Here is a 134,673-nt window from a genome sequence, read left to right on the forward strand (position 1 = left end):
TTGATAGTTATATACAGGGGGAGGGGTCAGGGTTTTTGTGCTGTGATTGGCTGCTGCCTAGCTGTATATATATATAAGAAGATGGTATTTTAGCAGTTGCACATCGCCCTCAAAACCCTAATTTATATTTATTACTACATATTTTCATTTTTCTTTAGTTAGTTAATGCTTAATATTACCCACCAGTCACCACGCGTACATTACTTGACCAGAACACCCAGGTCCCAGGTTGTATTTGCTATCTAGTCATATATTTACGGAAATCCAGGCCGTCCGATGCTGTTTAGGGTCAAAGTTTGAAATTTCTTTAGATTAAAATTTGACAGATAGGAGAGAGAGAGAGAGAGAGAGTGTGTGAGTAAGTTGAGCACGTGATGGAGGGGATGCCACATGGAATGGGATGTGTCAAGTTTGGAGGTTTAAACTCTGTGCTGTGCATAGGACTCTCTCTTTTGATGTGCCGTCAGAGAGTTTGTTGTCTTCAATGCCTTCCGACCATAACTTGCTCACCTCCCTGTCTTACTTTGTATTTTGCTCTCTCTATCAGCTATTCGACTCCTACCTAGCTCAGTCCTCACAGTCACAGACCTACCATCCGTCCTGCTTAATTATTCCAATTTCAACTCTCTTCCTTTTGGCCATTTTTAAATTTACAGAACAAACATATGACTAATTCAATCTCTCACTATTATTTCCAAACGGCTTTGCATGGGGTGCATGTAGGACGATCGACACGGCTGCATGTATCCAAAGAAATTGTAGGGACAGTGTCCTCATACATGATCGATACATCTAACATCTTCATTATAGAATGGGGAAAAAAAAAGGTCCGTTGTAATTAGCGCAGCAGCAGCGATCGTGGGTCTCCAACAATATAATTGCGCCTTATCCAAATTCGGAATTATTTAATAGTTATTGCACGATCAGTTACTAAGTTGGTGGATCATAGTAACATGAATCATGACAAATAAAATAATAATTAAAACGCTGAAAATATTCAGTCACAGATTCCTTCCCATCCCATCAAGTTTCCACCTGAAGACGATGAAGAAGAATGGCCCATGTCCGTACAATCTGATGTGGCTTTGCAGATCTTTTTTTATTTTTTTCTGTTCAGTTCTATTTGCTTGTTCTCCGTTTGGGAAAAAAAAAAGTGGTTTGGAATATGACGGGTTTTAAATTGAGGATATTAATTTTAAATTATTTATATAATATTTTTTTAGAAGCAAGTGAAAATATATTAGAGATTAAATCAAACTATATTATATGTGGATTGGAGAAAAAAAGAAAAGAAAAGAGTGGGATGGGAACTGGGAAGGAAAAAGAATAAGAGCGACATGTGGTTGGTGCCGGACGGGAGGAACGGGGGGAGTCACATGGGAAGCACGTGGCATGTTTGTGATAGAGGAGAGTAGTAGCCACGTGAGGAGGGGTTGGGCAAGGTCAGTGGGTGTATACTATTTGCGCTGCTACAATGACACTTTTGTCGTGTTGCGGCCAAAGAGAAGTCCGTGTCATCGACGGAGTGTCTGTTGGAAACAAAAAAGTAACAGGTGGTGACTGCTGAGTGGGGTCACTGATAAGCGCGCGTGAGTGGTCCCACATAAACCCTCTCCCCCACTGAAAATTATGTCCTTTTTGCATGATTCGAAATTGATTGTTATATTTGACTCTAAAAAGGAAAAAGGATAGGATAGGATTGCAACTTTACGAATAATTAGTAGTGAACCACTGAACCCAGTGGCTTTATCTTCATTTTTGAATGAACTATAAGCTGTATTATCTTTTAGTTCCTGTTACAACGATGTATGAAGGAAGTGTAGAATATATGTGAGGCCTAATTGTCTAATTAACAATCCCTTTTTTTAAGTTGGGTCACTAGCCTGGGCCTTTTGGAGGTCGATTACACATCTTTATTTTCCAATCAAAATATGTGTCGCGCGAAGCGCGGACATACAACTAGTGATATTTTATTGGTCAAACTAAACTCTTTCATTTTTGGTGTGTTGCAACGTGGACTCGCCCAAAACGAGGTTTACGTTAATAAAATGCCAAATAAGATTTGTGTGCCCATTCTAGTGATGCAAGCAAAGGAGTCTTTGTTTCGGTATTTTGTATTCATGTGTGTTGGCATATGAAGTGAACCTGCATTTCATGTGATCCAAATTTAATATCTCACCGTGTGATCTTTTAACAATGAAATTTATATTCAACGAGAGGTCGTTCGATTGATAATTGACTAGGTTAAACATATGTGTACCAAAAATTTAATTCTGATAAGAAACATATTTTTAGTGGTATTTAAATTAATAAATAAAAAACCAAAATTTATAAGAGAAGTCTCACTTTTTTTTATTATTAAAAAGACTTTCTCTTTGGATCTAGGTATCAAATCTCGTGGCCCAGACAGAAAGAATAAAATTATATGCATCCAATGTATTCATAGGAATCGGTAAATATAAAACGGATAATATCGCTGATGTGGAGATATCTAACAAGCTTAATTGCAGTCTCACAAGTTATGTTTGAATCACATGCCCATCTTTAATCATGCTATGCGAGGCCACAACCCTCGCCAGCTTAATTGCAGTCTCACAAGTGATGTTCGAATCACATGCCAATCTTGAATTGCTAGCTCTTCCTCGCAAAACAATATAGTACATAGATATATGTATAAATACACATGACCACTGAAACTATTCCACATGGTGAACCACATTAAACAATGCTACTCTTTCCTTTCTTTTCTTTTTTTTTTCCCTTCCGGTTGTGTTAACTTTATTTGGGTGGGGCTAACTACCTAGATATGTGCTTTGTTATATTATTGAATATTGCTATTACAACCTAGTAAAACATCCTAGTACATGATCAAGCATGGGCCTTTCAGAATTATATATACTTCCTACAGTATATATATTTTAAATTTTTTTATGTATAATTTATTAATTTCCTTTCCAATGCAAGGCTGGAACTAGATTTGTTTTACACGTCCAATGGATGATGGATCCTTAAATAATATATAGTACTTAATATAAACATTATTCTTTTAATAAGTATATGTATAATAATATATATATATATATATGGGGAGGTGCAGTGAGTCTATCTGGGGATGATGACTAAATCAACGGCCACAATTTGTTCGGCGGTGATGAAATCCAGCGGTTGTCGTGAATTTTGATATTGATATTCTTTACATTATATACTTAATTTCGAAAATTAATCAATTCATTAATCAAACTTACTTTCTAAAAGCTAAAAAAAAAGGAGAGTTCCTCACTTCCTTTTTAAACTGATTGACCAGATTGGAATCTGTACAAGGTATCCATCCCTAAGATGCTTAGATGCCTTATTGTAGTATTATACTAGTGATAGGACATGCATTGCACAGATCCACACTATAATATATTCAGACTCGCGGTTAATCGCAGCTGTGTGACCGTCCCTGTGTTTTTGTATCCGGACCCCTTAACGACAGATTAATTTCATTTATTTGGGTTTGTTTTTATTGGGCCTCTTTTTTGTATTGTTGGGGTTGAGTTCCACTTCCTATGTTCCCTCCTTTTAGTTTCATATATTTGGGCTGAAGTTTTATTGGGCCTCCTTTTTGTATTGTTGGGCTATTCTCTTCCTAAATTGAATTCCCTCCTTTAGTGTCATATCTTTGGGCCTCAGGTTTGATTGGGCCTCCTTTTTGTATTGTTGGGCTTGACACTTCCTAAATTCCCTCCTTTTAGCCTTATTATTACTATTTTTAGGGTTTTATTTCTTTTTTAATTTTCTGGATTCGACCAGTCGTCTTCCACATTAACATTATTACTCATTTCATAGCCTATTTTCATGTCTGGTGCTTTTGGCGGATTCTCCTAGACTAAGAGGCCCTTGTTTTTTCTTCTTTCTTCCGTCTCAGGTGAGTTGTTTTCTTTTTAATTTTTAGGGTCTCTTGTCAATGACTTTTCACGCGTCCTCTCAGTTGGAGCTACTTGTACAATTCAAGATTTTTTTTGTGCTACAAAAAATTACCGAATTCACCTTTTATCGGGAGTGGATTGTTGGGTAATGGGTACTTATCTTTTTTTCTGATGAACTGCACTTAATTTAACCTGGGTTTGCGTGATTTCTCCAGATAATCTTTGGGTCTGTCGAAATTCGAAGATTGAATTCGTTTTAAAAGAAGGGCAGCATTGCTGTTGATTGATAGCCGAGAGGCTAAAACCTTGGTCGATTCAGGTCAGTCTCTCGAAATTCGAAGTTAATTTTTTGTCCTTTGCGTGTTTCATTCTTTTGACAGATTGCATGAGTTCGGGAGTAATGTATATTTGGATTGGTTTTGTGAGAAATTCTTATCCGCTTTTCCCCTTTTACTCTTTCGTTTGCGGAGAAATTAAGTAGTGGTTCTCTTCATTGGTTCATATACTATGCTCAGAGCTTGAGCTTTTCTCTTGGTGCTTATACCTGTGCATTGCAGAACTTGAGCATTGCAGTATTTGTTCTATTTTTTCGATTTTGTTATGTCTAGCACAATGCAGTTAAGCATGAACTTCATTTTTTTTTTTTGATTATTCATGGAGTTAATTCTTAATTTTTTGAGGGAGGGAGAATCGAAGTTTGCACCTTGTGAAAGTGTAAGGAGTTGTCTGTGACTGGGCCACAAGAGCTCCAGAATAAACCATGATCTTGTTCAATTTGAAAGTTTGACTATTTTGGAGAAAAATATTCAATTTGATCAGATAGTTGTTTGATCTAAGGCAGAGGGCTTTTGTTGCATGTTGGACTATCAGTGCAAACGTTTTAGTTGAAAAGTCTCAGGACAGCCTTACCAATCGATAATGCTTTCGGTTTTATTGGATATCTCATTGTGCATACGCGTACTATATAAAGAAAAAAATGTGATGCCATATTGCCATGTGGAATGGTCGCTGACAGCCTATTCGCACATTTGTATTAAATACTACTCATTTCTCAATCTACTGGTATTTGGGTAAGAGTTGCAGATATTAATCGTTATAATTCTGTAAATAAAATTGGACTTTAATTGTTATTCCCTCTTAAATTCAATGCAATCATCAGGTAGATAATGAAACATATTTGAACTTTGAAGATTAGTCTACTATCTTTTCATTCATGGAAAACTCTCACGTAAAGTGACAGATGTTTGAACATGTCCATTTAATGGCTTTTATACCATTTCTTCCTTATATAGCACTGTCTTTCAAGGGTAGGAAAGGCAAGCTGGTTTTAATATAATCTTGCTGTGTTGTTGCATTCCTTAAGGGGGATATTTAAGTTCCATGTGTTCTTCTAAATTGTGATATGATGGTATTTAACTGCCTGCAACGAATTGTTGGTTAGTATGGGAAACATAGAAGAGATTTTTGAACGGGATGACCGACCTTGCTTGATTATATTTTTAACGAACTAAGTTTTGATGATGAGCGGGATGTACTCGACTTGAATTTGAATCTTTCCTTTACCAATGACTCATACACCGCAAACAGGAGGATTAGGTTTATGTAAAAGGCCGGGATATGCCTTGTGCCAAACCTCTACGAGCATGAATGTGAGAATGCACTGTTTTTTTATGTAGATTTTGCTATTCTTTCTGCATGTACTTTTTTGCATTGGTTTTTTGATAAGTACTTTTTGCATTTTGCCATGTATTTTGGAATTCTTATGCAAGTAATTGCCTTATTTTCAGGCTCGTCAACTGAAACTTCATGAATTTTCACTGTTAGCCGCATTTCTTCAACATGAGCAACCAGTTTGGCAAAGATCATGTAAGCATGAATCTGATTAATATTTTGGGTTTATAACCTCGAAAATGGGGTCTTGAAACATTTTGTACCTCTACAGGATGAAGCCACTGTCGTGGGATTTGAAGTTCCAAAATCACCTGATTCCAGTTACAACAATGTGTACCCCAGAGATGAAGATGAGGCACGGGACCCGCCTATTGTCCCTCCACATCTGCAGCGCACCTTGCTTAGTTATCCAGCAAGTAGAGATACTGTGGGAGCTCTTCCGTCACCACAAAATGTGATCCTCAACCATCTTTACATTGAAAATCGTGAGACCCCGCGATCAGTAGTGGCTCTTGGCTTCACTCATCGCTTCCGCTCGAAGTATGTCACTGTTGTACTATACAAACCAGTTCCAAGAGGAGGGAGTGCCAGTAGTTAGCGAGCGGATTGAGTAAACCTTCATTAGGACTGGCTCATTTGTCCTTATCACCATCTAATTAGATTCAAACTATTTGAATGCCATGTTAGGTGCACAAATCATTCCTTACCTTTCAAGCTTCTGCAGCAGGTGGAGATTAGGTTTACCGTACTCTCCCAACTTGACTTATCAGTTGTTTCTTGGGGGTAAATTCAGTATACATGTAGAAGATTTTTCATCCATATTCTTTCGAACTAATGTGTGCTATATGGTATGTGCTTCAACTTGTCGTCTTATAAAGCCATCTGATATTCATTCCTATACTCTTCAGAGTAGGTAGTATCCTGAAAGGAAAGTGAAGTAATAGAATCCTGATATCTGATACAGGAATCCTCATTCCCATATGGATCCAGAATGAATTGCTTCAGACTACACTGAAACCAAATTTCCTTGATTGATTTGAGTTCTACATGCTAGTTTGTTTTTCATGTTGGCGTACAGATTACTGAGACAACATTGCTTGCAACAAAAATACATCAGTCTGGACTTTCCAACAATCATTATGACTCGTGGATTTGACGGTTCGAGTGTATGAGTTTAGGTTTATATTGGATATTCAAATAACAAACTTGTATGGTGTCATTGTTACTTATAAAAAAAAAAAGAGAAAGGTACACTTGCCTCTTGAGTCATTTCCAGCAATTCACATCTATAAACCAAGTCATCTTGTCCTAACTCCAAAGTGTCATGAAAATAATAAACCAAAAAAAACTCTCACAGCTTGTGAAAGGGTAGGATTGGGCTTTATCATATGATTTGTGTCTCTATCAGACCGACCAGGCAACGAGCAGGATGTAAGAAAACTGCATCCCAATTATGTGTTAACAACTCAAGATGTATTGTTTGACTGAAGAAATTAGTAAGAGATTGTGGGCCATTACGAGTTTAGCAACTCAAATAATGGCCTTTTGAAATAGCAGATACACTATGACAGAGTTGTTTTGGGAAGAGCCGAAGTGGATTTTAATACAGTTGAATTTGCCAAAAATAGAAAACAAATCCGCAAGAGACGAGATACCTGGAAGTGCAGAACACTATTACATATTTATACTATTGCACCACTTATCAGAGACGGCTAATGCTGGATTATGCAGATCATCTAATTGAATGCAAGATGTCAACTTGGTAAACATATAAAAATAACTAAAACCCCTCCAGAAACAAATGCTCACCAGTTTTACTTTTTACAGTCATAACAGCTAAACAAGAACAAATTGAGAATATGTATTTAGAATTTTATTCTTAAACCCTGCATGATTAAGTTAAGGTGTTGCCCCTACTGGAACATACCAAAGAATATAAGATATATGTGATCCAACCAACCTTTATATCAAATTAAATTAGTCAGCAATATATCAACAAGTTATCTATCAGTGAAGCTTAGAGAGAATTTACCCTTTTTATGTCAGCAAGCTCAGTAAGGTATAAAGTTGCTGATATATGATATTTATTATAACAGAGGTCACTTGGGTTACTAGTGTCAACATGATCCTTTGAGATATATGATGAGACTTTTTTTTTTTTTTTTCTTGTTTTATTTAGATGCGGCGCGATGTATATACTGCCTGCTTATTTTAATTTCCTTACCCATTGGGGATTTCCATGGGACCTTCACAGGTTGGAAAATGTCAACGGTTAGACCTATATAAATACCATCACATTACCTCCTTTGCATTGCATAACTCAAAGTCCATATAATTCGTATTCCCATCACACTCCAAACGACACTTTCTCATTAAACTACAAGAGAGCTGAAAAAACAAAGATGGGTGACATTGAGGGATCCCCAGGAAGCTCCATGCATGGAGTGACAGGCAGAGAACAAACCTTTGCCTTCTCAGTAGCCTCACCAATGGTCCCAACCGATACGACTGCGAAATTCGATTTGCCTGTTGATTCTGAACACAAGGCAAAAGTGTTCAAGATTTTCTCATTTGCTAATCCTCACATGAGGACTTTCCATCTTTCTTGGATATCTTTCTTCACTTGCTTTGTGTCCACCTTTGCAGCTGCCCCACTTGTTCCCATCATTAGGGACAACCTCAATTTGACCAAACAAGACATTGGTAATGCTGGGGTTGCTTCTGTTTCTGGGAGCATATTCTCTAGGCTTGCAATGGGTGCAATTTGTGACCTATTGGGGCCTAGATATGGATGTGCTTTCCTCATCATGCTTTCTGCTCCTACTGTCTTCTGCATGTCGTTTATATCATCTGCAGGAGGATATATAGCAGTTCGATTCATGATCGGATTCTCCCTCGCTACGTTCGTGTCATGCCAGTACTGGATGAGCACCATGTTCAACAGCAAGATCATTGGTCTTGTCAATGGAACTGCAGCTGGGTGGGGTAACATGGGTGGAGGAGCAACACAACTCATAATGCCTTTAGTTTATGAAGTTATTAGAAGATGCGGCTCCACTCCATTTACCGCATGGAGGATTGCATTTTTCATTCCTGGGTGGCTCAATGTTATTATGGGTATCGTGGTCTTAACCCTAGGCCAAGACTTGCCTGATGGAAATCTCAGTGCACTTCAGAAGAAGGGAGAGGTTGCCAAAGACAAATTCTCCAAGGTTAGTTTTCTCAACATATATGTGTTGAAGATTCTTCTCTTTCAAGCCGCATTAAGGAAGTCTAACTTGAGTTGATGTGAATATGCAGGTGCTATGGTATGCAGTCACAAACTACAGAACATGGGTCTTTGTCCTTCTTTATGGCTACTCCATGGGTGTTGAGTTGTCCACAGATAACGTTGCAGCTGAGTATTTCTATGACAGGTGATTCACTACTTTCATGTTCAGTAGTTATTCCTGGAAACAACCTTTCCGCAACGCTACAATTAGGCTGTGCTACAGATCGAAGATAAATTCTGACTCATATGTATGTATGTGATGTGACCAACAGGTTCAACCTCAAGATCCACACTGCTGGAATAATTGCTGCTACCTTTGGAATGGCCAACCTGGTGGCTCGTCCATTTGGTGGATTTGCATCTGATTATGCAGCCAGATACTATGGCATGAGAGGCAGACTATGGGTGCTGTGGATTCTCCAAACACTTGGAGGAGCATTCTGTATCTGGCTGGGACGTGCCAATTCTCTTCCAATAGCTATTTTGGCAATGATTCTCTTCTCCATAGGAGCTCAAGCAGCATGTGGTGCAACATTTGGAATCATTCCATTTATATCAAGGCGATCTTTAGGCATCATATCAGGCTTGACTGGTGCAGGTGGGAACTTTGGATCAGGCCTTACCCAGTTAATCTTCTTTTCAACTTCAAGATTCTCCACTGCAGCTGGTCTGTCCTGGATGGGAGTCATGATTATTGCTTGTACACTTCCTGTGACAGTGGTTCACTTTCCACAGTGGGGGAGCATGTTCCTTCCACCCTCAAAGGATGTTGTTAAATATACTGAGGAGTATTATTACACTGCAGAATGGACTGAAGCAGAAAAGCAGAAGGGAATGCATCAGCACAGCCTCAAATTTGCAGAAAACAGCCGCTCTGAGCGAGGCAAGCGGGTTGCTTCTGCTCCCACACCACCTACTTCCACACCAGCACATGTTTAGTTTCGAGAAAAATGCATCTCACTCAATCCAATAAAGAGGAGGGTGTCTATCGGTATATGTAATCGTTTTGTTTGTTTTACCATAACCCTTCTGTTTGGATGCTTAGATGCATCAAAATCTTAATCCATATGGATTATGAGGTTCAGGAATCATAGAAGTAGATCCCAATGCATGTGTGAGGTTCTATCTGGCCTCAAGTTATCCATTAATAGATTCTGTTATTAGAGAAGTTTCTAGTTGTCTGATGCTTTTTTTTTTTTTTTGTGACGAAAAACTCACCCAAGAGTCGGCCCACTCTGCATAATAAACTCCGGAGACAATGTTAAAACATCTGCATAGTAAACTTGGGGACAATGTTAAAACATCTACATAGTAAACTCCCGCGACAATGTTAAAACATACGCATACAATGTTAAAACATATGCATAGTAAACTCTGGGGACAGTACTTAAAGATCATAAAACTGAAGTTTCTGTGTGGCCTGAACTCATCCAAACATGTGAAGATATGTATGTTTTTGTTTTGCTGGATGAATGGTTTCCAAAGCCTGATATTTCTCTTCTCACAGGCTAGCATTGCCATTCATCAATAAATATCTCCGTGACTAGTGTCGTGCAGCAGATAATGGGCCCGGGGATGTAGTGCTCTGAGGGAAAACCCATGAACTGCCTATATGGGTTCGGCCCGCTGAAGCTGCTTGTTTGAATTGAATCCAGTAGATATCTTTCCCAAACATGCTGAGTCATTCCCCTAAGTCAAAGAACCAACTGTTGGGATGTGTCATAGATGAACAAGTCTCATTGTGAAAGACAGGTTCAAACTTCAAAGGGAAACAAAAAATAGCCAGAAGCAAATGTAGATCCCCTCCCAACCACTAGTCCCACGTGGACTTATAGCGAACTTGCAGTTGGCTCGGTAAAATGTGATAGGAGTTGACTTTTCAAAGTTCCCCTCAGACACAGCGCACTTGGCCATAAAATGCTTGCAAACTGTAAAGGCATAGGCATTCCAAGTCTATAACCAGTTAAATTGAATGCATTATAGTTTGACAGTCAGTGGGAGTTTAGTGGCCGCGCCGACTTTCGAAATCGGAGAACAAATATATATATATATATATATATGAACAGAGCGTGTACAATATTTATTACTATATTTTACCTTGATATATATATATATATATTTTGCATGTAATAAATTGACGGCAATAAATATCCTCTGCTGCAGAGCAGAGATGATGACATATAAATATAATCGATTTTTCCAAGGCATGACAAATTGAAAAGAACTGAGAAATTCAAAACAAATCCTAATGAAATCTTAACCATATAAAAAAAATAGAAAACGACTTTTATTAATTAGACACAAATATTTGGAGCAAAATAATTGCAAGGACAGAAACTCACGAGCATTATCACATCTTCCATTGTCAAAATTCAAAAAAAGGTGACAACCCACCTCACCACCACCACTTCCCCACAACAACAAATTAAGTAACTGATGAGCTAGGCCTTCTCTGCCTTTCTTCAGCTACTCACGGGCTTATTTAAGATCCTTCTTCACAACCCTAGCTGGCGAGCTCCTACATTAAAACCCATATATAATACCTCTTGACAAAGGAAATTAAACACTAGAGAAATTAAGCTCAAAATGTCTGCTGCAAGTCTTTATGTCTTTCTTCTCCTGCTGCAGTGTGCATCGGATATGACTGCCGCAGCACGCAGTATACCTTCCAGTGTTCCTAGTACAATAAGGACAACATTGGGTTCAGAGTCTGGAAAGTACGTGAAAATGAAGCCTCACTTGGATCACAGGCAACCAGTTTTTCAAGCCAGGGACGCCAAGAGCTGCTTGCCTAAAGGGTTTAGGCGCACATCAGCTCCCAGCAGATACGTTAACTATGAGCCGCTGGGTGTGGTATCATGTTCTGATATGCATCCAAAGAAACCATGATGATATATGGCTTCAGATCACATTCCAACATTACTCTGCGATCGTTTTGTCCTCTTTTTCCTTAGTTTCCCAGAGAGTTGTATGAATTTATTTGTATGTACAGTTTCGGATGATAATTATTATTATTCAATATTGTATTGAACATCTCATCCTGTCTGGCTTTCTCTATATGGGGATTCTCGATGCGTACTCACGAGTCCGACGATTTGCCTTGGGCCGACAAGTTCGATAAATGGCCAGCAGTACTGAATCCAAGTCCATTATATGCCCTCCACTAGTTTTTATGTAGTGGGTATGGCCCATCAAAAGGTCCACAACATTGGGTGAGCCCACATGAGTCCCAGAGGGTATTTTAGACCCAGGAGCATTAGCAGATCAATTCAACACAAAATACCAGCATATCGGTTAGATTAGTTACTGTTATGAGTTAATAGTGTAGTTTTAGTATTGTATTTAACGATTTCTTACATTTTGATGCCCATTGCTTTAGTTCTTAAAGCAAAAGAATAAAAAATAAAGAACATTGTCAATAAAAATAAAGAAAACGATCAAATCTCATATTGAAAATTTGTCATGGATTCATGATCATCACAACTGATGAAACTTTTGTATTTTTTTTTAAGCTGCATATCATTGACTATGGTCCACTTATGAATGATGAATTACTCCTACAAACTTCGAGATCAAGATACATATAATTTTATGATCAAACCTAATGATACCAAAACCCACTATTTTTTTCGCAATATTGATTACGAAAATGATGAGTTTCTTTATGACACTAGATAAGAATAAAAAAAAAATGTATTGAAATCTTAAAAAAGACATATATTTTAAGTTTAAGAATTCACATGGGAAAGTGTTATTCACACATTACATAATATGATATGTTATAGTAAATCCTTAACAAGTGCTCCTGGGCACTCGTTATCTCAATTGATAAAACCAAAGGGCATGCTTTGCTTATTGTGCATCATCTGAAATCTGAAAAAAAAAAAAAACATGTATTTTAAAGTTTAAAAATTTAGGTGAAAAAGTGTTTATCACATATTATATAATATAATATGATATCTTAACAGGTGTCTTTTGGGCATCCCTTATCCCGAGGGATAAAACCATAAGGGCATGCTTCGATTATTATGTCCCATCTAGTTCAAAACGCTGCGGTGGCACCGAAATCATTACACTCGTCTTAGGAAACCATAACGTATTGGGTTTGGGAAGAAAGGAAAAGACAAAAGAAGAGGAAAAAGAAAAAGCACACAGAAACCCGGACTCTTCGGGTCAAGTTATCCACTTACATGATTTCATTAATAATGTTAAAACGCTCCGTCTATCGGGTTTCTCTCTCTCACTTGCACTTTCTTCACTGGCTTCACTCCTTTCACATTCACTCTCCGTCACTGTCTGAGCTCTGCTGCTCAGATCCAGGTTTGTCCCTCGAACTTTTCTATCTAGCTTTCTCGTATTGTATTCATTGCTTCTGAAGCAAGTTCTTAAAGCTCCTGGAAGCTTATTGGGTTAGCTTTCTGTGTAGTTCATCAGAAAAGAAAAAAAAATGGGAAAGGAAATGTGGAGTTTTGTATTTCTATTAGTTCATTTTTTAGGTTAACGGATGGAGAAACTTATGCTGGAGTAGGTATATATGGAGGTGTTAGGTAAAGTTTCAACTGAAGTTTTTGTATTCTTTTGGAATCAAATTGAGATTGATGATAAATTTGTTAGACTTTTGATTTAGAACTTGATATGTGGAGTGTTATACACTTATACTGTTATTAGTGCTCAAGAGGATTTGCGAAATATGAGTCCCAGAAAGGGTAATTAGTTAATGCAACTACTGTTTTGTCTTATTGTATGATGTTTGCTGGTTGTTTAAATGAAGAATGTTGTGGAGCGATTGTGAATTTTGTTTCAAAAATAGCTATATTTGGAATTTTTTTACTTTTGATGCTCGTTTCTATTTCTTCTCGTTCTTTTTATCTTTAATGGTCTTCTACATGTAGCAGAAAGAAAGGAATGAAGTTAAACTCTTCAACAAAATTAATTTCTGTTCAACCCTGAAGTCCTAGGGAAAGAAACAAAAAAAATCAGTGTCTTATTTCCTAAAAGCCACTGCATGTTTTCTCTCTCTGAATTCCATATATTTCTGTTATAATAATATTAACCACTGCTGTTCTGTTTGACATGTTTTAATAGGAGGTTTTCAATTTCTAATTCCCTAAACCTTTTATTTCTCGAATTCGTCTAAAGTATATTCGCCTCTTTTTTTAATTCGTTGTATCTTGGTTTCGCCAACGAGTTATTCAGTGCTTAGCATGTAACAAGGTAGTAGTTAAATACCAGCTCTTAATTTTCTACTCATTTTCTTGTCTTTTCTTATAAAATGATCTGCCTCTGCTGTAGGCTAAAGTCTTTTTTTCTTAGATGATGGGCTGTGGTTTAGCTTAGGAAGAGTACATAATATGTTTATCTGATCTCTGCTATAATCGGATTTGCATAATATTTTATATTTGGGTTTTAACTTGGAATATTCTATCTTAACAATTTAAGGTTTCGAAGTTGGGAGTAGATGATGGAGGAAATACAATCTCAGTCAGACAATTATAGGTCATCTTCTTCATCTGCTAGTAGTCCCACTAGCAGGGTGCCCTCAAGTAACTTTTTCTACTTGCGGAAACCTGGTTCTCTAAGACAACCGATATCATTTGAGGATTCACCAGAGTGGGAAGATACTGATGCTGATGTAAGGGTGGAGGAAGGGGTTGACTCTGTCAATGTTGCGACCATGCCGGCATCCCCATCTCTCTCAAAGTTCAATAGTGGATCCTTCCCATCACCACCCTTACCAGAGGGTGCTGTTGTGGCAAGAAAGATCATGGGGGCTTCGGTTGTATGGAAAGACTTGACGATTACAATAAAGGGCAAAAGAAAGTACTCCGATAAGGTTGTGAAAAGCTCTAATGGTTATGCATTGCCGGGGACAATGACGGTAATCATGGGTCCTGCCAAATCGGGGAAATCCACACTACTAAGAGCTATTGCAGGTTTTCCTCTTGGCATGCTTATTGTATGATTACCAATAGAGCAGTTTAATATGCAAACTAAAATATCATTGACACTGTTACTAAAGTGATTTTATGCCCACTTCAGGTAGATTACATCATTCAGCCAAAGTATATGGTGATGTTTTCGTGAATGGGGCAAAATCACGGATGCCTTATGGGTCATATGTAAGTTCTACATATTGTTGCTTGCCTAATGCCATGTTATATGTTGCCTTATGCCATGTTATATGTTCAAGTAATTTCAGTTTATAATTCAAATGTCCTGGTTCTCTTGTGATAGCTTTCCGAGCATAATTTGAGTATAACACCATTTCTCTGTTGGTATTCTGTCTCAATAGACAATTATCTGATCACATTAACTTGAACCTATATGAGTATATGTCTTTGGGATTTGTTTGTACTTGCGAGCAGATTTAGGTCTTGGAGGGATTGTCCTTGAAATAAGTCATTTTTTATTGACTACAGTCAACATAATTCTAATATTGCAAGCATCAATGTACCTGAAAGGCATTGCTATCTGCCTATCTTTCATTTTGATTGGGTTTCACTTGATTTCCACCTCAATTTTCAGGGATATGTTGAGAGAGAAACTACTTTTATTGGATCCCTCACTGTGCGAGAGTTCCTCTACTACTCTGCGCTCCTTCAACTTCCTGGTTTCTTCTGTCAGAAGAAGAGTGTAGTAGAGGATGCCATCTGCGCTATGTCTTTAAGTGCTTATGCAAACAAACTGATAGGTGGGCATTGTCATATGAAGGGGCTTCCCAATGGTGAGAGAAGACGTGTCAGCATTGCTCGGGAACTTGTGATGAGGCCGCATATCTTGTTTATTGATGAGCCTCTTTATCACCTTGACAGGTGTTCTACTCAACCTGATTAATAAATGATGCTAAGAAATTTTTTCATGACTTGCTGCCAGCCCTACATGGGTTCCCCCCCACCCACCTTTGGTGTGGATGGGTGGTGGGTTTGGGGGAAGCTAGGGAGTATGTTAGGTTCCTAAGTGGGCAGGGAGGAGGAATGGGGACTTGAACCCCTGACATTCAGTCTCTTCACTGCCATAATCTTTTGCTCTATGTTTGCATATATTTTCTTTAGTACCCTGTTTTAGCTGAATATGGGTTTTTCTCTTCTTGTCAGTGTTTCTGCACTCTTGATGATGGTTACTCTGAAGAAACTTGCTAGCACTGGGTGCACTCTTATCTTTACTATCTACCAGAGCAGCACAGAAGTATTTGGGCTCTTTGACCGCATCTGTCTGCTTTCAAATGGAAATACCTTATTCTTTGGAGAAACATTGGCTTGCTTGCAGGTAGTTAATACTGTGCGTAATTCTTTTTTACCCTTTCCTTTCAGTGAACCTATCTGATAGGGTTATATAATGCAATAAGATCTTGGTAAGACACTTTTTTGGTGGTGTTTAACTACTCATATGTAAAGGAAGAAAAGAAAGCTTGAAATGGGTGAGGCAAAAGACCCCAAAAACTCTTTCTTTCTTCCAAGCAACTAGTGGAATTACTAACAAGCATTTTATTGTTCGTGATGATGGTGATGGTGATGATGAAATGAAGCACTTCTCAAATGCTGGATTTCCGTGTCCAATCATGCAAAGCCCTTCTGATCACTTCTTACGCGCAATAAATACGGATTTTGACAGGATAATTGCAATGTGCAAAAATTGGCAGGTATTTGTTCACTTCATGTAGTTATACTATTGCATGTGCTGGCCTAACTGCACAATTGATCAGTTTTAGCTTGTTGTTGTTCCTTGGAACTCTGTTGGACACCTAACTGCTTGTAACAGGATGATCACGGGGATTTCTCATCGGTCAACATGGATACAGCTGTTGCAATACGCACTCTTGAAGCAACCTATAAATCGTCAGCAGATGCTGCAGCAGTTGAAACTATGATACTGAGACTCACAGAAAAGGTTTGATTATATGCATAGCTCTATCTATGTTCTTTGTCATTGTCTTGCAAGTGGCACTTTGTGGCTTCTTGGTTTCTGCCCCTCTTCTGATGTGGACAAGATGTAGAAAATCATGATTCTTTTAATTTCACCAGTTTATATTTTATATTGAATTTAGTTCTGTCAAAATTCAATGCTCCACAAGATTGGTTCATCACACTCTTCTTTACTCCTGGTTTTAGCGATGCTAAATCATTGGTAGAAAACTTCCGCACTCATCTAGTATCCGAAGTCCTAGCTTCTTTTATAATCCTCATTCAATTTTCATATGCATTGACTTTACAGGAAGGTCCTCTTTTGAAAAGCAAGGGAAAGGCTGGCAGTGCTACACGTGTTGCAGTTTTGACTTGGCGATCATTATTAATTATGTCAAGAGAGTGGAAATACTACTGGCTTCGCCTTGTTCTTTTTATGCTTCTCACACTCTGCATTGGCACAGTATTTTCCGGCTTGGAGCATTCTTTGTCTTCGGTTGTGGTGAGTTTTGTAAAAATGAAAAAAGCACATTGACCATAATGAAATTTCCAGAGTTATCATTGTAGATTTATGTGATTCTGGTATGTCCATTTGACCAATAATTCACTATATTGATTTGATCTTCTCCCCCTTTTAGAACTATTTCGGCTTATAATGTGTAGGGTAGGGGAAGATTATTGTTGAAAGGTTGAATAATGTTTTGTATGTTGATATAATGCCTTGGAAAAGGAGGCAAAGATGCAGAAGAAATTAGCTTTAGAAAACTGGTATACTCTTATAATACTGTCCCTGTCTGCAGGATACTGAATTTGAGAAGGTTGAAATTGATGTTAACCTGTAGTCCTCTGTACTCTAGACTATTTTTGCATTTCTGCATGCTTTATGGGCTTCTCGCCCACGGCACCTGTGTATGTGGTTAATTCCTGGAAAGTATTATTGGTTCCTTCTTTCCCTGCATCTTTTGAATGTAACAGGAATACTTATCAGACTCATATATGATATCACTGGTTCTCTTATATCTTTATATTATACTGCAGACAAGAGTTGCAGCAGTGTTTGTATTTGTATCATTCACTTCGCTTCTCAGCATTGCTGGAGTACCTGCACTTACGAGAGAAATCAAGGTAACCTTATTTTCTGTTGCTGAACTTAAAGAAGATTGAAGATTTGTCAAGAGATTATTCACATGAATAAGATACAGCATAGCTTAAGTGGTTTATATATATAAATGCATTTTATCGTATTTTTAAAAATCTCTTGTAAACATGTCTTACATTTGAGATGAACTCATGCATGTAAGAGCAGGGTGGTGACAAGCTGACCATTTGAACCAGTAGACCCCTTCATTAAGTGAGTGGCATTCTCAAAGAAAGGGTGGGCAGTCCTTCATTCATTGCATTAAGAATTTAGGACTGTTTAACATATTCAGATATGCTTTAATTAGTTTATGTCTAGTTCAATGCAACTGATATCACATTACACCCAATTGTTTGGAGTTTCAGATGTTTTGGGTTTGTATATACTGCCAATCATTTTAAACGCAAAGCACTGCACCTGATAGTAATGACGGCAAACCACATTCTTTAACATACCAGTTACTTATCCAATTGAATGAAATTGGTTAATTTTGAGTGTTTTCGTTATTTGCTCTGATTTTCTTTCTTATTATTGATATGGTCTGCATTCAAAAGAAATTATTGATATGGTCTATCCACTTTCCAAACTTACAGATATACGCGAGTGAAGAATCGAATCAGCATTCAGGAGCATTAGTCTTTTTACTGGGGCAACTTCTTTCTAGCATCCCATTCTTGTTTCTCATCTCCATTTCATCAAGTCTTGTCTTCTATTTCCTTATTGGGTTGACAGATGAGTTCAGCTTGTTGATGTACCTCGTTTTGAATTTCTTTGTCTGCCTCTTGGTAAATGAAGGACTAATGCTGGTTGTTACTTCTCTATGGCAAGATATATTTTGGAGTGTCTTGACATTGGTTTCCATACATGTGAGTAAACTCTTTTTGATGAAATGGAATCAATAATACAGTCTAGCGCAATATTTTCTGACTTATCGTGATTGATTACAAGCTTCCTAAGTTGAATTTTGACAATGTGTTTTCGATCTAATGTTCTTAACAACATATGGCATTTCAGGTGGTAATGATGCTCTCTGCTGGTTATTTTAGGATTCGAAATGCTTTGCCTGGCCCAGTGTGGACGTATCCTGTATCCTATATTGCTTTCCACACTTACTCCATCCAAGTAAGTGTCCACCACTTGCGACTAGCTCTGTTAGTTGGGTTTGAGGTCAATGATATCTGTTTGAGAACACAGAAAGTTTACGATGGTGTTTACAGTCTACTAGATACTGGTTATATTATATCATTTGGCCCCAAACACAAGGAAAAATATGAATTAACTACTCTTGGTAGATACTCTTGTATCTTTTCTTCCCTGCAAGTTCTGATGAGACCTTGGAACCAACTGGCATATGTTTTGAATGATTGACTTTCACTTACTGCTGAATGCAATTTTTGTTTCCTCTTTTATCTCTTGTAGGGACTCTTGGAGAATGAGTATCTAGGGACTTCCTTTGCAGTTGGACAGGTAAGGACAATATCCGGATATCAGGCTCTCCGTAGTGCGTATGACATCTCTTCCGACATTAACTCAAAGTGGAAGAACTTGTTGATTTTGTTTGTTATGGCAATCGGGTATCGTATTCTGGTGTTTGTTGTGCTACGATTCCGTTTTGTGAAAAATGGACCTGTAGGTAAATTTTGTCGGTGCAATCAGAATAGTGACAATGCAGTATGATACGTAAAGAATGCAGTATGATACGTAAAGAGTTGTACTGTCATTTTTGTTCCTACACAAAACTGTATAAAATGCATTTTCTTTTGTTCTACTTTTGCAACATAATTTAGAGACCCCTTTTGTTCTTCTAATGTTGATCCATTTCAGACCTTAGTCCCTCTGTTTCTGCGGTTCATGCATTTTGTAGAAACTGGATCACAGCTGCAAGCTTGATGAAAATCTCAGGTATACGAGTTTAGTCTAATTTTCTCCCTAAAAGTTCACCATTTGCAAGTGCTTAACAAAGTAGAATCAACAAATAGTTTCCTGTTTATACACTTTGTAGTCTGTTTACAGGTTATGGATGTATGTACAATTGGTGAGTTAGGGGTCATTGATTGAACTACCTGACAACAAGAGGTTTAGTTACATTTACTTGCTGTAAATAATGTTTTCCCGAAGCAGTTGTGCATATGATATACTCTGTTGACTGTTCTATTGTTTTTTCTGAATCTTGGCCATTATATCTTTGAGGAATTTATCCATATTTTTCTGTGATGATCCATTCGGAGACCATGCATTTTCTAATGTTTTCTTCACCCCCTTGACTTTGTCCTTGAAATCCTCCTTTGATTTTCCTCTCATCAAACGGGTGATATTCTCTGAAACTGTCTCCTCAGTGATCAATATCTTATGGCTCAAATTAATCCCAACCTTCCAATCATCCACCACTAATTTTCTATTAGTGAACTGATCAGTTAACAGAGGAAAACACAACAAAGGTACTTCACACCATACACTCTCTAATATGGAATTCCACCCACAATGTGTTAAGAATCCTCCGATGGCCGGGTGTGATAATACTGCAATCTGACGACACCAAGGTATGATCATCCCGCGGTCACGAACCTCCTCTTTAAAATCCGACGGCAGTGGATCAGCATCATCAGAACTCACTATATCGGCGCGAAGCACCCAAACAAAATTCACTTGACTACGTGCGAGTCCATAAGCAATCTCTATAAGGTCTTTTTTGGTAACATGAGCGTAACTACCAAATGATATGTACAAGACCGAATCAGGAGGCTTTGTGTCGAGCCAATGAGCGCAGTCAGACTCGGACCAGAGGCTCGTGACCAGAGTGTTCTTGGTGAACCCATCTGGGAAAATTGGACCAACTGCATAGGTTGGGATTTTGGAGTTCAAAACAGATATGGTCTCGGGCTCAAGCTCTTGCACTGTATTGAACAGAAGAAAATCAGCATTTTTAACATCGTTGAAGGCATTGAAGATTATTTGGTGACACACTGTTGTTGTGTCCGTCTCTTGGAGATATGACATCATGTCCTTGGGCTCGATTGCTCGCACTCCTGGTATGTAATCTATGGTGTCCTCCCGACAATCTGATCAAAATTAGAAATAATGGAGTCAGTTATATTGTTTAGGCAACCGAAAATGATAACCATCCAGCAGTTGGTATCTAGTTATCCCAGTTGACCGCTGAGTTTTGTGTGGGATAACTGGATACCAGCTGCAGCCGGGATCCCTATGATAACTGTTAAGCAACAACATGATAGATTGAAGAATAATTAAATTAACCTACCTTGACAGCCAAAGTGAGAATTTATTCTTAGAAGGTCAAGGTGAAAATACAAAGTGAAGACCAAGGCAGGTTCTGTCCAAAATGAGAGGTATAGCAACCCAAATTTCTTGGCTAGCTTTGATGGCCAAACGAAGAAAGTATCGGCAATCAAGCAATCAACCTTTTCTCCAGACCTTACGATGCTGTCTATAGCTTCCTCTGCATGGGCGGAGAACACGTGCAGCAGCGATGCCATGAACTGGTCGTGATTAAGCGAGCGGTCGAACCCAACTGGAAGCCCATCAGAGACCGTCGTGTAGCGGATGTCGAGGCCCGATTCTCGGGCGGAAGAGAAGATATCGGGCCGAGCATTGGGCTGGGCCTTGGAGGAATTGTGGTGGATGGACTGAGTGTTGATGTAGGTGATGGTGAAGCCGCGTGATGCGAGGGTGATTGCGAGATGGACGGATGGGATGACGTGGCCTTGGAGTGGGTAAGAGACGAAGATTGCATGAGGTTTGCGAGTTGTGCCTGCCATTGTTGTAGCTTCTTTGTTGCACAATCGAGAGGGAAAGAAAGACTCGATTGATAATAATGATTCTTCTGAATTAAAAGACAAAAGAATGTCTATGATTTCTAATGGTTTTTAAGTAGGCATGTTTGGGCTAGAATATCAAAGGATGAAAGAGAGAGCCTCATTTGCGGATAAGCACGGATACTGACGGCCTTCCCATAATTGCGTGATTAGTAGTGTTAATTGAGGTCAGTTGTCTGGGTTAAAAGAGGAAAATATCAGTGATTAACCTTTAAAGGAGGATAAAAAACAACAAAAATCTTTAAAGGATCCATGAATCAGTTATACCATATTAGGGTTGAGTTGCATGGTGATGTTATGTACTTGTCCTCCTCCCAATCCCATAGGTACTAAGCGGTACTTGTGTTTGTTTCTTCCCTGGAAAGTTTTGGCTTACGAATTGAAGCTAATCCAACCTCAGCCGAAATTCTAGACTGGTTTGTTTGATTGTTGCTTAATTTGGAGTCTGGACAATAATTGTTCAAGTCGTTGGTAAGGTCGGGTCCAACGCGAGCAACAATTTGATTGTATATTAATAGAGATAAGGCAAGAACGTACGATGTGCCAAAATTAATAACAGGCATTACATTTTTGGCACAGGCCCTTAATTATAATTTATACCTATTGGCTTATTTTGTGGTTTTAATCCAAGTCTTTTCTTGTTAAAGTTAAGAGGGTTGACTAACATGGCATGGCCCAATAGGGATAAGTGTTGGGCTGAACCCTCGAACAAAATTGTCGGCCGAGCTAATGAGGCCCCAAGTAATGGGCTGAACTCTGGAACACAAATAGTCAAAAGCCCGTGGACTGTTGAATCTTTGGAGGCCCAGCCCAGCTATTGGTTATTCAAACACGCCTAGGAATAAAGGAAAAAGCAGGGACCACGGCCGGTAAAAAGTAAAAAGTGAAGGCCCACAAATAACAAACGGTTCAGCGACCATAACACGAAAGCTCTCCAGAAAAAATAAATAAATAAATAAATAAATAATTTCCTATTCTGTGAGCGGATACCCCCACTTCCTCTACCTTCCTCAGTCTTTCCCGCGTCAATAAGGAAACAGTTCTTCCTTCTTCCATGAATCGTTGAATTTGCGTCCCTGAGTTTGGACGCCAATATTGAGACGCCATGGCTTTCTCATCGTCGGTGTTGAACGGCGAGAGGGCCGTCGTTGTCCTCTTCATCGGTCGCGTATTGTACTCTCTCCCTCTCTCTTTCCTCGTCCATGGCCTCATGCTCTCCCTTCTCGCCGCCTTCGCCCTCTACGTCGAGGTCCGCGTCGAGAGCTCCAACTCCCCCTCCATATTTAGGACCAGGTCTGAATTATTGTTTCTTCTCTCTATTTTCATTATGTTTTAAATTCATATTTAGTTCAAATTTTTTTGTTAATCCTCGGTTAGGGTTTTCCTTTCTAATGTTGTCCGAGGTTTAGCATGTCGAGTGAAATTGAGGGTTGATCTGGAATGGATTTGTCGAAATATACCGATTTTGTGTTTTGATTGATTTCTTTCGATTGAGCCGTTGAGGAAACGCCAGATAAGCATGTAATTGGAAATTTCGGTTAGGATTATCGTTAATTAAGTTAAGTTGCAGCATCAAGCTACTTTGACTATTTCTTTTTCCTTTCTCCCCCTCCTTTTCTGTAGAACTGCATTGCAGTTTTCAGATAGAAATTTTATCCTAATCCTGTTATTCTCCTCTAAAATTTCAGGCCAGGAGTTTCATCAGGGATTCTGCTGGGAGCAGTCACAGTACCCACTGTTATGCTGTCAAAGTTGATCCAGCTGTCAAGAGCATTCTCACTACATCAGGTTGAACTTGGAGGTACAACTTCTAGCATGCCTCAATTAGTATTGAGTTTATGCAGGCGACTCATTCCCCCTAAACTGAAATATTAAGGATACTAGTCGACATGATGGAACCGCAATCAAGGATACAAAAAAAACCTTAACCAAAAGAAATCATATATTTTAAGTGCGAATTCATGCCTTTTCACCTGTGTTTGGTAGAGGAATATCTTTTGAGAAAGCATATTGTGTTTCAACTCATTTTCAACCATCTTGGTACTGAGCTACAGTACATTACAATATCCTGCATGTGTGCTGATATGCTCATTTGTTCTTCTTTGGACACAGAACTCTATTATATGACAATTCAGTACTGGGCCACATCTGCTAGCTGCTTTAGTGTGCTTGTCTTTATCTGCTTATTCATACTGAGGTCACCGGAAACAACACATGCCCCTTTTCCACGCAACGATAGGGATGCAAAGTTCAGCTCAAGGTGGATTGCTTTATGTGCTGCAGCGTGCTGTATGTCCCTTGCATTATTGTTGCTTGGTGGTATGTCAGGAACCCTTCGTCTCTTATGACTTCCCTTTGGCCTAATCTTCTGCATTTCTAGATAAATGGTCCTTCTAGAATAGTTTCGGTCTTCTTTTTCCTATTTATTTGTAGCCGTCGCATTTTAGCCAACAAATAGTTGCAAAATGAAGAGCGCTAACCAGTTGTTCTCTTACAGGTTTGTCAGCATCACTTAAGTTCCTATGGGTGCTCTGTCATGGATTGGCAGCAATAGCGCTTGTTCGTCATTTTCTTACAACTTTCCCATCATGTGTTTCCATTGGTATGAAAATTATCTTCATAGGTTCATATCGTGTGAAAAATTCCTGCTAGGAATGCACTGCATCTGTGGGTAATTGGTTATGCAAAAGGTGTTGTTGCATTCAGAATGTCACACTATTTAGATGAGGTTGTTGTGAATCCTTTATATTAGGTACCAGTGCAAATTGAGTTATTTTGTCTCTTCTTCTCTTCTTCTTTTAGAGGATGATATCTTGTGTTCCTTAAATTTATAAATTTCAATGGGTTTTAGAAATTTGGTGTTTGATTATGAGTCCCTGAATGCTTTGGGTTAAGGTTCTAGCTATTTTATGTTCCCTATCATGATTGTCTCAAGCTGGGTCGGTATTTGCAATGACTTCAAATGTGACTTTTTCTTTTTGAGTTCGTATATATATTTTTTATATAATTGTGCAACTTAATTGAGTTTAAGTGTTCTTTCCTCAGTAAATAACAGCACTCATTTTCTTTTCAGGGGAAGCACTTTTGGTGACTACGGGTCTTGTTCTCTATTTTGGTGACATGTTGACTTGTACTGCTACTGCAGCAAAGGCTAGTTATTTTCTTTCACTAAAAAGTTTTTCTTCTTTCTGGATAAGATAGCAAAGTTGAAATTACATGTGGGGGAACATCTGAACATGTTGTTTGCAGTTTTATGGATACCTGCCTTTGTCGATGGTTCCTCTACAGAACGTAGTGAAGAGAACCGAAATTGCTATTATTAATCAGGTCTGGATTTGAGTAAGGAACTCATCTGAAGAAATTAATGGTTTTCGTATTGGTGAGCTGATATGGAATGATGCTTCAAAGAGTTAAGTTTTTTTTTTTTCCTTTTTCTGCCATGTAGGGGCTTCTGCTTGCGCTTCTCCTCTTTCCAATTGTATTTAAGTATCTTCTTCGTATAAAGGATTGGTATTTAAGCTTGGCAAACTCTGAAGCAAGAAGGGATGGTGAAATTGCAAAATCTCTTCTATTCTTCAGCTCTCTTGGATTTATGTTGATTATGATTGCACCATCTTGGATACAATTTGTTGAAGACTTTCACTTGCATCCTTTTCTATGGTATCCTTTTTCTTAACTTCTCTTAGATACGAAACTTCTAAGTCCTTGGTGGAATTGTTTCCATTGTTCTATAAACTGATCTTATTTTGAGCCAAGAACCTTGTCATCGACTGCTTTTAATTGTCTTCAGCATCAATCAATGGGGAAGTTGTAAATGTATAGCAATTTCAGTGATTGAAAAAAAAGAGGGATCATGTTATAATATTGAATAGAGGTATAAATACCAATTATGTATAGAATACAAGTCTTGCCACTTTGGTACAAACTATATAGATTGTTGACAGGGCTGGCTTTTGTGGGTGCAAGTGTTTGTTTTTTTTTTTTTATCTTCAGACCTTACTGGAACAGTGCTAATAATGTTAAGAATTAAAGCATTATCTGGATATGATACTGATTTTTCTGAATATCATTTTATGTCTTGCATCTTAACAGGGTGATATCATTTGTCTTTTCGGAACCGTTTAAAAGGCTATCATTGTGTTTTTACTGGGTATCTGTAATATATGTCTCTGTGTTGAGGTTCTATAACATATCCAAGAATAGTAAGATTGAGAGGATTCTTCTGCGGAAATATTACCATCTGATGGCAGTTTCAATGTTTCTTCCTGCTCTAATCTTTCAGGTGATATAGAAATAGCAAAGGATAGATTGTCACCGGGGTTAAATTTTGTTTCCATGTCCTTTTTTCAGCAGTTTGTTAGATGTTCTGCTGACTCTAAATGGTTTTCCAGCCAGAGTTTCTTGATCTAGCATTTGGTGCAGCATTGGCTGTTTTCTTGGGATTAGAAATCATTCGGGTATGTTGATCAAACTTGTCCATTCTATTCAAATTTAGATTTTTGTTTTTGTTGTCCTCAAAGCAAAATTTCACGTGAAAGGAAGATTCTCTGCAGAAATATTGAGCTATAGAATTTTCATTTGACAAGAATTCCCATTGTTGAAACTTTTGGAATGTTAATGGCTTGTTGAAACTTCAGTGTAAACGAAATTGTATATAAGATATTTTAGATTCCCTTTTGTGGTTAGTTTACTTGTACTTTGGGTGGCACCCCCCACTGCCTTCATCAATCAATTTTACCATTCAAAAAGTAGCAATTGGAAACATGTCCCCTCAGAAAACAGCCAGTTTTAGGGAATGCAGACATTTTATCTGAAAATGAAAAGCTTTTATAAAGACCATGTTTGCTTGCATAGAAGCTATGGTACTGCAGATTGCTCTCTGTTGACTACTCTGTAGAAGTTCTGGGGTGAGATGAGGAGGCAGCAACAAGAGAGAGTTTGGCCATAGAAGCTTCAGGTGTGGTACTCAGGCCATTGTAGTTATTTTTTGATATAAGAAATATTTAAATAAAGTTCCCTAAGGTATAACATGCAAAAGAGAATCCATAAAGCTTCCGTTGATAGAAAAAAATTACTTGATTTTGCAATCCAAACCTTTAACTGTCATGAGAGAACATGGATAAATTTACTTGAGCCTCACCATGAAAGGACTTAATTTTAGAAATTGTTCATAATTGACGAGTCTCCTCATTGAAAGAATGTTATGTATTGCACATACACCAGATTATGAGACATCTTCTTGCGTTTTCAGTCCTCAAAGTTTTGATCCAGTAGATTTGGATTGCCAATGTTTGTGACTTACGAGGAATTGAGCATATTATCTACATTGAAACTGTTAATAACTTTTTTCCCTGAGCATTTTTGCATAGTACTGCTTTTGTCTTTTGTAGGTATGGAGAATTTGGCCTTTGGGAAAACTTATACATGAATTTATGAACGCTTTCACAGACCATCGTGATTCTGATCTCCTTATTATCAGGCATGACTAGTTATTTACCTGCTTCCTGCATATAAAAGGTGTCTGAAGAAAATGTAATTCACTATTTTTGGCATCTTGCTTTCTTTAGCCATTTTTCTTTGCTGTTGGGATGTGCACTTCCCATTTGGATGTCTGCTGGGTATAATGATCGGCCGCTTGCACCTTTTGCTGGAATTTTGAGCCTTGGAATTGGAGATACAATGGTGAGGGAGGTTGTTGGCCATGCATGACTATATATCTTTGATATGATTAGTGACCTATGCTTGTTCTGATAATTGCCCTTCTCTAAGACTGTCAGTCTGCTATTCTTTCTTTTTTTGTTTAACATAGTTGCGTTCTGCTTTTATGTTTAGGCATCGGTCGTCGGTTACAAGTATGGTGTCCTTAGATGGAGCAAAACTGGAAGTAAGTATTCCCATATTATTCTAATGTTTATGTTACCTTTTGATTTTGTACTTTTTATATTTTCGTTTTTTTTTTAATTGGAAATTCACTAACGTTCAACTTCTCCACTCGCTAGAAAAAACCATTGAAGGCACTGCGGCTGGCATAACCTCTGTCCTAGCTGCTTGCTCCATTTTGCTTCCACTTCTAGCATCCACTGGATATATTCTTAGCCAGGTCTCTCTCTCTCTCTCCCGCTCCTTCCTTACGCATGCATGCCCATACACCCAAACACATCTACACTCAGTCCCACCCACACCCACTTACCTACTGCCACTAATTTGTTTGGACAACAGTTTTTTGCTCTATCAGATTAAATTTTGTCATGCATTTGGAACCGTGGCACAATCTGCTGTTTTTCTTTTAGGAATCCATCCTAAAAGAGTTTTAATCAGCCTGTTAGGTTAAAATGGGATTCCCCCGATGACACAGATAGATACAATTACCTGGAAGAATAATGTTTTTTACATGATTCAACTTCATGCGTTCCCTGATCTTTCCAATTGTGGACATGCATTGTAGGAGGCTAGGAGCCTTTCTTTTTCTTTCTTTTTGCTGATCAAGTTAAGGGTGGTTTAATAATTAATTAATTTTTTTTGGGATTTTGACTTATATGCAGCATTGGTTCTCTCTCTTGCTTGCTGTGACCGTGAGTGGTTTGTTGGAGGCCTACACTGCACAACTTGATAATGCTTTCATACCTCTCGTTTTCTATAGCCTTCTTTGTTTGTAAATGCTTCTTCAACCTACACAGTTAAAATGCAAGAATAGGCAATAATGAAATCCTTCGATTAGAAATGCCATAACAACGTGCTTCCTGCTTCCTTTGTTAGGGAATATGAACAGCCCGTGTAATATATTTTAGATCGGATGTAGCTTTCTTCAGAGGTGTAGCACCAAAGCTTTTTGTTAGGGAATAGTTTAGGGTTTAGAGAACCTGATCCTGTTGTTGTCTGAGCAAATGTTTGGAATGGTTTAGAGAACCTGCTCCTGTTGTTGTCTGAACAAAAGTTTGTTTACTCAAGTTTCCATGGAAAATTCCTACGGGAAAAGAAAAGGTTACCAAGGAAATTGTTGGGATGAGAATTTTTTTTGAGTAGAGGCCAAATAATTGGGTGAAGAGTTGTTCATTTTATACCATTATGTTTCCGTACGCGCACACATTGGTTTTGGAGTTGCCTTTTAAAGTTTGTAAGAGTTTTAATCTTAAAATGTTGTTAAAAAGTTTGTGCTATGCTTTTAAGCATACATGTGGTCTCAGCATTTTTTTGGTGCTTTGCCGCCTTCATTGTAGAAATGGGTCAAATATCTGGAGTTGTTAAGGCAGAAAGAAATGTTGAGTTCAAATTACGCAAGGCTAATATCGTCCACGCATTACACAAGATTTTTCATGCCAACCAACGACTCTTAACTTGTAAGTGAAGTCATTTCTAGAAAACAATTATTGATAATTCTCTAGAGAATTCCCAACAGTTAGAAAATGATAAAAGATCGGTATTTCAATTTCTGAGTTGGATGTCAGCAGCTCACCAACTGGGTGGTGGGATCGGATCCTTATCATTACTATTAACACATTTAATGTACCTGCACCAAGAGGGATTGACCATGCCTGTTCAATTTACAGAACTACACTACGATTTGAGTGTACCGGATAAATCCATAGACTCGTATAGTAAGTAGCCCACAAATAATGCATACCAAGCAAAAGAAATTTTTTTATGATAAATTATCACAAATGTGCCCTCAGAAGCAGGAAATTCCATGGTTATAGTTCATGAGACGACGAGAGCAATTACTAGCTAACGATCAATCAGGACGCAAACTTGCCACCAACAGGAACTTTAATTACTTCGTCCAAGTTATTAGAATTTCAACCATAAACTCCCAAGAGATTTCAATTCAAAAGAATTACAATTCTCTTATGTTCACTAGGTAGTCCGATCGACATCAAAACAAACCCCACAAAACTAGGTTTGAAAAGGCAACACGCTATCAAATCCGCACAAAAATTCCTAGTTCCTGCAGAAAATTTTCAAGCAAAAGATCCAAATGGGAGAACAATATCAAAGATGTAAAGTTTAATAAACAGCTTATGACAAGGTAAATCAGACAAAAAAAATGGTCACTTGCATACCATAGAGATGTTAACCAACAATCATAAATCTGAGCTCTCTCTCAACACCAATCAGGGTAGAGCTTTGTAATTTCAAAAATGTAACCTTAACGATCCCATTCTTTCATCCAGCATAAAGCAAAATTAATATAACTCCCACACATAACTAGTTACTAGTTTTTATACTGTCACAAAAGGCAATACAAGTTTCAGAATGGTCAAGGAAATACATGGAATAGCTAGTCGGAGCACGCTAGATCACCTAGAGTAAGACTCAACTTCTTTGAGACTAAAATATGTAAATACAAAGCACACTGGCACCTGGGTGCTTAACTTCATATAATTGTGTTTGAAACATATGTACATGGCAGACATGAATGCAGAAATAGAAATAGATATGCATGCGTGAAGAGGAACCTTCTTTTTCCAAAAGAAAATGGAGAAATGGCATGTAACAAAAGGATCTAGAACTTGGTATAGTCACACTTGACTTGGACGGTTTAGAAATAAACCCCAACGAGGCTTAGAAGTAGTGAAAATGAATGTCCACTTACGTCATTCGCCAGAGAAACAACCCCCGCTAATTTAAGAAGCAAAACCAAAATAAATAATAGATTTCCATGCCAGAAAATTTAACGAAAAATTGTCAGAAAAGAAAAAGAAAAAGAAAAGGGCAACAAACCCCCGAAAATGAACCTAAAAGGGAAATGGATTGGTAAGCCAGATTGAAATTGCTCAAAAGATAATCCGGCACCAATCATGGAAGTACGTATAGTAATAGCCAGAATGAATACAACACAAAAACCTTTCAAGATAGTAAAAGAAAAGTCTCCACATCAACGCCAGAAGCATTTCCTTCAAAGGTCCAGACAGGAATGAAATCCCCCACCCCTCATGGGGATAGAAAGTATTATATCATGGATTTATCTTGGAGTTCAGCGATCAGGGCACTTCTAATGTCTGAATATGTAATGTAAGTCACATGATTTCTCCTCTACATTAAAAACATGCATTTATTCATTAGGTACCTGAGGCAATCTAACTGATTACAATCAAGAAAAACCAACAATGCAACACTCATGGAAACAAAAAAGAGAGATACTATGAAGTAAGAACTAGAATTCCAACCAATTTTATAAGATTCATGCAAATTGCTGTGGTATAACAAGTATCATAATCCTTTGACAACCACATACAATATCTAGCCTCAGAAAGCACGATCTAATCAGAAGAGACCGTCGCAGGACCCGGGAGATGGCTAATAACCAGTGGAGGCCTTAGTGCTCGGTGATTTTCCTCTTTCTGTTTTCGAGCCTTGTGCATCTCTTCTGTCTCAACTACGACCAACCTCTTTACCTAAATAATATTTTTTTTTAAAAAAAACAAATTTGTATAATTTTGGAGTGAACTTGCTAATCAAACACTATTTCAAGATTAGATAAATGAATATGAAAACCCAGAAAAAAAAAATATCATAAAATCAAATATAAGGAGATCATTTGGAAACCTGTTGTAGCATTCCCCTAACAGTAGGCGTGTTCCATCGCATGACAGTACGGTTGCATTTGCGGAGGCGTAATGCCTCTAAAGTGCGTCTATGAAGGCGCCTGGTTCCCGGAATCCCCCTCACAAGGGTTATATAAAGGTTAGGGCTCCAGGCGACAGCAACATTAGCTTTGAAAGCATTGAATGCACTCATTTTCTTCTTCCGCTAATTGCACCAAAGGATGAAGAAGATGTGTACAGCGAAGTTAGGGTTGGCTGACAGCCTCACAACTGCCGCCAATTTAGCTGCTTCGGCAAAGTGTTAACACGAAGAAGGCTTTTGGGCATGTTTAGGCCTTAGGCTGGACTGCGAAAAGGGCCAGCAGAAGAAAAGGCCCCGAAAATCAGGCCCAGTAGTAGATTTTGGGCTTTCGAAGGGTGAAAACAAGATCGCACTTAATGGGTATTTGGTTATGGTGTTGATTTTTAATTCTATATCATACACCTCTATAAATAAATAATATATAATTTAAGGTTAAGTTATTATATTTAGTTGTTTAATTTTATAATATATATATTTAGGGTTTAAGTTTAGGCTTTACTAGTCTAAATTTAGGATTTAAGTTTTATTTAGTTTGATTGACAATATAACAGTGCAAACACGTGGTCTAGTAATAGAGTTGCAGGGTTCAATTTATTGGTCAAGGAAATGTTGTATGACATATATGTCCTTCCTTCATTTGCGAGTTTTTAAAATTATTAAATGATTTTTCATCAAGAATATATAGATTCTAGTAATTTTTTTTTTAGTTACCCAAGGAGTCGAAATGATATTATGATTTTGGTTAGTACAAATTTCTTCACACGACGAAAAGTTCACAAAACAAAATTTGCAGAAAATTAAAAGCCTCAACTCTTACCTTAGTTTTTGTTATTACGTACTGCAGAAGCCACCAAACTAAAGGTAAAGAGACTGCATATATTCGCTATCATCATAAAGCCACCAAATAAAAACCAGTGCGCATTCGCTATCATCTTCGTGGGCGTGAACCATTTCTATTTATGTTTATGCTCGAAATGGGATACGGAAGAAAAACTTGCCATAAAAATATCTGAAGAAAGACAGACGTATTCGATTCCACTTCAAACGTACGTTGCGATTGTCGACTTTTTGTAATTTTCTGCTCCAGCTAATCACTTTAATGCCAAACATTGAGACTGGTTAGTAGATCAGTTTCATGTGAAATATGTTCCCTAGGACCATTGTCTTGTTGTAAATCCACACCCCCATACACACCAACAATATTGTCCGCTTTGGGTTATCCGGATCCTGTGGATACATCGGGCCCGCACGGCTTTGTTTCTCCTTAGGCCCAAACAGGTGGGCTAGGCCCAACCCACTCAAGCCTAGGAAAAGGCCTTGATGGTGGTAAGAGGTGGGCTTAACCTTATAAACAAGGCATGAGTGCCCACATCTTTAGATGTGGGACTTTTTACATGTCTGACCTTTTTTTTCTCTGCGAAAGGTCTTGTGGAATATGCTACACCTAAATGTCAAGTTCCCTTGTAATCCAGATGCACCTAATTTATTACAAGGCTCTTCTTTCTGATGGCAACAAAACAAAAAAAAAAAAAAAAACACTGTGACTGAGTGGTCCTGAAAAGACAATACAAGATCCAATTGAATACATGCTTATTTCACAAAAGAAAATTAATGAGATCAAAAAGGAGGAAGATAGATAGATAGGCAGGCCAAAAGGCATGCACCCATAAGAAAAAAGAAACTGGGTATGAATTAATAATTTGAAGAGGCAAAAAGGGACGTATCGTTCGTTAATGTAAGTTGAGACTAGAAAGTTAGGGTTTAGGGATTAGTCTCACATGCACTGCACTCCTAATTCAAGCTCTCTCTAAAAGAATAGCCGACCAAAGCTCTTGATCAGTGAAAAAGAATAGCCGACCTAAACTACTATCAGTTCTATGCAAACAAACCAAATATTACATAGAAATCATAGATCGAGTTTAATAGTATAGGTATGGTGTTCTGGTAAAAACAAGGACTGTACATAAATAAATCAGTTTCTGAGGAGAGAACAGATTCCTGCCATGACATCGACATTGAACAGTAGTGTATGTACCTTGTAGTACTCCACCTCCTGACCTCCGCACCCAATCCCCATGTTCTGTTGTTTACTCCCAAATGTAGCTTGCTTTGCTTTTTAGCCTTAATTAATTTAACCAATCAGCTCATAGATGGTGTTTAATTATTTTAGAGTCGATTTTCATATTATACTAAGTTTTTTCTCAATTAAATGCGTTTTATCTTGCATATAATGATCGACTCAAATAGCTGAAATGGACGTATGAAGGAAACAATGACGTGCATTATTGTGTATGTGACTCTCTCTCTCTCTCACATATATGTAGACATATATAGGCAGCGGCCCTTGTCTCAACCTTTTTCATCATGCATCAATGCATGGGAACAAACTCGGAGTCAGAGCGACGGGGCCGGGCTCATCAAATTATTGTATTTCCGATTAAAAGATAAGGTTCTGCACACCATAGATTATTTACGCAGCTTTGTTTCATCAATTCAAGCCTGAATTAATGGAAATGGTGCCTTTATATATATATATATATATATATATATACAACCAATCTATTATATATGGAAATGATTAGCTAGGCTTTATATGAGTATATATTTGTGTCGTTTTTGATAAGAATTCAATCAAATAATATCTAATTTGGTGATAAATTAAGGCTTTAATTAAAACATTATAGTGGCTCTCTTTCTTTTTGTCCTTCCCAAAGAAGTACTTCAATATGATGAGGATCGTAGTTTTATTTATTTATGAACCATGCATACATAGCTTCCGATGCCTGTATCTGCATGCATGTTATGAGCTAACTAGATCACTCACTATACTCGATTCTCCTAGCTGCACGTCTCTGGAAGCCAAAAGCATGAGGAAAAGCCAGTAAATGTCAATAATTAGAAGGGGAAGACAAGACGAGCCAAAATGGACGTTTCATAGAGTAATAGTCACTGAAACACATGCACTGGTCTCCCAAATTAAATCCCAAGTCAGTCTGACCATGTCCCTCCTCACTCCTCACCCTTCGATCGCTTCTCAAATCAAATGTGCATATATGATGCATGCCCATCTGCCACTACCCTTCAATCTTATCTAGCTATTATGATAAGCCTAACCCTAAACCCTAGCTTCCCCTATAAATATGTGTGCACATTTGTAAGACAAATCAAACATACATATATACTCCACTAAACAAGGTTTCACCACATTATATATATACAACTAGCTCATCATGGGCAAGCTTAGAACAAATGGCAAGAAAAATGGGTTTGTGAAGCTGAAAGCGGTAGCTAAAATGCTACATAAGAGTCTGATTTTGGGTAGGAAATCAAATTATGTCCCGGAAGATGTGAAGGAAGGGCATTTTGCGGTGATAGCTGAAGAAGGTGATGAACCTAGGAGATTTGTGGTTCCAATATCTTTCTTGACACATCCAGTATTTCTTAGGCTGTTGGAGCAAGCAGCGGAAGAGTATGGTTTCAATCGCGACGGGGCGTTGACGATACCTTGCCTGCCAAGCGAGCTGGAGAAGATATTGGGGGAGCAACATTGGGAAGAAAACGGAGATTGTGATGATGATGATGAGGTTGATGTCAATTGCGGTTCCCACAATGCCATTCAAAGTTGTTGAAACAAATTAAATCAAATTGAGCCTTGTATTATTCATTTTTACATGAATGTGACGTCTAGTTTATGTCTTCTATTCCTCTTATGGCAGTGTTTACACCGTTTGTTTATAAAAACTGAGCATCCTCTTGATCTCAATCTAACTGAAATTGTTATTCGAGGAAGCATTGGCTCGCCTTAATTTCTTTTGAAGAGTCAGACCATCAGGTCAAAGTGTATGACCTGTAAAGCACTTTTCGGGGCCGCATGCATGTTGAAGTATTGAACACATTTTGGCCCCAGCAACAACAACAGCACCAACTAAAGTGATCAAAATAGACGAATATGCAATATTGCTCTCAAGACTTATAATCTCAAATCGTATTAACATAACAATTCAACTTAGTGACATATACGGAAAGACCAAACACTTCTCACACAATAAAAATGTTTTTTTGGGCCTATGTGATTTTGTGTGTATTGCATGTGACCACTGAATTTATCATTGGGGTGAGTTTGATGGACTATGTTTTCGGCAGGTTTTCTCGTAACAAAAAGAAAGAAAGTTTCACGAGCCCAAGTATTATGGAGAAGGCTTAAGAGAACAAATCCATAAAGACTGGTATCCTAGAACAAACAATATTTATTGATGTGTTTACACTTAAATTTGTAACGATATTTGTTGATTAGCTTGGATTTGAACTTCAAAGCACTTCAGTTTGTTTTTTTTATTTTATGATTTTAGCAAAAAAAAATTTGTGATAAGGGATCCACATTCACCCACTTGCAGTTAATTTTGATAGCAATGGCTCAAATAAAGCACCCTAAAAATGCGGCGGGTGATTCACGTCTGTGGCAATTTCTCATGCGCTGGCACATGACAGAGTCAGACAAACGGCAACTGAAACGATCGCTTTTATTTAATGTGATATTTTTTCGTCTCTCTAGATATTTTTTTGGGGCATATATATGAAAATGAGAAGAAAAATATCACGTTTTAATGTGATCAACGGTCAATTCATAATCTTTGAAGTGATAGATCATAAAGACACAATCCAAAAATCTCCAGTAAAATTATTTTTTATTTTTTTTTGTGATTGAGATGCTATTGCCTGTCCAAATTAGTTACTACTTAGTGCCTGTTTGGCACAGCGGCTTGCAAAGCGGGTCCGCTAACGGTCCCGCTTTGCGGAACAGCTGTGCCAAACGGCACAGCGGTGCCAGCGGAAACGTTGACTATGCAACAGCGTTTCCGCTGGCATTTCATCCGCTCCCAATGGGAGCTTCTGAAGGCGGAAACTCCTTCTTTTTTTTTTTTTTTTTTTAAGTTCACGTGGGGCCCACACTGGCCCCACAGTTTGTACTTAAATAAAATTTTTAAAAGTTAACAGTGGGCCCATATTGACCCACTGTTTGTAAGAAAAGCTGTAATTTATTTTTTAAAAATTAAATACAATTTATTCAACTTTAAATTTTTATAATAATTAATGTGGATCCCACAATTTTAATAATATATATTTCTACTTAATATTATAAAATTATTTTTTACGAAGAATTATAAAATTAAATTTAATATTTATAATTAATTAATATTTACTAAATTAAATTAAATGATTAAAAATATATGAAAAATTATTATTAAAAATAATTTATATTATTATCCCCACTTGTATCATATTAAAATATTTAATTAATAAAAAATATGCTTAAAATTAATTTAAATAAGAATTATATTTATTATATTAAATTTAATATAAACTTTTGATATAAAAATAAAAACTAATATTATAATACTTTATTTTAACAGTTTTTCCGCTAGCGTCAGTTTTTAGTTCACCAAACACCTCACAGCATATTTCACAGCTTTAAGCTCAGCATATTTTTCACAGCATTTCCGCTAGCATTGAAAATCAAGCTTTCCGCTCTGCCAAACAGAGTCTTACTTTGTGGCTGATAATAAAAGCTTTGAACCATAAAATATCTTCTTATACCTAAAATGGTATAGAGTATAAACCAAGTCCTAAAAGAAATAAAAGAAAAGAGACCTCCATTTTAATTAAAATCTTTATTAGTTCAATAAAATAAACATGCTTAGTGCCAACAACCAATTCTAAATATCATCAAAATATAACTGACAGGCGGTCTAGAGAGGGTATCATCATCCGATCCTAAATAAATATTTGTTCATATCACCTTGGTCAACAACCAAGAATATGTTATGTGAACAAACCTAAAAAGTATATCAGAACAACAAAACCATGGAGGACTGACAGTCACAGAGCAGATGATAATGTGATCTGTCAGCTCCAAACATTTACCATAGCCTCCCATTCAGCACTCGTCACTACCCTTCAGCTATTCACCGTAATCCACCCCGGGTTATAAAAATCCTCCAGATGTGGTAATCCATTCCCTACATGGCGGTGGTGTGGGCTTCTAGGCCATGGTGCAGCACACTGAGAAGTGAGAAGTATTATAATCTCAACTCCTCCTATCTGGCTTAATCAAACAAACCAGCCTTACTCTTAAGGTGCCGCTTGAAATCCATGATGTCACCCTCCCACCGGGTGATGGTTTGATTTTCACACACCCAGATCTCCTTAGCGACCTGGTTGATAAGCCTGAAATCATGACTAACAAGAACCATGCCTCCATCCCATTCATTCAATGCCTCAGCCAGTGAATCAATTGTCTCGATATCCAAATGATTAGTTGGTTCGTCCAGAAGTAGCAAGTGAGGTTGCCTGTATGCTAGCCATGCAAAGATCACCCGGCTCTTCTGTCCATCAGACAGATTCTTCATTGGCATCACCTGGGCTTTGCCAGTGAGTCCAAATTTCCCAATAGCAGCCCTCATCTTCTCTTCCTCATTTCCTGGGTATTCCCGCATCATATACACAAGGGCGGACAGTTCCAAATCAAGTTTCTCAGTCAAGTGCTGATGGTATTGAGCAATTCTCAGATGATTATGACGCCGAACCATGCCATCAAGAGGAACCAAATCCCCTGTCAAAAGCTTCAGCAATGTACTCTTCCCGGCACCATTGGGTCCAACCAGTGCTGTTCTTGAATCCAAGTCCACCCCAAAATCAATATTCTTGTAAATGAGATTCTCAGGTGTATAACCAAAAGTTACTTCAACAAATTGAAGGACTGGAGGGGGGAGCTTCCCAACATCAACAAAACGGAAGACCAGAATTTTGTCTCTGGCCACCTTCTCAGTGAGACCACCCCGCTCCATTTTTGCAAGAGTTTTCTCTTTGCTCTGTGCCTGTCGAGCTAGTTTTGCCGACCCGTGCCCAAAACGAGCAATATACTCCTTCATGGAAGAAATCTGCTCCTGCTCCCACTTGTACTGCTTCATCTGATTCTCTTCCAGTTCACTACGAGTCTGAACATACTGATCATAGTTACCCGTGTAGAGCTTCAATTTCTTATTTTGCATATGTATGATATTCGTGCAGACACCATTCAGGAAGTCCTGGGAGTGTGATACCACAACCAAAATGCGGTCAAATTTCTTAAGGATCTCCTCCAACCAGACACAAGCTTCCAAATCTGTTCCCAGCCATGATAGTTAACAAACAATTAGCATCAAACTCATCCAGAATTCTTTAATCAAATGAAAACGCATAGGAACCTTAAAAAACAAAACTCCAGGAACAATATCCTATAAAGCAGCTCCAACTAACTGTATTCATAAGCAATTTCAATTACACATCAACTTATCAAGTCATGTATGACTTGCCCAAAAGACATATCTCCTTACTTTGGAATTCCAGAACAAAGAAATTGCACAAACTCATATGCCAAATACCAAAGTCGATATGAGAGGTGAAAAGACATCTTCAGATAAAAGTATGAGCCAGGAAACCCACCACCAACTCTGGCATGCTCAACACATTCAAAGCATAGACAACAAATAACACAATCAGGCATTTCCAAATCTCTCCAAAACACAATTGGCAACATCATAACTTACCAAGATGATTGGTAGGCTCATCAAGCAACAGAACTGTCGGATTCATAAATAAAGCTCGTGCTAATGCAATCCTCATTCTCCAGCCACCAGAAAAATCACGTGTTTTCTTTGCCTGCATCTCTTTGTTGAAACCAAGCCCAAACAAAATTTCAGCAGCGCGTTTCTCAGCAGTCGATGTATCCATGGCCTCCAAACGCTCATACAGACGCTCCAGGGCCTCTCCTCCACCATCGTCCTGAAGCCAAGTACAAAAAAACAATGCAGGTCACAGTAATGTACATTTCCCACCTAATATTAGTTAAAAATTATGAAAACTAATCAAGCAAACCTGTGCTGCCAAAACTTCAGCTTCCTTCTCCAACTTCAATCTCTCCTCATCACAGTTTATGACAGCCTCAAGTGAAGACATGTCAGAAGCTTCAATCTCTCTGGTGAGGTGATAAATATCCATGTGATCTGGTATAGGAAGCTCGCGACATCCTATTGCCGTTAAAAGAGTTGACTTTCCACATCCATTTAACCCAAGCAACCCATAACGTCTGAAAAGTTCACATATGATGAACAGTGTTAAGCAAATTAAACAATAACTCAAATATAAGATTAGATCTTGCTGAAACCGGGAACTTATGAACCAAACCTGCCATAATTCAGTTCGAGTTCTGAATCAACAATGAGATCATGTCCATGAAAAGTAACCGATAAAGACTCGATCTGCAAGGTGCTAGTTAGTTAGTTCATCGTAACTAAGATGCATGCAGCAACATTCCTTTTTTGTCAAAAAAAAAAAAAACCTAATAAGGAATTCAAAACAGCGATGTTTCAATAATAATTTTTTCTAAAAAAATTTAGAAACAGGGATTTTAAGTAGCTTCAGAAAGAAAGCTTTAGGCATCAAATGAAAACACATATAAGTTGTCAAAACACAATCAGAAAACCCAGCAACTTGCCTCAACACTTGGCTATGTAGATCAAGCAATGAAAGATGAGCTGAAATTAAATCACAGTTTCCGAAAAAGGGTAGAAAACATTTTAAAAATTAATAAGAAGTAAAAACAGAAATACACGTGCTGTGCAAATAGTAAGAAATCACAGAATTAAGATCCCTTTACAGTCCAAATCCACCAAAACGCCAAACAGATCATGTCCCCCAATTTTCAGGAGCTGGTATTTAATAGGCATATGTCAAAAATGGTAACACAGGAATACCAGACAATCCAATCAATATATGCTTAACAGTAGTCTTCCAAAAATGGTAATAAATTTTGGACACACTGTTTGCTTATCATCTCAAATTTGAATGCTTCACATGGAAGAGTATTAATACTGAGAGGGGGTAATGAGAAAAGAATCTGTCAATGTTCACATTCACCTTATTCCCGTTAGAAAACTTTTAAAAAGTTAAGCCACTCTAATAACATTACTAAAAAAAATGAAAACAAAAGCATATTCTTTCAGTTTATCAGTTCGAAAACAGTTCTCTAAAAATAAGTTAAAAAGGAATTCAAGATAAAACTCTCAAGTCTAAATACGTCTCTCTTTTGTTAACCTAAGATCAATTGAAGGAGTAAATTCAAACCTCTTACCATGTAAAAAGTCCCACATTTAAAGATGTGGGCACTCATGCCTTGTTTATAAGGCTAAGCCCACCTCTTACCACCATCAAGGCCTTTTCCTAGGCTTGAGTGGGTTGGGCCTAAGGAGAAACAAAGCCGTGCGGGCCCGATGTATCCACGGGATCCGGACAACCCAAAGCGGACAATATTGTTATTGTGTATGGGGGTGTGGATTTACAACATGGTATCGGAGCAATTCGTTCCTGTTGGACATGACCTCTACTCCACTTGTTGGGTCTGACATAACCCAGCCCACAAGTGCGGGGGAGTGTAAAAAGTCACACATCTAAAGATGTGGGCACTCATGCCTTGTTTATAAGGCTAAGCCCACCTCTTACCACCATCAAGGCCTTTTCCTAGGCTTGAGTGGGTTGGGCCTAGCCCACCTGCTTGGGCCTAAGGAGAAAGAAAGCCGTGCGGGCCCGATGTATCCACGGGATCCGGACAACCCAAAGCGGACAATATTGTTGGTGTGTATGGGAGTGTGGATTTACAACATACCATCTATTTAATCGTGGGAAAAACATTGAATACGAAACCAGAACAAGAGCTCCATATTTCTTCATAAACTCGCACAACTAAGAACCCACATCAAAGAATAAAGAAATGCTCAATTAAACAACTAAATCGCAAATTACCCTAATATCCCTAGATAGTGGATGCGAGCAGAGCACGCCCGTGCATGTCCGATCAGATATATGGAAAGCCGCAAGTCCGTTGGACACCTTGTCAACACCTCCGTTCTGTGAGTCCGAGGCCTTGGCCTTAGAGGAAGTGGCGACCTTCCCACCTCTCTTGGCGGCAGCCGCAACCTTCTTCTGAGCTGCCTTCTTCTTGCTTGCGTCCGACACCATGTTTAACCTACAACAGCGAAACGAAAGCTAAATCAATCACTTATGATCAGCAAGACAAAAAAAAATTAAGATACACCGCCATAAAAGGCATCAGCGTGTTAAATGGAACGCACCGGGGGATGTGGATATCCGACGGTGCGGTAGAACCAGGCTTTCGTTTCGGTGCTGAGAAAGTATAAAGCCGTAGAGTAGGCAAAACGATGATGAGGGAGGCAGGGAGGGTGCGAACGAAACAAGGAGAGTTTTGGAATATATACGGTTCAGGGGAGACACGTGTGCCGAGACGAGCACTTTAGTTGCGTATCGGAGTTCGACTGCAGGCTGCTTTTCCTTGCAACTTGCAACTTGGGTTTAGGCTACAATGGGGCGAATCTGATGGACCGTCAACCCAAAGTTTAGCCCATCTAGCATATTAGTTTGGCTTCAAAAGCCCAATTACGGAACCTCAAAGCCCAAAAGTCAATAGTACAGCTTACTCCGTCGGTCCGTCCCCGATTCACAGATCACTTCATCATCTCCTGCTCTTCTGCGCAAGTTCCCCTGAGTTATTTTGATCCTCCCTCCTCTTCGTTTCTGTCTCAACTCCTCTGAAAAAAGCCCTCTTGAGCCCATACACTTAATTTCGACGGAATTCGTCAGAGGTTCTTCGAAATTATCCGAGTGAGTCATCGACTGGAATTAATCTACGCCATTGCATATGACCTGTTTGATCATTTGTTGCAGTGAAATTCGGTTTTTCTTTTAAATTTCTGTTTCATGATTTTTATATAATTCTATTGTGTGGGTTTGAATTCATTTATTAGGTTTCAATATCGATGATTGAAAATTTTGGAATTTGAACGTTGTATTCCTGCCGTCCTACTCTTGTTGGTTGAATTTATAGTACATGTTGAGGTCAGGCTAGATTAACTGCTAGTAAACGAGCTGGCGCATAGCAGAGCTCAGATCTTTGCACCCCTACCTTTTGGCGGGGAACACGTCTTTCGTTACCTGTAATAGCTTACTTGGGAACTTCATGTTCACGATAGGCTATGTGAAGTTATGGTTATGTCTTCCTGTCTGTGAGCTAATGTTGCCAGATTGAGTGCCAATTACCAGCAAATAACTAGTTACTTTCTTTCCAACTTAGCCATTATGTCATCCAAAGGGGGGAAAAAACCTAAGAGTGTGTTTGGATTGAAGGATTTGGGGAGAAGGGAAGAGAAGGGAAAAAGAGTATCCTCCCAATTCCCTTGTTTGGATAGTTTAGAAAAAAACTTAAGGGGAGGTGCCCCTTCCATTCAAAGCATGTTCCAAGTCTTATAACTTTATGGCCTGATCACTTCTGTGCTCTGGATGTTACTGGTTATGTCACTGGAAAGATTTTTTCAGATATATTGATTGACTGATAGTGATGATCTTTTATATCTCTGTGCCCTGTTTCTGCAATTATGTATTGAATGCTATTGATGATCATTTTCCATTGAAAAATAATCAAGTTGTGCAACTTGGGAAACCCTTTTTTTTTTCACAAATACGCTTAGTATTATATGAAGTTTCTAGGACAAATTTGCTGCTATTAGATTTACGCATCCTATTTCCATTGAAACATTTTGGAATTGGGATAACTAACTCCAGAGAATATTCAAGTGAACGCTAATATTGCGAAAAAAAAGGCATGAAGATTCGAGGAAGGTTATGACTCCACCACAAGTTGTAGTAGGAATGTTTTCATAAATGATTCAACAGTTGCAGAACTTAAGATGTGTTGAATTTGGATCTGATTCTTTTGATAAAAATGTTGGTAAAAAGGGTAAACGACTCTCATGCACAAGGCAACCCTGGTGGGCAAGGTCGGTGATAGATAGGATGTACGCATTCTTTACTATAACATAATATGGAGAGAAGTAGTTAAAACTAATTTTAGAGTTTCGCGATTATGAATCTAAATGTCAATTAACATCTTAAACAAAGGTGAGAGCCTCTTAAGGTTTGTTATTCATGTTACTGAAAGTACTTATTGTCTTCGTGTTGTTAAATGATGTCAGGATAATCAAAGAATGACGCTTTTGAAGAGGTATGTGCTGAGATTGTTTATTTCGCTGAAGTACATTACAGCAAATGTTGTAGACAGAAATAATGGGAGGATCGTTGCAACGGCGTCCACAGTTGAACACTCCATCAAGAACACACTCGAGTGCGGTCGTTCTTGTAATGCCAAAGCAGCCACTGTAGTTGGAGAAGTGTTAGCTATGCGACTCAAGGTAGAGGGCCTTCATCAGGGGGAGGGAAGAGGAATCCATGTTGATGTCAACAAAGAGGTTGAGAAGAAAGGTTTTAAGAACCGCACCAAGATTTGGGCCATTGTCAACTCCCTTAAGAATAGTGGAGTAAAGCTCATCCTAGATGATAATGATGATGACAACACTTCTAGGCCAAATTTCTAGTAAATTTCAGTCTGTTTGTTGATAACAATATTGAAGAAAAAGTTGGGGAATGTTTGGTAATGGTAAACAAATGACAAACGATTCTGTTTCTGTTGTTGGGCTGAATTTTTAAATGGGCTCTCCCTGATTCTTGTCTAGGGAACATGCGCAAGTGGGCTTACTGCTTTGGGCTTCATGGTTTCTTCTAAAGCACTCTAGAGTTTCTTTATGGTAAGGCCCGTGAAATCCATCAACCATTTGAATTGAGATCTGAGGGTGAATATGTAATTATCTGAGCACAACATCCTAAAAGAAAAAGTCGTATTTCTTGCCAACGATTTTTTAAGCTGTCAACAATAAGAGACAAATAGATTTTTATTTCCATTCATACTGAAATCAAATTTGTGAATGGAGAGGTTCGATGACTTTTCTTCCCTACAACTCCTTGTGCAAGAAGCTTGCAGCTATAGGTCAATTTATGTTCAATTATTCAAAAACTAATCATGTCAATTGGACTAACCAAGGGTGTGTACGTAGGAGCTTTTGCCAGCACATTGTTAAAAGATAACGAGTGTGGACCTTTCTACATTGTCACTATACTCTACACATTTTACCACACAACTGAATTGAGATGGAGAAAACTAAGTACCATGTACAAATTCCTATTTTTACACTCTGAATCTTTCTTGTTTACCAAACCATAACTTTAAGTTGGGTTAATTAATGGCGGGACTATATGTACCCTTTTTTTTACTTTCTTCACCCCTATAATGTATAGGGCATAGTTTTGTAAGTAATCATGACAGAGATAAATTCCTTCATTCATTTTTTCTCTTTTTTTGGTCGTAATGTTGACTAAACGTCATCTCATCTCTAACTCAAACATTTTTTCTCTCTCACCTTTTATCTCATCTAACTCAGCATTTTTTCTCTCACCTAATCTCTTCCCTAACTCTCTCTCACCTCATCTCTTCCACTTTAATATTTCTTTCTATCATATCTTACTATCACAATGACTTTAATATATCTTAAATGAATATTTTTAAATATTATTTTTTTGAAAAAATTTAAAAATAAATATTTCATCTAATTACTGTATCCTATCGGTAGGATAATCATATATCATCAAAACGTGCCAAATTTAAGGTCAAATCTACTTCTCTAGGCTTGACAATTTCATAATTCTTGTGACAAGCAAACTTTGAGAGATACCAATACGTGAAATCACAACTATTTTAGAGAGAGACTAAAGTTTGACAAGACAAATTTATGTGGGTCCCATGAGTCAAGTACAAATGGTACATCAACATTTAATTAATTAATTTATAATAAAGTATCTTAAATTTTTATTTAATTATATTAAAATTAAGTAACTTTAAATTCACTGTTATTTAAATTTTATTTGATTATACAGTTATATTTCTCTTATACAACTAAAATACATAATACCCTTACACGTAATTTATCATAATATGTTACACGGATTAAATGTTACCAGTGAAATTTTAATCAAACACTACAAAGCATTAAACTAACATATCTTCTACTAAAATTGTTCAATATTTTTACTACCACCTATTGATTGTATTTTATTCTCAAAACAAACGAGAGAGTAATAAGGTATGCACACTACCAAAGGCTCAGAAGCAACTGGCTCCCAACTTAGACTGTTTTAGCTGTAGCTATGGCTAGAGAGAGAGAATGATAGAATAATGATGAGTAGGTAGGTACCCCACAAGTAGATGGACAAGAGGAGTTAAAAGTTCAAGTATTTTGAATGAATGCAAGCCAACTATCACAGAAGATAGTAAACAATGGGCTCGAAGGCTTCAATCTAAACTTTTACGGTTGACATATCAAGTTGCTGAGAACAATGATCTTCGAGAGGAAATGGAGGCAATGATTGAAGAATTTAGTAAGAAAATATATAATTTTGAAGTGAAATATGAGAGTGAAGCTAAACACGAACGCATCAAACAAGTTGGCCGTTTGATAGGAAATATGAAGGGACTTAAGAAGCGAGAAGGACAAAGACGAACTAGAAGATTTAAACCACCATACGAGAAGCGTCAAGGAAAGGGTAAAAAATCTTCTTCAAGCAATTTGGCTACAAGCGAATTGGTAACTACTTCACAACCAAATGAGTTCTCTCAAGCTTCTCAGGTAAAAAAAATGTTTTTATAATTTAAACAAAACAGACTCTACAATGTGTGAATGAGTTTTCAGGTAATATTTTTGTGCTTAATTTTATGATTTGGCAGGTGTCATTTTTTGATCTCAATATTGAACCTGGACAAGAGTTTCTATCACTCCTTGCATCTACACCTCCCCCTTTTTATCAATATTGATTTGGTAAGTTTATTATCCATATATGAACATGTATTATGTTCTTGCAGTATTTTTTAAAAAATTAATTTACTGATTTGTATGTCTTTGTAGCTCTAATGTATCCTCTTCTTTATTATAGTTTCTTGCAGCAGCAGCAATGCAAATTCAAAGTGGCATTCATGTGAAAGTGGTTTGTCAAAGATGGAAGATGGCTTTGATGTCAAACTAAAGATTTTGTTACTAATTTATACGTAAATGTTGATGACTTGCTTCAGTCTTTTTATATCAATCACCCAATTCATCTTGTAATTAATTTTTGTTGGATAATTTGATCAGTGCTTGCTATTTCACTAGATAGTGGAAGCAAATAGTTTATATGGAAGCAAAATAGTTTATCTGAGGGGAAGCAAATTCCTTTGTAGCATCACCAATGCATATCAAAATATGAATGGGTTGAGTCTTATAGATGTTTTCAGATGCTTGTGCCTCTCCATTATACCTATGCATATTATTTAGATTTCTGATTCTAAAGGAATGTAAAATATCTGATAAGTTGACAAACTACTCCATTTAGACTGCCGTGCTAACTGCATTGGAATGTTTGCTTGAATTGGAACCTGGTGTGCTGGCAATCCATGCATTGAGAATTTTGTGCTTAAAAAGTGACTAAGCTTGACAAACTCAACCCAATGCAAAGTCTTATCTGGATGCTCGTAAGTTCTGTTTAGCCAGGAAATGAACAAACTACAGAGCTTATAGTATTCACCAACAAAAGGGAATTCATTGTTAATACAGTTTAGTATAAATGAAAAATTATTCAGAAATCAAAAACAGTTTAACCCCCAATTACTCCATGTTTGCAAACCTACAAACAAAATCAAACTCAGAAATCAAATCAACCTTATAAACAAATTAAACAAAATCAAACTCAGAAATCAAATCATTCCTGGAAACAAATTAAACAAAATCAAACCTAGAAATCAAATCAACCCCATAAACTAAATCAATCCCATAAGAAGATGATGCAGAGGGCCAAGAGATCATGGGAGACGAAGATGATTTGGAAGGCCACCATCACTCTCATGGCAGTCCCCCACCACTGCACGAAGAGATTGAGGGAGACGAATATGATGTAGAAGATCGCCTTTTCTCCTCTATTTCTTTGTCGATTTCACTTGGTTTCCTTGGCACGAGTCATCTCGATGAGGGAGAAGAGGGATCTTCGACTCTTCCTCTAGCCGTCGATAAAAGGGAGAAGTCGTCGATGAAAGGGAGAGATCCGTGATGAGAGAGAGAAATTGGTTTGTGGGAATTGGGAAGAGAGAGAAAAAGAAATATATTATTTTTGGACTTTTAAAATATGAGCCATTGGATTATTATAGACAACATCCGACCCTTGATTCATTTTACAGTGTGGGCTGCTGTAATATTTTTACAGCAGACCCCAGGGACCCCAAGTAGGAAAACTCAAAAAAAGCTGGTCAAAGTGCAATCCAAAAAGAATTTTTTTTTTTTTAAAAAAAAGAAGCCCTTCAAAAGAATATGGGGCCCACTTATTTCTCCATTGAATCCCATTTGAATTTTAAACGACTGCCTTAGTGTCACCGTCTGTACTACGATGTCATTGTTATGATCTTCTTGGAAAATGATAAATAAATCTTGGCCGTCTGTTTTGTAGATCTAGGGTATTCATTGTCCAAAGTATACTGCATTTCTATCACTAACATTGACATTGTCTATTATGTATTTTCATTAGGGGTGCAAATAGCAAAAAAGTGGGTGTATATAGCAGGACCCTTAATTTAAATACATGATCGATTAGAGTCCTATTAAATGTCTCAAATAATAATCTTAAATAGTTCCTTCTCTTTCTTTTTTCATTTTGCGTAGGGAAAGGAAGAAACACTGAAAGAGGAGAGAACTTTCGTCCTACGAAATTTGCTTTTGGACAAACCTTATCTGGGTCCACTTGGATTTGAGCTCATGCAATCATCACGTCGAACGAGAAATAAAGAAGTGAAGATTTGATCACATGAACTTGGAATATTCTCATTCTGATTAATTCACAAATAAGTAGAAAGTGGTTTGGGTATGGGATAGCAGTAGCACACCCAGGCACACCTTATAAAACTAGTACTTGTTGGGTCGTTTTGAGCGAGTCTGGCGACATCCGCTAAAATTCCAGGAAAATTCACCAACCTTTATGGAAGTTTCTCGCATCTTTCACAATTTTTTTTTTTTTTAAAAGTTATCAATAAAGAAGGGCTGGGCTGGGCCGGGCCTGTTTGGTGAATGGTGACGGCACGTGTGGCATCATGATTTACATCACGTAGCTGCATGACACCCACATCATGCTTTTGCACGTCCCGGACAATTAAACATAGGTGGGCCCAACCACCACATGCACATCCAACCATTCGTTAATGAATCACTCAGTTTTTTTATTTTCTTCCTCAAACAAACTTGACTTGACTATCATCCAAATCAAGCATTCTTCTGCAAATGAGTCATTAGTTGAACGATAATCATATTATTTATAAAGGATTGTCCACCCATTAGGTCATGAGTTTGAATCTTATCCCTTCCCTAAATTTTTGTTTCAAAAAAAAAATTTGAGTGTTCTTCTTTTTAGAGGGAAAAAAAAACGTTGACTGACTTGTTTATTCTCTATCATGATGGCAGTTGTAATTAACTTGACAATTAAACAGCCAAAGTCTTAAATTAATATTGAAATATCGTTGGACATGGCTTACTCACGAGACTATATGCATGAAATGACAACTATATATAATATATATATATATTGTTGTAATTGGGAGAGGGAGAGGGAGAGGTTGTACATTTTGAACAGTTAGTGCTAATTGAACTCCACTAACAAGCGTACTGACGAGCTGCGTTCATTCCTGGAAAATGCTGCGTCGCTTGTTCCTGCCCCACAACTCGACAAATAACACTACCAAAACAAAAGGACAAATAACCCCTACCCTCAGTCTCTCTGTTCTGTGTATAGTAAGTATACTACCCTATATTATAGTTTTTGTATGTGTGTGTGTCCGAAAGCAAAAGGCGTGCTCTCTCGCACGTTCATGGTCCGAACATGTCCAATAATTAGTAGGTCCCACCTGTGACCTCAAAAGGTGTTTCCATATTAAAAGCATATGCAAATGCAATAGCAGTACAGCACTCTCATGGTGCAAGTTTCTTAGGAAATAAATACAATTACTCCCCTCAAGCTAATTCGAGAGTGGATTACATTACCCCATTTTGGTGCTTAATCTAAGCAAATAGCTAGGTTCACTTGGGAATTGAATTGATTGTAGAGGAGGATCTGTCTTGTCAGAATCTTCCAGGTCTTGAATGAATGTATTCAGTATTTGCCTGACTTGGGCTGTGCTACTATTATTATTACTATCTGGGTTTGAAATTTGAATGAATCTCGACTGCAATTTCTGTGAAATGTCCATGTCTACGTAGTTGGACATCACAAATACAACAAGGACAAGCCCCACCAGTCCACCACCCTCCAGAGAAGGTCCAAGGACACTTTTTCCAGGCATTAATGGTCGCTACCAATCTCTGATCTGGATAATGAATAGGGCCCTTTCAGTCTCAACAAACAAACTAGAGCTATTTATCTTAAATGAAAACAAAAACATCCAGATACAGAATCGGATTCGGGTCCCCATTCAACAACCAAAATTTCCCTTCCCTGTTAGGTAGTGACAAGTCTTTATTATTTACATTCTCCAATTCATAACAACCTACCCCTTCTTCACATGACGGAGCAAGCGTTTGGGTTCTCATCACTGAACATCTGAGGCGCGGGCAAGTGAACCGGGTAAGGTGCGTGCAAGTGAACCGGGTAAGTCGGGTTTTCATACCCATATCCATACCCGAATGCAAACCCAGGTTGCATCACGTACTCTATTTTGTTCCCTTCCATTTTAGGGCCGCCGCCAGTTTCCTCCTCTCCTTGACCACTGTTTCCGCCGCCTTTCTTCTTCTTTCCACCACCACCACCATTGCTGTTGCCGCCGTTATGTTCATCACCCCCGTTGCCGTCTTTCTTCTCTTCCTTCTTAGGGGGAACAATTTCAACTGGCTTCTTCAATTTCTCCTTCAAATTCTGTGTCAGTGCCTTCACGTCCATGGTCCCTTTGACTGTCACCAGATCTTTCTGCTTGTCCATGGACATCTCTTTCACGCCTGTAACAACAACAAGAAGGAAATCCTAATTAATTCACCCCATTACGAATAACGGTACGGGTTTGAGGAATTTGATAATCTCACCTTTGGTCTTCGTAACTGTCCTGCGAATCTTGTCGATGCATCCCTGGCAGTGCAGCGTCACCTTCAACACCGCCGTCGTCTCCGGAGCCTAACATAACACCAAATTAAATTTAAGTAAATTATAATTCATCTATTTATGATTTATTGAGAAAATAAAAAAGTCTGCTATAACGAGTATTACAATTCGCATTGACTGAAAGCTTGAATTACAAGTAAACGGACAGAGACTTGAGAAATAAAAAACTTCAAATCGAGTAATAAATTTGACATTATTTGATATGAAAATGCCAGACTGTAAAATAAAGTATCCCAAACAACCTCAAAAACTGCGACGAAAAAAATCAAAGGAAATCAGGTGCCCTTTTGAAATACCTGTTTGGGTTTTTTCTCATTCTCTGCTTTCTTCTTGTCGTCGGGTTTCTTTTCTTCCTTTTTGGGTTCTTTGTTGTTGTTGTTCTCCTTGTTGTCATTATCTTTGTTGTTGTCTTTCTTGGGTTGTGGAGAGATGAGGTCCACCTTCTTCTTGGTCTTCTGCTCCAGCTTCTCGCGGATCTTCGACGGATCCACTTTTCCTACCACAGTGAGTTTGTTCGAATCGGCCTCTGCTTTCACCGTCTCAACACCTGAACCCAACAAATCGAAAATAAAACAGAAGTCGTCAACAATCTCCTGAACATAGCATGTAGAAAACAGGCAATAACGAAACAAAAAACCCGCAATAAGGATCAAGGACCCAACGATTTTTTAAAAAACAGAGCATACTGTAAAATCGATTGATAATGTAGAAACAGAGAGGGTAGTTTTTAACAAACCTTCAAATCCACGGGCGCACTTGGTGATTTTGACGGCACAACCATCGCAGTGCATGTCCACCTTGAGCACTACAGTTATGGGATTCTTATCACCATTTCCTCTCTTGGTCTCCTCATCTGCCTTGCTATCGTTGTTCTCGTTGTTCTTCTTGTTCTGAAACAGGGGATGAAAAGAGCAACGGTCAACCACACCCATCCCAACACAATACAATAACCATGAAAAAGAGAAACGGAAATTCATAACTCACCTTGCCCATCGTCAGTTTCAGTCCGTTGTGTTCCGGAGAGTCGGAATCGGAGAGAATGTGAAGCGAATGAGCGAATTTATAGAGGGAGACGAGAGTAACGAAGCGGTTACTCAATATGGTGAAGTTGTTATGTGGTGGACTGAGACTTGAGTGGTTTCCAAATCCCTTCCATCCCAAAAGGCCAAAAGTGGGTTTTTGGGTTGAGAGCAAGTGAATTGCGTGTGTGCGTGTGCATTTCCGTGTGATGTACTTAATTTATGATGATGCTGATGATTAGCTCCCTCACTCCCTCTACATTATTTAGGCCAACGTAACCGTTGTTTGGCGATATCTCCGCATCGGTTCTCGCGTGGGCTTTTGCAGGTTTTTGGACTTTTAAGTCTGGTTAGGTTAACAACCGCATTATGGCCCAAATTCTTATTGGGCTCCTTTCATGTTAAGAGTTAAGACCTTGCTGATTGGCCCTGATTCCTTGGGTTAGAAATTTAGAATACGATAGGCCTGATTTGGGCTAAAAAATATTTTGGCATTTTAGACTTGTCCAATTTTTAATTTGGGTTTTTTTTTTTTCATGTTAGGACCTTGCTGATTGGTCCTGATTCCTTGGTTTGAAAACGATAGGCCTGATTTGTGCTCAAAAATATTTTGGTATTTTAGACTTGTCCAATTTTTTGCAGGGCCTCACCCATCGGCATCCTTCAATAGTTGATAAACAGATTGCTGGAATATATGCTCTTTAACCCACAACACACAGCTAAGGGCAATTGCAACAACACCATTTTGATCCCATGGATGGTCCTTTTCACAAATTTTTTGGGTTATGGATACCATTTTGGCCACAACGGTACCATTTTATTGTCTCTCTTTTAAAGGGTCAAGTCTGGTTATTTGGGGGTATGAGACATGATAGACCTTCATGTTGGCTCAGAACATGAGCTCCACTTAAATTACACCAACAACTATACCAAAAATCAATATTGAGCCCTGTTGATACAATAATTCAACAACCGAAATGTATAGTGTGTAAGTTGGGAGAATAGAATGAAAGACAAATAAATTTACGTGGTATCTTCTTATTGATGTGAGAGACACAGAGAATACATAAACAAAAAGTAGAATAGAGAATGTCAAAAAATCCCCCCATTCGAAGCTGACTATCTTCTTTTATACTTGTCTTGGACAATTATGTCGGTTCATTGTAGTTGAGGAAGTTTCTTGTTGGTTTTAAACATATAACTATTGATGTGAAATTGTCTTGTCTTCGACTTATTTGATCGGTCTTTGTTGTATCGGCTTTTGTATTGCCTTGTTGACCATATCTTTTTGGACTTCATGTTTTGGTCTTAAATACATTGGGTTTTATCAACCTTGTCTTTTTAGACTTTTGTTTAGGTCTGACCTATTTGTATTAGAATTGGGTTTGATTGTTTTTGACCCCTACAAGCCCCATCTATAATTCTATATTACACAAAAAACTAAGTCATTAAATTTACACCACCATTGTACCAATACATATAATATTTCATTCATATTCTTACCCACCTTAAGAAAAACATGTCTCCCAATACACATTTTATTATCCCAAACAAAAACACACGGCAAGTGCTCTAAGAAATAAAGAAAAAAACGGATGACCTGTGTTGGGTCCCCATTACTTTGATCTCCATGATTTTCGCTATACAAACAGACATACAAATAAATCTTGTCAATTCTGCTCATTACAAATTCTGCTACAGACCACTATTTAGATTCACCTTCATAGTTGCGGTGTTTGTATTGGTTTCTGTTAAATGTCTCCTATCGAAAAAGATGTCTCCACTTCTCAACATATTAACTAAGCCTTTTCTGCCGGAAAAAAAAAAAAAACAAAAAACAACTAAGCCTTTTCTTTCTTGTCTTCATCAGTACTGCTCTTAGGCCATATTCGGATGCCCTATTGTCCGGTTGCGTATCAAAGATTCAAAAGATATGACTACGAGAGGCTAAAACTAATAAAGCGAATGCGGTAGAAACCGCGTACTACCTAATACCCATGTCATGTCGTGTGTTCGACATGGCTCCTACCACTACTATAGGGACGGGGGAGTGGGACGCGGGGGTGGGTATTAATTTCAGGACCACGTGGTTCACATTGGATTCAAGAAGATTGTCAGGTGGGGGAAGACACGTGTCGTTCTGTGATTAGGGGGCCATAAATTCTCACGTGGTGGATGTGGTCTTGGTCACGTGGCCCTCGGACCAAACAATGGTGCTTCTTGACTCTGTCTTTCAGTACGGTCTGGCAGTCATGATAGAAAAATATATATTTTCCACTGTAGAGATTGATGGACAATAATGCCGATGGAAATTGAGAGGCGTATATAAACATGGGTGTAGTAGTGCAGATGGAAAGTAGCAGAAACAAATAGAGAGCTAGAAGTGTGTGCATATATATATATATATATCAGAATGAACTTCACCTGCATTTGCACCTGCACCTTACTTTCACTTATTATGGCTTTGATCGAAGAAGAAGAAGAAGAAGAAGAGGCTAGAAGTGCGTAAAGGTGCAGGTGCAGGTGCAGGTGCAGGTGAATGTCATTTTGGCTACTCACAACTCACCATAACTCTTACTTTGTTATTACTGCACTTCATATATATATATATCCAAACAAATTTCAAGTATATGCATGCCCGAGCTACAAACACTCTCCTCTTGTATTTCTTCCTCCTCGCTCCCGGTCTCTTCAGTCCCACACGGATATCGTATTTTCAGTTATTAAATACAATTTTGAAAATCCACACATAGAAACCATAGCTGGAGCTGGAGCTGGAGATGTCGTTGATACGTACATGTCAAATTGTCAATGCTATCAAACGTCCTTAATATTGTTAAAACTTCAAATCATGTGAATTTTTATTCATTATATGGTTACGCCATTTGATAAAGATGTGTGTTTCTGCAGGTTTATTTATTTTTAGAGATGCTCAAGGGCAACCGAGTTTAGAGGTAATTGAGCGCTTTTGATTGTGCAACTTTGAATCTAAGATATTAAATTAAAGTATGTATGGATAAGTGCTAGATTGAATCCAAGAAGATATACACAACACTGAACACTGTAATGTAAATAATTATTATTCGAGGCATCTGGCAGTCTCAAATGCATCAGTCTTGAGTATTTTTCTCCAGAAGGGATCGACGATATCGTAATCAGATTTTCGATCGCACTTTCTGAATTAGCTCCCTCCTGAGTATTTTTCCAGAAGCCGACTTGGGGACACTATTTACAAACGTCACCCTTCGTAATCTCTTGAACGGTGCAACCTGTAAAAACACAAGATTAAATCCGTTCTTTCTGGGCTGATACATATCTTGCTGCAAGTAAAAATTGCCTTCACCAAACCTAGTGCTCTACTGCATTAATGGACAATATAGTTTCAGGAAAGTAGAGAGTTCAAAGAGGCCCATATTGATTTCATTCTCTAATGTAATCTGGTTAACTTTCTCTAATCTAATCTGGTCCATTCCTTTCCTAATCTAATCTGCTTAACTTTCTCATTACTATCTTTGCTTGTGGTCCATTCTTTTCATTATGTAGGCTAGATTGCTTGAATGCTTTTAACTAATTGATAGCGACCCTGTGTATATTATTGGTCATGCATGCGCATAACACAAAAACAATATCGACAAGTACGTGACGTGCTCAAACACGTCGTGTAAGTGTTCCGTGGTTCGTATGTGGCACAATGTGCCATGAGGTCACAACACAACGTCTGGAACATATGCCAGCTTAATAAAATGTCACACACCACATAAAGCTCTAGAGTCTAGAATCTTTTTTTTATCTTTCAAATGACACTATATACTCAGGTTAGCTCGTATCCTAAATAAATATGAAATACCCTAAGCGTGACAACGTACCTGATCTGCGATAAACTTCTGAACATCTTCTTCGGTCAGAGAACTATTAGGCGACCGAACAACGTATGCAATTGGAACTTCACCAGCTTCCACATCAGGAAATCTACAGCGTAGAAGTGATTGATTACAGCTGAAATTAGCTTCAAATAATTCTAAACAGTTGAGTGATACAGGAGTAAAAGTACGTAGCATTTTAAGTTTCGACTTACGGGATTACAACAGCATCTAGTATTTCATGGTGGGAAACAAGCAAGCCCTCAAGCTCTGCTGGAGCAACCTGGGAAGAATCATCAAGAAAATATTATGAGATAATTAATACATGAAGGCAAAAATCGGCAAAGCAAATGAACAGACTAAAAATTTACCTGAAAGCCTTTGTACTTGATGAGCTCTTTAATTCGGTCGACGACAAACAAGCTTCCTTCCCCATCAAAATAACCAAGATCTCCTGTATGTACCCATCCCTGGTTATCTATTGTCAACTTCGTGGCTTGAGGGTTGTTGAAATAACCTGAAAAATAATTTAAAATCAGTAATTTGCAGACTATCTAACTGTGATTAGAGGACGATGCTGCATGACTCATATGCTCCTACAATGTGATGGAAAAAAAAGTTCAAGCCTGATCTACATTTGCATAAAAGACAAAGCTATCACTGAGAACATTTTTCACCCGAAAGCAGTATGCATGACTGATCTCATTCTCACGAAAAAGAGGAGAGGGAAATGCATAATTGATCACTGTATCTGGTACAAAACACAAAAAAAAAAAACTTTGTTTCTTGGGAATGTTGGGGACACAAGTCTCCTCTCATCAATTCATGATTGATTGGTTTATACTCCTTCAGTGTCCGGAAGCCATAAAACAAACCAAGATAAGACATCATTGAATATCCTATAACCACGTAAATCATGCAAGCCCTAGCCTTGATATGAATAGCTTATGATTTTATAAGTTAGGTAGCAGATTTAGGCCAATCCCAGACAATGCCTGACAAATCTCCCCTGAAGAAAGAGCGGGAAGCCACAATAGTCAAGTCAAAATATCAACTCCACACTAACAAGAGACTTTGAATCCAATTTTCAGTAGCATTTTACCATTTGCACTCCCTTTTACAGGTTAGAGAAGACCAGCATCATTATATCTGAGGCTCCTAACTTCCAGAGCATTGTGATCTTGACATGAGCAGGCATGGGGATAAAATGGGCATGCATTGAGAACATCAGCAAGCAAGCCCATGCAAATCAATTGATATCTATCTCATTTAAAAATTAATGTCTTTCGTTTGCGTTCTTTCTTTTTTATAATTTTCTTCCCTTTTACTTTCTCTCACAGATTAATTTTTCAGGACCTTTTCGACAGAAATTATATAATGCCCAAGCAATTGCAAAATTCATTACCTTTCATCATATTAGGACCTCGAACCCATATTTCCCCCAACTGATCAGGAGGAAGAGGCTTTAGAGTATCTACATTGACAATTTGAGCCTCCACTGCAGGAGAAAGTGTTCCAGCAGAGCCAGTATGTCGAGTACCAACTTTTGGATTCTCTAACGAAACAATGCCACAAGTTTCTGTCATACCATAGCCCTGAAAGTTAAATGTTCATAAATCTTAAGAAAATATTTTCCACTATTAAATACTATTCACTTCCAATTTTTCAAGACAACAATAGACATACAAAACACGACAATTAACAACTTTAAAGAACACGAAAACTTCAACACAGTAAATCTTAGTTGCAGCAAACAAACTAATCATTTCTATAGACATGATCATTGATACGCAACATATAGGATAACCTCTATAAGTAAAACGTACCTGAATAACAGTGGCAGTAGGAAGATTCTTGGCACACTCCTCCATCAAATCTTTCCCCAGAGGAGCCGCACCCGAACCGATTTGTTTCAAAGAAGAAAGGTCGAACTTCTTCACCACACTCTGTTTAGCCAGAGCAAGCACAATCGGAGGCACAATCCACAAATTGGTTACCTTATACCTCTCCACAGTCTTCAAAACCATCTCGAAATCAAACTTCCCCAACGACACCAGCGCATTGCCCTTTTGCAACTGTGCATAGGTTATGATCGACAGGCCAAACACATGAAACATGGGCAGAACACAGAGAAAAACATGGTGCATCTCGCCTGACATTTCTTGGTCCATAGTGACCATCAATGATGCTGCAATGAAATTCCCGTGCGTCAACACCACACCCTTGCTTGTTCCAGTGGTGCCCGACGAGTACAAGAGTGCGGCCGTATCAGTCTGCTTCACATTACAAACAGGGAAATCAGACACCGAACCAGCCAAGTCCAACAGATCATAAAAAGTCCTGATTTTTGAAGGAAATACACCACGAGGAGATTCTTTAGGGCCCAAAAACACGGTTGGGAGATTGAATTGTTCGACTTTGTCGAATAATTCCGGGACTGTAATTACAAGCTTGGGATTGGAGTCCTTCACTTGCTTGGAGAGCTCGTTGGTAGTGTAGACAGGGTTGGCAGTGGTGGCAATGGCGCCGATCACGGTGACGGCGAGGAAACAGACCGGGTACTGAATCGAATTGGGGGTGAAGATGAGAACGACATCGTGTTTGGATATACCCAGTTTGAGAAAGGCATGGGAGATTCTGATGACCATGGATTTGAACTCGGTGAAGGACCATGTGGTGGCGGTATCGGCGTCGATGAGGGCGGGTTTATGAGGATAAGAAGAGCAGTTTCTGAAGAGGAAAGATACCATGGAGATATTGGGGTCCTTGGGAAGTACCAGAGTCGGCCTCAGAGACCTGTAAATGCCGTCACGGCCGTACCCGGATTTCTCCATTGACATCAGAGCGATAGCAGGTCTGTCTCAGGTTATGGAGATAACAACAATGAAATGAATTCGGTTGCCACTTGCAAGGGATGCGCGAACAGAACAAGAGTCTAATATAAACCAATAATTTAAATAAAAATAAAAATAATGTATTTAATATTTATTTAATCACTTTCTTGCCCTTTTGAGACATATTTGTTTCGTATGGTTTTTTTTCCCCGTCTTTTTCATTTTCCGAAAAACATAAAATAACCCAAAAACAGGTTTGTACATGTCAATGGTTTTTGTATATGAAAGAATGGATTACAATACAAAATGTCTTGGTCGTTGGTAGACGATAGTGCGTAGAAATAATGTACTCTACGAGTGGACGTGGATCGTTATCTTCAACGTCTATATAAATGTAAGATAGCTGTCCACGCCATTGAGTCTCAAATAAGTTTCTCGCTTTGATGTACACAACTCATTGACCTCCATTTATGTGGCTTTTTTTTTATTATGAGAAATGCTAATCTCAATTTATGATCACCATTTTAATCACAATTCGTATGACATGTGGATACTCATTGATTATAATATACATGTAGGGACCTTTAACATCCAATATTTCATATGAATTGGGGATAAAATGAGAATCATAAATTATGATTGAGGTTTACAATAGCAACCCCTATACTTTCTCATTTTGTAGGTATAAATATATTTTAAATTTTGAGAAATTAATATATAGAAAGTATGTAATATTTTGACCGTTGGATCATGTATTCAATTATTGGATCCACTTAACATTTAACGCTCCACATATGACATATGAAAAAGTTGTTGATTATAAACAAATATATATATAAGATCCATTTAATATTTGACCCGCCACATTAATTTATCATGCTTTGGCATTATCCTGATAAATTTTTGTATAAGAGTATATTAAAGTCAAATGAGTATTAGCTTAGTGTGGGGCCCAATGATTTTTTCTGACAACATTAAAGACTGACTTTGTTTGGCCATACCGTGATTTATTTGTTTTTTGGGAGAGCTGATACTAGGTGGGCTCTCTTTAACAGTTCTCCGATTGTTGTTAGCCCACCAAGTTCTAGTAACCCATGCCCACTTACACCTTCTTGCCTTGGGCCATCCCAACTGTCCAAAAAAATCTCAACGTCATCAGTAACTGAGCCCACATTTAAAAGGCCATTGTTGGACTAAAATTTTAGGTTTTAGTATAATACTACTCCATAGTCTAATTATTTAAAATAATAATTCTTAAATATTTTTCATTTCGTTATATATCAAGCCTTGTCACCCCAACCACTCCATCATTAACGTTGACTCTGGTTGGCTTAAGTTGGAGTTTAATAACGACCAAGTTTGAGCAAATTCAAAGCAATCATTTACCAAATGATTTCTACTTCTATAGCACCATCATTCAACTCAAGAAATGAAGAAAAGGCGAACAAGTTATCTAAACTCTAAAGTAGCCATTTTGACCCAATTAAAGGAGGCACATTGGTCAATGTTTGTATACATACATACATACATATATATATATAATCCAGCCTTTTATATCACTTTTAACATTCAGACCTATATGTTGATTGTTGGCTCATTTTGAAAAGAAATTAAGCCCGTTGTTGGGGAAAGATCATATGTTTAAATAATAAAATAAATTAAATCGTTGGAAGAAAAGTAAATATTATTTTTAATGTGTCAGATTGTCAGTAGGTGCCATACTTTTGACCTTTACACTTCACAAGAAAAGACATTCCTAGAAAATAAGAAGGATTTTCTTCCGCTGCTTTTGAAAGTTTAAAACAATCCACTCAAAATCAAAATCTCAATTAAACAAACAACTAATATGGCTGGCAAAAAAAAAACTTTTATTTCTCAATAAATTAATGTTTGAAAATTTTGTCTCAATAAATTATTTCTGAGTTCTGACAGAGATCTTGTAGTAATGTAATATTGAAGTTGGGATTCCTTGATTTTTTTTTAAATGTTCAATCATCTTTAATTTCTTTAATTATATATATAGTTTTTTTTTAACAGAGATTTGGGGAGGGGTAGGATTCGAACTCACGACCTAATGGATGGGTGATCCCTTACATGCAATGTAATTGCAGTTCAATCAACTGCTCAACTTGCAATTATATATATAGTTTGCTCTTTTAAAACTAGTAGTATAAGATACATAATTAAATTTATAGCACGTAAATTTAAATATTATATGATATGACAGTCCATGCATATGTAAGTATTATTTTTGTCCGACATATTTACATATCTAATTTTTGCTCACTTTCTAAATTTCTTATTCCAAAACCAAAGTGGAACCAGTGATACTACACCAACCAAAATATATACTTATTCTAGTCAGGAAGGGAGAGACTAGCTACTTGATGCTTAAAAAATGACAGCTAGTGCAATGGATAATATTCAAAACGACACCGTTCTCTACTTATTAATTTTGTTTAGTTATCTAAATTAAATAACATATCTTTGGCTATCGTGATTACAATACACCAACAAATATAGATGGTCTACCTATCCCTATATGAATATCAATACGTTATGACATTAATTGTTTTTTGACCAGCAGGACTGAGATTCTGGTTTTTAGGTAAAAAGTTAAACAATTTTCGTTAAAACTGTCGTAGTGGCTGAGGTCAGAGACATATATACATGATATACGTGAATCTTACCTTCATATGTTATATGGAGAGATTGCTTATAATACTTGGAATTGGAACTTGTAACAATGGAGAGATTGCTTATAGTAATTGAAATTGTAACTCTTAGATTTATAGATTATGATTGTTTTTTAATTGTTCATGAGTAGTCATTTGTATTCAAAGCTTTATATATATATATGGCTTCACAACAAAGCTACAAGATTTTCGAGCGTCATGACTTTTATTTTTTATGTCTAATTATCGTAGACTGTTCTCCAATTTCAATCTGACCCAATTTACGTAAAAGATTCTTGGGTTGGGCAATATTGCACTACCAATCCTTGTTTAAACACCCAAATTGCCCCTCTTTTTATCATAAGAACAATGGGCTAATTTGGGGAAGAATTGTCTTTGTCAGTGGCTAATATAGCATCTGATGATGATGATGAAGAGCCAAAACTGTAGGGCTCTGAAATCGTTACTCTTACTAATATTATTTTAACTAGCCCTAGACATGAAATAAACAATAATAATAATAAAAAACAACAAGAGAGATTGGTTCAAATGAAATTCATGACATCAGATTGTCGTTACTGAATGAAGAGGACGTTTGTTCTTCTCTAGTTTTCATAAACACTAACCCTGATTGCGGGGGGATTACCCGTACAACAAAACTAAATGCACGAAAAATAAGAAAGAAAGCTTTAAATTTACCATGTACTGTCAAAACACAGAAGAAGAGAAGAAGAAAACACAAACCCCCATAAAACTCTGTCTGATCTGAATATCTTCAACAAACGCCTTACCATTCCCCCCAACATCAAATCTTTCATTCCGAGTGTGAGTCAGTCAGTTGTAATAATTATAGTACATGGTCTTCTCTGCATCTACTACTGTCTTGTTTTCTTCAATGAAGTTGAAGCTGCTGCTGCTGCTGTTAATGTTGTTAACATCTTCAGCATCATAGTCCAATAGTACCGGATTTGCACTCTCTCCATAGAACCCATTAGCTGCCTTGTCTGTCCAGTACTGCTGGTTCACATTTTGACCTGATCCATTGTTGTTGTTGTTGTTGTTGTTGTCATTGTCATGATAAGTGCTCATGAGCATGAACTTCTTGTTGTCCTCTTCAAACCCAGTTGGTGATGAGATGTTATTATAACAACATGACTGCAAAGTAGGCAAGTAGTCTTCTTGTTTGATCTCTTTGGTTCCATTATAACTACAGTCAGAGGAACTGCAACTTGCTTCAGTACTAGTTCCAAATATGAGCATATTCTCCTTCCTGCTGCTTGGATAACAATATCTACTCATCATTGATCCACCGTCTTGGAATTGAAATAGTGAAGAAGAATAAGAAGAGGTTGTAATTGGGTATTTCCATAGATCTGATGAGAAGATATTATTGGATGGGGTAGAACTCATGTAATTAGTGAATGAAGTGCAATCTTTATATATTAATGGAGCAAGCGATGATGAGGTTTGATAAAGAGATGCACTGGTGGGTGGTCTAATCTTGTGGTGGGTTGAAGGAGTAGGAGGAGGAATCATGGAGATGAGTTTCTTCTTGAGCTTGGTGTTCCAGTAGTTCTTGATATCATTGTCTGTCCTTCCAGGTAGTTGAGCTGCTATTATTGACCATCTGAAAAACATCACAACATAACTAAGCTTTCTCTTAACTCAAAAATATAACTGTACTAATTAACTGGGTGTATGTGTGCTGGATCTAAACTTAATTGGCAATGCATGCTAAAGAATTTATCCAAAAAAGGTAGATTCTTGATGTTTCACACATAAATCAAAATGGCAAAAAATGAAAATGGAAAAAGCTAGCTCCTTCTTTTTCTTCTTTTCTCATCCTCCTAATCTATGTTTGTTACCCTTTATATGTGGATTTCATACATAATACATTATCAAATCGGTTGGGTATATATAAGGAAACCTAGTTGAGATGATAGGTCTAAACAAAACAGAAAAAGAGATCCTTAATGGTAATATTGTTTGTACCTGCTTCCAATGGTAGAAAACAAGGTGCAGATTATCCTATCCTCCTCATCAGAGAACTCTCCATGTTTAATGTTGGGTCTCAGATAGTTTAACCATCTCAATCTGCAGCTCTTCCCACATCTCTTCAAGCCTAAGACCACCACCACAACCCAGAAAACAAAACCCATTTATTTTGAAGAAACAACAGATTAATCAATAGCATAAGCTGATGTGTATAAATAATTACCAGCTTTTTGAGGAAGAGCAATCCAATTGCCTCCAGTCCCATTCCTCTCTATGTAGTCTTTAAGCTTCAAATCTTCCTCTGGAGACCAAGGTCCCTTCTTCACATTTGCCTTATCGCAACAAGGAGCCCTCCCCATATCTCTTTCCTCTCTCTCTCTCTGGAAGATAAAGTCTTATGGTCTCTCCTGGTTTTTTCTTGTTTTTATCTGAAAGACTGAAACACTTGATGATGAATGAATGACCAAAGGAAAAGTTCTTTGAACAATGACTTCTGTTTTTGAGGCTGAGGCTGGTGCCTTATAGTGGGAGACTGGAGTCTCATGGACAGTGGAGACAGTTTATTAATTATTTATGTATACAATGTAGAAAGAGATAGAGAGAGTGAGAAAGGCGGATTTTTACAAGTCAAAATGATTGACATGTTCAATCAGTTTGCAACTCTTTATGCTAATTGGACCTTATTATTATATTATAAGGCCACTTAAATAAAACCTTCCTTCTAATTTATTCTATAAACCACCTAGCTATGCATCCACAAAAGTCTCCTCGATCGATGTGGAAATTCAAAACCAAGTGAAATTGATAGCTCTTAATTGTGACATTTTCCAACCCGCAGACTTATTAACCCAAGCTACCTATAATATTGGTAGATTATTACATATACAATTATACATAATTGGCCTCAATTTTTGACACTTAATACGGTCATGATCTTTGTATTCATCATTTTGAATTTTTCTAATGGCGTAGAATATTGCTTCAAACGTTATTAGAGCTTTTATTTATTAAAAAAACCCTTTATTAGAGCTTTTGACTAACTTTAGGCCTTCAATTCAAACTTTAACATACTTCACACGGCACTTAATACTTGATGCTTCACATGTTATGGGACTGTTAGGCTGTTACACTGACCAAACAATGGGGAACTTCGTCATAGCAATGGTAATCAATGGCTTTTGCGTAAATTAACAGACTTACTGAACCATTCATTATAACGTCTATTAAGACTCGCCTACGTGGTTCAAGAAGAAAAAGAGTGCATAATTATACCTAGCTAGCAAATAGCAATCGATGATGATGACTATATATATGTGTGTGTGTGTGCATATAGAGGGACGCCCATCTATCAGATGGTTTGTCGTCTTTATTTCATCAGGTGTGTCTTGGACGAATGACCCATCAAGACAAAACTTTGTAATAGTTGACGCATCAACAGCTATCACCATTACAAGTTACAACAGTATGTAATAATATGTAAAATTGGCATCAAAATATTCTTACATCCTACATGGTAACTTTTCCTCAATAGGGTCTCTTTTGTTTTGGCTTGTTCAAACATTATGAACAGTATTGGAATAGAGACCCTCCTAGCTATTGATTTTGTAGACCCATGCAAAATCATTGTTTCTTGTTCAGCTTGACCTTGCAAGGCTTGTAAGAAGCATTCCTAAAAGAGAAATGTTTTGTCATTTATGGTGATCACCATACAGTGCTCGTCACCTTTTTGTTTTTACCATTGTGATTTCCTAGATTGTTCACGTGTGACCAGTTCCAGTCCTTATTGTTTTTGTTTGGCTCATTCGGTCTTTTACAAAATTTTCAAGTTACAGGACGAAATAACTATTTGTGGTAAATATTGTTAATTTGGAAATAAATTAATTGACGATAATTGAAAGAACACGCAAGTCATTGACAATTTGACATGGATGGTGCTGATGATCATTAGTTTATTGACGCAACAGAGATGTAGTAAGATTCGTTTATAAACAATGTGAATTGTTTTTAGTTCGTTTACACTTATATAATTGCACTACGTAACTACGTATGCCATTCCATATATATCTGTGTGTGTGTGTTGGCTATTTGCCTTGGCTAACAACCTTAACTACTTGTCTGCACTACATTGATATGATTGTTACCTCAATTAGTAATAGTCATACCTAATTAATATCATAATCTGAAATCAAATATATTGCATATCTCACTCAAGATCTCTATATTCTTATCCTCGACGTCTGTTAGTCACCCACAACTGCATGCATTCATTAATTCTTGTTCAATTGTGTCTCGCTTTTGGGTTTCAGTATCAGCACCTAAGAAAATACATTCTTTTTTTCTTTTGTTAGTAAACGGCAATCAACCAAATTCATTGCGTCGAGTCGATGAAGACTACCAAAGTCTCGTTTTATTTTCTGAACAAAAAGAACCAAATTTTGAGAGTTTGAATTTTGTTATAAGATTTGAAGACATCAATGAAGATTAATGAAATACTTCTGGAGGCAATTCCATCAGGCTAGTGGAGGTAATCACTAATCACAGACTACTTAATACTTTGAACTCTCCCTGTCTGTATGACCATGCAGATAAACAGATAACACAGACAATAATTGATATAATATCCATATATTTTAGTTGAAGATCTTGCTAGAGAAAGGTTCTTGTAATTTAAGAGGATGATCAGGACATTAATTTATCTAATAAAATAGTTCAGCCCTTGAGATTAAAAACGTCCCTTCTTCTATGTCTCTTTCTTCTCTCATAGAATCTTGGAATTGAAAAATGCAGAGGGGCCTTCTAGCTAGTTGTTAAAGTGTTAATTAATAACACAAAAAAAGAAACATAAAAAAGGTACAAATGTCGTCATATGCATTTGACTCTCTAGACACACCATTAATGCTGCTTGCTTGTGTTCTCTTTATATTTTTTTCCCCCATAAAATTTTGCAGGCAGCAGTATATAAATAAAGTTAAGGGGAAATGAACCGATTAGTATGAAGAAGAGGGACATATTAGCAAAAATTCAAGAATTGAGCGAAAGAAAGAGTCAAAGGCGTCCCCACATCTCTAAGTGAGATTCGACAGGTAAATCCAAACAAAAGCCTCGTTGTCTCGCTGACGTAATACATTGCGTGTAAAAAAGCGACACATGTCGATGTCTAACGCCATCTTCCTTTTTCCCTCTTATCATTTTCAATATTCGAGCTCCGTTATACACTCGAAACGTGTCGTCCCAGGCTGGAAACCATGGTTCCCACGTGCGGTTCTGGCTCACTCGCGCGTGCTCTCACTTTCCTTCAATTGCTTCTGTGGTTTGTTTTGGCGGAGCGAGTGTAGCCTGCAGGGGTGGTGCTGTTGGGTTCATGATGCAGACGGGGTTTGTTCGCTGATTCAGATCTGAGGGTTGCACCAATCAATCAATCACCTCATGCAATTGCACGCACGCTCTCCCTTAAAATAATCAAAACGATCTCCATCCATCGATATGGTTGGTTGTCCGTGAGATTGGTTCCAGTGTGGGGGAAAGAAAGAGACTTTAGGGTCCAGCCTAGTTGTATTTAATCATTGTTTTGTTTTGGATCAGCAATGGGACGGTGAACCGACCTTCAAATTGGGCTAGGTGTTTGTAGGCCCAATGGCCTTTAAGCTGAAACAGTAGTCCAGTACACTCTCGGCCCACAAACAGCAAAGTTTGTTGAATCGAGGGAAAAGTTAATCTCGAGCTCCATATAAGTTCAAAATTATGTTCGTATAATCTCAATAACTTGATACTTTACAGGATGACTTCCAAAAACCCTCAATGCATTCAAAAGCAAAGCAGCTACTACTTTATTAACAAAAACTGATCTAGCATCAATCAGCCTGTATTAAGACTTAAGAGATGACTAGAATAAGCAGCAGACCAGCATTGTCCTTCGCAGGCACCATTTTTCCAAACTTGCCTTCCATACGCCAGATAAAGCATTATTAGTTGGAGAAGAAATCCTTAGGAGGATCCTTCAAAGTCGAGGGATGACAATGTTTCCTTCGGAAAGATACGTGGTGGCCACGTATTAAACCCGCCCCCAAAAAACATGCCAATTAGTAGGTGAAAACGAAAAACTAGGGGGAGACAATCCGCACTGTAATCTAGATGAACCGTGTATGAATAACCTCAATCATGTAAGAAATGTAACGATGAAGGAGATGAATCATAAATGGCAGACCTTAGCATTTCAGGTTATCTTCACATTTTGAAGAAGCCAAACAGCCATTGATCCATATCTTTTTCCTTCCCGGTCACTGAGCTTCTCGTTTGGGAATTTTGTTTGTAGCTCCATGCTGTCCTTCACCTTTTCAGCCCCATGATCATCCATTTCATCAACCTCTTTACAACTTCCACCACTTTCATCCCGCTCCTGCTTTGTTTCTCTTTTTTCAACCTTATTAATATGCTGATGAGGTTCGAATGCTGTATCTTGCTTGCTTTCATCCTGAGGCTTCTGCTCCATTATATAAAGTTGGATACTTGGATGTTGGTACTTAACATCCGTCCGCAGGCAATCAAGCTCTGTGTTGATTCCAATCCAAAGGACAAAACAGTGCTATACTCATGTGCACAAAACAAATGCCGAAGCATCTGAAGTAAACATATGCATAAAACTAGTAACCTTAGCGCTTGGAACAATTTTCAAGTCAAAATGCCTTTTCCACATCTGAAGCATTTGCTCGTGGACACTGGTGGAACGGATTTCATACCCTACCTAAATCGATATTTTAGCAACAAATGAGTGAGCCAGGTATCATGCTTTAACAAAAAACTAAAGAACCTTAACTATCATACCAATAATGAGATTCTAGGTCCAGATAAAGCAAATATGGTCCTCAATAGTCGTTCCAAGAGATGCTCTGCATAAACCTTAACCTAAATACAAGTTAGTTAGCAATTAGCTGCTTCATTAAAATAATTTGCACACAAAAAATAGCGAATGAATAAAAAAGAATCCAATGAAGTTTATAGCAGTTGGAAGCCAAGAACTTATTGCACATAAGATATGTATTGTAGAGCTATGTCTGGTAATGAGAAATCAGTTTTACAAAATTATAGATATGGAAGTACCAAAAGACTTAGAGAATAATGGCAGTTAGTAATGAGGAGAATAGGATTCCATGTTCATCTTTCCCATACAAGCAAACATGAAATAAACTTACAACATCTGTGCCAATAATATAATCAAATGGTGGACCGACAGCTCGTATACGATCTTCATTTCCCCAGTCCAGTTCTGCAACCTCAATTGAACCAATTGAATATGCATGAATCATGATTTCAAGGAAAGATATTCACCACCATCATCACAAGGGTTTGCTACTGGAAAGAGACAGGTCACTCAATATATCCATGCAGGTTTTATTCCAACTCACATCCATTTAAAAAAATTTCAGAAGGCATTGCTAGTCTCATCAGACATAAAGATGGGATTTGACAAAAGGAATAATAAGTTGTGAGCTGACATGGACGTATTCAACCAATTTAAGTTTCATAATCATTAGCTTCAAGCTGTGGACGGGTGTCCTGTAATTGCCTCATGTCAAGCTGTGATGTTTTTCCCGAATATTATATAGATTTGTTTGTCCTTACAATACACCAGTCCACATTTTCAGCACAAATCCTACATTATAGACAAGGAGCAGAACAAGATACGGATGAATTTTTAAGTTGTAAAATTAAACATGTTCTATTAGTTGTTAAACAAGGAAAAAGCATTACCATCACTTTCTTTCAGAGCTTAAAAGAAAATGGTAAAGATGAGCATTACCTGGCAAGCTCCTTAGAGTTGGCTCAAGTGGAGAAAGCCTAGACTTTTTACATACTCAGCTAGTAAGGGACTTGTATTACTGTAAAACACAAGACAAAAAAGTCAGTGAAAAAACAGAGAAGACATTGATAATAAGCATCCCTTAGTTGGTGGAGTCACAAGTCACACGTAGCATATTCTTGCTCAAAATTTTTCAAATGAAAGTTCATTCCATAATCCTAGCTGGAAAAGAAGAGGAAGACATCTTGGTATCTTAGAATTCTTAGTGAATCAAGTAACTTGGATTCTGTAGTGGAGGCAACACCATGCTCTATAACAATAATAAAGCTGCAAATCATACAACATTCCATACAATTTTACATTCTTAAATGAATGATAATAAGCTCCAAATCATACAATTGAAACCGCACGAGTGAGTCGAAACCAGAAGTAGAGCCAAAAAAAGAAAGTAGTAGTAGCTTACATCGACTATGGAGGAACTTAGCGAACTCCTCTCTGACCCTCGCCACACCAAGCCCGTTGAAAACGAAGACGGACGGACTCAATTTGGGTAGAGGAAATTTTATTCATCGCAACACGATGGGGAATGATTTTGCCATCGGAACCCTAAACCCTAACTCCGACCTCGCTCTTTATCGTGGTTAAAGTCATTTAACTTTTTAATTTTCCTTCCGTTAAAAAGGACTCGAAAATATAATTAAAGGCTAAATAAAAAATAAAATAAGCTCTCCAACGCAACAGTAATAAAAGGAGAGACTAACCGAGAACAGAGCACCGGGAAGTAAAGCCGGTCAGCGGAAATCATGGAAGGTGAGAAACCCACAACAGTAATGTGCTCACTGATAGCGATGGACCATTCCGACCTCTTTTACAGAATCTGCTCCATCTGCGAGAAAACTCTCCCCTGCGATCCCTCCTCTCTTTGCAAATCCTGTGACTGCCCTCCCAAACGCCTGTTTCGTCTCCTCGTAAGTTTTCTTTTTCTTTTTCCATTGAAAAACAGTCGGACGATTCAGTTTCCATTCATGTGGGTTATTCTTCGGCAGGTATCAATAGCAACAGATACCAAAGTGCTTAATGTGATCTGCTTTGACAGGGCAGCTAGGGTTCTGTTTGGCTGCTCTGCCGACGATTTCTTTGATTTCGCCAAGCTTCATCCTTTTGCTGGTAACTTGCTTTCCTCACGCGTATTATACGAAATTTTCTACCATCATTTTCAAATTGCTTCACGTTCGAATTGTTTAATCACTTCTGTTATATTGAGTTAAACAGACACATTTTCTTCTGTGCCTTTTGTCATTGCGATGTTTCTGCAGCTGCAACTGCTGGTAAAATCCTGGAGGGAGAGATGTTTGGCATTACACTGTCCAAACCGAAAAATGGCAACGCTCGACATCTTCGAGTGGCATCAATTGTCCCTTTGAGGTCTGATTTCCAGCCTGCTATTAAGTCCTTGAGAGAATTATATGGAGGGTAAGAGTTAGTTTTTGATTGCTCTGTTTGGAAGCTCAGAAAGTATTATGCAATTGGATGAAAAATGAGATAGCTTTTACCCCTTTTTGCCTTTATGCATCAATATCTCTTCTTTAAATTTCAGTATAGGATAGTTGCAATGTTATTTACATATTCCCTGTATAATCAGCAAATTGATTTTGAAGCATCCCTCAATGTTTTCTCTGAGGTTTTCAATATGACAAAACTGAATATAAAATTGTTGTTAGGAAAGGAATCAGTGGAGTTCAAATATGTATACTAGAATTATTATATGCGTTCTCTTCACAATTTAAACAAGAATTGCCAGAACCCAACAGATTATACATCCAACCATATCTAGAAAACATGGATGCCAAAGAACATTGGCAAAAATTCAATGGAGGCTATCATTGGGGAGAATTAGAACGTTTGCTCCACGTTATGGCTAGTTTTCCTTGCATCCAACTTTGTAGCATCTGCAGAGCAGCCTTTGGCTGGTCCATTGGAACCATATGACCTGCCGCATAAACCTGATCCACAAAAGTCACAAAGTTAAAACCAGACGATAACTCATTAGAAATAGTGAAGTAACTATAAAACTTGACTAACCTTGAGGAAAGCGAGAGGCCCATGGCTTTTCAACTCTCCGGCCTTCTTACCATCAACAAGGAATGGAACAATTGGAGCTCCTTCAAAGTCTTTCTTCCCCGACCATTCCATTGCATGGACCCATCTTGAATTTCCTAGTTAAGCATAAAAACCAGAAGAATATTAAACTAAGTCCAAGCACAGAAAATATGTAGTAAATGGGGGGGTTATGTGTAGTGATCTATGGAGTTTTACCTAACCAGTTGCAAATAAGATCTTCCTCTCCAGCATATATAAGCATCTTGATTCCATCCTCAACTAGAGGAGGAATTACCACTTCTAAATTCTTCATCCAATCATTTGTCATGGCGTAATATACATCAGTGCTGCATGAAACAAATTGTATGTCCCCAACTCCCAGAGCAGTTCTTACTGAATCTTCATTTAGAAGAGTCTCCATACTTGAGAAGTCATAGCACAATGAACCTTCGCATTGCTTTCTAATATCGTAATACTGTTCATCAAAGATGCATTGAAGTTAACAGCATTGTAATCCTGTATCTACAGAAAAGATGCTTATAGAGATGTTTGTATATTGCTTCCTTACGTTTATGTTGCCGGCAATGTTCAGTATTGCATTGAATATGTCAGTGCAATCACTCCTCGCAGCCTCACAAGAACCTCCACCATTGGCTGCCAACAAATTGGATTAATTATTTTTAGTAAGCCAAGTTAAATCTTCAATCACAAACTGACGTATCTGGGAAGGGGAAAAAAACACTGTACCACAAGCTTTTGCTTCCGATACGCATTGTGGAACCATGGATTTAATGCTCTGGTAATCCGATTCTCCGATCAGACTCATGTTCAAAGCATAGTCCGGATATGCTGGATATTGAATTATAGGATTGGTTAGTCCATTACCAATCGCAAAGCCCTGTTGAACATTTTAGCAAACTGGTTAAAACATTGACATCTTATCGACAGTTAGATTGAAAAAAAAGAGATACCTTCAAGTTTATTGGAATTCCTTCTTTCCCTTTGTTTCCCTTGTTAATCCGAGAAGCCAAAGCAGGAATGTAGTGTCCAGCATATGATTCTCCAGTTATGAAGAAATCGTTTTTAGTAAATTGAGGATGTGCTTTGAAGAACTCCTATAATTGCAAGAAAGAAATACAATCAGTGTCAACTTTATTTTAAGTATTTAAGAACCTTTATAATCATAATATGAAAGAAAAGAAGAATTGACCTGTAAAAAGTTGTACAAGTCATTGCTAACACCGGTTTCATCATGTCGAATATCACTTTCAGAAGTAGTGTAACTGAAACCGGTGCCCGTGGGTTGGTCAACAAAAAGGATATTTGATACCTGTGGAAAACAATAAAATTTAAATCTATTTAAAAAAACAATAACAAGAGATACATAGTATAAAGTATTTACCTTGTCCCAACCATAGTCATTCCATACAAGAGACATGTTTTTTGCAATATGGAAAGGTCCGTTCTCATAAAACAATGTTATTTCGCTACCACATCCGGGTCCTCCGGTCAACCATATCACAATTGGGTCGGTATTTTTATTTCGTGATTCAAAGAAAAAGTAAAACATCCTACATATTAACAAACAAAATAGTTAAATTTCAACAAGTTGCAGAAACGTGAAATCAATAAACATTAAGTGAATTGCAATCCCAGAATTATTATATATATAAAAAGATGCACAGAATTATATGCATAGCGGTTATTATAAAGAAAACTTGTCATAAAGTATTCCACAATCTTTGCAAACCAGATTGTATTCGTACCACAATTTCTGCCATAAGAACTGCCAATTGGTTGGGCAGTTTTCTGCAAATAAAATCAAATGAAATCGTTGTTAATTTAATGCATAAGCATATATAGGTATACCTTGCCCCTTTAGTCTGCGGAAGCCTGTAGTAACCAGCATAGTGACCGAGGTCTTGAATGGAAGGGCCAGAACCAGCAAGAGAAGGGAATTGAAATTGCTTCTCAACAAGTACTCCAGGAGCATCCACGACCGACGACTCATCTTCAACGACGTTAATATCAGTCTTGGGGAACAAATTGAACGATCTTATGAGTCTCTCCGCTTGTTGTTTCGTAGAGAAGGCAGTTTCCTGGTGGTTGGCGTATCGGGCATGTGTGAAGGATGAATTCAAAAAAAACATACCAAAAAGGAAAACAGAGAAAAAAATGTGAGAGAGATTCGATGCCATTTTGTTGAGAATTAATTTTCTGTGTGATTGGAAAGTTCATAGGTTTTTGTGGTATTTATAGGATTTGGCACGGAAGAGGCCCCACTAGCACTGTATATATATGTTAGTGTGTGAAAGGAGAATATAGCGGCTTTTCCGTTTGCCTGGTCTTTTGTCTCCTCCATAATGGATCTTATTTTGTTTCGATTTTGATCGTGTTGTTTGGCAGTACAGCTTGCATTGTTTGAATTTGGTAAAACGACAGATTAAGGGTGCGTCGTACACTTTTTCTAGTTAAATGCATGACAGTTAAGACTTTCTAATATCTATCCATTAATTGTAATATGTGCCAGATTATTTGATTCTGGTTCCATTCATGATTTTAGGAATGATTTACATTAATGACAAGATTTTATGTAATCTGGACGTTATTTTTCTTTCCCTATAGTCAATTGTGCGACAAATTCACCTCACCTGTCAACGTAATCCAATGGGGGGATTACTTCTTATCTTGATTAATTATACCATAAATGATTGATACATGAAATATGGTCCTCGGATTTGCAATATTGTAGAGATCGAAGGAGGTATTAGTCTATTAGAGGGACAGTTTTGAGGAATTTGGCGTACAAGACATGAATACTAAGAACAATGAAGATATAGACGCATATGGTGTAACGTAAGGAAGCATTAGACGTCTCCTGTACTCAAAAAGAAGAGTTAATTGAGAATGGAAGACGGGTTTGAGAAAGCGCATACTTCACTCAAACGTTGTAACATAGAGTGACTTGAAAGAACAATATGAGAGATCCCCCAAATTATATAAGTTGGGTTGTTCATATTGGACTATTTGGACAACTCAACCAACAATTCAAATACATTAATTAATTAGTTTTAAGCTGTCTCACTTGCAAAATATGTATTCATGTGGTGGTCTGGACAAGTTACTATAATGGTATGTTGACTTCATTTTTCTTGTGTATTGACACGAGTTTAGTCTTGTCTAGATGTTCTTGTTTAACTCTAAACCACCCAAGTAGTTTTCAATTTGACTTGGCCTCTCCAACTCCAATCAAATAACAAGAGCAATGTAATAATTGTGTATGTCAGCATCAATGATTACTGGGGTGTCCCTAGAGTAGGGCGACATGGCCTGCCACCTAGTACCCTCAAATCCCCATAACTCCATATTCGTGAAAAAATACCAGTGTTATCGTAGCCCCAAATCCATTTAAATAATAGTATATGATATTTAATTTTTTTAAGACAACCCCTTTTTTAGGGTTGACCCATGATTAATCCAGGAATGGATAAAACAGAGTAAAACAAGCATGTTTAGAAGCTTGAACAGAGTAGCCAAGAAAAGTAGAATGTCAGTATAAAAATGTAAAAGCTATTCAATTTGGTTTTCGTCAACAAATGAACAAGGTGGGGCCTCATTTTTGGTTTGCATGTTTGATAGCTTATGCAAAACCAAAAATGGCCAGCGACGCTGCAATTTCCGCCACGGAGACTGCTGGCCCTTAGAGATGGACCGACTTATTGGCTTAATGCTCTCGTCTCCTCGTCTTACTGGAGATATCGTTTCCTAGCCCACTCTTGTTAAGACGAAAAGAGTTGTTTGCCAGGCTTGAATGAGAGAAGGATGGCGAGCGATTTTTGACTTCTCCAGACTTCACCAAATAGTAAATACACAAGGTAACCTGAATACGTAAAGGCCGAAGGCTTATGACCTGACTTTAGCAAGACGAGCCCTTATTTCTTCAAGTTCTTCTTCATCATCATCAACACCCTCTGCTATAGGTTCTTTCTACAAATTCCAATGATATTCGACAATTAACAGTGTCTTCAATGCTATAAAAGGGAGCAGATTACATGGTTGTCGTCTTACACATACCTCGTCTCCAGTTTGAGCATTCTGAGTAAGCTGCTTCATCCTTTCCTTCCTAACTGCTTCTGCAGGAAGTTGTGCAGCAGTCTCACCAGCTATGGCTGTGAGGACCTTGTCAACCTCTTCTTCCGTCTCTTCTTCTATATCATCCGAATCCAGTGCTGTGTCAACAGCATCATTCACAAACTCCTCAATCACCCCGGTCTACATATTACAATTTACAAGTACTAGTGTGATGGTCAAGATAATATATCCCTTTTTAGAACATGTCTTCCAAATCAGAGTATCACACAGCAGCTCCAATGACATATCCATACATCTTAGCACTGTTGCGGTACGTTAAACACTATTTTAACAGGAAAAAGACCATGAAAACATATGTAAGTCACCTTGGTCATTTCTTTGCCAAACTCTTGACTTGTAACAGCCATTTCCGGTGCCTTCATGAGGTTATTGACAAGCTTCATAACTTCAGCACTCTTGGACAAATGCCCAACTGTGCGGGCAATTGCTACAATACCAACGAAAAAATAAATCAATCAAACGAATTGAACAAACTGAACAAATAAAAAAGAACCATTCGAAAACCACCACTAGCAGATGCAATATATTCATCTGAAATTTATACAACCAAGAAACAAGAGCTTAAACTGCATTACACAATACAAAATATTTACTTAATACGATTGAATTTTGTTCATGCTCACATTGTTGATCTTTTGACGAGTTTTTCACAAGTTCTTTGGAAAGCTCATTCACTAAGCTTAAATGAGCATGTTAACAAGCTCACTAGCTCAGTCATGAATCCCTATAAGTCCTCAACTAACACCTAACAAGCATTATTTGCTAACCGTAAAGAGTCCACCTCACAAGCGAGCATGTGGCCCAGTGGTAGAGTTGCAGGGGTGCAACCTATAGGTCACATGCTCAATTCCTGAGGAACCAGCCTCTCCACATATTATGTTGAGATAAGGTCTGCATTCATTATGTATGTCCTCGACTTGCCCACTGCAAGAGCTTTGTGCACGGGAGTTGTTTAGCTTTTAAAGAGCCTAACTCAAAACAGTCATGCCTGGCTCATTTACTAAAATATTTGGCCTATTCGTTCAGGTTTGTCCATTTACCATACTGGAAAATATCAACAAGTCATCATTGAGCTCATATTGGAGCCTCTTCACCAAGCATTCAGTAAACTAAAAGCTCTATGAAAGGGGAAAGAAAAAAAAAAGATACCAATACTTTTAATAAAATATTTACAGCTACCCCTTCGTTATTTTTAATGCATCTATATCATAATAGCCAAAAGAATCCGAAAGCATTAAGCGTAAACATACCAACACTTTCTCCTAGATGCATTGATATGGAATTCAGGTGTGTCTTATTCTCATGAAGACGGTTCACTGTTCTTCTAGATCTCACAATTTCCTTAGCGAGCGACCGAGATAGATAACACAAAGATTAAGTTGAAATAGAAGAAAAGGTTGGTTAGGGCAATTTTCCTTCTCGGTCAACATAAGAATCAACTCAAGGCCCACTCTATATTACAAGCACCTATTGACCTTTGTCAGATACAAGATACAATTCACAAATAAATTCCAAACTAGAAGGTTCAAGCTATTAAAGGTGAAACACATTAACAATTACAGTTGTCACCTACTGTACACAAACAAAATTCCTTAGAAATCACCGCAAAACAAGAGTTTTTTCTTCAGGATACCTAAACTCAGGTGAAGATACATGGAACAACTAAACAGATCTAGTTGTCAAAACCAAGCCTGTTTCTCGATTAGGTAATAAGTGTATCTACTCAATCCAGCACAATAATCATAATGCAGTCCATACAATTAAAGGGACTGTGAAGTGAAAGGACATATCCAATCCCATTATATACCATATTTTTCCACATCAATCATATTTCTCTATTACTTCCACAATCCACACCAAACTGTATTCCACATGTACGTATCAATATGCACCAACAATTGCAATCGGCTTATTTGGCTTTATAATTAAACGACAAGCAAGAGTGTTTATTAAAAAATGTAGCACAGATTTAACCAGTCAGATCAAAGGTCACATGGCTAATCTTTTAATAGTTAAGCATGCCTCAAAGCATATAGTCAAAAAGCAAAATTTTAATACCAGACTAACAGGGAGGAGAGCGGAGGTTAGAGGCCAATTAATTCCCCCCACATGTGTATGATTAAGAAACCACATCCCTTCTCTTCCAGTAATCTTTCAATAACAGCAGTACATTAGCAATTACCAGTAAATTTTACAACTTGAAATCAAATTGTAATCATTTTCTAATATTATCAGTCAAGTTAATCATCATCTGATGGTTCTCTAGCATAAATCCGATCATATAATTTGTCTAGGAATTTTTACAAGCGATAAAGATTAATTTTGAAAGAAGATGAGAAATCCAAACCCACTCCAATCAAACATTGCGAAAAAAAAAATTCAAAACCACGTACAAGTGAGAAAATTTTAAAATCAATCAAGGGATATACTGCAAAGCCATCGATCCTAAGAATACCTTGGCAGATACCATGTCATTTCTCTTCGCAGCCTCTCTAATCGCCTTCTGTACACTTTTCTCTTCTCTCTGTATATCTGATCAAAACCCATAATCCCAAAACCCCCATTAATAAAACATCAATGATCGACCAAAAAACACCCAAGAGTCAAGAGGAAATAGCTGCAACATTATATATAAGTGATAATACAATAGAGAGACGGTGCTATGTAATTACCTGGAACTTGGCGTTCGACATTGCGACACTCTTGACGAAGCCGACGCTGCCAATCTCTCAATAGCTGTTGCGGATTAGGTTTGGGCTTTATAATATTCATTACTCTCTCCATCTCCTTTAATTGAAATCAATCGAAATCGAAGTCTGATATCTGCGTGAAACACATGGATTGATGAAGCAAACATTCACTCTTAACCGTTGTGCATATTTTCAGGATCAAATTATGAAAAACCGTTGATAATCGGTCAACTCGATTCGCAACTTCCATCTTCTTGCTCCAGGCGTCTGGGCTGGGCCTTCCGATGGACAATTGAACTAAGACCTTAGACCCGATAGAACCCAAAATATTTTGAAAAAGTGAAAAGTGGTAGACTCCAGGTCCATATATCGATGAATACGCGGCGCGGACATCCGTATTGGGCCTGTCTCATTTGGGCTTCCTATCCATAATGAGCCGGTCTTATTGTAGCAACCCTGAAAAGCTCTGGACTCTAAGGTGCTCGGCCCATAGATAAGGAGTCTCTCTGAAATGTCTAGCATTGGGCTGGCCCATTTGAGATTTGAAAAGAGCCATAAAAAAACATTTTGGGATTTTAGGACAGAGGCCCCCATGCCGTGTGTAGGGAAGGAGTCGTCCAGGGTCAGATCAAGTGTGATATCCTTTCAAATAAATTGCGAAAATTAAGATAATTCTGGAACATTACATATTTAATTATTTTTTTCAATTGCATTAATTTGTTGTGGATAAGAATAATCGTATCAATTAAGCAAATACATATGATCAAGAAATTAAGAGAACCATCAGAAATTTCATCATTCGTCTCTTTTTGCTTATGTACACACACATACACACATACACATATATCGGTTAAGTAAAGGTCAGCATGATCTTCCCCGATCCAGGTACCTGTATATCTCGTCATGCATGGCCAAATACGTTAAATATATTAATGAATATCTGAAATGAAAACAATAACTAAATGTATGGATAAGAAATACACACACCAATATAACTACCAAATAGAAACCAACTCCTTTGGCAGCATATCATATTATCATAGCCTTGTAACCTTACAATTATTGGTACGGAAATTATCTTTTATTCATAAATGTTTTGGCTTAGGATACCACACTAATGACTAATCTGACTATTTTATGTTCATATCGTTACAGCTACCGGTAGAATTGTCGGCAAGGCTTGGCTTCATTTGTTCAATGAGGTAGACCAACCAATAAGTTCATCAATTGGTCCTTTTTTTCTTCCAATTCTGATGGCGCTACAGTCGTGTATGAAAGAGCTCTCTATGAAAGCAACAATAAACTATTGCTACACTTGTTTTTCATGGATGATGGATATGTACGTCACTTCTACGGTCATAAATATGAGTGTTATAGTGTAGCACCAAGTCTTAGACTCAGTGCATCCATGGCAGGACTTAATCATTTCTTTAGTACATAATCAATGACAATTAACCCTAAACTGTAAACTTTTTCGGTTAAGGGAGCTGCTAACCATTAACCTTAGGGCATTGGTTAAGAAAGAAAAAAGATGGAGAAGGCTAGATTTCACAGCCAATGTACCTTTTATCATATGAAAACATCCAGGGACCCATCAATTTTGTCATTGTTGAGCGTTTTAAATCACATATTGAATTATATATTCGTTCATTACATTTACAGCAATTACTATCATATTTTTGAAAAATCATCCTTAAATCTTTTGTGCATGCTTTGAAGCAAAACCATTGTTTCCGATCATATTACGAGCAAACTACCAATTTATACGGCTTTAATCCTAAATTTAAGCATTCAAGACTTGTACGTATTGCAATTAACATGTTAAATCACAGAATTTATATTGCTTGTTTTAATGAATAAACAATTTTAATAAAAAGCAATGTAGTGGCCACATAAAGTTGAAGACAAGCACTATGTTTTATATAGAGAGAGACAGGCAGTTGAACCAACTTGGTTTTACATTAACTGCTTTGACCTAATTAGTTTTTCACCTCCCTTGAAACTCCAATAAATTAATAAATCGATTATTCTTTTAAGAAATTCAGCAACAAATGGAAATGTGGGCGTTGCATGCATGTAATATCCAACAATTTAGTCTCACAAACTTAATTTTTTTTATGAAGAGTAATAAAATTCTATGCCGACATGCCATTGATTTTTATTTGTCTATGTATTTTCTTAGGTCAAACATAGGGTACCTAAAACAGAAGGAAAAAAAAAAAACAGAGGATAGATAAGTTTGGACTTTGGAGTTGGAGGCCGGCAATATATATTGCAAACACTCACTATAAAGAAAAATTAAATCTAGCCAATTAATCCAAGCCATAAAAAAATAGTTTCAGTAATTCTAAATGCAATTTGCGTGAATAACCTACTCCAATGGTTTCAACTAGGTATCCAAAAGTTCATAACTAATACATTCAGTAATACTACAATTAGCGTCTATTCCTCAATTTCCATCATTTACAAGCAATATGAGGCAATCTTTATTCTCATTTTGCAAGGAACAAAAAGCAAAACTACACTTAGCCACCTCTGTTTGTCTTATACACTACTTTTACCTTCTGACATAGAGTACCAGAGCACACACACATATAGATATATACAGATTTTGTGTATTAGAGCCCCTGAATTTCTTTGCTTTTACCAGTAAGCAACCAACCACAAAGCAACAATTTTCTTTCCATCATAAATATATATGTTTCTCATCATATTTGATAAAACATATAGAATTGACATGGAAAGAGATGGATGTGTATGTATATGCACAAGTGGAACAATCTCTTCTCCATATTATTAAATAACGCAATCCTTTCTATTCTTTGTCTCCATGTATAACTCCCATTAACCAACTTACCACTCTGTTTTGCATTGTGGGTCCCTCTAATCTGCCTATATCTAGCACACCCAACTGTGAAGTGTGAAGCCATTGCCATTCATCCCAACTCAGACATAGAGTCTCATTAAATTTGTTCTCTTCATGGGTTCCCTTCTCATCATTGTTTGTGTTTTTATTCTTAGTGTTATGGCCCCTTCAATTGGTGCACAGGGTCCACCTTCACCTGGGTACAGTCCTAGCTCCAGAGTTAGCACTGTTGGCTTTGATCAAGGATTCAGAAACCTATGGGGTCCTCAGCATCAGAGACTAGACCAAGCCCAACTCACAATTTGGCTTGACAGCAATTCAGGTTCTGCTTGTCACACAATGTTAAAAACTCTGTGTTTTTATTCAATCACAAAATTCTTAATCATTGTTTCAAAACAGGGAGTGGGTTCAAGTCACTTCGTCCATATCGTTCAGGATATTTTGGTGCTTCAATTAAGCTTCAACCTGGTTATACTGCTGGAGTAATTACATCTCTTTATGTGAGCGTCCAGTTTGGTCATTAATAAGTCCTTTCCATAATTTCATGTGCAAATGTTATCAAGATAATTGAACTGATAACTCTGTTTTCATTACATCTTTGTTTAACTAATGTTGTTACAGCTCTCGAACAACGAAGAACATCCAGGAAATCACGATGAAATAGATATCGAGTTCCTGGGAACAACCCCTGATAAGCCATACACTTTGCAGACAAATGTGTATATAAGAGGAAGTGGGGATGGTCGTATAATTGGCAGAGAAATGAGGTTCCATCTATGGTTTGACCCAACACAAGACTTTCATAATTATGCTATCATATGGAACCCCAGTGAAATCATGTTAGTACACTCCAGACAACGTTGTTGACATTATTGAACTTTTGTAAGTATTTTCTTATCACGGACTTGTTTTGTTTGTGGTGTGGTGCAGATTCTTAGTGGATGATGTGCCAATAAGAAGGTATCCAAGAAAGAGTGATGCGACATTCCCCTTGAGACCAATGTGGGTGTATGGATCAATTTGGGATGCATCATCGTGGGCCACAGAGGAAGGAAAATACAAGGCTGATTATAAATACCAACCTTTTATTGGTAAGTACAAGAATTTCAAACTAGGTGGTTGCGCTGCAGATGCTTCTGCCTCCTGCCGCCCTCCCTCTGCCTCACCATCCGGTCCGGTGGGCCTAAGCCAACAACAACGCTCGGCCATGGAATGGGTTCAGAGGAACTACTTGGTGTATAATTATTGCTCGGATCCTAGGAGAGACCATACTCAAATACCAGAGTGTTAAGGTTGCCTTAATATGCCATATAAGCGTGTATGTGTGAAGTGTGATTGAAGTTGATGTTGAAATTGTTCTTTTAGTTATCGGCATTTTGTGTGTTAGTAGGAGGCGCTAGATGGGTCATGTTTAAAGGTAAACAATTATCTTGCTCATATACGCAAACCTTATCCCACTTTATATGAGGAACGGCTTGCATCCAAAAAAGTTGTGGACCATCCAAGCCTCCATGATTTGGAAGTATGAATGTTTTAATAAAAGTGTTTACATCACATCATATATGTATCCATTATTACGTAGTGTTCAATTGTTCACGTCTTAAGCCCGTTCTCATGGGCCATCGAGACTATCAGAGGGTAAAGAAATAGATGGGCCGCATGCACAATTGACTGATAGCAGCACATCAATTTCAACCCAGCCCATCCTCACTCTTTTAGAGCGCCCAATGTTCAAAAGCCCGACAGTAGTTGTACATTAAAACATCCTCGTGACCACTGACACTTGCCCCCACTATGACGTCTCGTGAAATTCAAAACCGTATTTATAGCTCTGACTGACACTCTCCCATTTGTCATCATGGCCCATCCTTTTAACTCTCTGACACACCCGACCACAACCATCTCGAAGAAACTGAATTTATGTTTAGCCAGAGTTACCCAAAAACCACTTTAAATCTTTTTTTTTCAAAATGACATAAATAGGATTTGTTTAAGCTTTAAGAACTTTAATAAAGAATTTACTATATTTTAACATTACAAATTTATAATGTCAAAATCAAGATACTCAATAACATATTTTAAAATATTATTTAATATAATTTTGACGGAAATTATAGTTAACAATTGTAACTCTTTTATGACATGGATCAAGTTATAAGATAACTCACGGCATTTTAAACCAACATAAACCTCTTACACCGATGGATATTTTAATAGCTTATAATATTATTCATTCATCAAAAAGAATACAAAAATTAGACCGTTATGTACATTTTATATTTAGAGTAGTTGGGAACTAATGTCTAATGCTGCAAATACACGTTAGTATGCATCTCTCTCATCACCATCCCACATGTACAGGACACACCACAGAATATTCATGTTTCCCACGCAAACAGCTTTTTAAACTAATCGCCCATCGCCAACTCAGCAGCAATAAAACTCGAATATATTTCAGCTTCCCCAAAAGTGGGCCGTAGCAACACCCAATAAAATTTTGTCTTCTGACATACGATCAATCACAGAAGGCATCCAGCTGGCCTCCATTATTTCTCCATGCAACCGCATCCACGTGGGCAAAAGCCGGGTTCAGTACTCACCTAATTCAAGCTTTACACATGTCACATAGTTATTGGCTAGAGACCCCCACTGACCTATCCAGCCTCTTCGCCAAGACATGTAGGATCTGCCAGGTGGCATCTCCTTGTTGGATCGTATCTTTAAACAGAAGGGCCCGCCGTGTCGCTGAGTCCCAGAGGTTCCTTTGTATTGCGGTGAGATTGGTTGCCCCAACATGTTCAAGTATACTACTCAGCTTACCCACATCCTTCTCCGCTACCGTCAGGGATATTTGAGACCACCGTACAGCGGTAGGGAAGGGCAGCCGGATACCATCAGCAATTATGACCGGCACACACCCTAAAACAACTGATTCTACCAGCCTCGGGCTCCACGGAGCCCACCCCAGAGGACACAAACAGAACACGGACCGTACTATCTCCGACTGGTAACCGGCGTACCTGTGCCGCTGAAGATAAAACCTCCGGTCACTGCTGTACTTTCTCCATATCACCGTCCTCACTTTCCTAAACAGAGGAAGAACATCAATTAGATAATAAAATGAAAAGTCAAAAGGTCATGGCGTCATTCTACACAAAATGAAAGGTCATGATCCAGAATTTGATTAGAAGAGATAATGCGTTGATTACTTGCTGTAATAACGTCCACTAACGTTCTTGGGGTTTACTTCCATCTTTCCCCTGAAAAACACCCAAATGTCTCGCCGTCCGTTCGCCGGCGCTTTCTCCAATGTATTCTGGACACTCACCGGCGATATATAAGGAGGTATCACGACATTCTCCACGTCCTGACAAGGGTGTTTATATTTGACACCGAACGTCTGTAGTATGATCGAGTTCTTCATGAATTCTGGTATCCCATCCGCAATAGCTCTGTCCTCCTATCGAAACAAAGAACAGAGCAATTAAAATTTTGGGGCCGTCACATGAAAACATATATCGTCAAGGACTGATACGGACCATTGCGTGGAAGCAGGCGCCGTAGTCATGTGAGGCAACAAACACGTGGTCGGACCCACGACTCCGATTCCAAAACGGGTGGATGGAGGAGATTATTTCAACAGCAGAGGCTAGAAGAGACCTAGCGTGACCGATCGCTGGGAACCCATTAACGGTGCTGAAATTGCAGGACACATAAACGGGAACAAAGAAGAAATCTGCCTCGTAAGGATCAAAAGACCGTACATCGCTGTTTAACAGAGCCTTGTGAATGGCAACCTCCGAAGCGAATAAATGGTTGCTGCATCGCTCATTAGAGAGCCAATCTGAGTTATATTTGGACGGCAAATCATAGACATATATCTTCAACCCCTTTAACGGGTCTGTGAAAAGTCAACCACAAAAGAATGATTATTGGGCAGAACAGAGTAAATCAAATATGGTGAATATTGAACAATATGAATGAATAGAGAAGATTACCGTCATTATTGTCTCTCCTGGGATATTTAGAGAATGTTGAATTGGTGGAATCGACGAGGGCACGAAAGGCCATAGCTGATTTGGAGGTAACAACATGAGGTTTAGAGATAGGGTTGGGTTTGTGACTGATGAGGTAAGAAGTGAAGAAATAGAGAGTCAGAAAGAACCAGAGAACCCATTTGTAATATTTGAATAATGTGTTCTTCTCTTGTTGTCTGGCCTGCTTGTGCGAAAGCCTCATCCTCACATAGAACCCCCTGTTGTTGGAGGAATTCCGCAGCTCCACCATCTTTTCTCATTTAAAAATCCAAATCAAAATATCACAAATTCACAATTTTTGGGAAGATGAGAGAGGCTTTCAGCAGTTGAGATGGAGCTTTCGGTTTTCGGTACTTTCTATAGAAGTGGAAATTAAGATACAGTGATTGAAAGATGAGGGGTTGTTGAAACTTCGTTTTTGCACCAAGAAATAAACAGTTGATGAAATAGATAACAAAATTTTGTTATTTTACAGAACAATATCTAATGGGTTTGGTTAAGATCTGGTTTCTTCATTCAACCAAAAAAATTAAAAATATACTACATAAAAAAACACCCATTAGTTGCAGAGAGAGAGAGAGGGTTTTACTGGTGGTCACATGATGAGATGGTGCAGAAAAGAACCCGGCGATGGTCTCGGTTTCTATGATTGTTTGGTTAAATCGGGGGGTTTAGATGGACTGAAATGACGTAAACACCCTCGTTGTTTTGTCAAAGTAGCTGTTAGTTTGTAGTGGTATCCGTCACTCTTTGTCCTGAACATAAATTTGCAATTAACATGAGTAAAAGATCAATAAATCTCTATTGGCTCTTCTTGTACATAGTAGATATGGTTATTAAATACAGATAATTGTCAAATTGTGACAGCCATACACATTTTTGCTGTAAAATTCCATACAAGGGAAAGTTGGGTTTGAAAGGATTGTTCCAAAGAAAGGTGAAACCAAAATCAACGGATCCGAACAAAAGCACACACTAAAAAGGCTCAATAATTGTCTGAAAAACACAAAACTAATGTTTGCTTTCCTTGAATTACAATTAGAAAATGTTCGCTTTGCTGGTAACAGAAAGCTATTAGCTTGCATAAGACGGTTCTTTGCAACTCTTACGTGTCAAAGGTTTGAAGATCATATATGGCAATTCCTCAAATGTAAAATCCCATGACATTGCTTTGTGTTAGAATAAGCATGTTAATCACTACTTTTGGAGTCAATCAGCAGCCATACGAATGGTTGTGCTTTGAGTCATTCCTGAATTGCCTTATTGAGTAGCGTATACGCAAGCCTCGCGCAATTGCCAATATAGAACATATAATAAATAAAGACGACTAGAAAAAGTCTTCAAAGTATTCAAATCCAAATGTCAAGTTGAATTGTCAACACCACCTAAGCAGCACCTATAGAGGCGTCACACGCGTACCATTTAGTTATCTATATTTGGAGTCTTTTTTTATTTCTTTCTTTTTTCTTCTTCTGAATTATAATTTTTAATTAACAATATAACATATATATAGAGGAATTATGTGGGAGAATGAGCATTGACGTTACTACCAAATAGCGTCAACTTGCCTTTTTTTTTTTGAGAAGGATGCTATTGGCGGTAGTGTCATTCACTTTTATTATTGCTTATGATCGATCGGTCATAATTTATTTAGTATTTATTTAATCATAAAAAAGTATTTGCATAAGTTTTTCCCAGCCATAAATATTTACAACTTCAAATAGAAAAATCATAGAAACATTACATCACTCGCTATAATCCTTTATTTTTCAATTAATACTCTTTTGTTTTTGTTAAAGAAATTTATGATGAAATCGAACTCTTATGACCATGTTCATATATCCAAGTGTTTATAATATTAAAATTTTAAAATTAAATTATTGTTTCGCGAGGTGGGGTTCAGAATGGGAAAATTATCACAGTAGTTTAGACTCTACATTATTTAATATATTTCCAGGGTTGGACTTTTTTTTTTCTTTATTTTTATAACATATGAGATTTAGATACGGAAAAAAAAAAAAAAAAAACATGTGAAGACTCGAGAACACTTTTGGATCGGAGCAAATCAATAGTTTGCGTAAGTAATAACTTGTAAGCAAATGAAATTGAGAGATGGGCTTTAAGGCCCAAGCCATCCGTCATTCTGGACCCTGTAGGAAAGGTGGTCCTACGGTGACCATTCTGAAGGGAGACAGCCCTATCACCCAGAGGCCACCCACTGGACTAATCCCTAAAGTAATCTTTGAAAAGCCTCCAGACGAGATAATAATGTCACAGGTAATCACGAAATTGTTTGTGCAAATAAATAACCATTAGATAGTAGGTTTTGTTTAGGCGGGCACTTGCAATGATGATTGTGTAATAGGGATAGTAATCTGTATAGGAAACGTGTTCAATTGATATATATAGAAATGAAAATATATTATCTATTGTTATTGTACAATGATACTAATAGATGTTGATTTAAGTTAATTAATTTTGATGATAAATATTTAAATAACATATAATAATATATACACTTTAACATAATTTTCTATTAAATTACATTAACCATCAATAAAACTTCAAACAGTAAACAATAAGTGGTATTCCCGCCCTTCAACTTCAAACCTCGCCACTACAAATATCAAAATGTGTGATTAGGGGCTTTCATTTCATTCCCATCTTATAAAGCAAGAAATCGCAAAGAGAGAGAAATGAAGACGAGAGAGTTTCGCAGATCGACAGTGCCGATGGCGTCTCCTTCTTCTCCGAAGGAGTCTCAGACAGCTGGAGTACTTGACGAGACTCGCTCTTTATGAACGGCATCAGCAGCAACAAGAAACGCACCTCCGATTCGTCTACAAGGTCTCCTTCTCGCAAAACCCTAACCTCTGTCTCAGATCTCAAGGATCTTCTACATTCGCGCCTCGACGATCTGAGGAGAAATCTTATCGATCGGTCGCACGCAGAGATTCTCATGAACGCGGAAGCTCCGACTCTCGCCTCCACAAACGCTTGAAGGTACTTTTCTCCCTGTTAATCAAGTATCGATCATCTACGAATGAGATCTGATTCTAGATATCGTGTGGCAAGATGTGTTTTGTTACAGAATTATGTATCCCTTTGATTGCTGTCAAAACAGATGAAAGGATTATAAGATTATTAGGCTTTGAACGATGACTAGGTTGCTGTGAAAACCTGAGTCGCCTTTATGCTTTGAACGACGTCTCTCTTTTTTATGGATTTCGTGTGTGTCTTTGCCTGATGTGTTTTCTTACAGATCGACGTCACTCTGTTTGGTTGCTGTGAAAACAGAGGAAAGCAATGTGAAAATTGATGTTTGCGTGTAATCTTTGAGGATTCAAAGTCTTGTAGGCGATTCAGGTTGAGAAATAGTTGAATTCCAACCATTCTAAAGCGCTATATGCTTCGATTACGTTGTTATGTTTTCTTGCCAGCGAAACGGATAATTATAAGAGTAATTAGTGTTTCAGCACTAAAATATTAGGTGATATTCAATTGTTATGAATTATGTTATTTCATACATGCGTATTTTTCTGTGTGGATAGTTCCTTCAATAATGAATGTATTTTTTTAAAAAAAATATCGGGACTTGAATCTATTGCAATCATAATTCATAATTGATACAGATCTATGGTTTACCTTCCGAATTTATTGTTGTCGATTCATTCTTGAGGTTACGTTTCAAGAGTCAAGTGTTGACATCTATTGAACTACATTGTTTACTAAGATGATGAATAACTCAGCATGCACTAATTGTTCTTTGGTTGCTAATTTCCTAATCAGATCCATCATGGTCAACCATGCCATGTAGGTTCTATTTCTAAATTGATGCTTTCCAGGCTTTATGTTTACCTTGTTGACAACTCTGATTCTGAATAAATAGCACAAAGGCAAATATGTTATTTAATCAGGATACTTATTTAATGTCTAAAAACTTATCCATATCACATAATTATTGTAAGAGATTTAGATAGTTGATGTGTTTTTGCTGGATCATTGATTCATTTCATGGAGAAATTGTCCTTTTTTTAATTGCATAGTTCTTGTTATGAAAACTTAATTGAAAAGAAATCATATTTTTGCATAGATAGTGTTTAAACTTGCATGATTAGACTGATTATTTGGTCGTTTTGGTTATGATTAACAGGAGCTTCAATTTCTGTTCATGACAGAATGAATTCAAAATTGTATGCCTTGTCATAATTTTACACCTAAAGTTTTTATTTAGGATGCTTAACTTCCTGAACTTAGTCTTGATGTACTTGTGCCTCTGTGCGGCTTGACCAATCTACTTGGCATAATCACTGGAAGTTCAGGTTCAAAACTTGATCAAGAAAATATATGTTTACTGAAGAAACAAAATATATATGGTTTGCCTATTTTTAGCTCTCTGCTACCACCATATCATAGATTACTTTAATCCATTTCGTCCTAATATGCTTCTTTTAGATACCTCCTGCAGCGTAGTTCTTTCACTGGTACAAGATATTTGGTGTCTAAAAACTTATGATGGCCATCAAGCCAAGATGCTGACACGATCCCTTATAGAACTTGAAAGTTTTTGAATTGTTGGAAAGATAAAAGAGTTTTGACTAGTTAATCCCTTTAAGCTCTACTCTTAAGAGTCGCTAAAGTGCCACATTTTTTATTCAGTCTATTGGTCCTTTACTTCATGAACTTTTTTTTTTTGGTAAGTTGAGTACTGTTGCATGTAGTGGAAACACTTTCATTTTTGGCTACTACAAGATAGCTGAAACTTTATGGTTGTAAGCCCCCCTGTGTGTAAACTTCTTCTTCCACATGGGGAAGGAAAGGAAGAGTTCCGGCGGGTTAGATGCTTTCAATTCCTTAGCAGAGCTAATTCTTGTCATTGCAGAACCAGAGCAATTTAACACGAAAAACTTTCTTATTGCATCCCCTGCCACATTTGGGCTACTGGCATATCCAGGATTTTATCCCAAAATGCCGTTCTGTGCTGTATATGCAAAGATCTCACAGAGTGATGCTTTTAATACTTACGAATTATGCTGGCATCATGCAAGATGGGAATATCTCTTCAGTTGGGCACCAATGTCCTTTATTTGATGATTGTGTTGACTTACTTTCTCTAATTGTATACTAAGAAGCTTCTTTCATTGTCAAATATTACAGATACAGATAAAGGCATCCCAGCAAGTGATGGATGAAACTGTGAAAGAATATAAGAAGATCAGTGGGCAAATCTGTGAAACCTCAAGAAGCAATGAAGGTATATCAAACACCATAGAAATATCATATCTATCGAGAAGCTGTTTCTGAACTTTAAATTGTGACTTCCTTGGTGCGATGAACTTTGTTCAGCATATTTGCGCTTCCTGTTGACGAATTGTACATGTTGACCAAAAGTTGGCTGTACCTGAAAGATAACCGAATCTAAACTGCTGCATTCGAAGCGGTTGTCACCGGCATCTTCTATTGATAGGTTTACAGAGTAATGTTAATCCTATGCAGAATTTTAGATGAAATCCTCTGTGCATGTCTATAGTACATAGCTTTCTGTGCAAGATTGGCTGCATATTATCCCATTCTTTTGGTGCTTTTGTGATTTATTCCGGTTTTATTGATCCGGATCATGCATTTTATTCTTTAATTTCGACCTTGTCCAGCACAAGTTGTTTAGTATCATTTGTATATAAGCTTCAACTTTTGTTTGTAACGTCTTTTATTCTTAATTCAAATTTTCAGTTTGCAAAAATCTTTTGAGAAGGAAATTGATGGTCTTAGGACACGTTTTTGGAACTTCAGCAACTTAGAGTTAGACGACTGAGCTACTAACAAAGAGAAATTCCTTACTAAGTGCTTTCTCAGCTTGGTGCTCTCTTCTGCATCTCTCAAATTATTTTTTCTGTTAAAAGTTATTAATGTTACATTATCTAGCTCAGGAAAACTAACAAATATTACTGCAAAGAGTATTCTGATAGTTAAAAAGGCATCCTTGTTTAGTTCAGAAGTGAAAATAATTTACTAACATATGCCTCTTGCTTCTAAGTAACTTGAAAAGGGATTAGTCTAATGACTGACTCTACCTTACTCCCTCTTAAGCCAACCCGTTTTCCAGAACCCTACCACAGATGTCTCCAAGGTTTTCATGCCTGTGCGTTGGATCAATGACACATGCATACGTGCACTTGTGTACCCATGTGAACATGTAGAGATATATAATCTAATCGAGTGGTACAGACGAGCTTTATGGCTTGATGGAGCATAACGATGTAAAAATACTTAAGACTTGTGTCTTCTGACGGTTGTTCTCCTGGTGAGTTTTAGCATGACTCTCTGCACTCTGCATCCTTTAGTTATTTAGTAATTAAATACATTATACAAAATATCTTCTTTTTTCTGTTTCAAATTTCCTTATGTGAACAATTTGTATTTGTTATGACCTTGAACTCGAGGGATTTTGGGTTTGGTTATAAAAAGTTCATTTGTTTTTTCTTTAGCAATGGCGTTCTGGATGATTAGCTGAGGTGACCGAGTAATGGCTATACATTAACCCATAGGAAAGATGATATAAAGACATAATTCTAGGGAAAGACAAATGGAAAGTCATTTTTTTCCCGTTAATTTGAAAATGTGGTTCACCTATCCTGATGATAATTTGAGGATGGTCTTTTCTCATCTAAATTTCCATCCCTAAACTATTTGATACGACATTGTACTTAAGAATTAAGATGTCTTGGGTTTGTTTATTTAGAAAATTTCATTTTCTTTTTCTGTATATGATGCTCTGGATAATTGGCTGACGTTTTATATTTTTGTAGGAAGCCAGTGATAGTATATGCAATTCCACAAGTTTGCATGTGTATTACAGCATGCTTGATTATCCTGAGTCGGAATGGAATGGGCCTAATGCTGAAATCGATTGTTGGGCCATATTAAATTCCGGTTTCCCCAGATGAAACCAGATTTTAATTAAGCGTAAGTCCAAATGTCCACTACAAAGCCAGAATAAAGTCTAATTCAAATGAGTCTCGGGCCGTGTTTTATTAAAGCTCAAATTTACTGGATAAAAGGGCAGAGATATGGTCCCAAACTTGACAAAGCCCTCTATGTTGCATCTTGGGCCCATTTTATTGGTTTTTGGCCCATTATTTTGGGCCATTGTGCCGAGAACACATTGCCCCAATTACAATTAGGTCCCAAAAACTTGGCCAGGCCCACTATGCATCATGGGACGCTATAATTTGGTTCGGCCCAGTGATATTGATCCTTTCGGCCTGTTATGCTTGGCCCAAAATGTATTGGGTCTATCGGATTTAATGTCCAAAAAAATCTTTTAATGTTTTCTAGTTTCTAATTGCAAATATACAAATAACATGGGCCCATTATCGAACATGACAGGCCTGGGAAAGTTTTTGGGCCTTACATTAAATTGGGCTAATGTACTTTGGGCTTACGGCCCTTAAACGGGCTAGAATGCCAATTGGGCCAATGTATTTTTGGCTTACGGGCAAGAATGCCCAATAGCAATGGGCCGAAACCCAATTATTTGGGCCAACGATGCAATAGTATCAATTTGGTCAAGTTTTTTGGGCCTTTAGAAACCCAATTTTTGTTGTACACACTAAAAAATGGGCCCATTATTAAATCCCAATTTTTGTACGAAATCTGATTTTAATTAAGTCAAATATACAGTCACATTGTAGCCAAATTCAAATGGGCTTTAGGCTCTATTTTACTAAAGCCCAACTATCGCCAATTCCAAAATGGGGGGCCTTGGGCCCCATTTTATTAAAGGAAAGCTAAACCTAAGCCCAATTCAAATGTACATTGGGCCCTATTTTAGCAAAGCCCAATATACAGCAATAATAAAACCCACTTCAACCGGACCTCAGGCGGTGCTTTATTAAAGCCCAATTCAAATGGGATGACTCCAATTTACTGGATATTGTGGCCCAACCATGGGGCCAAACGGATCAAAGCCCCAATCGTAAAGCCCAGTTTTGTCGGCCCCAGTTAAATATAGGCTCAGTATTAAATCCCATTTTCTCAAGGATGATTTTAATGAAACTTAAGCCCTATAATTGGAGCCCAACTTAAATGGGCCTCAATTTACTAAAGCCCAATATACATGCAAACTAAATCCCAATCCAAATGGGAATTGGGCCTCAACTTAGTAAAGCCCAATATACAACCAAGGAAAACTTTAATCACCCCATTTTTTACTAAAAACATCCCAATTTGAGTTGACCATCCCTTGCAAAAAACAATTGACAAAGTGTCTTTAGTAAAAACTGAGATGTGACTAAAGTTTTCCAAACTAAAGACCAATTCAAATGGGCCTGGCCTAAATTTACTGGGAAAAGTGGCCTAAACATGGGCCCAAACATATCATAGGCCGAATATTAAAGCAAAATATCTCCGGGCCCAAATTACTGGATATAGTGGCCCAAAAAAGGGCCTAAATGATCGAAGGCCTAATCATGAAGCCGAACTTTCCTCGGCCCACGCCCGACTTAAACGGGTAATAGAGCCCAATAAACAGCAAGACTAAGTCAAAAGCCACTTTAGTGAGAATTAAAGTCAATAACCACTGACAATCAAACAATCCAGCTCAAAATAACAAACAAAAAGGACGCCCATATATTCTACAGGGGAAGATCTTTTAAATTACAGGTTTTTAACAAACTTTTTTATTGTGTGCGCCCGACACTGATAATGAAAAAGATCACATTTAGCTATTTGTGCCAGGTATATAGTTTGGATTTTTTTAATGATCTCAATCCTGGCAACCAGGGATGCCCCAACAACCGATTACTAGAATATGACATGTTGAAGTTAGAAATCACAGAGAGGGAGGGGGGGGGGGGAGACAGGGAGGGGGAGAGATAATTAAACAAGAGAGTAGAAGCATACCACTGGATGTCATGGATTGTCCCACTTCTATGAACTGTGTATTTGGGACCCTGGAAAAAGAAAATAACCAAGTTACTGGCAGAAAACTAATATTGTAACAGTATGTACACAAGAAGTTATCAACAATCTACGACCAACCTCAACAACATCATTGGTTTCCAAGATGATATTTAGCTATTTGTGCCAGGTATATTAGTTTGGATTTTTTTAATGATCTCAATCCTGGCAAACAGGGATGCCCTAACAACCAATTACTAGAATATGACACGAAGTTAGAAATCACACACAGAGAGAGAAGGGGGGGGGGGGGAGACAGGGAGGGAGAGAGATAATTAAACAAGAGAGTAAAAGCATACCACTGGATGCCATGGATTGTCCCACTTCTATGAACTGTGTATTTGGGACCCTGTAAAAAGAAAAGAACCAAGTTACTAGCAGAAAACTAATATTGTAACAGTATGTACACAAGAAGTTATCAACAATCTAAGACCAACCTCAACAACATCATTGGTTTCCAAGATGATTGAACAAGATATTATCTGTTTACTGGAAAGGTGACCACAACAACTTTTTAAATTATATTTTATGTTCAAACTGTCACAGCAAGCATGGAGGTGAGCAGAGAAGCTAGCCAACAAAATTACTTTTGTCTTAGACTGGATAGGTATAGTTTAGGATATCAGAGATGAGAGGCCACTCATCTTGATCGATATCAAATCGCTTCCTACCTCAACCTGTTCTCCTCCCCCCTTATCTCTCTCTCTCTCTCTCTCTCTCAAATGAAGTCAGTGTATTTTTATATAATTAAAAATAAGATTTTCAGTCAAATGTGCATATACAAGAATCATGAACATTTTCTTAACTTCCATTTTCCATCAGGTCTTAAAGCCTAGAGCAAACCTAAACATTTTAAAGAATGTCAATCACTTTTTCTGCTAGTTGATTAAATTTTTCGTAGACCCTTGTTTAGATTAGTCATCATTCATTAGTTATCAAAAGTCGAGAATCATAGATTAATGGCAGCTAAATTAGTAAACTACAAAGAAAGAAATACAAGTCAGAGAAAGAAAAGAAAAGATGAAAAGTATATGCTACACCTACCTCTTTGACCATTTCAAGCTTGCGTCGCACTCCTGCGGAACAATATAGCATGAGAATTTTTTACATCACAATGAATATTCCAATCTCAACAACTTTACACACATGAAGTTGGTTTGAAAATAAAATATATCCATTAGGCTTTTATTATTATTCTTATGATGATGATTATGATGATTTGATTTGCAGCCGAGCTAATAGTAATATCATGGCATCACAAATTGCAGATATCCACAACAAACAAAATAACAGAAACACTAATATTACACTACAAGAAGCGGTCCTATGTAAAATTTAATTGACAAAGCACATGTAAAATTTCTAATGATTAAACGAAGTAATTAGAGTATGGTAACGCCTCAACCTCTGTGTTCGACTCAGAAAGCTAAACACAAAAGAAAATGAGAATCATGTCATCATATGGAGCTTCCGGCTTCCCACTTCATTAAATTGTGGAGTTATCGTTTGATAAGCGGTTCATATTTACAATTGGGTGATTGGCGCAGACAATACATTTCTGCTTATAATTTAAAGTCTATGATCTCATGATGAAGTTCAACATACATATCACATGGCATCCTAATTATTTAAGCAATTGTCCAAATCATAAGGCATAAACACAAAAAGAAAGCAGGACATTGCGTACATCATGTGGCCCTTACCACTTCATGAAATTGTGCACTGGTTTCGTTTGACAAGCAATTCAAATTTACAATGAGAGATTGATGCACACATCTGTCATATTTTATAGATTTCATCTGATGTACAGCATTCAGATGAACAAAAAGGTGAGATCCAACACCAATAAGAAACGTTGAACAACAAAATGTCCATGAATTGGTAGTTACCAAATTACTAATAATAAATAATATCACAAAAGCAACAAAAGAGCCAGAATGCTAAACATTGAATTCTCTTTGGGAAATTATAGAACGTCAGCTAAATTCCAATTATCTTGGTGACAAACTCAAGTCTGGAAACTAAGATTTGAATGGACACAGAAAAATAATTAAGAAAATATAGTTCTAGGTGATTAAGGCAATTTGTTAGGACATTGAAGAAAATCGTTAATACAATCATAGCACAAAGAAATATAGTCATTTAAGAGGTAGATCTTACTGCTAATAAATCTAAACATTAAGTAACCAAAAACATTTTTTCCCAAAGAGTTTTCAATTTGGCCGATGAGAAATTGCATGTTAATGTTATCACAAACTACAATACGCTGAGAGACAGAGAGAAACTGACATGAAGCGTTTGTGGAATGCGAGAGAGTGACGCTTTCTCAACGTAACGGACAGATGAGGCTTTCAGTTTCGGGACAAGACAACAGACCGCAACACGGAGACGGATCTGGCGAACTACGTTATGCTGAAGAGTCCATTAGCAGATCGATCAGGAGAGCGAGACCTAATCTGAGAGATTTGAGCGTAGATGTGAGATTTGGAGAGTCCATTAGCAGATCGATCAGGAAGAGCGAGACCTAATCTGTGAGATTTGATCGTAGATGTGAGATTTGGGAAATTAGCGTGTCGAGAATTTGATATAAGAATTTCCAGCCAATATATGATGTTATCTAGATTATTCTGTGTATCCGTGTGAATTCACTGAATCTTAAATTACATAGTATTATATTGATCGATAAAACGCACTTACAATGACCGAATGAAAAGCAATCTAAAAGAAAAGCACAACGGAGCCAATCAAGCAATCAAATAGACCATAAACAAAGAAGAATTAGGTTTACCTAGCCAGATCCAACGATGATGTTGTTATAAGGACGAAGAAGAGATGAATCCCGTCACCACAAACTCTAAATATGTACGAAATGTCACCCTCGAGAATTCTAAACCATCGCCCTACAGAATCGCATGAGCGATCGGGCTTGCGGCACTTCTTGACGAGGCGATCGCTCTTATTGGCTCACTCTCTTAGCGGATCGAACACTGCGTCCATTTTGTCGCTTCATCTGTTATGAAATTTCAAACGCTTTGCACATTTTCCGCTTTGGAACAGGAAGAGCTCAGTAAAGAATCAAGTAGAAAATCGGAAACGATAACTTATACAACTGAGATTTGTCGAATTGAAGTAATAAAGAAAAGAATTTCACTAATGCTTCCTTCAATCGGACAAGTTACAGTTCTCTAGAATTTTTGTTTCAATCGGACAAATAATAAATTAGGGAAAAGAGGTCATGTAGTCATTCGTGCCACTATCAATACAATAAATATGGAGGAAAAAAAAAATATGCATTTACAAGTAACTTAATTTTTATAAAATTAGGGGTTCAAATATTCTCCATGCTCTCTTTACAAAATTTAAGAGTTGATCTATAATCTTCACCTTGGCACAGATAGTGAACCAAGGTAAAATAGCATTCACTCTCTAATTTGTAATCATCGATCTCCGTCCCTGTCTCATCGTGCCTTCCGCAATTAAAGCTTTCACACATGCCGGAATTCTACTCGGCGATCTTAAGTAGGGGAGCAAGGATATGTGTCCAACGACATCAACTACAGCAGCCCCGCTGTAGCCCTTTTGGGCTTTAAAATATTTTTTTATTTATTTTTTAAAAATTATATATGTATAGTATTCGATCTAACTATTCCAACGACATATTTTTTGTTCGAAACAAAAATAAAATTCATCGCGATCGAAACATCGAATGTTTTGAGTTTATATTCAACGGTTCAGAATTGTTATGCATTTTTCACGTTAAATTTGATTTTTGTTTCAAACCAAAAATATGTCGTTGGAATCGTTACTCCGAATACTACACATATATAATTTTTTAAAATAAAAAAAATAATATTTTGAAGCCCAAAGAGGGCTACAGCTGAGGCTGCTGTAGTTATTGCTACAGTAACCCCCCGAGAACTCGAAGTGATGAGGGTGTTCTGTCTCTAGAGGAGAGAGAATAGATATGTCAGAGTTAATAATATTTTTTATTTTTTACAACAAAAATTAATATTATATTTGTAGATAATGTCGTAATGTTATGGTGTGGTTACCTGGATGTACGTAACCATTATAGCAAATCTTTAAAATATGGGAAGTATAGGTAATCTAATGTAGACGTGTGTTTTTTGGCTAAGTCTCTATATTTGTTTCCTATTTTACTAAAGAAATATTTTTTAAAAAAATCATATTTAAGTAATTTTACCTGAATACTATTATGAACCGTAGAAGTGGTGTCCCCCTGACGTTTTTAAGACCAGTCAGAGAAAATCCACAAGAATTATGTGCTTTGGGATTGAATTTGTGACTCTCATTGGTATGAGAATATTGCCATTCGTCAAATGTGTCTACCATGATTGTCAAAATCTCGATTTTGATCGTACGATTTTAGATAATCAAAACGATTCGAATAGATGTAAAATCTCAAAATTGATAAAATTTTACCGATCTTAACCTTAATACACTTGTGGAGTCCATGGGCTTATAGGTTGTGGTATATTAATCATGTGCTTATGTTTTTAATCATAGTTTTTATTGAAATATTTGTTCTAATATACTAATATGATATAATATTGCACAATTATTGTGCTTGCTTTTCATAGTTTTTTAGAGGTCTTAAAAAATTATAATTTTGTGAAATATTAACATGTCTATGAATAAATAATAATCACATTTTTAAATTTTTTATTATCTATAAACTATAGTATATTATATAATATTAATTATTTATTTAGAAATAAATAATTATATTATCTTACATTTATTTTTTTTATTTTATAAAATCTTACGATTTTACAATTCAATTTTACATATATTCCATCGATGTCATGTACGATTCCGATTTTGACAACCTTAACCTATCACATCCCACATGGGCTGCTCCAAAACGGCAAAACCCCAATTGAGAAACCAAATCCTCTCTCTCCAATAAAAGACAACCATCCCGTGCTTGGTTATTGTCTTTCCCACATGCAACCTATATTCCAAAACTTTATTGTAATCATTGACGAACATGAATTTGACCTCAATTAAAACTTACCGCCATGGTGTTTTTTTTATTATTTCCTAAGCAAACCTGTAATTCTGTCACAGTCCACCCGAAGAGACCCAAAGTCGAAACAGATTGAAACGGATAAAAAAACGATTCAGTAAATTCAGTTAAAAACAGAAATCCCCAATTAATTAAAAAGATAAGATAGGGTTTTTACTTTTCAATTAATTATTAGCTCACACAAACCAACCAGGCAACCACGGCTTATATTTATTTGCCTTATTTATAGGTTTTTGCTATTTTTGTCTCCGCAACTTGTGTCCTTTACGGGCAAGATTTGGCTGTTCTACCTCCCCAATTTGCTCCTCCTCAATCCTTATTCCCTCTTTAATTAAACATCGCATTGTATCTTCTCACATCTCCAATTCAAATTGTTCCCCAAACCCAACTCTGTAGTATCAAGATCTCGCCTTTATCATCCGAATTCATATGCAGATTCGTACCCGCTGCATTAACAATTCATTAATTTGGGTGATATGGGTGAGACATCAATGACCTCGGCCATTCACGGCCGCGGAGGCGGTGGTGGGGCATGTGGTATGGTGCTTCACATCCTCCGAGGCCGATGGTTCTCTGTTTTCGCTTCCTTTCTTATCATGGCAGGGGCTGGTGCTACATATCTGTTTGGCATCTATTCGAAGGAAATCAAAGCCACTCTAGGGTACGACCAAACAACACTCAATTTGCTCGGATTCTTCAAGGATTTAGGTGCAAATGTTGGCGTCCTCTCTGGTCTTCTTGCCGAAGTGACACCCACATGGTTTGTGCTTCTTGTTGGATCTGCCATGAACTTTTCTGGGTACTTCATGATTTGGTTGGCCGTAGCAGGCAAAATTGCGAAACCTAAAGTGTGGCATATGTGTGCTTACATCTGCATTGGAGCCAATTCACAGAATTTCGCCAATACAGGTGCGCTTGTAACTTGTGTTAAGAATTTCCCTGAAAGTAGAGGGGTTATGTTGGGGCTATTGAAGGGTTTTGTTGGGCTCAGTGGGGCTGTGATGACACAACTTTATTTGGCCATATATGGAAATGATTCCAAGTCTCTGATTCTTCTAATCGCGTGGCTTCCGGCGGCGTTATCTGTGGTGTTTGTGTACACTGTCCGAACTATGAAGGTTGAGAGACAACCTAATGAGCTTAACGTGTTCTATCAATTCCTCTATGTGTCAATTGTTCTTGCTTTGTTTCTGATGGGTGTAACTATAGCACAAAAACAGGTTGTTTTTCCTCATTGGGCTTATGCTACAAGTGCAAGTATATGTTGTTTTCTGCTATTTGTTCCACTCTTTATTTCCATTAGAGAAGACTTAGTCCTCTGGAATCTCAAGAAACAGCCTCCTAGTGAAATCAGAGTTGAGAAACCAGTAGAAGTTGAATTGAAAGAGAAGGAGATTACAAACCCTGAACCGGAAGAGAAAAAGCCCCCAGTGTCTTGTTGGACGAGCATATGTAACAAGCCACCAAGAGGTGAGGACTACACGATCTTGCAAGCACTATTAAGCCTAGACATGCTAGTTCTCTTTGTGGCAACTCTATTTGGACTCGGTTCGAGCTTGACTGCTGTGGACAATTTGGGTCAAATAGGTGAATCATTGGGGTATCCACAGAGAACCGTAAGCTCATTTGTGTCACTGGTGAGCATATACAATTACTTTGGAAGAGTATTTTCTGGGTTTGTCTCTGAAAGCTTGCTTGTGAAGTACAAAATGCCAAGGCCATTGATGATGACAATTGTTCTCATTTTAGCTTCCATTGGTTACCTCATCATTGCATTCCCTTTCCCGGGTTCGCTCTATATTGCATCGATTATCACTGGTTTCGCATTTGGAGCACAATTGCCATTGCTTTTCGCTATAATTTCAGAGCTGTTTGGGCTTAAGTACTACTCCACATTGTTCAATTGTGGACAACTGGCTAGTCCTATTGGGTCTTACATACTTAATGTGAAGATCACAGGGATGCTTTACGATCGGCAGGCATTGGAGGAGCTTGCAAAGAAGGGTTTGACCAGGTCGGATGTGAAAGAGTTGGTTTGTATTGGAACTCAGTGTTATAGGAATTCATTTTCAATTCTGGCTGGTGGTACATTTTTCGGTGCCTTAATCTCGCTAGTTCTGGTGATGAGGACAAGAAAATTTTACAGAAGTGACATCTATAAGAAGTTTAGAGAGAGTGTTGATGCCGATGCAAGAAATTAGGCTACAATTTGGTGGGTGTGAAAGGAACAGATTGGGTTATGGAAACAACTTGCTGGGTACAACTGTAAAATATCTCATGCTGGTTAATTCAATGAACATTTTCAAGATCTCTTATTAAAGCAGAGATATGAGACAGAAAAAGTCTGCTACTTTAATTTGGTTCATCAAACTTTTGACTTGATTTGTGTATATATATATATGTACATATTCATGATTGGTTGAATAATACAAGAAAGCAGGCTGCTTCATCATTTGTCTTCTACTGTCCACATTGCATGCCCCAAACTGATAGCTTTGAATAATGTATACATTATCACCGCCAGTTTTTGTCTTTTGGACTGATCGATCGGAGGGCTTTGATTTAGACAGATTAACGCTTATAAATACTCCTTGGCAGTATATGCCTATATGGTATGGATGCCTATTGACATCACCATGCATTGCCATAAAAGCATATTTGGGATCATGTGTGAATAAATGCAACGTGATTGGTTCATGAAGTCCCTCACAAATCAATTAATTGCATAAATAGTAACACTGGTATCAAGAAAGCTAGAGGAAGGAAACTGCATTATTCCTTATGAATCGATTAAATCAACATTAACGTAATTATTTTCTGTTTCTGCTTCTCTGTTACGTTTAAAACGTATGACACTGTATAAAAAAAAGAAAAAGAAGAAGCGCTTTTGGTTTAACAAAATATGCCGCCCTCGCAGGTAGGAAGTTGGTGTTCAGTTTGTTATTGTTGATTCATAACAAAAACGTAAAGCACACACATTTTAAAGAAGAACAAAGTATGGAAATTGCTATTGAAAATTAATGCAGAAAGCGTTTGAATGTTGTTCAGGAGTGTGAAATCTATCTTCAATTGTGCGTAGTTTGGTCCAGGGATAGAGTCGGGGCCGGGGTGTGTTGATTCTTATTTCTTATCAGTGCATATGTTACTAAGAGAGAAACTTCAAATTAAATTGTGTAAAAATTAAAGAACAGAAATTTAAATTGTGAGTTAAAATTGGAAGTTTTGGAACGTTAAAAGACAAAAGGATAATGCTTGAAACTTTCAAAAAGTGATATTAAAATATCCCATTTAATGTGGAGTATTGGATATGAAGTGGATTCTACATGTGTTTTTAATCACTGACTATTTTACTATCACATAGATTTAGAGACTTTTGAAGATCAAATTTTGAGAATTTCTAACATTGTATAAAAGAAAATCGGACGGTTTGGAAATTTAAAACTATTTTCGGGTAAGAAGTTGCTTCGGAGAGCCGTTGGAACACCGAACGTCGAAACTTTTTGTCGTTGGGTAAGTCCTTTTTGGCTTTTTGGTCGTGTGAGCCCGAACCTCGCCCCTTAATTTCCTTCGGAGAGCCGTTGGAGCCCCGAACCTCGCACCTTAATTTCCTTCCCTTCTTTGATTTCTTTCCTTTTCTTTTCGTCCTATTCCTCTGCGAATCCAACTGTCGCTTCACTGTTCACACAACCGAATTAGAGAGCGAGCCTTCAAATAAAGATTAGGGCTTTAATTGATCTTTTCGCCATTTGAATGTGTCCTTTTGTTGATTCTTAAAGATACGTAGTTAGATTTAGAATTTAGATGTAATCTGATCCCTTGCTTCATTCTTTTATGTAAAAAAACCCTAGTTTCGTTGTCTCTCTCTACCATTAGGGCGCTTTGGTTCGATTGAGGATCCCCTGTGTGTGTTTTACCAAAATCGCACTGCACGAAAGGTGAAAGAATGGCAAAGAGAGCGTCTTTTGGGAGTGTGATGAAGAAGAGGCTCTCTGACATAACCAACTTGCAGTCACAACCCAAGTTGGTAACGCTTGAGAAAAAGCAACCGCAGATTCTGTCGAGTGCAGAAGACTACATCAACCAACTTCTTAAGGTATAATCTTATCTTTGTCCTTGTCAAATCGACCATTCTTTTTCATAAGTGATGTTGTTATTCAATCCTGAATTTCTTTAGCTTATCAGATTTTTTTGCCAGTTTATTAGGGCTTAAAGTTTTCTGGAACATTTTTTTTCAGCTTTCTTTGTTGCCTCCATGATTTTTGTTGCACTAGCGCTTAGTATGAATTTCTTGTGAAACAGGAAAATATGGCATTGATGAAGCTTATTGAGGAGAGGAAGTATCCTTTGATTGCTCTATTTTCTTTTGGTTTGTTTTATCTTTTGTATGCTTTCCCTTTGATTGTTACGAAAATTCATTGAAAGTTTGGAACTCTGGGTTCCAACTATTTGAAACATGGAATTTAGAATTTGTTAAGTAAGAAGGATATATTATATAAAGAAAATTTGTGCGGATATGAACAGAACATATATATTTCGTTTGGAAGTTTATGATGGATTGGGGATTTCTTAATGAAGATTCAACAGCAAAATAATAGAATTGAGTGGAACCGAGTTGCAGAACCTGCGGATTAGTTTTCAGAAATTGCAGTTGCAGAACTGGAATCTTGCTCAATCAAACAGCCACATGTTAGCAGTAAGAGTGTTTTGTAAATATTCATTAAGCTAACTTTGTATCTATAACTATCAACTGGTCAATTGATATTAACTGTGTTGGTTGGTTTGGCAGGAGCTTAATTTAGGACGAGACAGGGTATGCACTCGTCTTCTAAGTCTTACCTGTCTGCTTTTGACTTGTATATTTCGATTGCCTGTCATAATTTTTCATTACTTATTTCAGGTGAAGGCATTGCAACACGAACTTGTGTGCAAGGATGCTTTACTCAAGTCCAAAAACTTGGAAATAGAGGTTAGCTTTACTAGCTGACAGCTTTATTTTGAGACATTTATTTTAGTGGAAGCCTATTTTTGTCTAATTACCAGGTGTGCAATTATACCGCTGATACCTTCTTCTTCTGTTTTTTTCCTGTATTTTTGACTCAAGGAACAAGAGCGAGGGAGGGAGGAGCACCTACATAAAGCTAATGATGAGGTTAAACTGTGTAATCGCAGCAGTGGACGCAATGGAAGAAGACATTGTAATAATTTTGATCTATGATGCTCATTAAATCTGAAGTGCCATTTTATACTATGTTTTCTTTATCGTGTGTGAAAAAATGGGTAACCTTGTTAATTACTTGCAGCTATGGGCTCTTCTGCAAAACAAGGAAAAGAGAATGTCCCAAACAAAAGGTTAGTTGACGCAAACTATATAATGCTCCACCCAAACAAGGGCTTTATTTAGTATATGAAAAGCAATGCATATATGGAATTTTGTGAAATTGAAAAATGGGAAACGTGTATCAAGTACTTCAGTACTTGGCCAAGAAAAAAAAGAGATTTCCCCTTTTTCTTTATGATGGTTTTAGTATGTATGACCAATTGGGAGTTTTTCCCATACAGGCATTGTTTGAGAAGGCAATCTGCCAGGTTTAAATCCCAAGAGCGGGAACCCTCGGAGAACTTGTTTGAGATTGAAGATGTTAATTTTTTAGTCCCTCAGTCAGTTGATGACCCAAAGCATGAAGATTGTTCAACTCCAATGGTTTCATCTGCTAAAAAAGAAGAAGCTAGTGATTCTGGAACTGAAATGCATGTACCGCGGAGATCTTCAACCGGAAGACCAATGCGTACAGCCGTAGGAAAGGTGCAATCCTACAAAGAAGTTCCCAGAAACATAAAATTGAGGAGAAAAGAGTGATCAAAAAATTTTATGCGAACTAAAAAAGAAGAGTTTGTAGAACCAAGCAGTATATGTTTCTGTGTTATTCTGTATCATTGTAAAAATATTGATTGTGTTGATTTTATGTAAGGATCTTTGCTTTTATTTAAGAAAAATGGGTTCTATGTCTCTTGTCACTGTGGTCTGGCAGCCTGCCTTGCCTTTGCAGGTGCTTTACTACACTTTAAACCAAAGTCGCAACAGTGAAGATAATGTAATGTGGTTGGTGATTATTAGATGTATGACTGCAGAAAGAATATGCACACCAACCCCCCTGTCATATCTAAGAAAGAACCAGTCGGATGGAGATCATTACAGCTAACTTTGCTGCAAAAAAACTGTAAATGATTTTGTTTATGACTAATTACAGAGAAGAATCTGGAACATGACCCGCTCGGATTTTGTATCATTGTGCTGTCTTTCCTTCAAGTTTTTTTTTGTTTTGTTTTTTTGGTGGTAAGAATCTTTCCTCGAAGTTTCTTGCAAGCAAAAACAATGTCCAGCTTTGTTACTTAAAGAAGTGGCATGATTAGAGGTATTCGAATATATTGGGGGAAATAATGTCATTTCCATGTCTACCTACTAAAGCTTTATGTCTTCTTCTCTTTATTCATTGTGATTCTCTTGGTTGGAAAACACAAGAGAAATCACCTCAAGACACACCACAGACAATCTCATGAGATTTTCCTGCCAAACAGTGGGCTGTTTAACTGGACCCAGCCCAAAAGAACAGGCCCAGCGGGCCCTAAATCCACCTTCCAGAAGAGCTTCAAGTAGTGGATTATAACCAAAAGAACATATTAAGCAGCTGCCTGCCATGTGAGTTGAGCCTTCACAAGTTTGTCTTGTCTCTAGATCCCCCAGAATTAGTAACTAAATATAGTACAAAACCGTGTGGAGCCCACTAGAATTTTGATTAGATTTTCCATGTGGTGTTTAGGCATGATGATGTTGACCCCCCCCCCCCCCCCAAAACATCTCTAGAAGCCAAATTAGTCTAATCATTATATATTATACCAATTCTTATTCCATCTGTGAATAGCCTTGTTACCTCTTCAATCCCTGTTAAGGACAAGTGTATCCGGGACAAGATTTGAATATAATAACAAAATAAAGCTTGATTGTAAGTCACTCTCGTGAACTTTCTTTAGAGATGCCCACACCAATCCCAATAAACAAACATACCCTATAAAAAACACAGAGCAATCAAATTAGGGCACTTGGCATGATCCAACTAACTATAACTACAAAATCAACCACCCACATGTGAAGTCATTAGTAATAAGGACAATCAACCCATAATTCAAATAGACCATTAGGAGACCCAAAAACGCGTTTAGGGATCAAAAGCAACAGCATTAAGATCAATACAAGATCTTGTAACTTTTTTTGAATTAAATTAAAATATATACGGTGAGGTCATCCTAAATTCCCAATATATATTTTGAATATTTAATTTGTCTTGTCCAAATGTGACTCGTATTTTTAAATAAATAAAAACAAAAAAACAGCCATCGAATGATTCAATCACAGCTACCAAACCTTAGCCCCTTGAAGTCTAAATCATGATTAAAAATAATTTGAATTTTTCCAATACATGTGATTGTGGACTACGCTACATAAGTATTTGAGGACAAGACAATTCTTTGTTGGGGGTTTTTTCTTTTTTTTCTTTTTTTGTTGCAATAACAATAAGATTGAGAGCATATTCAGACAGTAATAAAGTCATAAGATATATAATATTAATAGGGTTAGAGGAGTATAGGGTTAGAGAGCGATTGGCACTTGGGATTCCAAAGATCTCCAAAGAAGATGATATGATTTGAGATTGGACGACCCAACTAATTAAAGAATTTAAAGGACCCCAATTTTGATTCCCCTTTCAAGATCTTTGTAGTTATTGGGCTCCACACGGTTAAAATAAAAGGAGGCATCCATCCATGATTTTCTTTTCTTTTCATGTATTAGCCGTTAATGGCCCCACTTTGGTGGATCTCTGTTAAGTCTTTGGGTATTGTTGATGCTATATACAATATAATAATATTTGATCGATGTAGTAGTATTGTATTTGTGTGTTTATTTCAAATAACTAATGAGTGTACGTGTGGACAATCAAGTCGATTTGATTTGATTTGAATTTAAGTTTGTATATATATATATAGTTAGCATGTTAAATCAGAATTTGATGTGGAAAATCAAATCATTCGTATATATTTGCCTAATCTTTAGTAGGGTATATATGAAATCAATCACATGCACACAGAAATATCAATTGAGTTTGCGTGGGTCGGTGACATGACCTTCTATCTTAGCTTCAATCACGGCAGTATTTAGAATTTTTTTATGACCGACAACGATTTACTCAAATTTATTTTTTTAACATTTGATAATGATATAAAAATGGGTTGTCAGACGTATGTGTATATAAATTCCTCCTATGATGATAGCTGAGTTAGGTCAAAGATTAACGCATTGTCATTAAGGACGGAACCACGTTGGTCCTGGATTTTTTTAAAAAAATTTACTACATATACGTATAGTTTACATATACGTCGAAAGGAGGAGATTGGTTTGATGGTTATAATAGTTTTTTGTTTGGCACAACACCTTCGAGTCTAGTGGGGAGCAATCAGCAATGCTATCTTCTTTTTGTGTGTGTGTGTTTTTTTTTTAATTTACTTTTTCCTATTTTTCTTATTTGTGGCAACTTTAGGCGTTTATTTAATATATAATATTTATTTATAGAATTATAATATTTTAGAATAGAAATACATTTGGCAAATGAGTCCATTGATTGAGTGGCAATGACTTTGCATGTCCCTGACTTCAGGTCATAGGTTCTAGTCTCAATTCCTCCGAATATTTATAAAGAGGAGTGTGGGCTTAGTCTGCCCCTGTGATCTGGTGGTAATGTCGTATAGAAATGACATGTACTTTCATTAGATTTGACCTGATGACCTGTACTTGATCTGGTGACCTGTACTTTCATAGGTTTGATCTGGGCTTTCATAGGTTTGATCTGGTGGTGTGTCCGTATAGAATAGAAAATACATTCCTATAAACAACCAAAAATATATTTATTGGATTAGATATTAATAAAATTATAAATAGTCCAAAAAAAATTTATTGGACTGCCATGAAACTCCCGTAGTGCCTCCCACTCATCCCAAATCTTGATTACGTCTCTGATGGCCACAATAACATGGTTCTCAGTAGGAATCAAACTTAATATATTTACGGGTTTGACTCTAAAGAGATTTACTAGTGAACTATCATCCAAGTGGTTAGCATTTATCTAGGATTCAAATACATTATTAATTGATTAAACTAGTTTAATTGTTCTCAGTATGAATCAAACTTAATATATTTCGGGTGCATACGGTTTGACTCTAAAAAGATTTACCAGTGAACTATCATCCAAGTGGTTAGCATTTAGCTAGGATTCCAATAGAATAAAAATACATTCTATATAAACAGCCAAAAAATATATTTATCGGTAGGAATCGAACTTAATATATTTCGAGTGTATACGGTTTGACTCTAAAGAGATTTACTAGTGAACTATCATCCAAGTGGTTAGCATTTAGCTAGGATTCCAATACATTATTAATTGATTAAACTAGTTTAACATACCTTAATTTGGAGTTAAAACTTATAAAGTGTGAGAGTCAAAGGAACAACATACCTTACCGGAGCTACTGCTTTTTGAAGAATCAATTCTATCTTAACTGTCCCAGAAAGAAATTCGTTACATTCTTTAGTTGAACCACACTATTTTTTTACTGAGTTTCGTTACCACTTTAGACACCTTTGAATCTTTGATTAAATTCTTTCGCATATTTAATGATACTTCAATAAATAAATGAATTGACACTATATATATCTTTTTGGTTCTTATAGAAGAAGCATATTGGGTTACCTTGTATGCACTATAAATATGGGTTCAAACTTATTATTAGCATTCTATATATATTGCAGTGCTCACCATAGCATTGTGTTAACCATGGTGGCAACCAGATCTATAATGTGTCGTGAACATTTTTACTACATGTTTAATTAGCTGAGAAGCCAAGGCACAACAAACACGATAATGTGGGGCCTTCAGTGCACAATGGGGGAAGATGGGTCCCGCAGAATATGCTCATTACTTCATTAGTGCATAATATGGTCATATATTTAATAGGAAAATATGTTGGTTAATTATAGTATTATACTATTATTGCATGTTATGTTGGTTAAAGTAACCCTGTGATGATAATTCATGTCCCCATCTTTCATAATCGCCCAAGTAACTTGTTGGATATTATTAATTATACATTTAATAAATAGTGTATATATGTATATATATTATTCATTATTAAAACAATCATTATAATTATTGATATTATGAAATGTCCATTAATTGTAATAACTATAATGATTGTTACCATATGACATGCCTGCCAATTTCACTATTTATTATAAAACCTAGTATATACTGTGTTTAAAAGCAATTATAAATCATCACAAGCATGAGTTCCACCACTATCTATGGCATTTTCATTGGTTATTGAATAAACTATAAAAAAAAAATTCCACTAAAACTAATAAAGGAAAACTGGAAAAGAAGAGAAGAGAAGAGATACCAACAACCTTAATTTAACGGTAAACGAACTAGCTATGTATATATGATCATCACATTCACATGCGGTTAATAATACCATTAGATGTGGCAGTAAAGAACAATTTAATTATCGAGATTAAAAGGAGATTTTACTTTTACGATTTCCTGTTAAATAGGCAGTAAAGAACAATAAATATTTTTTTGAAATATTTAGATTTGGCGTTACCTGGGTAGCTCGCAGCATGTGCAGGTATTAAATTAAATGTAAAATAAATAGATTTAGTAAAGTTGACAACATATATATAATGCCAAAGATAAACAAACCTAGGATGGGACATAAAGGCCCGGCGCCACATTATATTCCATTTCATTTTTTATATTTAAATTACCCCCCACTAACTTTTGATATGTATATTAGTGTGTGTGTATATATATATGTACATAATTTATTTATTTATTATGAATATTTAAGACTTAAAAATATCAATGGCGACAGGAGACAATCATGGCCGTATATTTGTCTAATATTAGGAGGTTTATATATTTCACAGGTGAGCCTCAATTGATGAAAAATGAAAATTTTAAATAAGTAATTAGTGGAGGGTCTTGAAATAGTCAAAGTGAAGCCTCCATTGTTTCCTTTAAATAGGACTTTTATTGTTCAAAATGGGTCCATTACCTTTCTCTATTACAGAATATATATTGGAGGGAAAGTTTGTTACCAGCTCCCTTTGTTGACCAATCAAATTCTCCATATTTATGAACACGAGAAAGACATCAGAGATGGAGTCATGGAGATATCTCTTAATTTCTAATATATATATGTATATGTATATGTATATGTATATGTATGTATGGTGAGCCATCGATGGCACATGCAGGCATAGCTCTAGTCAACAAATGAGCTCCATGAGATGTAAATAGGTGATTTGTTTTCTTTTGTTATTGTCAAAAAAGACATGCTCATTATTCGTACCCTAAACGTATAACATTTTTTTCTTCACTTTTTCTCTAAATCAATTCACAATATGAACACCATTACTGGATTTAGCCAGTTTGATTGATATAATTAAGTTTAAGGTTAAAAAAATGTAGACACATCTGTACGTGTATATATATGTTTCATGCACACTAATTCAAGAGGAATATTCGCAGTTAAGGATGGATTGCAGCAATAAACCGACAAATTTATATGAACAATAATATCAAACCCATAGAGACAAAAATTTCGCTTTTCTAAGTTAAAAAAAGTAGAAGAATCTGTACCTAATACACACACACACATATATACATATATAATCTTCATATTTTTAAAAATATATAATCTTCAACATTTTCTGATGAAGATAAACCAACATAGAACATCTAATAAATAATAATCTTCATATTTTTTTAAAAATAAATGATGTTGAATTTATTTTAGATCAACATTTTGACTGCATAAACTTACAAAAGTTAAAGAACAACATTGAGCATTGGTCAATGTTGTTCTAAAATAAATTCACGGAGAATTTGTCAGTGACTATTTTGTTACATCTAAATGTCATGTGTGCAAAATCAATTATGAAAACGGTTATGTTTTAAAAATGACTTTTTTTGACAAATCAACAAATTGACTGATCGGATTTGCTTCAAAACTGACCGAGTTACGACTCATAAAGATCAATGATTTAATTATTATATTTGAAACGTGAAGGATCGAGTTGTTACACAACCCATATGTGAGGAACCAAAAGTATCATTTCCCCTCAGAAACTCTTATCTTACCCTTTTATCTTATGGGTGTTTCCAAAACAATGAAACTGCCTCAAAGAGTACTGAAAAGAAAAAAAAAATTGGAGAAAAGCCATGATAGTAATTTTCACATATTTTAAGGTAACATACATACATACGTGCGATTCAAAATTTCTTGCTATAAATTTATTTATAATTCAAGTGGGCTTGGAAAGTGCAGTCAATAGGGCTAAAAGACGATTGCTAATGACATTCTGGTGACTGCAATGGATTCTTGTTCCCGCTTTTACCGCTGATGTTATATTTCTTCGCGCGGCTTGTTGGTACATAGAGTCATGCATACAGTACAAAAGATGATAAGACACAAGAGAGAGAGAGAGAGAGGGAGAGGGAGAGGGAGAGAGGAATTGGCATTGGTTGGCCTTTTGTGCTTTTGTCCAACCCCCAGTGAGAAAAGCAGCAGAGAACACAAAAAGAAAACAGTAGTTAGCAACTACCACTTATAAGACCTACCATAAACCCCCCACTCAAGACTCCAAAACACACTCCCCACTACTTTTCACACAAACATTTCTCTTGTCTTTTGCTTCTGTTCTCATTCAGTCTACTGCTGAAGAGGTTTCATGGAGGATCAAAGAAGTCTTCTTAGTTGGGCTTACTTCTGCCAAGGAAAGGTATCACATTTCTCCAATTTCACTCTTTTTTTTGTCATTGGAGTTAAAAACACAAAATGGGTTTCAAAATTTGAGTGCTAATTTTTCATGGGTATGGTCTAATTTTGATTATATGTGCAGACAATGGAAGAACTAAGGCATTCACTTGTGTACACTACTCTGGAGCTTGAGCAAACAAGGCTTGCAGTTCAAGAGGAGCTAAGAAAGAGAGATGACCAGTTGATTCATCTCAAAGATCTGCTTACCAAAGCTATTAAAGAAAAGGAGGAGACCCAAGAAAAATTCCAAAGACTGCTCCTTGAGAAACTCTTGATTCAACAACAGCAATTGCAACAGCAACAGCAACAGCAACTACAACTGCAGCAGCAGCAACAAGCAGCAGCTCCTCTCTCTGGAGTTTCTAGCATTGAAGATGAACCCAGAAGAGGAATTGACTCCAGTAATGGCTTCTCATCATCAGATTGTGAAGAAAGCATAGTTTCATCCCCTGTTTTTGACCCAATTCCACAAACCCATTTGACTCAACCACCGCCACCATCTTTGCCTGAGACAGACATAGAGTTGGTGCCTGATAAGCCATTACCTGAAAAAGGAAAGCTTTTACAGGCAGTGATGAAAGCTGGTCCACTCCTCCAGAACCTCCTCCTGGCAGGACCACTTCCTCAATGGAGGCACCCACCTCCACCACTAGAGTCCTTTGAGATCCCACCTGTGACCATCCCTTCACCACCACCAGGTCCACAGCTCCTTCACCAAGACTCTTTAATCAGCATTAATGCTTGCAACACCATAAACCAATGCGGCAAAGTGAAGAGGAAAAGGGTTCTCTGCGATGGCTCTGATTCACCTACAGAGACCAAGTACCAGAGGATTCTTCTTCACTGACCCTCATCTACTAAAGTTAATCAACACGAATTTTACATCTTACAAATTATCTTATTTTTAATCCTACTAAAACTTACTGTTAGTGGAGATTGAAATTCCAAGTTGGGTATGTGACTGATTTAAGCATTTGTACAGAGGCTGCCTGTTTTAGAGAAGAAGCTTATCTTATCCCAAGTTGACTCAAGTAGAGGAGAGGGTAAAGGCTTGTTATTTTTGATTTCTACCATTTGTTTAGGGTAGAGATCTTGACAAATTTTAGTTTTCATTGCTCCTTGATGTGAAAGGGAGCCTTTCTTTTGTTTCTCCAAATTTGCTTTGGCATGTAAAATATAACTTGGATGTTTTTAGTTTAGCAAGTGTGTACGTTTGTTTTAGAAATTGAGAGCAAGTGATCACATCAAACATTAAAGTGATAGGTGTGGAGTTGTTGGGATTGGAAGACGGGGTATGGCCAACCACCATGAGGTCCAATGCCATAGCTTGTCGGGTTGAGTGGATCCAATCAGGATCTACCACTGGTGTGATTTATGATTATCTGAGTCGAGTCTTTTCTTGAGGGAAATATAATTATTGAGTTCTAGTCTAATGTTTCTCAATATGATTTTTCCCTCTTTTCTCTATTTTAATACACTTCTTTAGCAAAAGTTTCTTTTCATATCTGCCCCCAGTATCTTGTTTTTAGCATGAACTTCCCATCTTCTCCGGGTGAAATGTTTAGTAATCGATCCAAACCTAACCATTAACGAATGAATTTGGGATAAATTAAATCTTAGGCTTGTTCTCTCGCTGTGCTAAGCCACAATCAAAACAGTAGAAGCACAATTTTTTTGGTCAAGCCGGAGAGTTGTTCCGTTTTTCATTTGCCCACTGACAAAGAATAAATCAAAGACTAAAGCAATTCAAAAAACTGGGAACGATTAAACAGGAAGAAGAAAAGTCGAATCTAAGCTCCCCTTCACATTACTGGAACATGGCTGCCTGCCCTTCCAAGAACAGGAGGGAGGAAACTCGTCAACTCGCAAGTCATGTGACACTTGGACCAGGTTAGGAATGTTAGGCCAATGCAAGACTCACTGCGCGTGATCTGATCAACACGGCAGTGGCTCTGGGGAAGACAACTTGACCAACGACTCAGTTTCAATTAATGATTTTCTTTGTGGATAAAGAGTTTCTTCTAATGATTAAATCAGACATTTCTCAAGTGCACTACCGTCGCTCTCTTTAGAGAGCTTCCTTATGATCATAACTGACTTGACTATACCGTCTCTCTCTCTCTCTCCCCCGAGAGAGTCCGCAAGAATCGACTAACCCAAAAATACCATCTTTTATAGGCCCTCTCTATTTTGACATGTAAAACAGCGATTAGAAAGACAAATATCCAAGTTACCCAAGAAAAAAGGAAAAAAAAGTTCGATAACAAAAACCGTATCAACAAACAAATGTCTGAGAACTAGGGAGAAGGTTTTTTTTTTTTCATGGAATCTGCAACGGATCAAAAGTCTTGAAGTTTCTTTGGAGTTTGGACAGGTTAGGTGTCCTTCCATAACTTCAGTTTAAATGGACGGTTTCGATGATCTTATCGCAGAAGCCATCCCCAAAAGGCCGAAACTCTTATTTAGGGAAGGGAAGCCCAGTCCTTTCTTTTCTTCTTTTTTATAAGATTTTCGTATTTCCTAATTCGTGAAGGTAACCTAACGGCCAACGGCGTTCAATACTACGAATCCACGTAGTTGGGCTTATGATCCGCAAAAGTAGGCCCATATTTTATTGGGTTGACCAACCAATTCAAATCTTTCCCGGAAAGCCCATACGGTGGATGGTATAAGAAGAATGTTTGATGCGCTACAAGCCTATAGTCCAAAATTTTTGCAGTGGGCCTCACCCGTATCGACTGACAGTGGGCTTCGAAGATCCATAAAACAGAATAATACCCACATATCTTTTTGGGTAACTAATTGGCTAATTGCCTAATTTAATACAAACAAATAAACACTATAATGCAAATCATTGTTTACAATTGACAAAAGTACCAAAATTGTGACCCCAAAATGCCTCAAAATCTACTTGGCATCAAATAGTCATTGATTAAAAACATATGTGTAGTGTTCACTTAACTGTCTACCTTAATTACATGATTTTTTGGGGTTTCAATCATTTTCCAATCAATTGGCGCATAAATCACCTGCACCAGTGACGCAAGCTGTGGCTTCCAACAGTGGATATGCCTTGCCACCTGCCATATTCACTTATTTTCAAGTGTTAACACTCGAAACTCGCCATAAAATATAATGACTTGACGCATCAGGCTCTGTTGAAAATCTGAACCAGGAATGGAAAACCTTGCCATGCTAGTTCATTTAAACAAATACTTTTGCCTATTTAACTACGTGTGTTACACTCGAACATTTAAAAATCATGAACAACAACTATTCAATATATAATAACATTGCAATGGCATGATGGGCACCATTGTCCCACTCCAGCACAGCATGATAGGCACTGTTTTGCCTCCTCCGGTGGTTAGGATTGGCATGTTGTGCTAAAAGGGCAATATAAAACCACCATATTAATTACTCCAGTCGGACATTAAAGTGCTCCATCGGTTAATAAGGCCGAATAGTTTTTTGACAACTCAGTAATTCTCATTCAACGGTCGTGGCATTGACGGTTTTGCCTGATGACAAATCAATCAGATTAAGATATAAGGTTAATGTTAAGAATTTGGACTCTACAGTGTCACTATCGAATCAGCCAAAATCAAAGAAGACGACCAGAAAATAAAGAGTGACCTCGCAAGCTTCCCTTCCGTTCCGTCGTCTCCTTCACTAGTCACCATCACATACATCGCTCTTTGAATGCCCCGATAAATAAATATATCACCTCACACACTGTTTCTCTATTTCAAGCAATAATTGCGAGCTCTTTCTTCTTCCTCGCTGAACCATTTGTGCACAGCCTCTCTCTCACTCCACACATTCTTATCTCTTTCCTTCTGAATGACGGTATCGGAGGTAATGATGCGATTTCTTGTTCTGATGGTTTTTTTTCATTGCTAATTTGTTGCGCTGAAGGTGTTTTGCTTTTATTGCTCAGATCTGAAGCTAATTCGACTGCGTCTGTTTGGTTATTTTCAACCAGGTGATGGTTGTGCTCGCCGAATAGACATTCCCGGGGTATATTAGAGGAGACTGCGAGCTCTGCTAGGGTTTTATCTGATGCGAGTTTGGATCAGGAATGGATGCTAGAATGAAGAAGTACCGGCAAGTGAGTCCAGAGAGGGCGAGAGTGAGGACAGCGAGGTCGCCAAAGTATCACCAGCAGAACCAGAAGGTGGCTGTGGTTTACTACCTCTGTAGGAATCGCCAGCTCGAGCACCCGCACTTCATTGAGGTGCCGTTGTCATCGCCAGACGGTCTTTACTTGAGAGGTAGTTGAGCATATAGTTTGCTTGTTCTAATAATTGAGTACCGTCTTTTGATTGATACTTGACAGTTTTTCTGAGAGTGAATATGTGTTTCTGCAGATGTGATTGAGAGGCTCAATGTTTTAAGAGGCAGAGGGATGGCCTCCATGTACTCTTGGTCTTCTAAGAGGTGAGATCATATCATACGCTATTTGTTTTTCTTCCCCTCTCAGTGCTTATTTGGTTGGTGAGAAAATGTAGGAATGTTGAGAATACAGCTTTATCTTCCGAGTTTTATGTATATATTGTCATATTTTGGTTTCAGGAATGAAAATTGAAGCAATTCCTTTTTTTAGAACTAAAAGTCAAAATGTCTCTTTGTGAACAAACAGAGGTTGTTAATATATTCTCCTTTGTCAATGTAGAAGCTACAAGAATGGATTTGTTTGGCGTGATCTTAGTGAAGATGACATTATTCTTCCTGCTCATGGAAATGAGTATGTTCTCAAAGGCTCTGAGCTCTTTGAGGAATCCAGTTCAGGTAAATTGTTTGTCATCCTTCCTCTAACCGATTAAATGATTTAAACTTGCATACACAATCGATCTTATGATGTTCTCTCTGTAGATTGTTTCAGTACTGGAAATATAAAGTTTCAAAATCTGAAACAATCACCAGAACCAGTATCTTCTAGAAGTCAAGATGATTCCTCATCATCTTCGAGCCTAAATGGGAAGGAGACTAAGCATTCTCAGGATGATGAACTTTCCCCTCCCGCTCAGCGTCCTGGTTCCTCTGGCGCGTCGCCAGAATCCAGCTTTGGGAAGAATTTGCCATGGAATGGTTCTCTGAGCTTGACAGAATACAAGATCTACAAAAGTGAGGGGTCAGCTGATGCTTCAACACAGACTGAGGAAAATGTAGGTAGAACTAACACCCGAGAAACTTGCACGAGAGGTGTTTCAACTGATGACGGTTCACTTGAATCAGAATGCAATGAGAATTATCAAAATCAGGTTACACATGGGAAAGAGAATTCTGAAATCACTGGGGATTCAGTCTCCCCTCCTACCTCTTCCTCAAGTGCTTCTTCGTCGTGTGGGAAGAGTGAAACTTTAGAATCTTTGATCAGAGCTGATGCTAGTAAAATCAACAGTTTTAGGATTCTTGAAGAAGAAGATATCAGGATGCCTACCAATACAAGACTAAAGGCTACAAATATGTTGATGCAATTGATCTCATGTGGGTCAATATCAGTGAAAGACCACAGGTTTGGCATCATTCCAACCTACAGGGCGAAGTTTTCCCATTCAAAAATTTCCTCCCCACTATTCCCTACTTTAATGTTGGGTGAGCTTGATTGCCTGTCGAAGAATCCAAGATTGATGGGGTTGAGGTTGGATGATAAAGAATACTTCAGTGGGAGCCTGGTTGAGACAAAATTGCTCAAGGAGGAAGGAGGTGGAGCTTCTACTCTGAAGCGTTCTTCTTCCTACAATGCTGACAGGTTTGTGTGGCTTAATTTTCTTGTTGAGCAGCCTTGAATTCTTGGAAACCTGGTTTCCAAGTCAGCAACTGATGGTTCTATTTCAAGCTTCTATTTCTTTATCTTTTGTGCTCTTCTGTGTTATATAATTAAAATGCAACGGCGCAGTTTGTTTCTGATGGTATGGTAAATGAGCTTTTTAGAATGACTCAATCTCCTATTTACATAGTCAATGCTGTTGTGCCGGAGAACAATGAACACGAGTTCAGATGCTTTGCGTAATTGGACTTGTCAGCAGTATTAATTAACTGCTTTGGGTGAATATTCTAAATCTTAGACATAATTTGCTGCAACCACCAGCCTTTATAGCTAGATTTGGCTTCTTATGCTGCAATTGGGCAATGGGGTGTTTGCTAGGCCTGTGAGCAAGCTTTTGAAGGCACTTAGAGCATGAGCAAGCCTTATAGAAAGCCAAAAAAAGAAGAGAATTGCGAAGGTGAACTTGAAACAAAATTCTCACTTGGCTTATTCAAGGCTCTCAAGTATGTCCTATCAGTGCTTTTGTTAATTTGAGAGCGTATAACTTTTAGGATGTTGAAAGGAGGCTATGCTTGATCCAGTACGTTGTAAGTAGAGGACAGAGAAAATTGTTTGTGGAAACTAGAACCTGTCAATTATGTTATGGAGTAATAAACAGCCTTCTTAGTTCTTAAGCCGTTGGGCATATAAAGTTGTATAGTTGAATTTCTGCTCCTTGAATATATTCCCTACAAAAACTGAGGACCCTCCGATATATTTTACATGGCATTTTTAGTATGAGATTTTTTTAGATTGAAGTTATTATGGACAACCGTGGATTCTCTAAACAAACTTAGTTATTACTTCCGGTGCTTTATGATCTGTCACTTTTTTTTTTTTTTCCCAATCAGCTATTGTTGGTATTAAACATGAGTTATAGTTTAGTTACTTTAGAATATTAAATGCATTGAAACTCATTTCCATGTTTAGACGCATCTCTACACAACATCATCAAGGTGTCTCCTTTCTAGACCTGTTGCAAATTTAGTGTAATGTAAAAAATTGTACTAGGACATTAAACGTTTGGGTTGAGGTTTTCCTTGAGCAGGAGACTCAATAGTCTTTTGATGGTTTCAGAAGGAATTGAATGTCGAGTATGTCAACTGCTAAAAATTGAGGAGTGAGATTTTGTAGTGGTGGCACTAGGGGCTCTGATGAAATTCTTGTAACTATTCTTCATCCCCTGCCTTAATGGTTAGCTGTTCTGCTGATACTTATACTCGATCTTTGGCTAAAATTTTATATGCTGATATCACTTCATTCACACATCGTGCTTGTCTCCAAAGCACTATATTCATCTATTTTATTTGAATACTCCATACTAAAGTATGAGATAAAGCTGGATTGCAGGACTTGTAAGCAAGTAGGTCCAGTTGATGGGATTGAGGACTCAACAACCCCAGGGAGTTCAAAGTGCATTCCTCTATCTATCAAGGCTTCAATAACCAAACAACCGAGGAGTGAATCGATGAGGTCTCCTATTTCTGAGAAACATAGAAACTCATATGATGTGGTTGATGGATCACAAGCTATATCCACTAGCACTTGTCATGGTGGCGGTAAAAGAATGATGGAGCCTGATAAATCAAAGAGGCAAGATTCATCGAGAATAGAGAGAGAGAAGGTGATCAAAATTGAAGAAAGTTAAGTGTTGAATCCTATCAATAATTGAACAAATTTCTATACATAAAAATTATGCTGGCAATGCTAATCATCTAAATTGGTTGACATTTGTTTGTTTTCCTCCTAACAGGCTTGCTTCAGGAGCTCGGGTTATAATTCAATCCAAAGCACGTTAGGTCTGCCATCTGCAGCTCTTAGATCACATTTTCGATGCTAAGCAATAGGTAAACCTATCAGTTCCTTTTGGAAAATCTTGGACAAGCAAAACTAGTGGGCTTGGGGAATTGGTTTGAATTTAAAATGATAGTAAAATTGTTGGCGGGACAATGGCTTCGGTTTGTAAATCTGTTTTTTTTTTTTTTGTCTGGGTTTGTAAATCAATTTAGTGTAAAGAAATGAGGAAGTGGTGGGACAAGTGCAGGTGTGCTCTTAGTGGACTGCGGCCTGGGTTTTGCAGCTGTCGTGGGTCAGCTTTATGGAATGGGGATTAACCTTTTCACTTTACTTGCGATTTTGGCTTTTGGGTAGGTCCGGTGCACTTAGCAGTCAGCACATAAGACTAAGAGGGAAGGTTAATTTAAGATTTAACCTAGCTGCCTTGGAAAGACCAAGTTTTACTTGCTCATATTTTCTTTTTTCGTTTTTTTTTGTTTTTCTGGAATTGACTTGCTTATATACAGCATTCTCATAGGATACCTTTCATGCCTAAGCTGTGTGCGTCTACGTCTCGTTCAAGGTAAAGCAGGAGGCATAGCTTTTATTGTTGACCCTTGTAAAGGTAAAAGGTGTTGAGAAAGGAGCCTCTAAAATGAATAGTTTTGTCGTTCTCGCTAAATCTTTACTCGAAATGTCACTCAATACAAAAGGAAGGTTGAGTTGCTTATTACTGATTACTGATTACTGATTACTGATTACTGATTACTGATTACTGATTACTGATTACTGATTAGGTCGGCTGGGCTCTTTGATTTGCAATTTAATATTTTAAACTATCACATCCCAATTCCCAAGTCTTGTCTCTAATATTGTATTTCCAAAAGGATTAAATAAACTGACTCGACGCAGGGCATGGGCTGCCCATGTTTTGATAAAGGTTTAATGAGCTTTGTGAACCGTGACTTTTCCCAATAGATGGTTGCACATGATTTGGATTCTGGTGTCTTCATGCTTTCGATCTGGGCAATAAAGCCTGGATACGGAGAATAACCTATATTTTCTGGGATAAAAAGCAGTTCATAATGGGCCACGCAAAGGGGTCCATTGAAGTGGAAAATTTTGGAATAAGAATGATAACAGGCTGTAAGTGCTCCGGTTGGATTTAAATTTTCTGATCCTTCCCTTGCATATTTCTGGTGAGTACACAAATGCCAAAAGCAAAGAGAAGATTATCCCTAACGGTAAATAAATGTTTTAAAAAAAGTTCAAAAAAGAAAGAAGAGAGGTACTGTACATGTTTCTAGTTAAAAAAACATATAAACGAAAATTTTCCTTTATTTCCATTTTTCCAATACTTTCAAGATAAAAGAAGGATTTCACTAATAATCGAAACTAAAAAAATAAAATTAGGATACCTTGGACTTGGCAAGAAACGCTTATTACAGTGTAGGTTTGGCAGCAAGGATATTCATACATTCTGGGTCCTCAGCAGCTCGCTTTTCATGCCGCTACACATATGCGTCAAGCAGCACACGAGCACAAGACAAGGCATGATAAACAATAGAATTTGTAGGGTTGGTTGCCCATGCACAGCATCATGTTCAGTGAGCCCTTCTATTCAAACTCAGCACAAGATGAACCCCTTCATCTGCTACAAACCCACCTTGATGTTCTGTATTGAGACCTCATTCTCTAAACCACATTTTCTTTGTTAAAATGTACTTCAACAGATAAATAAGGTTCCAAGACACAGAGGTGACAAATTGCAGATGCCATAGTTGTTTCTTGGATGGTGAAGGTGTGTCTCCCATCTCTAGCCGACTATTGCTCGATGAACAAGAGCAAAAGAATGAAAGAACTTGGAAAAACGGAACAGCAGCTATTACTGGATTTGTTTAAAACAGCACCGCTCGGTATCAAGACTAAAGCTAGACTGAATGTCAGAATGTAGCAACTCCAAACATGAGTTGCTCCCCACGACTTCTGCTGAGACATGTATTGCTGCAAGCCAATGAATGAAAAGAATGGCTAGCCAAGTGCAATATCTTTGTCACTGTCATATCATCATCTCAGCCATCTCTGATGAGCATGAATTAGTTGGTCCGCCTCGTGTTTGTCTGGTATTGTAGGACTCGCAGCTCTGGCATTTGTTGGCAACAATGTGAAAACTGGACATGAGAGTTTGCCCGCGCAATCATTGCAGAGAATCCACACCTAAACGTACAAAAGCAACTTCATAAGATTTCATTGGTGGCTACAAATTGACTAAAGGTTTATTATATGCTATGCTTCCTTACCAATTTGTTTTGGTAAATGGCAGGCATTGGAGTTGATGCAATCTGCATTAAGAGTTTGCGAAGAATGTGAGTGGCTAAGTCTAAGCATAACCAACCAATTATAGAAGCCCAATAGCACCCTCGCTTACTGCCCCATGCTGTAAAAAATAGAGAAAACACTGCACTTTTTGAATACCTCTTGATCTAGTTTTCCTCCACAACTTGGTCATGTCACAGATGGACTTTGAGCAAACAGGGCATGAGTACCTGCAAAATTAAGACATAAAAAGACAATGAATACCTGCAAAATCAAGCATACATATGAACTCCATGGCTCGAAAATGGACGGATGAAGACAATAAATGAAAGTTGGCAGAATGCCTAGTCCTTACCTGTAATGTTTCTCCATCTCTTTCACGCAGTCCAGATGTATGGTATGTCCACAAGGTAAGACGGTAATGTCTCTCAATGTGTCGAAAAGGAACTGCAGCAAAGGATGGATGAATTCATGTAAGCATCAAGTGATTTCTAGATTCAATGTTTCACAGGGAGATTTGTGGATTGATGGTTTACTCTACCTCAAAGCAAACAGGGCAATTGTGGTGCATTGCTCTTTCAACACAACGGTGCGAATCTTTCATCATCTTTGAGTAGCAACATCCTGGGGTATACAATGATAATTTTAGAAACTCAACTCGATGAAGTATTCAGACGCACTAGAATAAAGAATGATTAATAGTCTCTCTCACTTACCACATGTCTTGCAATGAAAAAAGTTTTCCTTGCCTCCAGTTCTGTAAAAGAAAACCCAAAGACGATGAGTTAAAGAGGTTATTCAAGTGTAGAATACAAAATCATCTTTGCTAAAACTCTTATATGATTAAATGTATTCCACCACATATGAAATTAATTGAATAAAACCTCACCGGCAGATTCCACATTCATCACAGTGGTATTGATTCTTCGAAACCTGAAAACAGCAACCATTGTTGGACACTTCAGCATTTTATCTATTAACTAAAGGAGATAAATTGTAAACCAAGAGATGAAAATTACATCGTCGTCGAAGAATTTGCACTGTGCACAGAAGTACTTCCCCATGCAAACCCCACAATTTATACAGTTCTGCTGAACCTGCTCAAAACAACACAAGAATATTAAGAAAATGACACATAACTATGAATAATTATAAGAAATCTCAAACTTTCAAAGTTTAGTTTCATGTTTAAGACACTCACATCTTGCTCTGTGTTACAGAGAGAACAGATCACCTGGATATCAAAACAAAATATGACAGAATTAGACAACAATTAAGGATTCTGATATAGTAATCACTCGCAGAAGAGCCAGCATTTGAGACCAAGAAATCACCTGATGCACAGAAAGGGCGGGAAAAAAGATTTCTCTAATGCATGTAAGTATGTAACAGAACAAGGATTTTCGAAATGCGGACATTCTCAGACAAATTGAGAATCGTTGGACTAGGACGGCGTAATCCAATTCAATTATATATATATATATATATATATGTATATATGTATGTATGTATGTATGCAAAGATTAACAAGCACAGGAAGGCCCAAAGTGACATCTACATTTTTCTTCTGATTTTCTATGTAGAAGTAGAAGGATAACTGCATGCCAGTAAATAATCTCAACAAATCCAATGCAACTACTTTTCTGCTTTAATTCCTGATTTTAGTAATGGTAAATGCTTGATAAATTAACTAGAATCATTTTAAGCAAAATTGACAATCATGTTCTCATCCTCCCCTAAAGATTATCATAAAGTACGAACCTTTTGAATATCATGACGAGGAATATCATGTTGATCACGAGGATCGATCTCCATAGCATTCTGTTTGAATTGAAAGCCAAATTTCAGACAAAGATTCAGCTTAAAAATGACCTGTCTTCATAAACAGATTAATTATGGAAAGAAAAATAACCTTTGCATCATTATGGCAATGCCTGCAATCAAAGATCTCATTGCAGCATGGAGCTCTGATCTTGCATCCCCTTTTATAATGAGAGCACCTGAATCAAACAATCCAATTTAGGAATTTCATCGAACACCTGAAGCTCAGAATCAAAGATATAAACAGAAAACAGGAAGAAATCACCAGTTGAAGAAAACGAGACATACCCATGATTTGGAGATCCATGATCCATCAAAGACACATGTTTATCATCAAATTCAACAACTTTTGAATCCTCAAAGCTCAACTTGGCCTCAAATCCACTCCCCATTCTTTTCAATACTCAAAATCGATCTAAACCCACGAACACAACAAATAAATCAATCAACAAAAAAAACCATCCAACACTTCGCAAAAGAAATCGAACCAAAATGCAACATCTAAATAATCAAAGCAAACGCAATTACCTTTTCTAAATAACAGCTTCAATAAAGAATTGATTGTAAGAAAAAGATGAGTAAAAGAGCGATATTTATACGGCTTCGTCAAAATCATCGCTTTACGTGCTGACTCAGCGACACGCACAACCTTACTTTACCCATTGGCAGATTTTTTTTATCGAATATTTGACGCAAAAAGAAAGAAATAACGTAGAAATCGATTTGGATAAGGTTTCAACTTTCAACAGTTGCGTCTGAGCTGACTCGCTTGTCAGTGAAGGTCTAGTAGTACTTTGCTTCTTTCACGTGGCCTCGAGTAATGAAAACGCTATATGGTAAATTGACAATCAGAGACAAGGACCGTTTTTGGTTCTATGCAATTAACGGTTGCAACTGTAAGGGTATTTTCGAGACTGTACAGAAGTCAAGGATTCCTTCTCCCACGCGCTCCGTGAGGATTGTGGCCTGAGCAGTGTTCCGGGAACGAATGGTCCGGCAGTAATTTACACGCTCTTACGAATCGAGTGGTGGATTCGCTTTGTCCTAACAACTGTGGGCAGTGTGGATTTGACAAACAGCTGGCGCGAGTCGTTTTTTGTTGGATTTTTAAGAAGGCAAAATGACGCGACCGGATAAGAAATTGGATAGGAACCGAACGTGTGCTGACTAGGAGTAGGCCCCATGCGCCTCCAGTGATAGTTACTTTGTTTTGGCTTTTTAAGTTTGATTTAACACGTGGCGGATAATTAATGGTCAAAACAAACTATACGGAAGTGCCTAATCAGCATTCTTGACCGTTTCTGCCTTTCTGGGCTTTTTATGCGTGGTGGGCCTTAATTGCTTTGTCTTAGTGAGTTACAGCGAACGACCAAATTTGTTTACAAATTGTGCGTCTTACTCTGGCTTGTGGTTAGTAATGAACGTCCAATATACCTAACAACTTAATAAGTTGTCTCCCTCGGCTGGATTGTGTGTTCTAATGTGCTTCCAAAACGTGTACGCAACTGAGTGGGCTCACTGATCATGCCTGGGCATACTGGGTTTGATCCTTAAGGTAAGCCTAATGATCTACTTTGGGCCTGCCACATGAAGTGAGAGTAAGTTTTGCGCAAAAGCCTGACTTACAGAAATGAGAAAACTCCAGGCCCAGAAGATATTGGGCCCGCAATTCTTGGAGTAAAAAATCCTTGTGTAAGTCAGTCTCGATGGAGTGGTGCGGTGCCTAATAAGCACGTGTTAAACCCGTGGAGAGATGAGGATTTATTGTGTTTTTTGAATAATGACAACAGGATGTCTGCGTTAGGCCACGATCCGCCGACTTCATTACAGCTTATAATTATTAATGAATTTGATGAACTAATTAATATTTAATAAGACGTCAGAAACTCCTCCTTTGATTCCGTTCACACCCCAATACTTTAATCAACATAAAATTTGTTTTTATTTTAATGAAAAAAAATATTTTAACTGGGCCTAACTCATCCGTATGGTCTGGCCCAACAGTTCTGGGTCGATCCAATTACGCACTTTTCAGCCCAGCCCGTGAATCTGGCTTGCCGCCAACTTAAAAAATTCTCTTCTAGAAAGCAAACTTCATTGTTGATCATGCTCTTTCCAAAATATTTAAGTTGCTTCTTTCTCTTTCACAGAATCTTAGAAAACATTATAGAAAATAACGATTAGATAAGACAAGCACACACAGATACATACATGAAAACATCATAAATTTTCGTTTCTTATCTAGTTTTTGTCAACTCTTGAATTATGTTTTTAATATCACACTCACTCGATCCTAACGTCAGAGAAACACCCACCCTCCCCCTTTTGATTCTATTCACACTGAATTCCTTCTGTTTATAACCAATTTTCTCATCATCGAAAAAACTAACAGTAATGGATAACTTAGATGCATCTGCCAATCCTCTGGTGTACATTAATGACATTGAACCGCAGGATTTTTTGACAGATGATGCCAATTTTGATCAGTTAATTATCGATCTAATTCGAGGAGAAAATGAAGACCAGTTCATCAGTGGCTACGACTGTGACCTTATTAATGGGTTGGTGGTCGAAAACAACAACCCGTTTGGTCCAACCCAAGAAGATGTTTTTGATCATAATGCTAATAGTACACCAATGGTGTTTAATCCCAATGGCATTGCTCTGATCAACAATGCATTAATGCCAAGTCTTGATGGGAATGCCAATGGAGAACTAGAAGATAATGAGGAGGAGGATTCGTCCGCAACCACCACTGCAACTGACAGCAGGAACAGGAAGCCTGATCGATCGAGAACTTTGATTTCCGAGCGGAGGAGAAGGGGACGCATGAAGGAGAAGCTCTATCAATTACGATCACTGGTTCCTAACATAACTAAGGTAATATTTATTGTATTGATAGTTTTAGTAACTCTCTCTTAAATCTTAATGTTGTTGTTCTGTTTAGATGGACAAGGCCTCCATAGTTGGAGATGCTGCACTGTATGTTCAGGAGCTGCAAATGCAGGCCAAGAAGCTAAAATGTGAGATTGCTGGACTTGAAGCATCATTGGCAGGATTGGGAAAACATCAAGAAACGATTAATGAAAAGCCGAAGAAGATTCGAATTCCACAAAACAGCAATCAAGTTTGCAAGAAGATCATGCAGGTTCAGTTCATAGTACAACTAATACTAGTTAATCGTACCAATGCCTTCTATAACTTAAATATAACGTGCACCAACGTATTTTTGTAGATGGACGTTTTTCAAGTAGAAGAAAGAGGGTTTTACATGAAACTGGTTTGCAACAAAGGGGAAGGTGTGGCTTTGTCACTTTATCGGGCTCTCGAGTCACTTACGAGCTTTGTTGTTCGAAGTTCAAGCTTGGTCTCAGTTTCTGAGAGTTTTATGTTAACATTTACATTGAATGTGAGGTTCCCTTTTCTGCATAATCCATGGTAGTCTTCTTTTTTGGTTTCTGAATCACTTTTTGTACTAATTGGTATTGTCCTTGAAAACAGGCTAGAGAATGCCGGCATGACATGAACTTGCCAAATACTAAGCTGTGGGTGATGGGGGCTCTTTTGAACCAAGGATTCGAGTTTGCGACATCTTTATGTGATTAAGCTAGCATTTTCCAACCCCTGTGTCTCTCTTTATCCGGTCATTTTTACTATATATAGATATATATCTATGTGAGTGAGGCCTGTAATTAATTATATTTCAAAAGAAATGTTGAGGTCCATGGAATAAAGTGGACAGTTGTTGTCTTCATTAGATGATAATGTACGCAAATCTTAAGCTTGTTTGATGTTTGTAACTGCAGGATTGTTATGATATAACTAACAGACACTAATACCTTCTTGTTGCCCGCAAAAGCAATTTATAATTATTGAATTTAGTATTTTATATACACAATAATCATGTTTTGGAACAACGGATCGATGGAGAAAAAGGGTTTGATGAATCAATTGAAAGAAAGTGATGAACTTAATTAGATATAGTATTTCAATAACTATTTTTATACAGATTAGTCGCATTGGATTTCACACTGCCATTTATAGACAAAACTAAATTTCGAGCTATATACATGGTCGAATTGTTCAAACTGTCATTAGATTTCGATGAATGAATGTTTGACAAGACACAGACATGAGTTGTTGTTTTTAATCTTGCAAGGAATGTTTTAGGTTATAGCTAATCGAATCCTGTTCTTATGCGGTTATGTTGAGCTCTTATTTCCTTAATTAACCTCCTATGAAATAAACAAAATGCCGTTATAACAAAATTCAGTTACCCTCGATGTCCTTCAACTGTTTAGCATGGAACAGCACATAATGGAGTTCTCAGACTTTGTTCAGTCTTTTGATTGCTGGAAGAACAAGTTGTTGCTAATATTCTAGCTAGCTATTATATTATATGTACCGGCCTCCTCTTAGCATCCTCAGCAAATATCAACACAATTTCTACAAATCACTCTTCACATTTTCTCTTGATCAGCTTTTTGCAAGAATGGCATTGGCAGGTCAGCAGCATCATCATCATCTTTCTGCTCCTCCTATCGACATTGATGCGCGGCATACTAATGGTTCAACAAGAAAATGCATCACTATACCACCGGTGATTTATTCAGCAGGCCTTTATGAGGATGATCCAGCTGATATTCTAATCCATCCATTGCCACTTCTGGAATTGCAGCTGATTGTGATTTTCACAATCACAGTTCTCATTCATTTCGTTCTCAAGCGCGTTGGAATCCCCGTGTTCGTCTCTCAGCTTTTGGTATGTGTCTCATGTCTCATGTCTGTCTCTTTAAGATTTTATATTTTCCGTATAAAATGGTGTCTGAGAATAAGGTTGTGATGTTTTGTGCAAAACAGACTGGCATAATCCTTGGACCAACGGCTTTAGGGAAGCGTGATTTCGTTAAGGAAACGCTTTTTGGCAAAGATGGTCAGGAAGCATTGGGAATGATCTCGGCATTTGGATACATGATGTATTTGTTCATAATGGGAGTGAAGATGGATCCAACAATGGTTCTTAGGACAGGAAAGAAGGCCCTGGGAATTGGCGTCCTAGCAGTTTTGCTGCCATTAGCTGCCTCTCTGATTGTCCATCTGGCCATAGCAGATGGAGATCTGACTAAAGGGCCTGACCAATTTATGGTTATCGCTATGCAGTCAATGTCTACATTTCCTGTCGTCGCCACCCTCCTCATCGACTGCAAAGCCCTCAACTCAGAACTCGGTCGGTTAGTCCTATCAGCATCACTAGTCAGCAACATGTTGGCAGTCTTCATCATGTTTTGCATCACCACAGCCACTACTTATGCAGACAAACAATTAGGAGCCAGCAAAGCTGCCGGAAACAGCGTGGCAATAATATTTTTCCTCATTGCTGCTGTGTTCTTGGTCAGGCCAGCAATGTTTTGGATGATCAGGCATACACCTGAAGATAGGCCGGTAAAGAGCACATACATGCAAATCATCCTTGTCTCTGTCTTTGCATCTGCCATTTACACGAATAGCTTCGATCAGTTGGTTCTTTTCGGCCCATCCATTCTGGGATTAGTAATACCAGAAGGACCACCAATAGCAACCCAATTGATAGACAAGTTTGAGTCCTTCATTGCTGGTGTTTTTATGCCAGTCTATGTAACTACAGCTGGGATGAGAGTCGATCTGAAAGCCCTCCAATCGGACGACCCTCATCCAATGAAACACAATCTAATCCTTATCATTGTGGCAGCTATCTTCAAATTGTTGGGGGTATTGATTCCTTCATACTTGAGCCACATGCCCTTCAGAGATACTATCACCATTGCTACTGTCATGAGCTACAGTGGCATCGTCGTACTGGCAGGCTACACCTATTCAAAAGACAACAAGGTAGGTTTATATATATCAACGCTCTGTCACTGAAACTGTAAAGGAAGAGATGCTAGCTATTATGATTCTGATCCCTGCTATTTATTTTCAGGCACTCTCGGAGGATACGTTCTCTCTGGTTGTCGTCTGCAATTTAATCAATTCCATCATTGTGTCACTGCTGATGAAAGTCCTCTATGAACCGTCGAGGAAATACGCTGGCTACCAGAAGAGGAACATTATGCATGTAAGACCAAACTCAGAGCTCCGGATCGTTTCCTGCATTCACAAACCAGAAGACGTAGCTGCTACAATAAGATTACTTGATGTCTCATATGCAACACAAGAAAGTCCTATTGGGGTTTATGTTCTTCACCTTATCGAGCTCGGACACCGGTCGACTCCCGTCTTCATCTGCCATCAAATGAAGAGAGTGTTGGACGTCAACCCTTACTCTCAAAACGTCATCATTGCCTTTTCTCAATATGAAAGAAACAACTGGGGATTCGTATCAGTCAACACCTTCACAGCCATGTCTCCCACAGACCTGATGCATGAAGACATAACAACTCTCGCCCTCAACAAAGCCACTTCTCTCATACTCCTCCCATTCCATCGTAAATGGTCGATTGATGGGATTGTTGCATCAGAAGACAATCTTGTAAGAACCTTAAATTGCAGAGTTCTTGAAAGGTCTCCTTGCTCTATTGGTATCCTCGTCGACCGTCCCCAAGTCAGGAAGGGAAATACTGCTTTAAATCAACTTATGAGACGTGCATCCAGTACCTCTTCCGACCACCTGTTCCGCTCGGCTTCAACCATGCCTTCCGCAGAGGAGACATCATGCTCTGTGGGAATGATCTTCTTCGGAGGAAATGATGATCGGGAGGCTCTGACTTTAGCCAAACGTATGGCTAGAGATTCAGCTGTGAACCTTACAGTTACAAGATTTCTTACAGAGGAAGGTACGAATATTATGTCCACAGAGAGTGTATGTGACAATGAGGTGTTGAGGGATGTAAAGCAAAACAATGTTGGCGATGGATATGTAATATATGTAGAGGAGGTGGTAAAGGACGGACCTGAGACTGCTCTGATCATTCGAGAGATGGCAGAGGAATACGACCTCATCATCGTTGGACGACGCCACGGGGTTGAGTGCCCTCAAACAACTGGTCTTGCAGAATGGAGTGAATTCCCAGAACTGGGAGTCATTGGCGACTTGCTTGCCTCACCAGATCTCAATATCAGAGCTTCTGTATTGATTATACAACAACAAATTTGCAGCTAGTTCGGTCATGAAGCTGTAAATGTGTACACGGGAGACACTGAAATCCTCGAATTGCAATTCTGTTTTCATTGTGTTTACAAAACCATATACATTCCAGTAAAACTAAATGCGTTTGACCAATCAATTTTCCTTTGGAAAGTGCCATAAGGTCATGCAGGTTAAGAGCAGGGGAGGTTGATGGGAGCTAATCTTTTTGCCTATAGGGCAGTCTACATAGTGGGTACAGTCCAGCCCTTATCTATCTTCCAGCCTAAAAAACAACATTGAAATGCTATGATTAAAACTTCAGACTCTGCAGTTATAAAAATACTTGGCCGCATATATATCCTTCCATAATGCCAACAAATAAAAATGCATAAAACATCCTATTAGTCATCTTCTACACTTTTCAAAATAACAGCTGATATCTAAACTTCCTTGCCTTACGCCCTGCAATTATTTTGACAACATTCCAGTCCCTTCTGTGGTGTTTGTTTCAGGGGGAGAGAATATAATAAAATTATAGTACACTCATACAGTGCTTCAGTAAGCTGTATCGTATAGAACAGATAATTTAACGCTTGCCCCAAGCGATTGCGAGATAGAACTTTTAGTCTCCAGATTTCACATGCTGCTGCAGAGGGGAAGGCAAAGTCCATTTTCAGTTCCACCCCCTTTGCTACCTTCCTCCACATGAAGCTGAAAAGCAATTCTGAAGCCAAAACAAGCTCAAAATTAGATGCCAGAATCCCATATGAACCACACGGTGTAGTGCATTCTAAAAAAACGTAGATGTCAAAATAAGAAATAACTAGTATCAAAAAAAAACGAAGAAGAAGAAATAACTAGTCAAAAGGTGAACCTTGATAGAAAGATAATATTAATTTTCAACCCTCATTATCAATCAATAGAATCATAGAATACACTAAACACTAGAAAAGTTACATCAAGGGATAAGCATTTGCTTTCCATCCCTTATCCATGCAACCAAACATGCCCTTAGTACTTGATCTGTAAATTTTCACAAAGATGAGTACAATGGCTCTGCCTTATGGACTACCAAAACACTATCATTAAAATGCAGCCTAGTCAAACATTTCAGCCAAAATCAATTTCAGATATCCATGCCTATCTACGCATAGTAGCAGGAAGATTCAGGGGGAGAGAGAGAGAGAGAGAGAGAGAGAGAGAGAGAGAGAGAGAGAACATACCATGGTGCTGGGAGGCCCTCTTCAAAAGTCCAACCAGCTAGAGGTCAAAATTATACACGAACACGATTCAATAGCACAATCAATAGAAAAGAATTAAAATAACATTTACCAATGGTTAATAGAAATATACCATGCAACATATGAACCTTTGCTGATTGCTGATCTCCATTTGCAGTAGCAGCTCACCAGTCACCATATAGGGTAAGATGATAATCCATGTAAAACCCTAGTCCTGTAAGAAAAAGTCCTATGGTAAGCTTCATTTCCAGTTTCAATTAACAACTTAATCATGCAGCCATCAACAGATACAATTTATCTATGAAAAAACAGAAAGTGGTCCACATGAATTAAAAAAGGGTGTGTTGTCAGCCACTGCATACTTTTTTTTCTTCCAATTTATTATCTCTGTAGGGAAATTTAGGAGATAAATATCATCTCAAATATAAAAGATGCAGGTAGAGAAGGCAAGTTTTAGCCTCAAATTATTGGGGTTCAAGAGCAACTTTTAGTTCTAAATTCTCCCTGATAATGTGCCCCAAGATCAGGAGTTTGAATCCTCGTCCTCATTGAACCATTAAAAAAAGTGCTGCCAAGACTCCTAAACCTCCAATATAGGTGCTGACCTATAGCTCTCACTTACTCAACTAAATAGAGGCTCAACTCAACATAGCCCAGCCATTAGTATTCAGGTACACCTATGTTAATTTCTATGACATTTAGCTCTCTAACTAGTACCCTTCTCCATTAATGGACGTATTACTCTTTAAGCTGCCAGACTATTTCACTGTTCACATTTAACTCCTGCATATCTTTGCTCCATTGGCATAAACTTCAAAATAATGTGCACTTAACAGGTAACTAAAATAGCTAAAATGGATAGACTCGGAAAAATCCCACCTGCCCAAAAAATAAGCAAAAAAAACATCAAAAAGGGAAAAGAATAAATAATTTAAAAACTTTATACGATGTACAACAGATGCATACCCACCAGGCCACCACACATGCAGACACGCAGTCATGCAAATGCACTAATTCAGAAGAGAACAAGAACCACTAATCTGAGAATTACTTAAATGAATGAAGACCATCCCCAGGTGAATAAACTCTGCTTCTGCAAACTCACAATACATCACCAAGGCTGCCTGATTCCAAGATTCAGCAATTTTCTATCACGTGTTTAGTTCCTCACTGCCCTTGGATAAGACCTGCAATGTTGTGCCCTTGGTAATCCAAGCAGTCAGTTCTGGTTGATGCTCAAACGCACTAACGGGATGCAGACTTCCATCCTCTAATTGCAGACCATAGACAAACGGGAGTCTAAGTGCAAGGAAACTCTCCGGAGGTAGGACAACTTGACAACCAAGACTGAACTGCAATTTTTGTTCACAATCTGGTACTGTCAAAGGTACGCATGATGCCTAGAAGTAAAGGGTTGGCCATAAAAAGAAGAGACAAAAGTTAGGAACTGCAACTAAAATATAATCAACATTATCAGATTAAGCAAAATACCGGTTCCAGCATTGTTATTAAGAACATTTAACAACCATCAGTTGACAACTTGGAAACAGTTTCAAAACAATTATCAACTTTTACTCGAGCAAAGCATTTCTTACATCACAATTCAACATCAACTAGCCAAACAACAATTCAACATAAAGTGACGAGTTATAAAAAAAAAAAAAAGGAATAAATCCAGTCCATTTAATTAGAGCATATTAAGCCCTGGAGTTTTGCAAGCACATCAGAGACGTCCCTTCAGATATATAAAGAGAAAAGGAAAAATGAAAAAAGATGATTCACAAGATGTCACCCAGAAGTCAGAACTTCCACGAATCATTAACAATTTAAGCACCAGCATAACAAAGTATTCAGATATATTCAATTCTGTTTTGTTTCATATTGCCTAATGCAGATATATAGACAATCACGAATGATATATGAGTTCTTTGATTTGAGTATTGGTCAGCATTTATGCTATTGTTATTAATTTCACGCACCACACTCTAGAGCAGAAGTTGAATGTACCTCAAATTGTATAACTGGGCACGTAGCTAATACGAGCGGCAATGGAGGGGTCACCTACAAGCAGATCTTGTGTATTAGGCATTTCACAATTTAAAGGCACAATAAAATCCTAACATTCTAAGCTTAAAAAAAAAAAACCCTTAACATCAAACAAAAATGTGTAAGAGAAGTTGTATTTGGTTACTGTGATTTACATACAACAAAATATCATGTAATAGGGATTTCGAAGTACAGAAAATACAACAGAAACAAGCAAACACATGAAAATTTTCCTTGTGCAGTTCAAACACACATATGGTTTTCTAGGCATCTTACAAATACATGGTGAATCATGTTGGAAGTATATAATTTATATTTTATATGCACGGAATTCTTCTTTTTCAGGTAGTGCAAAAACCCTTTCAAACTCAAATGCCCATCAATCCAAAGATGCAGAAAACAATAAAGTATAATTTTTCCCCGCAGATTACCACAAAATACGTGGCGTAGAGGAAAATAATTCCCATCTGAGATAATAACTATAGTCATGGGGGATAAATCAACCAGTTATCAGTGGTTATCCAGATTATGATAAAAAGAAATGGAGCTCATATGCATAACCTTCAGCACAATAATTATTAGCAAAGATCATGAAGCGCTAAAGCAATCTAACAGCAATCACAGAGAAAAGCCTACAAGCACTATTTTTTACCAGAAAAATCCTCTGAAGCTGTGATATTGCTCCAGCAAACTTAGTCTTTGGTTTATACTTCTTACTCTGGGCATGCCTGCAATGTGGGCAGTTCATGTATAGGGGCAAATTTCTATTTAACATGGAGAAAGCGCTTCCACCATCATCAAGGCTAAACAATAGAAGGTTTGATGCAAGATCTTTTACAAAATCAGGGTTTTCCCCAATGTTAAGAGATATCTGACTCTGTTCCTTCCCCAGCCCTATCTGCCTGTTCCCATTTAAACAACCATTTGGGACTATCTCCTTCGACTTGTCAATATTCCTTATCTTATTTACAGTACCACCAGTCATCCCATCAATGCTTTGATGAACTTTACCCTGAACATCATTCTTACCCAATTTTGAAGAATCTGCAAGACTGTGTTCTGAAGGGTCACGATCTTCGCCAAGAAATGAGTACT

General features: G+C 37.6%; 25 protein-coding genes, 2 long non-coding RNA genes and 1 pseudogene across 38 annotated transcripts; 16 read left to right on the forward strand and 12 right to left on the reverse strand.

Moving 5' to 3' along the window:
• The first annotated feature begins 3,780 nt into the window (after positions 1 to 3,780).
• On the forward strand, positions 3,781 to 6,482 carry LOC120001613 (SNF1-related protein kinase regulatory subunit beta-3-like). Its single transcript, XM_038850002.1, has 4 exons — positions 3,781 to 3,910; positions 4,127 to 4,230; positions 5,699 to 5,777; positions 5,854 to 6,482. Exons 3-4 carry the CDS (start codon positions 5,751 to 5,753, stop codon positions 6,178 to 6,180), a joined length of 354 nt encoding a protein of 117 aa, XP_038705930.1. The 5' UTR covers positions 3,781 to 3,910; positions 4,127 to 4,230; positions 5,699 to 5,750; the 3' UTR covers positions 6,181 to 6,482.
• Positions 6,483 to 7,923: 1,441 nt separating this feature from the next.
• LOC120001867 (high-affinity nitrate transporter 2.1-like) lies at positions 7,924 to 10,021 on the forward strand. Its single transcript, XM_038850367.1, has 3 exons — positions 7,924 to 8,794; positions 8,883 to 8,998; positions 9,126 to 10,021. Exons 1-3 carry the CDS (start codon positions 7,985 to 7,987, stop codon positions 9,790 to 9,792), a joined length of 1,593 nt encoding a protein of 530 aa, XP_038706295.1. The 5' UTR covers positions 7,924 to 7,984; the 3' UTR covers positions 9,793 to 10,021.
• Positions 10,022 to 13,042: 3,021 nt separating this feature from the next.
• Positions 13,043 to 19,700, forward strand: LOC120002381 (ABC transporter G family member 3). Of its 2 annotated transcripts, none has more exons than XM_038851125.1 (12): positions 13,043 to 13,173; positions 14,293 to 14,786; positions 14,893 to 14,972; positions 15,379 to 15,665; positions 15,948 to 16,119; positions 16,379 to 16,492; positions 16,612 to 16,740; positions 17,065 to 17,256; positions 17,793 to 17,879; positions 18,486 to 18,758; positions 18,907 to 19,014; positions 19,312 to 19,700. In XM_038851125.1, the coding sequence occupies exons 2-12, from the start codon at positions 14,312 to 14,314 to the stop codon at positions 19,567 to 19,569; spliced, it is 2,175 nt and encodes a 724-aa protein (XP_038707053.1). In that variant the 5' UTR covers positions 13,043 to 13,173; positions 14,293 to 14,311; the 3' UTR covers positions 19,570 to 19,700. The 2 variants fall into 2 exon arrangements, with proteins under 2 accessions (XP_038707053.1, XP_038707054.1); XM_038851126.1 differs by having other exon boundaries at positions 18,486 to 18,698; positions 18,939 to 19,014; positions 19,312 to 19,477.
• A 151-nt stretch (positions 19,701 to 19,851) lies between these two features.
• Positions 19,852 to 21,668, reverse strand: LOC120002382 (UDP-glycosyltransferase 86A2). The gene is made up of 2 exons (XM_038851127.1): positions 21,152 to 21,668; positions 19,852 to 20,951 (listed from the first exon to the last, which is right to left on the reverse strand). Exons 1-2 carry the CDS (start codon positions 21,666 to 21,668, stop codon positions 20,044 to 20,046), a joined length of 1,425 nt encoding a protein of 474 aa, XP_038707055.1. The 3' UTR covers positions 19,852 to 20,043.
• A 1,017-nt stretch (positions 21,669 to 22,685) lies between these two features.
• Positions 22,686 to 28,856, forward strand: LOC120002420 (dolichol kinase EVAN). Of its 2 annotated transcripts, none has more exons than XM_038851196.1 (14): positions 22,686 to 23,018; positions 23,414 to 23,526; positions 23,838 to 24,044; positions 24,223 to 24,327; positions 24,799 to 24,875; positions 24,975 to 25,052; positions 25,171 to 25,385; positions 25,818 to 26,007; positions 26,117 to 26,182; positions 27,116 to 27,204; positions 27,293 to 27,416; positions 27,558 to 27,609; positions 27,725 to 27,825; positions 28,268 to 28,856. In XM_038851196.1, the coding sequence occupies exons 1-14, from the start codon at positions 22,831 to 22,833 to the stop codon at positions 28,379 to 28,381; spliced, it is 1,719 nt and encodes a 572-aa protein (XP_038707124.1). In that variant the 5' UTR covers positions 22,686 to 22,830; the 3' UTR covers positions 28,382 to 28,856. The 2 variants fall into 2 exon arrangements, with proteins under 2 accessions (XP_038707124.1, XP_038707125.1); XM_038851197.1 differs by having other exon boundaries at positions 27,293 to 27,407.
• Positions 28,857 to 30,747: 1,891 nt separating this feature from the next.
• LOC120002763 (50S ribosomal protein L30-like) lies at positions 30,748 to 31,567 on the reverse strand. The gene is made up of 2 exons (XM_038851568.1): positions 31,269 to 31,567; positions 30,748 to 31,117 (listed from the first exon to the last, which is right to left on the reverse strand). Exons 1-2 carry the CDS (start codon positions 31,458 to 31,460, stop codon positions 30,983 to 30,985), a joined length of 327 nt encoding a protein of 108 aa, XP_038707496.1. The 5' UTR covers positions 31,461 to 31,567; the 3' UTR covers positions 30,748 to 30,982.
• A 2,979-nt stretch (positions 31,568 to 34,546) lies between these two features.
• Positions 34,547 to 35,065, forward strand: LOC120001364 (auxin-responsive protein SAUR50). Its single transcript, XM_038849650.1, has one exon. It carries the CDS (start codon positions 34,580 to 34,582, stop codon positions 34,976 to 34,978), a length of 399 nt encoding a protein of 132 aa, XP_038705578.1. The 5' UTR covers positions 34,547 to 34,579; the 3' UTR covers positions 34,979 to 35,065.
• Positions 35,066 to 36,983: 1,918 nt separating this feature from the next.
• Positions 36,984 to 41,669, reverse strand: LOC120003125 (ABC transporter F family member 1-like). Its single transcript, XM_038852040.1, has 6 exons — positions 41,516 to 41,669; positions 41,187 to 41,409; positions 39,573 to 39,646; positions 39,264 to 39,474; positions 38,936 to 39,170; positions 36,984 to 38,511 (listed from the first exon to the last, which is right to left on the reverse strand). Exons 2-6 carry the CDS (start codon positions 41,400 to 41,402, stop codon positions 37,454 to 37,456), a joined length of 1,794 nt encoding a protein of 597 aa, XP_038707968.1. The 5' UTR covers positions 41,403 to 41,409; positions 41,516 to 41,669; the 3' UTR covers positions 36,984 to 37,453.
• Positions 41,670 to 41,878: 209 nt separating this feature from the next.
• Positions 41,879 to 43,975, forward strand: LOC120001725. The gene is made up of 2 exons (XM_038850156.1): positions 41,879 to 42,062; positions 43,430 to 43,975. Exon 2 carries the CDS (start codon positions 43,442 to 43,444, stop codon positions 43,826 to 43,828), a length of 387 nt encoding a protein of 128 aa, XP_038706084.1. The 5' UTR covers positions 41,879 to 42,062; positions 43,430 to 43,441; the 3' UTR covers positions 43,829 to 43,975.
• A 253-nt stretch (positions 43,976 to 44,228) lies between these two features.
• Positions 44,229 to 46,546, forward strand: LOC120002028. The gene is made up of 4 exons (XM_038850577.1): positions 44,229 to 44,332; positions 45,550 to 45,970; positions 46,069 to 46,159; positions 46,275 to 46,546. Exons 1-3 carry the CDS (start codon positions 44,229 to 44,231, stop codon positions 46,153 to 46,155), a joined length of 612 nt encoding a protein of 203 aa, XP_038706505.1. The 3' UTR covers positions 46,156 to 46,159; positions 46,275 to 46,546.
• A 3,111-nt stretch (positions 46,547 to 49,657) lies between these two features.
• LOC120001350 (heavy metal-associated isoprenylated plant protein 3) lies at positions 49,658 to 51,647 on the reverse strand. Its single transcript, XM_038849626.1, has 5 exons — positions 51,486 to 51,647; positions 51,238 to 51,391; positions 50,798 to 51,048; positions 50,426 to 50,513; positions 49,658 to 50,341 (listed from the first exon to the last, which is right to left on the reverse strand). The coding sequence occupies exons 1-5, from the start codon at positions 51,492 to 51,494 to the stop codon at positions 49,908 to 49,910; spliced, it is 936 nt and encodes a 311-aa protein (XP_038705554.1). The 5' UTR covers positions 51,495 to 51,647; the 3' UTR covers positions 49,658 to 49,907.
• Positions 51,648 to 53,824: 2,177 nt separating this feature from the next.
• On the forward strand, positions 53,825 to 54,572 carry LOC120002919. The gene is made up of 2 exons (XR_005469206.1): positions 53,825 to 54,049; positions 54,431 to 54,572. It is a non-coding gene; the product is annotated as an uncharacterized LOC120002919 (long non-coding RNA).
• LOC120002918 (4-coumarate--CoA ligase-like 7) lies at positions 54,510 to 58,303 on the reverse strand. Its single transcript, XM_038851775.1, has 6 exons — positions 57,207 to 58,303; positions 56,786 to 56,975; positions 55,752 to 55,897; positions 55,596 to 55,663; positions 55,387 to 55,489; positions 54,510 to 54,789 (listed from the first exon to the last, which is right to left on the reverse strand). Exons 1-6 carry the CDS (start codon positions 58,218 to 58,220, stop codon positions 54,676 to 54,678), a joined length of 1,635 nt encoding a protein of 544 aa, XP_038707703.1. The 5' UTR covers positions 58,221 to 58,303; the 3' UTR covers positions 54,510 to 54,675.
• Positions 58,304 to 61,429: 3,126 nt separating this feature from the next.
• Positions 61,430 to 63,396, reverse strand: LOC120002721 (transcription factor RAX2-like). Its single transcript, XM_038851503.1, has 3 exons — positions 63,108 to 63,396; positions 62,882 to 63,011; positions 61,430 to 62,516 (listed from the first exon to the last, which is right to left on the reverse strand). The coding sequence occupies exons 1-3, from the start codon at positions 63,241 to 63,243 to the stop codon at positions 61,724 to 61,726; spliced, it is 1,059 nt and encodes a 352-aa protein (XP_038707431.1). The 5' UTR covers positions 63,244 to 63,396; the 3' UTR covers positions 61,430 to 61,723.
• Positions 63,397 to 66,612: 3,216 nt separating this feature from the next.
• LOC120002072 (protein N-lysine methyltransferase METTL21A-like) lies at positions 66,613 to 69,340 on the reverse strand. Of its 8 annotated transcripts, none has more exons than XR_005469093.1 (5): positions 69,145 to 69,340; positions 68,682 to 68,760; positions 68,074 to 68,147; positions 67,706 to 67,780; positions 66,613 to 67,625 (listed from the first exon to the last, which is right to left on the reverse strand). XR_005469093.1 is itself a non-coding variant. In XM_038850645.1 (5 exons), exons 2-5 carry the CDS (start codon positions 68,185 to 68,187, stop codon positions 67,373 to 67,375), a joined length of 348 nt encoding a protein of 115 aa, XP_038706573.1. In that variant the 5' UTR covers positions 68,188 to 68,760; positions 69,145 to 69,339; the 3' UTR covers positions 66,613 to 67,372. The 8 variants fall into 8 exon arrangements, 3 of the variants coding, with proteins under 3 accessions (XP_038706573.1, XP_038706572.1, XP_038706574.1); XR_005469092.1 differs by having other exon boundaries at positions 67,706 to 67,786; XM_038850645.1 differs by having other exon boundaries at positions 66,613 to 67,432; positions 67,533 to 67,625; positions 67,706 to 67,786; positions 68,074 to 68,760; positions 69,145 to 69,339.
• An 88-nt stretch (positions 69,341 to 69,428) lies between these two features.
• On the forward strand, positions 69,429 to 70,413 carry LOC120002071. Of its 2 annotated transcripts, XR_005469089.1 has the most exons (4): positions 69,429 to 69,649; positions 69,728 to 69,848; positions 69,998 to 70,208; positions 70,295 to 70,413. XR_005469089.1 is itself a non-coding variant. In XM_038850643.1 (3 exons), exons 1-3 carry the CDS (start codon positions 69,485 to 69,487, stop codon positions 70,156 to 70,158), a joined length of 447 nt encoding a protein of 148 aa, XP_038706571.1. In that variant the 5' UTR covers positions 69,429 to 69,484; the 3' UTR covers positions 70,159 to 70,308. The 2 variants fall into 2 exon arrangements, 1 of the variants encoding a protein (XP_038706571.1); XM_038850643.1 differs by having other exon boundaries at positions 69,998 to 70,308.
• Position 70,414: 1 nt separating this feature from the next.
• Positions 70,415 to 72,999, reverse strand: LOC120002068 (serine carboxypeptidase-like 47). Its single transcript, XM_038850639.1, has 9 exons — positions 72,651 to 72,999; positions 72,184 to 72,352; positions 71,992 to 72,111; positions 71,753 to 71,896; positions 71,529 to 71,679; positions 71,350 to 71,435; positions 70,998 to 71,256; positions 70,764 to 70,897; positions 70,415 to 70,684 (listed from the first exon to the last, which is right to left on the reverse strand). Exons 1-9 carry the CDS (start codon positions 72,977 to 72,979, stop codon positions 70,562 to 70,564), a joined length of 1,515 nt encoding a protein of 504 aa, XP_038706567.1. The 5' UTR covers positions 72,980 to 72,999; the 3' UTR covers positions 70,415 to 70,561.
• A 1,190-nt stretch (positions 73,000 to 74,189) lies between these two features.
• Positions 74,190 to 77,890, reverse strand: LOC120002070 (vacuolar protein sorting-associated protein 24 homolog 1-like). Its single transcript, XM_038850641.1, has 6 exons — positions 77,606 to 77,890; positions 77,389 to 77,465; positions 76,184 to 76,274; positions 75,239 to 75,360; positions 74,856 to 75,053; positions 74,190 to 74,768 (listed from the first exon to the last, which is right to left on the reverse strand). Exons 1-6 carry the CDS (start codon positions 77,715 to 77,717, stop codon positions 74,685 to 74,687), a joined length of 684 nt encoding a protein of 227 aa, XP_038706569.1. The 5' UTR covers positions 77,718 to 77,890; the 3' UTR covers positions 74,190 to 74,684.
• Positions 77,891 to 80,482: 2,592 nt separating this feature from the next.
• On the forward strand, positions 80,483 to 82,043 carry LOC120002069 (xyloglucan endotransglucosylase/hydrolase protein 31-like). The gene is made up of 4 exons (XM_038850640.1): positions 80,483 to 80,811; positions 80,889 to 80,989; positions 81,111 to 81,328; positions 81,420 to 82,043. Exons 1-4 carry the CDS (start codon positions 80,604 to 80,606, stop codon positions 81,778 to 81,780), a joined length of 888 nt encoding a protein of 295 aa, XP_038706568.1. The 5' UTR covers positions 80,483 to 80,603; the 3' UTR covers positions 81,781 to 82,043.
• A 652-nt stretch (positions 82,044 to 82,695) lies between these two features.
• LOC120001588 (probable glucuronoxylan glucuronosyltransferase IRX7) lies at positions 82,696 to 85,177 on the reverse strand. The gene is made up of 4 exons (XM_038849974.1): positions 84,488 to 85,177; positions 84,029 to 84,390; positions 83,699 to 83,949; positions 82,696 to 83,575 (listed from the first exon to the last, which is right to left on the reverse strand). The coding sequence occupies exons 1-4, from the start codon at positions 84,774 to 84,776 to the stop codon at positions 83,119 to 83,121; spliced, it is 1,359 nt and encodes a 452-aa protein (XP_038705902.1). The 5' UTR covers positions 84,777 to 85,177; the 3' UTR covers positions 82,696 to 83,118.
• Positions 85,178 to 93,695: 8,518 nt separating this feature from the next.
• LOC120001806 lies at positions 93,696 to 96,694 on the reverse strand. The gene is made up of 3 exons (XR_005469041.1): positions 96,273 to 96,694; positions 94,529 to 94,560; positions 93,696 to 93,833 (listed from the first exon to the last, which is right to left on the reverse strand). It is a non-coding gene; the product is annotated as an uncharacterized LOC120001806 (long non-coding RNA).
• Positions 96,695 to 98,925: 2,231 nt separating this feature from the next.
• LOC120003087 (protein NUCLEAR FUSION DEFECTIVE 4-like) lies at positions 98,926 to 100,983 on the forward strand. Its single transcript, XM_038851992.1, has one exon. It carries the CDS (start codon positions 99,011 to 99,013, stop codon positions 100,733 to 100,735), a length of 1,725 nt encoding a protein of 574 aa, XP_038707920.1. The 5' UTR covers positions 98,926 to 99,010; the 3' UTR covers positions 100,736 to 100,983.
• Positions 100,984 to 102,214: 1,231 nt separating this feature from the next.
• LOC120002824 (shugoshin-1-like) lies at positions 102,215 to 104,541 on the forward strand. The gene is made up of 8 exons (XM_038851662.1): positions 102,215 to 102,627; positions 102,834 to 102,871; positions 103,119 to 103,227; positions 103,321 to 103,344; positions 103,432 to 103,500; positions 103,636 to 103,729; positions 103,835 to 103,883; positions 104,094 to 104,541. Exons 1-8 carry the CDS (start codon positions 102,478 to 102,480, stop codon positions 104,389 to 104,391), a joined length of 831 nt encoding a protein of 276 aa, XP_038707590.1. The 5' UTR covers positions 102,215 to 102,477; the 3' UTR covers positions 104,392 to 104,541.
• A 6,557-nt stretch (positions 104,542 to 111,098) lies between these two features.
• Positions 111,099 to 112,720, forward strand: LOC120002293 (mediator of RNA polymerase II transcription subunit 15-like). The gene is made up of 2 exons (XM_038850990.1): positions 111,099 to 111,423; positions 111,544 to 112,720. The coding sequence occupies exons 1-2, from the start codon at positions 111,373 to 111,375 to the stop codon at positions 112,306 to 112,308; spliced, it is 816 nt and encodes a 271-aa protein (XP_038706918.1). The 5' UTR covers positions 111,099 to 111,372; the 3' UTR covers positions 112,309 to 112,720.
• A 2,312-nt stretch (positions 112,721 to 115,032) lies between these two features.
• LOC120002292 (protein UPSTREAM OF FLC-like) lies at positions 115,033 to 119,779 on the forward strand. Of its 2 annotated transcripts, none has more exons than XM_038850989.1 (7): positions 115,033 to 115,319; positions 115,402 to 115,735; positions 115,832 to 115,901; positions 116,137 to 116,252; positions 116,337 to 117,216; positions 118,624 to 118,917; positions 119,027 to 119,779. In XM_038850989.1, exons 2-7 carry the CDS (start codon positions 115,543 to 115,545, stop codon positions 119,070 to 119,072), a joined length of 1,599 nt encoding a protein of 532 aa, XP_038706917.1. In that variant the 5' UTR covers positions 115,033 to 115,319; positions 115,402 to 115,542; the 3' UTR covers positions 119,073 to 119,779. The 2 variants fall into 2 exon arrangements, with proteins under 2 accessions (XP_038706917.1, XP_038706916.1); XM_038850988.1 differs by having other exon boundaries at positions 115,447 to 115,735.
• A 577-nt stretch (positions 119,780 to 120,356) lies between these two features.
• Positions 120,357 to 123,861, reverse strand: LOC120001203 (annotated as a pseudogene).
• Positions 123,862 to 125,580: 1,719 nt separating this feature from the next.
• LOC120002029 (transcription factor FER-LIKE IRON DEFICIENCY-INDUCED TRANSCRIPTION FACTOR-like) lies at positions 125,581 to 126,825 on the forward strand. Its single transcript, XM_038850578.1, has 4 exons — positions 125,581 to 126,066; positions 126,134 to 126,334; positions 126,422 to 126,595; positions 126,688 to 126,825. The coding sequence occupies exons 1-4, from the start codon at positions 125,581 to 125,583 to the stop codon at positions 126,790 to 126,792; spliced, it is 966 nt and encodes a 321-aa protein (XP_038706506.1). The 3' UTR covers positions 126,793 to 126,825.
• Positions 126,826 to 127,469: 644 nt separating this feature from the next.
• Positions 127,470 to 130,464, forward strand: LOC120002236 (cation/H(+) antiporter 4-like). The gene is given in 3 exon segments (XM_038850914.1): positions 127,470 to 127,948; positions 128,047 to 129,079; positions 129,081 to 130,464. Coding segments are annotated over 3 exon segments (2,640 nt in total). The 5' UTR covers positions 127,470 to 127,585; the 3' UTR covers positions 130,325 to 130,464.
• The last annotated feature ends 4,209 nt before the right edge of the window (positions 130,465 to 134,673 follow it).

Source organism: Tripterygium wilfordii, chromosome 7 (genome assembly GCF_013401445.1).
Source record: "Tripterygium wilfordii isolate XIE 37 chromosome 7, ASM1340144v1, whole genome shotgun sequence".
Lineage (NCBI taxonomy): Eukaryota > Viridiplantae > Streptophyta > Magnoliopsida > Celastrales > Celastraceae > Tripterygium > Tripterygium wilfordii.

Bases quoted from the DNA above. Each gene is read 5' to 3' on its own strand.
- LOC120001613 (XM_038850002.1), top strand. From the start codon at position 5,751: ATGAGCAACCAGTTTGGCAAAGATCAT. The intron at 5,778-5,853 runs GTAAGCATGAAT...GTACCTCTACAG, and splicing joins ACCAGTTTGGCAAAGATCAT to GATGAAGCCACTGTCGTGGG.
- LOC120001867 (XM_038850367.1), top strand. From the start codon at position 7,985: ATGGGTGACATTGAGGGATCCCCAGGAAGCTCCATGCATGGAGTGACA. The intron at 8,795-8,882 runs GTTAGTTTTCTC...GTGAATATGCAG, and splicing joins CCAAAGACAAATTCTCCAAG to GTGCTATGGTATGCAGTCAC. The intron at 8,999-9,125 runs GTGATTCACTAC...TGTGACCAACAG, and splicing joins GCTGAGTATTTCTATGACAG to GTTCAACCTCAAGATCCACA.
- LOC120002381 (XM_038851125.1), top strand. From the start codon at position 14,312: ATGATGGAGGAAATACAATCTCAGTCAGACAATTATAGGTCATCTTCT. The intron at 14,787-14,892 runs GTTTTCCTCTTG...TGCCCACTTCAG, and splicing joins ACTACTAAGAGCTATTGCAG to GTAGATTACATCATTCAGCC. The intron at 15,666-15,947 runs GTGTTCTACTCA...TCTTCTTGTCAG, and splicing joins CCTCTTTATCACCTTGACAG to TGTTTCTGCACTCTTGATGA.
- LOC120002382 (XM_038851127.1), bottom strand. From the start codon at position 21,668: ATGGCAGGCACAACTCGCAAACCTCATGCAATCTTCGTCTCTTACCCA. The intron at 20,952-21,151 runs GTAGGTTAATTT...AATTTTGATCAG, and splicing joins TTCTCACTTTGGCTGTCAAG to ATTGTCGGGAGGACACCATA.
- LOC120002420 (XM_038851196.1), top strand. From the start codon at position 22,831: ATGGCTTTCTCATCGTCGGTGTTGAACGGCGAGAGGGCCGTCGTTGTC. The intron at 27,417-27,557 runs GTTGTTGGCCAT...TTTTATGTTTAG, and splicing joins GAGATACAATGGTGAGGGAG to GCATCGGTCGTCGGTTACAA. The intron at 27,826-28,267 runs GTCTCTCTCTCT...ACTTATATGCAG, and splicing joins CTGGATATATTCTTAGCCAG to CATTGGTTCTCTCTCTTGCT.
- LOC120002763 (XM_038851568.1), bottom strand. From the start codon at position 31,460: ATGAGTGCATTCAATGCTTTCAAAGCTAATGTTGCTGTCGCCTGGAGC. The intron at 31,118-31,268 runs GTTTCCAAATGA...AATATTATTTAG, and splicing joins TTAGGGGAATGCTACAACAG to GTAAAGAGGTTGGTCGTAGT.
- LOC120001364 (XM_038849650.1), top strand. From the start codon at position 34,580: ATGGGCAAGCTTAGAACAAATGGCAAGAAAAATGGGTTTGTGAAGCTG.
- LOC120003125 (XM_038852040.1), bottom strand. From the start codon at position 41,402: ATGGTGTCGGACGCAAGCAAGAAGAAGGCAGCTCAGAAGAAGGTTGCG. The intron at 39,647-41,186 runs GTAATTTGCGAT...AGCACCTTGCAG, and splicing joins CACTATCTAGGGATATTAGG to ATCGAGTCTTTATCGGTTAC. The intron at 39,171-39,263 runs GTTTGCTTGATT...ACTTGGCTTCAG, and splicing joins CTGAAGTTTTGGCAGCACAG to GACGATGGTGGAGGAGAGGC.
- LOC120001725 (XM_038850156.1), top strand. From the start codon at position 43,442: ATGACGCTTTTGAAGAGGTATGTGCTGAGATTGTTTATTTCGCTGAAG.
- LOC120002028 (XM_038850577.1), top strand. From the start codon at position 44,229: ATGACTTTTCTTCCCTACAACTCCTTGTGCAAGAAGCTTGCAGCTATA. The intron at 44,333-45,549 runs GTGTGTACGTAG...CCCCACAAGTAG, and splicing joins GTCAATTGGACTAACCAAGG to ATGGACAAGAGGAGTTAAAA. The intron at 45,971-46,068 runs GTAAAAAAAATG...ATGATTTGGCAG, and splicing joins AGTTCTCTCAAGCTTCTCAG to GTGTCATTTTTTGATCTCAA.
- LOC120001350 (XM_038849626.1), bottom strand. The intron at 51,049-51,237 runs GTTTGTTAAAAA...TGTTGGGTTCAG, and splicing joins GTGCGCCCGTGGATTTGAAG to GTGTTGAGACGGTGAAAGCA. The intron at 50,342-50,425 runs GTGAGATTATCA...TTGTTGTTACAG, and splicing joins GACAGTTACGAAGACCAAAG to GCGTGAAAGAGATGTCCATG.
- LOC120002918 (XM_038851775.1), bottom strand. From the start codon at position 58,220: ATGTCAATGGAGAAATCCGGGTACGGCCGTGACGGCATTTACAGGTCT. The intron at 56,976-57,206 runs GTACGTTTTACT...TTTAACTTTCAG, and splicing joins CTACTGCCACTGTTATTCAG to GGCTATGGTATGACAGAAAC. The intron at 55,898-56,785 runs GTAATGAATTTT...ATTATTTTTCAG, and splicing joins AGGTCCTAATATGATGAAAG to GTTATTTCAACAACCCTCAA.
- LOC120002721 (XM_038851503.1), bottom strand. From the start codon at position 63,243: ATGGGGAGGGCTCCTTGTTGCGATAAGGCAAATGTGAAGAAGGGACCT. The intron at 63,012-63,107 runs GTAATTATTTAT...TGGTGGTCTTAG, and splicing joins TGCTCTTCCTCAAAAAGCTG to GCTTGAAGAGATGTGGGAAG. The intron at 62,517-62,881 runs GTACAAACAATA...GATGTTTTTCAG, and splicing joins TTTTCTACCATTGGAAGCAG to ATGGTCAATAATAGCAGCTC.
- LOC120002072 (XM_038850645.1), bottom strand. From the start codon at position 68,187: ATGATTCATGCATATTCAATTGGTTCAATTGAGGTTGCAGAACTGGAC. The intron at 67,787-68,073 runs GTAAGTTTATTT...ACTTGTATTTAG, and splicing joins ATATTATTGGCACAGATGTT to GTTAAGGTTTATGCAGAGCA. The intron at 67,626-67,705 runs GTATGATAGTTA...ATATCGATTTAG, and splicing joins GACCTAGAATCTCATTATTG to GTAGGGTATGAAATCCGTTC.
- LOC120002071 (XM_038850643.1), top strand. From the start codon at position 69,485: ATGGAAGGTGAGAAACCCACAACAGTAATGTGCTCACTGATAGCGATG. The intron at 69,650-69,727 runs GTAAGTTTTCTT...ATTCTTCGGCAG, and splicing joins AACGCCTGTTTCGTCTCCTC to GTATCAATAGCAACAGATAC. The intron at 69,849-69,997 runs GTAACTTGCTTT...ATGTTTCTGCAG, and splicing joins CAAGCTTCATCCTTTTGCTG to CTGCAACTGCTGGTAAAATC.
- LOC120002068 (XM_038850639.1), bottom strand. From the start codon at position 72,979: ATGGCATCGAATCTCTCTCACATTTTTTTCTCTGTTTTCCTTTTTGGT. The intron at 72,112-72,183 runs GTAAATACTTTA...TGTTTTCCACAG, and splicing joins ATGACTATGGTTGGGACAAG to GTATCAAATATCCTTTTTGT. The intron at 71,680-71,752 runs GTATCTCTTTTT...AATGTTCAACAG, and splicing joins GAATTCCAATAAACTTGAAG to GGCTTTGCGATTGGTAATGG.
- LOC120002070 (XM_038850641.1), bottom strand. From the start codon at position 77,717: ATGGAGAGAGTAATGAATATTATAAAGCCCAAACCTAATCCGCAACAG. The intron at 77,466-77,605 runs GTAATTACATAG...GGTTTTGATCAG, and splicing joins TGTCGAACGCCAAGTTCCAG to ATATACAGAGAGAAGAGAAA. The intron at 75,054-75,238 runs GTGACTTACATA...TGTAATATGTAG, and splicing joins TTGGCAAAGAAATGACCAAG to ACCGGGGTGATTGAGGAGTT.
- LOC120002069 (XM_038850640.1), top strand. From the start codon at position 80,604: ATGGGTTCCCTTCTCATCATTGTTTGTGTTTTTATTCTTAGTGTTATG. The intron at 80,812-80,888 runs GTTCTGCTTGTC...GTTTCAAAACAG, and splicing joins TTGGCTTGACAGCAATTCAG to GGAGTGGGTTCAAGTCACTT. The intron at 81,329-81,419 runs GTTAGTACACTC...GGTGTGGTGCAG, and splicing joins TGGAACCCCAGTGAAATCAT to ATTCTTAGTGGATGATGTGC.
- LOC120001588 (XM_038849974.1), bottom strand. From the start codon at position 84,776: ATGGTGGAGCTGCGGAATTCCTCCAACAACAGGGGGTTCTATGTGAGG. The intron at 83,950-84,028 runs GTCCGTATCAGT...TTGTTTCGATAG, and splicing joins GCGCCTGCTTCCACGCAATG to GAGGACAGAGCTATTGCGGA. The intron at 83,576-83,698 runs GTAATCAACGCA...TCCTCTGTTTAG, and splicing joins AGTGGACGTTATTACAGCAA to GAAAGTGAGGACGGTGATAT.
- LOC120003087 (XM_038851992.1), top strand. From the start codon at position 99,011: ATGGGTGAGACATCAATGACCTCGGCCATTCACGGCCGCGGAGGCGGT.
- LOC120002824 (XM_038851662.1), top strand. From the start codon at position 102,478: ATGGCAAAGAGAGCGTCTTTTGGGAGTGTGATGAAGAAGAGGCTCTCT. The intron at 103,501-103,635 runs GTTAGCTTTACT...TTTTGACTCAAG, and splicing joins CCAAAAACTTGGAAATAGAG to GAACAAGAGCGAGGGAGGGA. The intron at 103,730-103,834 runs GTAATAATTTTG...AATTACTTGCAG, and splicing joins ACGCAATGGAAGAAGACATT to CTATGGGCTCTTCTGCAAAA.
- LOC120002293 (XM_038850990.1), top strand. From the start codon at position 111,373: ATGGAGGATCAAAGAAGTCTTCTTAGTTGGGCTTACTTCTGCCAAGGA. The intron at 111,424-111,543 runs GTATCACATTTC...TTATATGTGCAG, and splicing joins CTTACTTCTGCCAAGGAAAG to ACAATGGAAGAACTAAGGCA.
- LOC120002292 (XM_038850989.1), top strand. From the start codon at position 115,543: ATGGATGCTAGAATGAAGAAGTACCGGCAAGTGAGTCCAGAGAGGGCG. The intron at 117,217-118,623 runs GTTTGTGTGGCT...GCTGGATTGCAG, and splicing joins TCTTCCTACAATGCTGACAG to GACTTGTAAGCAAGTAGGTC. The intron at 118,918-119,026 runs TTAAGTGTTGAA...TCCTCCTAACAG, and splicing joins GTGATCAAAATTGAAGAAAG to GCTTGCTTCAGGAGCTCGGG.
- LOC120002029 (XM_038850578.1), top strand. From the start codon at position 125,581: ATGGATAACTTAGATGCATCTGCCAATCCTCTGGTGTACATTAATGAC. The intron at 126,067-126,133 runs GTAATATTTATT...TGTTCTGTTTAG, and splicing joins TGGTTCCTAACATAACTAAG to ATGGACAAGGCCTCCATAGT. The intron at 126,596-126,687 runs GTGAGGTTCCCT...CCTTGAAAACAG, and splicing joins TGTTAACATTTACATTGAAT to GCTAGAGAATGCCGGCATGA.